At 41.8% G+C, this 144,179-nt stretch overlaps 7 protein-coding genes across 26 annotated transcripts in view; 3 read left to right on the forward strand and 4 right to left on the reverse strand.

The window, feature by feature from the left end:
- The first annotated feature begins 6,013 nt into the window (after positions 1-6,013).
- LOC117403625 (aldo-keto reductase family 1 member A1-A-like) lies at positions 6,014-13,966 on the forward strand. The gene is made up of 9 exons (XM_034005867.3): positions 6,014-6,142; positions 7,277-7,395; positions 7,798-7,917; positions 8,600-8,751; positions 9,246-9,441; positions 9,621-9,820; positions 11,477-11,549; positions 12,023-12,109; positions 13,635-13,966. Exons 2-9 carry the CDS (start codon positions 7,312-7,314, stop codon positions 13,698-13,700), a joined length of 978 nt encoding a protein of 325 aa, XP_033861758.3. The 5' UTR covers positions 6,014-6,142; positions 7,277-7,311; the 3' UTR covers positions 13,701-13,966.
- A 1,344-nt stretch (positions 13,967-15,310) lies between these two features.
- On the forward strand, positions 15,311-17,922 carry LOC117966192 (protein huluwa). Its single transcript, XM_034911771.2, has 3 exons — positions 15,311-15,551; positions 16,109-16,313; positions 16,762-17,922. Exons 2-3 carry the CDS (start codon positions 16,130-16,132, stop codon positions 16,926-16,928), a joined length of 351 nt encoding a protein of 116 aa, XP_034767662.2. The 5' UTR covers positions 15,311-15,551; positions 16,109-16,129; the 3' UTR covers positions 16,929-17,922.
- A 2,852-nt stretch (positions 17,923-20,774) lies between these two features.
- LOC131697769 (transitional endoplasmic reticulum ATPase) lies at positions 20,775-38,990 on the reverse strand. Of its 2 annotated transcripts, none has more exons than XM_058989005.1 (17): positions 38,803-38,990; positions 35,501-35,612; positions 34,823-34,995; positions 34,337-34,479; positions 32,720-32,850; positions 32,314-32,445; positions 31,691-31,793; positions 31,273-31,406; positions 30,682-30,817; positions 30,407-30,519; positions 29,854-30,018; positions 25,695-25,817; positions 25,334-25,546; positions 24,602-24,910; positions 24,115-24,270; positions 23,516-23,667; positions 20,775-21,419 (listed from the first exon to the last, which is right to left on the reverse strand). In XM_058989005.1, exons 1-17 carry the CDS (start codon positions 38,817-38,819, stop codon positions 21,314-21,316), a joined length of 2,418 nt encoding a protein of 805 aa, XP_058844988.1. In that variant the 5' UTR covers positions 38,820-38,990; the 3' UTR covers positions 20,775-21,313. The 2 variants fall into 2 exon arrangements, with proteins under 2 accessions (XP_058844988.1, XP_058844985.1); XM_058989002.1 differs by having other exon boundaries at positions 23,516-23,670; positions 38,803-38,989.
- A 1,284-nt stretch (positions 38,991-40,274) lies between these two features.
- On the reverse strand, positions 40,275-58,603 carry LOC117403482 (Fanconi anemia group G protein). 6 transcript variants are annotated; one of them, XM_058989026.1, is made up of 16 exons: positions 58,179-58,603; positions 57,993-58,080; positions 57,670-57,771; positions 55,542-55,632; positions 53,972-54,103; positions 53,103-53,305; positions 51,283-51,439; positions 50,024-50,154; positions 49,516-49,662; positions 49,118-49,278; positions 48,908-48,974; positions 47,477-47,796; positions 46,922-46,962; positions 46,404-46,556; positions 42,230-42,374; positions 40,276-41,906 (listed from the first exon to the last, which is right to left on the reverse strand). In XM_058989026.1, the coding sequence occupies exons 3-16, from the start codon at positions 57,745-57,747 to the stop codon at positions 41,807-41,809; spliced, it is 1,926 nt and encodes a 641-aa protein (XP_058845009.1). In that variant the 5' UTR covers positions 57,748-57,771; positions 57,993-58,080; positions 58,179-58,603; the 3' UTR covers positions 40,276-41,806. The 6 variants fall into 6 exon arrangements, with proteins under 6 accessions (XP_058845038.1, XP_058845009.1, XP_058845016.1 ...); XM_058989033.1 differs by having other exon boundaries at positions 57,998-58,063; positions 58,179-58,602; XM_058989021.1 differs by having other exon boundaries at positions 57,998-58,080; positions 58,179-58,602.
- A 2,083-nt stretch (positions 58,604-60,686) lies between these two features.
- LOC131697782 (elongation factor 2) lies at positions 60,687-70,943 on the forward strand. Its single transcript, XM_058989058.1, has 15 exons — positions 60,687-60,835; positions 61,878-62,092; positions 62,658-62,839; positions 63,538-63,749; positions 64,224-64,408; positions 64,742-64,847; positions 65,343-65,456; positions 65,788-65,926; positions 66,563-66,758; positions 67,490-67,748; positions 68,302-68,409; positions 68,734-69,087; positions 69,367-69,549; positions 69,898-70,030; positions 70,656-70,943. The coding sequence occupies exons 1-15, from the start codon at positions 60,833-60,835 to the stop codon at positions 70,847-70,849; spliced, it is 2,583 nt and encodes an 860-aa protein (XP_058845041.1). The 5' UTR covers positions 60,687-60,832; the 3' UTR covers positions 70,850-70,943.
- A 1,101-nt stretch (positions 70,944-72,044) lies between these two features.
- LOC117404106 (E3 SUMO-protein ligase PIAS2-like) lies at positions 72,045-85,893 on the reverse strand. Of its 14 annotated transcripts, none has more exons than XM_058989108.1 (16): positions 85,664-85,877; positions 84,805-84,895; positions 82,602-83,070; positions 82,388-82,472; positions 82,225-82,275; positions 81,560-81,650; positions 80,981-81,115; positions 79,833-79,938; positions 78,658-78,731; positions 76,982-77,142; positions 76,558-76,691; positions 75,953-76,163; positions 74,077-74,216; positions 73,826-73,882; positions 73,635-73,672; positions 72,045-72,503 (listed from the first exon to the last, which is right to left on the reverse strand). In XM_058989108.1, the coding sequence occupies exons 3-16, from the start codon at positions 83,065-83,067 to the stop codon at positions 72,294-72,296; spliced, it is 1,959 nt and encodes a 652-aa protein (XP_058845091.1). In that variant the 5' UTR covers positions 83,068-83,070; positions 84,805-84,895; positions 85,664-85,877; the 3' UTR covers positions 72,045-72,293. The 14 variants fall into 14 exon arrangements, with proteins under 14 accessions (XP_058845091.1, XP_058845076.1, XP_058845097.1 ...); XM_058989093.1 differs by having other exon boundaries at positions 85,454-85,710; XM_058989114.1 differs by having other exon boundaries at positions 85,593-85,696.
- Positions 85,894-130,103: 44,210 nt separating this feature from the next.
- LOC117403951 (AT-rich interactive domain-containing protein 3A-like) overlaps positions 130,104-144,179 on the reverse strand; it is a 115,020-nt gene continuing 100,944 nt past the window's right edge. Inside the window, exons 4-8 of the mRNA XM_034901807.2 lie at positions 140,884-141,067; positions 140,177-140,430; positions 139,635-139,919; positions 137,602-137,691; positions 130,104-134,897 (exon numbers count right to left, since the gene is read on the reverse strand). Of these exons, the coding sequence (XP_034757698.2) occupies positions 134,701-134,897; positions 137,602-137,691; positions 139,635-139,919; positions 140,177-140,430; positions 140,884-141,067 (1,010 nt within the window). The 3' untranslated portion in view covers positions 130,104-134,700. The remainder of the gene's footprint in view (positions 134,898-137,601; positions 137,692-139,634; positions 139,920-140,176; positions 140,431-140,883; positions 141,068-144,179) is intronic.

Raw genomic sequence — 144,179 nt, forward strand, 5'->3', positions numbered from 1 at the left:
GAACAACGAGCACAGTAAGTAGAGCAGTGGAAATGGCAGTGAAGATAATTAAGGGTAGGAGAAAACACCTTCACACCCCCACACCTCAATCCTCTCATCGCTCCTTTCTGAAATGCCAGCCAGACTGCAGCCCGCCACCCCCACGTGGGAAATCGTGAGCTTTGATCCACTAAAACTACTTTTTTTTTTTTTTTTTGTACGGACTTTTAGTCTGTGAGGTATGAGAAGTTGTCTTGACAAGATTTTGAAAAAAACATGTACGCATTATAAAGTAAAGCACGCAGAAGAAAAATCACCATGACCTACAGTTGGGGTGGCCAACCCTGGTCCTGGAGAGCCACAATCCTGCAGGTTTTCTGTGTATATTTAAATCATCAATGGCTAAAGAGCAGTTAAGAAAATAATTGGTTTAATGAAGTAATTGAGAACTCAGGTGGAACGGAAACTAGAAGACCCTGCGGCTCTCCAGGACCAGGGTTGACCACCCCTGAACTACAGTGTATCCACTGTATGTACGAAAAATAATAATCATTCTTAACTTCACAGTCTGGTGCACAAAACTATTTTTTTTCGCACATAAACTGTTGAAATAAAAAAAGGTTTGTCATTCTAGAGAATATGCAGTACCTGCTTGGGAACAGTCTCACCACAGTACATATACTCTTCACATAGTGTAACTTGCAGTTCCATTTGTACCTAAACTTGGACAACAAGTCTGTCTGCCGGGAAGTTAGAAAGAGGGACCAACACGAAAAGCTTTTGTAGCAAATTATAAGCAAGGAAGAGTTAGTGTAGAAATGTAAAAGCGATAGGGAAGCAGGACTTGCGCAACATTTTAAAATGATCGTAACAATACTCACTGTGGGCAGTGAAGCAACACACAAATAATATTCTCCTCAATTACCTTTTTAAAATTTTAACCCAGTAGTTTCAATACTCTGAAAACATGTGAAAATGCTAAATATTGCACAAGTGACAAAGCTCTCTATACATAACCCCCCAGTTTCTTGCCACACGATCACATGAACAATATCTCTTATTTTTCTACCTCATCCACCATCTCTGCTGACTGCCTCCCCAAAGTGCTGCATGGTGCTGGGTGCACAGCCCTGCCATGGGCCTTCCTCTTGACTTGTGGATAGATTTACTCAACTCATCCCACACTGGGGTCAGTCACAGCTGGATTTCATTAGAGCGTTTTTCAGCTCTGAGGAATCATCCTCAATTGCATCATCCACCTAAATAAAAGTGGTTTAATCAACCCAGGCCCCCGGTGTTGTAATCTCTCGATTCAGCTGTGACTCAACCTAACTGGGTATAGGTGGGTCACATTGTCCCCGAGCCCCACCATTTCAGCTCCTCTTCTCAGAAGGTGACGACGAACTTCTCTCTTGAGATGCAAGATCAGCAGGCACGAAAATATCGACTGATATAAAAGTCTGATTGTTCAGCTGACAGGACAGGTCAGTCTGCTTGTTTGTCTGGTGGGGGGGATGGGTAGAACATGCTTGTATTGCAGGGGGTCTGCGCAGCTTCGTGAAGTGAGTTTCAGACCAGAAACCAAAGAGATGCATTCCATACAACAATGTGGCTTGGTAACCTGTTCAATATCCTCACCACTCTCTGAAAAGAAGCGTAGCCTACACTTTGTCCTAAGTCGTCCTCTACTTCCAGCTGTGTCCTCTGGTTCTACTATCTGCTGAGCTTAAAATATTGGTTAGGATTAAGATTTTAAATTAATAAATAAATCATGTCTACCCTAATTCTTCTGTGTTCTAGGCTAAATAAACAGAGTTCCTTCAATAGCTCCTTCCTTTTAGTTCTCCTGGGATCAGGCTGGTTGCTCTTTGTTGGACTCTCCAAGGCCACACTGTTTTTAGTAACATGGAGATCAGAATTAAACACTATTCCTGTCCTGGACAATAGGTAACCAGCCCCAATTCCCAAATACAGTCTTCCTCATTCAGCACATCCTCCAGAGCCAGACACGCACGCACGCACGCGCGCACGCACGCACACACACACACACGCAGACAGTAAATGAATGCAATCTGACAATACAAATCTAGTTTTTACAGACACAAAGCCTAGTACTTATTCAAACACTTTTGCACTTTTTTATATTAGAGCTGTGATATATTGGAATGCATCTGAAGGCAACACACATTAAATTATATACTGCACAATAACATGCAAATGAATCTTGTGTTAAACAGTTAAGCAGGAGAAGTGCTAAAGGGAAACAGTACATACCGTACAGTACTGCAAACTAGTTCAATTATCTCTATAAATAAATACATATGAACTGTAAAGCACCCAGTTGCCTCTACCTCATATACACTCTTACAAGGAATGCAAGCTATTTTGCTATAACCTAAATTTAGAAAAACAGTGGAGTGCATGTTAATTACCTTTGAGAGTCCTAAACCGCTGGAGTGCATTCCTGGTTCGTGTTCACCAATCACTGTCATTCAGCTGATACAAGTATCCAAAATATCAGAAATGTGGCTATTTATGGGCCTGGAGCTGCAGCCACATGCAATCTCAACAACCGAAAAAATACAGAAGGAAGTACATATAAATAAATCAACAAGCGTGTCAGTGTGACATTCATCCCCCACCATAGGTGTAAATTAAATACAGCTATTAATCTGAGGGAACACAAAGGAACAGCGGCTTGAAACCACTAGACCTAGTGAGGCAATTTTGCTGTATCAAACCCCAAGTCTCCCCTGGTGTGCCATGCAGTGGCCTGAAACCTAGTCTCCTGAAACCAAGTTCCAAGCCACAAAGTGGCTTTGTGTTCCCTCTGCTTTAGTAACATGAAGAACTTGATCACCCTGACTGCATGCACTGCATGAACATCCTCCCACACTATCCTGCAGTCCCGATCTCGGGAGCTAAACAAGATCGGGACTGCTCAATCTTTCGATGGACGTCCGCTGGGGAATACCAGGTGCTATAGGCTTTTCTTGTTACTGGTCAACAGGGGGCACTAGTGGGTGTTAATGCTTTTTCTTTCGCTTCTCCCTCATTGTTTCATTTTGCTACTACTTCAACACTCCCCCGTTGTAACTTCTTTCATCGTTTCTCAAGCTACTTAAACAATATTTGTATCTGCACAGTACTTGTTGAAGTTTAATGTTGCTGTTGTTTTATAAACGTGCATATATAATGGTTATGAAGTCACTTGGTATCTTTGCTCTGCTGCTGAGGAAACACTAATTGTAATGTAAATAAAAACATGCACACAACTAATGGTAATAAATACAAACCCAAGTCACACCTGGCGGCATTGATCACAAACTGAAAACACTTCCACCACATGTGTATATCTGAACAGGAATTATTGGACTATGATGAAGATGAGCTCCAAATGCGTGACATTCTGCCACACATTCTACCTGTATATTATATAGATAACTATAAAGCACCCAACAGCAGAACCTGTAATAAAACTAAAAGAAACTTAATGCTGACAAACATTCAGGTCTTCCTGTCCTAAATGAGACACACTCCACCCATTCCTCCCGTTACTGGCCCATCCCCGGAGTTACTGTAGCAGCAGGGACCGATATGGACAGGTGGAGGCTGGACACGAAACTGGTACCTTGCACTCTTCACCACCTGATCTTAAACACTGCGCACTGGACCAGGCTCCATTCTATACATCACCTTTACAATACTTACACTGCAGGGGGTGGGGCTGATAGACCAGGCTCCATTCTATACATCTCCTTTACAATACTTACACTGCAGGGGGTGGGGCTGATAGACCAGGCTACATTCTATACATCTCCTTTACAATACTTACACTACAGGGGGTGGGGCTGGTACCCTGTCCTGTGGCATACATTCATGCAAGCAGTATACACACTCGGAATATATTGTAGTCAGTCCTGAAAAGTCTGATCAAGTGTCCCTGCTCCGGACTACACCGCTGATCTGGCCAGGCTTCAGGGTGTGTCTCTGTCGCTGATGTCAGGTGCTGTGCTGGAGGATTGAAGACCATGTTTCTGACACCACGTTTCAAAATCAGCACACAGTCATGACACAGCCTTACAGGAAGCTGCGCACATTTCTTGCCATCAATTCATTTCCTTCGGGTTGTGCACACAGTATACGTGGGGATTTCTTTTAGGTGTCGTTAGGTTGCAGGTAAAAAATACCAGTAATTGCCCAAGTATCTTTCTTAAACACATACGTTTGTTATGACAAAAGTGGATGTATTGTAATTGCACTCCATGGTGAAGTCTACTGATCTGAAGTTAAAGCAGGTCTATCATACAAGCTGTATTTTACCAAAGTCAAGAATAAAAAAAAATCAGGCGTGCTTGGCTGCAAACAGTTAAAATATTACAATATCAATCATACAGTGGAAAAACAAAATGTCCCTGTATAATCCTGAAGTATTTGTACAAGATGATGAGGCAAATGGAAACTTTGTGTGTGTGTGCCAGTACAGTACAAACTGCTGTAAAGTAAACTCATGCCAATGCTTCAGTAGTTAAGTGTCGACTCCTGTCACCCTTAAAAAAGTGATTTATAATAACTGTGGAGGAAATCTACATGTATATTAGCATATTATCAGACTTAAAGAAAATATAAAGTATTAAGTTTAAAATCAATTCAGTTAGTAATTATAAATCACTTTAATATGCTTACCTTAAACTTTTTTTTTTTTTTTTTACTGAAAAGAATCCTGATCATTGTAAGGAACAGAACTCTTGCTAAAAGGCTTGGTGGTCCAGTGGTTAAAGAAAGGGGTTTGTTACTAAAAGGTTCCAGGTTCCAGGACCCTGAGCAAGTCACTTAACCTCCTTGTGCTCCGTCCTTCGGATGAGACGTAAAACAAATGAGGTCCTATTATAAGTGACTCTGCAGCATTTGTTGTTAATGCATAGTTCACCCCCTAGTCTCTGTAAGTCTGCTAAATGACCAATTAATAATAATAATAATAATAATAATAATAATAATAATAATAATAATAAACAAGTGCTGCCGCTGGAAGCGTAGGATGAGTCACACAGCTTGGACGGCGCCGGTTCGCGTCCGGCCTGTGCAAGAGGCCGAACTTTGCAGGGGACTCCGAAGGGGGTATCACATTGGCTCCAGGGGTGGGGGACAGGAAACCAGACACCTATAAAAAACTGAGCTGATCTCTGTTTTCCGGGATCGGTAGCTATGGATTGCTCAGCGTAAAAGCGATTCTGGCTTTAGGCTTGTGATATCGGTGGACGCGCACACACCCTCAGAACGTCTGTGCTGTGTGGTGACTCGCTGCGGTGAGGAGAAAAAAAACATAATTGGGGGAAAAATAAATAAAAATAATATTTGGTCACTCTAAATTAAAAAAAAAAAAAAAAAAAAAAACTACCGAAATACTACTGAAGGTCTATTCCAAAAGAGTAGAGAGCCCTCTGCTGGAGAGGACTGGAACAGCCTTACAGAGCCCACAACAGATACAACTCCACTGTTCTGTTTTAAATACTGTGTTTTGTACTGTTTAAATATTATTATTATTATTATTATTATTATTATTATTATTATTATTATTATTATTATTTATTTCTTAGCAGGCTAGAATAAAAAGGGGGTCCCCATGGTTCATCCAGCATTCGCACGCTGGCGATGGTGTGCAGAGCGAGACACGTGGTCAGGGGTGATGAGGTGGGGATTGCTGGTTCAAACCCTGGTGGTGATGAGCGGGGATTGCCGGTTCAAACCCTGATGACAGGGGATTGCTGGTTCAAACCCTGATGAGAGGGGATTGTTGGTTCAAATCTGGCCATGGCGAGTTGCCAAACTTGGCTGGGGGTCCCAAATTGACCTTTGCGCTCGTGTGGGTTGGGGAGGAAAGCCAGCTAGTCACTGTACACCTCTTCATGCTTCAGTGACCCCTGCTGGCAAGGTGCCCAACACAAGTAGGTGGAGACGACACTTGCTTGCCCTGAGCTACTGGTTAACCAGTCTGTAGTTGTTAAATTTTGACTTTTTCTCTTTTTTTTTACTGACAGTAGATAACCTGAGACTTTGACCTGCAGTCAGGAGTTAGCTGAGCTCTGACAGAGAAAGTATTCCAGCAGAAGGAAGGAAAGAAATGGAGAAAGAAGACCAGCACTGGCTGCAGAATCACACAGAGGTAAGAACAGCAAGATTTACCGTGTGCCATTGCTCCATCAAGCTCTACTTTACCGAGCCAGGATTTAAAGAGAAGTAGGCACTACTGGAATTAAAGACTTAAAAGGTACATAAGGACCTTTTTATTTTATTGTGTTACATGTTCCCATGTGTTGCTACAACTGTTTACGTAAGGAGTGTGTATTGTTTTAATCTTTTTTTTTTTTTTTTTTTAATTTTGACTTTTTTAAACTTTTAAATTGCATTCCCTACTTCAAGATGGCTTCACATGGACCTTTCAGAACTACATTTCCCCTCATTCTCCTCCTCATATATGTAACTGAGATGGACTTACCCGTGAGTAGGAGGATGATGGGAAATGTAGTTCTGAGCGGTCCACACAGGTCCCTGTTAAGCCATCTTGAGGCAGGGAATGCAATTTAAGTTTTAAAAAGTAGTCAAAATGTAAAAAAAAATAAAATTAAAAAAATTAAAACAACACACACCTTACGTAAACAGTTGTAGCAACACATGGGAACATGTAACATAATAAAATAAAAAATGTCCTTATGTACCCTTTAAGACATGGACCTTTAAAATTGCTATTTATTTATTTATTTATTTATTTATTTATTTATTTATTTTAAGAAAGCAACATTGCATTGGAAAATCAGAAATAAACAATGCACGTTTTGAGAATCTGGCCCATGATTTAGCAATTCATGACTGAGTGCTACTCTGCAAATGTGTGTATGTTAGTGCAGGTATATTTTTCTATCATTAAGATGAAAGCATATGGGAGATGCCTAGCTGGGATCTGCAAATGTTTTTATGCCTGTGCTTTGGTCATCAGCATGGGGTCAATAGCATATCACTTCCCAGTGAACGTACTGTTCTTCAGTTAGCAACATACAGAGGATTAAAAACACCTTTGTCCAAACTAACCTAGAATAAGAACTACATGATTCAAATGGTTAATACTGATTTTTTGTTGAAATGGAATGTTTCCAAAACATAAAAGACTAATTTGATGGCAGGTAAGTCATGCTGTTGTTCATGTATCAGGATGCATACCAACACGTAGCTTGTACCTGTAGCTTACATTTAGGGAATGCTTGCAAAGCTTTTATTCAATGTCCTTGCGTTCGTTCTGCAGGTACCCAGCTCCAAAACCCAATCCCAGGACACACCATGAGCTGTACCTACGGGACTCTCTCCACAGGGCAGAAGATGCCACTGGTGGGCCTGGGCACCTGGAAAAGTACACCTGGGGAGGTGAGAGAATCAAGAATCAGTGCTAGATCACAAGATGGTCTTATTATTACCATTATAAAGCAACAATTATTTTCTTTAATGAATCCGGTTCCATCACTAATTATTTATTTTACAGAAGGCTCGTTGAAAGTTAGGCTGCTGTACCCTTGTCATTCCTTCTCGTAAATCAGTGAAAGAGCACATACTGTATTAAAGGTGAAATGACTCAACGGCTCAGACTCTGGTAACTGATCAACCCAATAAGAATGCAACAAGCCCTCAAAGTTCAGCAGCACATTCAGCCAGCACAGGGAACTTTGTAAACATGTTTGGTGGTGCAGTACTTAAATTGTCAGCTTTTTTTCTTCTCAGGGCATTCCTGACCACCACTTGACTTGTATAATATTCTCGCTCCTTACCCAGGTCAAACAGGCTGTGCTGAGCGCCCTGGACTCTGGATACAGACACATTGACTGTGCTGCTGCCTATGGCAACGAACAGGAAGTAGGGGAAGCCTTGAGGGAGAGAGTGGGGCCTGGCAAGGTAGGTCACTGTGTCCTTCAAACTAACTGGCATGGTGGGGGCCTAGAGAAAGATAGACGGGTAATCACCTTGTGGACTGGACAGACGAGCTCAACACATGAAAAACTGTTTGGCTTTGTGTACGGAGCACAGAACTGCAAAGACACAGATGTCTAGTGGTTAGAGCTCAGGAACAGAATGCAGTCTTGACCAAGGTAATAAATAGGAGAGGCTTGGAAATGTAACCCTGGGTGTTTTAAATGTTTTCAATGAGCAGCATTTTGGACGAAACTGTACAGTGGTGTGCAGTGAAATATGAAATGTGTGAGGGAGTTTGTTTTGCAGGCTGGCATTTGATATAACACTGACTTGTCCTTGCACAGTATAAGCTCCTCCGTTCTATAAAACAAGGTGCCCTTTGACTGCTTTTTTTCTCGATGTGGGGAGGTGGCCCAGACAAACTTCAGACTGAAGATTTAATAAAGTATAAAGCAAAACATTAGAAAGGGAAATAAACCTTTAAATAATAACAGGACGATAAAGGCTCTTTTTCCCCTTTTCTAAATGCAAAAAGTCCTGATTAATCTGGGAATAGCTTCTGCATGATTACCTTCCTGACGCGGTCAACTACCAGACAGTAATGCTTCTAAACAGGGTTCTACTGCTTAATTGGTTACCTCTCTGGACTGTGATCTCTCTCCAGCCTATCAAACGTGAGCATGTGTTTGTTACATCGAAGCTGTGGAACACCAAGCACCACCCGGACGATGTGGAGCCAGCCTGCAGGAAGTCCCTGGCTGACCTCGGCCTCCCATTCCTGGACCTGTACCTCATGCACTGGCCCATGGCCTTCGAGTAAGGGTTCAACAGAGAAAGCATTGTTCTTCAGCCAATCCAAACACTGCTCAACCAAACCAACCTATAATCCGAGCCAGCGGCACAAACCATACTTCAGTGTTCAGCGACCCCTGCAGCTAGTGGGGTAACAGCTCTTGCTAGGCTTCGGTGAAAAGAGGCAATTGGCTTGATCTAGAAGGGGGCTGCATATATGAAGTGGCTTTTTGCAATGTAGCTGATTTATGTATTTTTTCCTGCTTGCATCCATTTTTCCAATATGAAATATGCAAATTGCAATATTTGAATATTTGAAAAATAATAATGTGGCAATAGACAAGTTTATTTCTCCACATAGATGAATTGGTGTATCAGCACTTACAGCACACCTATCACAGTGCTGGAGTCACTGTATATACATCGCTCACCAGGATGTGTAAGCTCCATACTCCATGCTCTGTACTGCTTGTTGCAGCATAGCTGCTGAAGTGTTTGTATCATTTTTGTCCTCCTAGACAGGGAGAGGTGACAATGCCCAGGAATGCAGACGGAACGCTCCGCTATGCTGACACCGACTACAGGGACACTTGGAGGGCCATGGAGAAGCTGATGGACCAGGGTCTAGTCAGGGCCATTGGCCTGTCCAACTTCAATGCCAGGCAAACCAACGATATCCTGGGCATCTCCAAACACAAGCCTGTAGTGAACCAGGTACCATGTTTGTATACATAGATCTCCATACGCTTACTCACACAAAGGCAATTAAAACTAACTGGATAATTTCCTTGGCTGTCCACCTTACTCTTCCTTCCAAAGATCTGCTCCCAAGTAAATCCTCAATTTTTCCTTCCAGTGTCATAATGCCAGCTGCCCCTTTCATTTCCCTGCAGGTTGAGTGCCACCCCCACCTGACCCAGAAGGTGCTCCTCACTCACTGCAGAGCTCGGGGCATCATGCTGACAGCCTATAGCCCCCTGGGGTCTCCCGACCGGCCGTGGGCATCCCCTGAAGAGCCCCGTCTCCTGGATGACCCCCAGATAGTGGCTCTTGCTCGCCGATACGGGAAGACCCCTGCACAGGTCATCATAAGGTAAAGTGACAAAATCTCATGTTTAACAAAACATGCATGTCAGTATCATGCATCACCCACCACGGCTGTAAATTCAAGATCGAGCTGTCAGCATGATGAAACACTTGATGACTGTGACATTTATGAACAGTAGGTGCAGTACTGTAAAGAATAAGACTGAGTAATGAAATATTTCATCACACTTTTATATGCAATTCTCCAGATAAAAGCAAAAATGTAAATGTGGCGTACAAACAGATATATCCCCAGAATCTGATACTTTCAATAAGTTATGTTGAATAATGTTGATACCACGCTTCCTGACAGCTGGATAAGCGCCTCTCCAGATATATGGAGAAGTGTGTGAAATGTGACATGCATGCTTAAAGAGTAAGTAAAAAAAAAACCCATAACAAGTGCTCTGGCTTTTCTGTTGTGGATCGTTATTGCTGTGTTACCTGTTTGACAATGTGGGCAATAATCCTTTTCAGTACACTAGACAGTCATTTTGAAAAGAGCTTTGAAACAGACTTTAAGGTTATAAGTGTAAAAAGATGTTAACAATGAAAAGGTAACTTACAGGTACATTGTTTAAACAGTTACAGCAACACGTTGGGGACGTATAACGCTATACTTTTCTGAACCCTGCTACTTACTCTTTAAGTACGTACCACTGCCTGCACTAAATCCCTCTGCATGGCTTGGGATTTCATCAGTTAAAGTCATTGGTATCAAATGTGCAGTTTTAAAAGAAACACATGTCATAGAAAACAATGTAAAAATACTATCTGCTACTACATTAGGTTAAAGACAATGATATTAAAATACTATCTGCAACTACATTCGGTTAAAGACAATTCTCAGTTTCCATGCCTTACACTTGCACTTCCAAGACAATTTCACCGCAGTATCTTCTGGCTCAAAGCCTGTAACTGGTTGAAAGCATGTTAGTCAATAGGGGAAGCAACAGCTGGTTGGTAATGCCAGTGGAAATGACCAAGAAAGTGCAACATTATCTGAAAGCATGGCTTGCAAACAGAGGTTTTCAAGCCAATGTAGTACCAGTATCATGTTTTAAAATAACAATACATGTTTACTATAATATGTGTTTGTTAGCAGCATATACAAGGCCTTTGTAACAAACAGAAGCACACAACACGTGAAATGCATGGGATTATCTTGTTAGCTACAACCACTTTAAGGCTTTTCATGTCCAGTCCCAATCATACAAATCAAAATTCTATGGTCCTCAGCACAGTACAATCTCAAAAGCAGGGTTGATATCCTCATGCAACCCTTTCAGTGTCCTGGACACAACACACAAAAAATAAAAAAAATTAAAAACGCCTTCTAAAATACAGCATGCTAGTCATTAGTCAAAAGTAATTTCCATGCTGCCTGCTCGGTTGTCATATACCGCATGCTACTGAGTCTGTGACAGCGGACCAATGAAAGCAGTAAAATCCAGCTTGTGGCTTGTGGCTAGTCAAACCCTAAGTCAAGAAGGCGGCGGCAAACATCTTTGGTTAATCAATGCCTTCCCAAGTACTACCTAAACAGTTTCTCATACTGCAGTTTTACCTGTGAATCAACAGCAGGTGGCAGTCATGATGTCTTAGTGATTGTGCTGCTGGGTGTGTCTCAGTGAATCAGGCATGTATGTCTGTCTGTTTGCAGGTGGCAGGTGCAGAGAGGGGTGGTGTGTATCCCCAAGAGTACGACCCCCTCCAGAATCAAGGAAAACATCCAGGTGAGCTTTACAGTTCTGGAACTCTTGGGGCTCACAGGCTGCCGCCTTCAATTTAGCAAGTCATTCCGAGGGCAATCCTGCTGAACAACAAGTCATGTACTGTACCTAGTCTAATGAAGGTTATGATTTACCTAGAGTAGGGTTAGGACTCACTGTGCATGGCACGACGGCAAAACCAAAACAAGAGTACAGCACTTTCACTTTTCAAATTGTTTTAATATTATTGTCTCGAGTGTTCTCATGTGTTTTTTATATTAAATTATTATATTTTTTTCATATTCGATAGCATGGTTTGAGTCGTTATTTGTATTAATGCAGTTAGAATATGTGGTTATTTAAGTACAGTAGTTATTTGCAGGTATTTTGGATAAAATGTCAATTCTATAACAAATGTCTGAATGCTAAGGAAGGGGGCACATTTTTTCTCTCCCAAGAAATTTTAAAACTTTTTCTCTCATTCTGTCTGCACACAGGTATTTGATTTTACTTTGTCTGAAGAGGACGTGAAGCTGATAGAATCCTTTAACCGCAACGAGAGGCTTATTGTCCCAACTATAGAAGTAAGACTAAATTATAAGTAGACAGAGTGAAACTGCAGCATTAAAATAACTGGGAGGAGTGAGTTGTAAATGTAGTTCATAAACAGGAGCTTTAAAAAATCAATACCATTACAACAATCAAATACACCTTATCATGATGTGTGCATCTGCAGGGAAATGTGCAACATACAGGTAGTGGACAAAAAAAATGGAAACACCTGGGTAAATGAGGGACACCAAGTATATTGAAAGCAAGGGCTTCCACACAGGTGTGGCTCATGCGTTAATTAAGCAAATAACATCCCAGCATGCTTAGGGTCATGTATAAAAATGCTGGACAGGCCTGGTTGTCTATAATTATGGCTAGCATGGCTGCAAGAGGAGACCTCAGTGACCTTGAAAGAGGTGTGATTGTTGGGGCGCGTTTGGCAGGAGCTTCAGTGATCAAGACAGCTCAACTTGCTAATGTTTCACGAGCAACGCTGTCTAATGTGATGTTGGCACGGAACTCCGAGGGAAAGACATCATCAGCAAAGTGCAACAGTGGGCGGAAGCACATACTCCAGGATCGTGATATCCGTGCATTAATTTGAAGTACAAGGCAAAACAGGCAAGCAACTGCATATCAATTGACTGCAAATTTCAACCTGGGGTGCGAGCAGCCAGTTTCATCAAAAACGGTCCGCTGAGAACTCCACAGAGCGGGATACCATAGTGGCCCAACGCCCTATTAAGTGACTTTACATTGGTGTTTCTATTTTTTTGTCCACTACCTGTACATGATCATAGTAATCCATACTAGGTACGATTTAGTGGAATTATTTTGAACTTGATGCAAATATTTACAAAAATGCAGGAAAACCTGTAACCCCACCTGAAAGGTGTACCCCAGAACTGTGCAGCATGGGCCTTGACCCAGCAGCAATGTGAAGTTCACAAGGTTACTCTGCTGCTCAATCAATCTGACTAGGCTACAGTGCTTATCAGTTATCACCCCTGGGCTCTCTCCAAACACCACAACATGAGATTAAATTCCCTTAACACAAGATACTTCAGAAACAAGGAATTCATATAGAAACAGCTGTATGGCGCTGACCTTGTGAAGCAGTGAGTAGAGCATAATATTATGAACTACCAATGCAAAACAACTGTTTTCCATTTTACTCACATCTCTGATTGATCACAGCACAGACCAGCATCTGTCCTTTCTAAAACCACACAGATAGAAGGAATCATAACCTTTAATGTCCACAGAGTTGCATTAAATGGAATTATGAAGTAACAGCGTCTTGTTACCTTTGGTATGTTCCTACTTGATTATTCAATATATAAACATCTCACCCCCACTTCTGGAAAACGGATTTTGGGGTACTGTACCACTGCTCTTGAGGGGACGGTTTTCTATTCAGAGGTTGTGAGTCGGGTAAAACATGGGCATCAAGTGTCCCACACACAAAGCACCACGGGCTGTTGAATACAGCAGATTAAGGAACTTTTTTTTACCCCACTCACCAAAGACTGACCTTTGCTTTCATGTTCCTTGCAGAAAGATGGCCAGACAATCTGGAGAGATGGAGGGCACCCACACTTCCCTTTCCATGACCTCTACTAACCGAGGCTGTAATGCCAGCCCAGCCTCCAATAGCTCAAGAGCGTGTGGTCCCTTCCTACAACAGGATGTCTTGCCAAGCATTTTTGTTAATGTACTAATTAATATAGAATATGAGCATGCCATTTTAATTGTTAACTACCTTACTTATATATGGCCTTGCACAGCAGGTAGTAGTATTATTGTATTGTATAGAGCAATCCCTTACTTCAAATTCTGGAATTGCCCTGCCAGGTTGCATTATTCAAATAAAATGACAGGTCAGTGCCGCTATGTTGTTTATTTATTCCAGAGGTTTTGACTCGGTGTATATATATATATATATATATATATATATATATATATATATATATATATATATGTGTGTATCACTAGAAGCATTAACATAAATGCATAGGTAAGAATGGGCTAGGGATCATTAGATGAGCTGCCTACAAGGCACAGTCAAAATTCAAATACTTCCAATTTAAAAATATGGTATTTAACATATTGTTGTACCGTACAGTGAAGTTTCATAATGTCATACATTGTAATGTATAGCTATTAAAACGTATAGGCCTGGTTGTCATTTGTTTCATAGTGTTAGTCCAGTTCCAAGGTACAAGGGACATGTGTGTCCCACAAATAAAATGATGCCAACATTATTATTTTGCAATGAGGTGCACGAAACTGGTTTCACACAAAGTCCAAGCAAAACCAAACAATCACTTTACTTTCATCCTCTCCGCATTGACCTTACTTTTAAGTGTTCTCGGGTAGTTTAATATTAGACACATGAAATAAAACGAAATAAATACCTGCCCTGACACAAACACAATTACAAATGTGTATATCACTCCGAAGACTATATCTCTTTGAAAGATTATCCGAATGAATTACCGGTACATATCTTACCTTAATAAACACCCAAAGACACAAAAATGACAATTTAAACAGAAAAAAAGTGCCTTCTTTTTGGACACAACACCAAAGCAGAAAGACAACACAGGCCGCATTTGACCGAACATTCTTTCTGAAGAAATCAGCTGAAAAAAAAGAGTACTCGAGAGCAGAGAGAGCCGGTTAGGAAAAACACAGTTCACCTGTGACAACCGTATTCTGTTTTTTATTTTAAATTGTTTTGATTAAACCTGGTTACTGAATCCTTAACGTTGTAAAATAAAAATAAAAAAATAAATAAAAAATTCATAACAAAAAATTGTTTGTAATGCCATGTCGCAGTTGGATCCCGTCTTACTATCTGGAGGGTTAGGACCGTCTAATCCCCCAATTTTGGACGAGAGACTGCCCGTCTCTAGCTTATCTCTGCTTATACTTTTACTGATACCTTGTGTTGTTCTGCTGCTACTTTTCAACTGCGTGATACTGGGATACAAACTTATCTCTTGGAAGAAGAAACGGAGGAGAAGGCGGCGGCTGAGGGAACAACCGAGTTTTTTCTCGCCTTCAACCGAATTCAGTACACTGAGCAGAACCCCCAAACTTTCGGAGGAACCATCGTTTGCTAACAATGCGAGCCCGGGTCCGAGGCCGGGTCGCATACGCCCGGCTTCTTCCGCTCACAGCTCGGGAGAGAATCGGGGCGAACCTGGACCGAGGGGTAGAGCTTACAAACCAGACGGGACCGCAGGAGAAGGGTCTGGCTCATTGAGGCCACCCAGCACCATACTAGCCGTCCTGTCAACTACAGCGTCTACAACAAGAGCCGAGTTGCCTCGCAGGACTCAGGTTCATACCAACAGCTCATCGGACTGGCGAGCGGGTGTTCATCAGATAGTACCTTTCTCGAGCGATTCAGAAACAGAACGACCTCACCCCGTCCCTCCAAACTCGCCGGAGATCACTGTGCAACGGGTAAGTGTGGTTACGTTAGTCCTACCGTTGCCTCCAGTTCATATTTCCACACAGAAAACCAGCAAACTAAAGTACCACAGTAGGAGCTACCTGTCAGTGGTAGTTATGTTTTGATTAGTTGTTTTCTTATGGTGGGAGTGTAACCTTTCAAGGGACGCTTGTATTTATAAACACAGCAGCATCTACATGACAGGACAGAACACACAACAGATTTAATAGTGGGTAGGCAATCAATAGGTCAAACTAATGTTGATAGGGATAGCTCCTCTCCAGGTTTAAACTTCCACCAAGGGAACCTCCAAAGAAAGTCAGACATAAAAAAGACCAGTTTTACTGCAATGGGGAAGGGAGGATATTTCAGTCTCAGGCTCAAACTTCATGGGAAATAAAGGCCATTAAGGTTATGGCATGATGTCTAATACTGGCTGTCATCCCTCACATGTACTGGCTGTTTAAATAAATATACAGGTGTTCAGTTTCAGGTGCAGCTCTGACATTCATTACAGATAGACAATGTAAGTTCAGTTACCTTGCAGTTTCCGATTGTATGTACGCAGGGTTTGCCAGGTACCAGGCAGATGCACCGCAGCAGCACCATGCGGCTGCACAATGAACGGCACATCCGCATCATGAGCCCCCCGGTGGACTCGGTCCGGTTCGAGTGTGCCAGCAGCATCCCTCGCGAGGAGAATGGCTTCGTCCACTCGGGCAACTCCTCCACCCTGGGGCCAGGGCTGGACAGTGACTTCGGGGCCAGTGCAGGTCAGACTCGCGCTTGCCAAGACTGGCTTTGTGTTTTTATCCACCATCCACACGGGGAATGACTAGCCCTTGAGGACAGCATGATTTTAATGATCTAAAGTGACCAATCTTAATAACTGCAAAATACATTTTCATAAAGGCACTGAGGAGCCAGGGGAACGCAGGTCCTGGCTGTGCAAGGCTGACAATCTTTGCTGGGCAAAATCAGCAGAGACTGTCACCTCATCACGCTAAAGCAGACCATACTGGCCAGGTGGCTGGTGAGCTCAAGCAGACCTGCAGGGCTGGCCTCTCTCCTCCAGGGGCCAATAGCTCATCGGCATCCTCTGTAGCACACCTGCACGTGGCATCGGAGGATGTCCACTGATCTTCAGTGCTCTTGAGCTGTGGTGAAGGGTAAAGTAACTGACTGGGCACTGATCATATCTCCTGTCTCTCTGTCCTCCAGGCATCTCCCTGCGCATCCTGTCCTCAGACAGTGAGAGCTGCTCCAGTGTTCTCTGGGCCTCCGGGCTGGAATGGGATTACTATGACCCCGGATACAATAGACGGAAGCAGATGCGCAAACACATGGAACAACTGCCGGTGCTCTGCTCCAGACAGTACTGGGTTTAACCGCTGTGTTAATAGAACACTCTCATCCTGCACTGCACTGAACACTGGGTGAATGCACAGTGGAGAGCAGCGATCCTGCATCTCGCACACACGCGCACCCACACACACACACACACGCTGGACCTCTAGGGTTCCCTACAGCTGGGATGGAGACTCGACACACAGTCGGATTGTCCTATTGATCAAAGTGTCACCTGCATCATCTTTCTGTCGAGATCTTAATCACTTATTCAGAAGCTAAATACAAAAAAAAAAAATCACAGTTACTTTTTTTGGTTTGTTTTTTGAATTTTAGATTTTTTTTTTTTTTTTTTTACAGGAGTACACCCCAGAAAAAAAAGATAAAATATCACGAAAATTAATGGCAAAAAAATTGTAATGTACACTAATTGGCCACACACAATCTATTTGTGGTTCATTCACTTTTTTTCATTGTTCAGTTCTCAAATTATGTTTTTTTTTGTTTTTTGTTTTTTTAAGATATACACACACACAGAAAATACATAAAAAAAAATAATAGTTCACTTAAAATGTCTAAAGAAAATATATTTGTAATGCACACGAATGATCCATACAAAATGTGTTTGTAGTTTATAATTTTAAATTATTTCACCTCTGGAAAAGGACAGATATTAAATTCACTGTTTTTTTTTTAATGGATGTATTTTGTAGTGAACGCTTCGCTTCAGAGGGGTTTAATTTGGTGCTCCCTCACTCAGGTAATTTTTTTGTTTGTCTTCCCACCCCCTCCCCCCCATTCTGATTAAGAAAATTCTTTGGTCTGAGGTGTTTTCTTATTAATAAATGCACTTTTTGCACTACTGGTGTTGTTTTGGCACTCATAATACGAAAAAAAAAAAAGTACAAAAAAAACCAGCGCAGCATGTAATCCAGTTATTTGTAAATATGTATTTTAAAGAGTATATTTTAATTACCGGTATATGTAATAATGTATAATCAGAATAAAAAAGATTTGTTTTATCATATAAATAAATGCTGCAATGTGTCTTGTTTTGTATGGATCTGCCCACACTTTTTCAGCATGTAGTGGTTGATCTGATCAGCCTGTACCCTACTGGTATTGGCCAGAGCTTGATATTTTTTTAAAGAGCATTTTACATCCCTCTAGTTTCCAACAACCACCAATCCCATGGTTATCCTGGAAAAAAGGTTTTCTGGTACTGTATTGTAAAATACTCAAAAAAACATCTTTGGCTTATTTACAGAAAGTGTGTGCCCATGACTAGGGGCTGACTTGCTGGTCTGCTGTTTTGAGTGGAGCTCGTTTTTTGTTAGACCTGTTTTATAGGTCTACAGTTTGGAAAGGATTATTGATTTTAATAGCAGCTCATTTTAATACAGCCACCTTAAAATGCATCAACCTGCTGTTTTGCGTCCCTTGTTCCACTGTGTTGTAATTGTTTTTTTGTGATGTTAAACAGTGAGAGTATTTATATCCTATTGAGGCCATTGAAATAGACCCCAGTGTCTCACAGAACCGCAGACTCTTCCATTGCCTGTTCTCACAATTTACTCAGAACATTTCATCATTGAAGGGTCTCTATTAACATACTGAATGTCTTCCAGTTTCCATGTGTTGCCCACAAAGGGTTAAACGTGATCTCTCCATAAATTCCCAAAGGCTTGTGTGCATGTTGATGGATTTTAGGTCCTGGAAGATTTTTTTTTTTTTTTTTTTTTTTTCAAAAACGCAACCTTGAACATTCTTTTGTTATAACTCTTAAACTACATCCAATCAAAATCCCAACACCTCCAAGTCTAGATTGACCTTCATTGCCCCAAACATTCTGTAGATTTCTAAATGTAATTTCTAACTATTCTACTGATCAAGGAGGCTGCTCATCATTTTGTGTCTGACCCCAATTAATATCCCCACATTGTTATATAAGTCCATAAGTTTAACTATCTATTGATTTTTAGAAAGCAGAGGTCTGAGTGGGATTAAACAGACTGCACATAATCATTGTTCTGCATTTATGTTCAGCAGTGTGGAGTAGTGGTTAGGGCTCTGGACTTTTGACCGGAGAGTCGTGGGTTCAGTCCCAGGTGAGGAACACTGCTGCTGTATCCTTGTGCAAGGTACTTTACCTAGATTGCTCCAGTAAAAACCCAACTGTACAAATGGGTAAATGTATGTAAAAAAGTAATGCCTAAAAATAATGTAATTGTATGTAAAAATAATGTGATATCTTGTAACAATTGTAAGTCACCCTGGATAAGGGTGTCGGCTAAGAAATTAATAATAATTTATGACCCAATTCTAGTTCAAATGCAGTCCAGACTGATTAATAGATGGACTGGTGGTTAATATACTGTATATATATATATGTATATTTTTTTTTTTACTGGGGGATAAGTAGGTATAGTTGAACCCCAAATAACAAAAACACATAGAGCAGGATTATCCAAAGAGTGAAATATCTTTGATTCTGACTCATATTACAGTACATAGGGCCCTGCTCCTGGCGTCAGGTGGTGTGATTGGTCAATTCCTAACTTATGAGGGAGTTATAACTTTGAGGTTCTTCTGTAGTGTATAAAGTCCCCTTCCCCTCCTTTTGTTCTCCTTGGGAGTTTACTTCTGTCTTGTCCTTTGTTAAATGCACTTTTTAACTTAATGCCTTGTTTCCACTGCCTGTCCCAGGTATAGCTGAACTGGATGGCCTGGGTGAGGTGTAGCTGGAGGGTGTTTCCACTGCCTGTCCCCAGGTATAGCTGAGCTGGAGGGTGTTTCCACTACCTATCCCCCAGGTATAGCTGAACTGGATGGCCTGGGTGAGGTGTAGCTGGAGGGTGTTTCCACTTCACTGCGATTTACTTTTCAATGTACCCAATAGCTCTAGTTTTAAATATACGGGGTATGTAACTGGCACACTTAAGATGTATTTTGAAGGCTGCATTTTGTAATAGCAATGGTAAGAAATAAGGCTGCATTTTTTCCCCCATGGTTAACACGGACTTCACAATTTCCGTATAAACTTCCCCCTTGCCATGTAATACGTAGTTCCCCATGCAGATTCCCACTTTTGAAAGAGTAATGTAAATATACATATTTAGCACTTAAAAATAAATACAACAAATGTTTGCCTTCTTGAAACCTTACCCGTCACACTGCACTGAGGAACCTAGCAGCCAGTTCAGTTTGCTTGCGGTAAATCAGCGGCATCAAAGATCAGAAATATTTCTGCTAAAGAGCACCCTGTCCAGTACAAGGGCAAACTGCACATGTCTGTTCTTACATTTATGTTTTTATTTTGTGTATGAATTCACTGATGGTGAAAACAGAATGTTTAGAAAAGGTGAGCATAAATAAATAAATAAAATACAATTTAACATTTACTGTTTTTAAGGAAAGCGTTTAAATATTTAAAGAACATTTGTTGTACAACTTGAGAAACTTATAAATTTTGAATGCGATAACGATTTTCTTCTGCTTTATTAAATACTTATTAAAATCGTGAAATCTTGAGATACTAGGTTTTAGACCATGAAATAGGCAATTTTACCGTGAAAAAGCACTAGTAATATGGATAAATGGCAAGAAGGTCTGGATTGTGCCCGAGGTATTGCGATGCACACTGCACATTCCCACAACATGAACTTGATTGGATTTTAAAATGTCTTTAATTGTATATCTTTTTTCACAACTGCTGGGGGGGGGGGGGGGGTGGGAGAAGGAATAAAAAAAAACGTGAAAATGTTTGTTAAATCTCTACCTAGGTCGTGGAAATCTCAGAAAAGCAGAAAATAAAAAACATACCACAAAAAACTCCATCTAAAAAAGGAGCACAGAAATCTGCTACTTAAATCCCACAGAAACACACATTCTTCTTAGACACTGTAGTTAATTTATTTTCAGTTCTTAAGATTCTTATTTTTTATTTTTAAACCATTTTAATTTTTTTATTTTTTTTTTTCAAACTTGGAATACATTATATGCTACCGCCATAAAAAATGAAAGTCATATTAGCAATTTTATTTTTCCCTCCTTACAGGCTAGCGTTGTACCCCACTAAAGCGGCTCACAATGTAACGTTGTGAATTTAAAAGACAGTTCTGAGAATGAAGCCTCTACTGTGTATTTATCTACTTAAATACTCCCCCATACTTAAAGATCCTTTGGCTCTGGAATTATTACCCTTTTGAAAAAACCAGAGTGTAGATACAAGCAGCAACATGCTTCCTCTGACAGGGGCGGGGAGATAGAGAAGGAGGAGAGAAAAACTAGGGGGTATTTAAGAAAAAAAAAATATATAAACACAGTAAGCACAAGGTCATAGAAATGTGGATTTGTTTTCTGCTTGTAGTTTTGTACAGCGTGGCCTGGTTTGTATGGATTGTTCTGGTCCACCGCGGGGTCGAGGTTAACCGTACAGGTCATCGTCGTTGTCCTCGTTGAAGACGGTGCCGCCGGTGCCGCCAGCAGAGCCCTGGCTTGGTCCAGCACCTCCCTGGTTACTGGTGGGGAATCTGGGGAGGAGAAACACAGCTAACTGTAGAATCTGTGATCACTGGCCTATGACCAAACATTTAATATCTGCATTTGATCACACCCAACTAGTAGGAAATTATTGGACTGGAAAGTTTATTGAAAAACATGGCTATATTAAAAAAAAAGTCCATAGTTGTGTACAGTGGCTCTCAAAATTATTCACCCCCCCTTGGACTTTTCCACATTTTATTGTGTTACAACATGGAATCAAAATGGATTTAATTAGGAGTTTTTGCCACTGATCAACACAAAAAAGTCCATAATGTCAAAGTGAAAAATAAAATCTACAAATTGTTCTAAATTAATTACAAATACAAAACAGAAAATAATTGATTGCATAATTATTCACCCCCTTGAGTCGATATTTGGTAGAGGCACCTTTGGCAGCAATTACAGCCATGAGTCTATTTGGATAAGTCTCTACCAGCTTTGCACATCTGGACACAATTTTTGCCCATTCTTCTTTGCAAAATTGCTCAAGCTCCGTCAAGTTGGATGGGGACCTTTGGTGAACAGCAATTTTCAACTCTTTCCACATATTCTCAATTGGATTGAGGTCCAGGCTTTGACTGGGCCACTCCAGGACATTGACCTTTATGTTTTTAAGCCACTCCAGTGTGGCTTTGGCTGTATGTTTGGGGTCATTGTCCTGCTGGAAGATAAATCTTCTCCCAAGTCCCAGGTCTCTTGCAGACTTCAGCAGGTTTTCCTCCAGGATTTCACTGTACTTTGCTGCATCCATTTTGCCCTCTATCTTCATGAGCTTTCCAGGCCCTGATGCAGAGAAGCATCCCCACAGCATGATGCTGCCACCACCGTGCTTCACGGTAGGGATGGTGTTCTCAGGATGATGTGCGGTGTTAGGCTTGCGCCAAACATAGCGCTTAGCGCTGAGGCCAAAAAGCTCTATTTTGGTCTCATCAGACCATAGAATCTTCTTCCACTTGGTCTCAGAGTCTCCCACATGCCTTCTGGCAAACTCTAGCTGAGATTTGATGTGAGTTTTTTTCAAATGGCTTTCTTTTTGCCACTCTCCCATAAAGGCCAGTTTTGTGAAGCACCCGGGCTATTGTTGCCGTATGCACAGTGTCTCCCAGCAGACATGGAAGACTAACTATTTTAGAGTTGCCATAGGCCTCTTGGTGGCCTCCCTGACTAGTGCCCTTCTCGCCCGGATACTCAGTTTTTGAGGACGGCTTGTTCTAGACAGATTGACAGTTGTGCCATAATCTCTCCATTTCTTAATAATGGACTTTACGGTGCTCTGGGGGATATTCAATGCCTTGGAAATGTTTTTATATCCTACCCGATTGATGCTTTTGAAGAACCTTATTTATGGTTAAGGTTAACCTTAACCTTAAATGTACTAACCAACTGTGGGACCTCCCAGAGACAGGTGTATTTAACCTGAAATCATGTGAAACAACTTAATTGCACACAGGTGGACTCCATTCAACTAATTATGTGACTTCTAAAGACAATTGGTTGCACCAGAGCTTATTTAGGTGTGTCATAGCAAAGGGGGTGAATACTTATGCAATCAATTATTTTCTGTTTTATATTTGTAATTAATTTAGAACAATGTGTAGATTTTATTTTTCACTTTGACATTATGGACTTTGTGTTGATAAGTGGCAAAAACTCCAAATTCAGTCCATTTTGATTCCATGTTGTAACACAATAAAATGTGGAAAAGTCCAAGGGGGGTGAATACTTTTGAGAGCCACTGTATGTGATTGGAATAAATAAACTACCAAATTACAAATATCCAGGGACATTTAATACAATATAAATGGATATTGCCTAAAGGTTTACAGGATGTAGGAAGATTTCATGAGGATTACTGTAACACCCGTTACTGATCCTTAACTAAAAGTTGTGGCTAGTCAGTCATTCAAATCCCCTTCGATCACAATTTTTTATTTTCATTTTTAGTGCGAGTTCAAGTTGCCCTACCAAAACTTCATTTAAAAAAACAAGGCATTATAAAATACAGACTGGAAAGTTAAAAGTGGTACAAATCGTGCACACAGCAACTGGAGGGGATGTTTGTTTTAGTCCAGTCCTTACTCACCTGAAGCTGCCGAATCCGCGGCTCTGCTGCAAGGTCTGTGCGAACATCTCGTACTTGCGGATGTCATTGTCACTGACAGAGCGGCGAGCGAAACGCATGGCCTCCTCGAAATGATCCTTGCGAATCTCAGGAACGGGGTCATCCTCCTCTACCTCCTGTAAGCAAGCAGAGACAACACTGTATAACACAGCAAGGCATGGCAAAAACAAGAGACAATGGCTTCCTCAAATCTGTGAAGAGGAGCAACATTTCAGAGAGAAAACGAAATACTTAGTCGTCTCTGGACTAGTACAGCCAATATTTTAACTCAAATTAAAAAAGTTTCAGTAATAACAACCGTATATTTTTATTACAATTATCTTAGGTATTCAGAAGTCTAAAGTATCGCAAAATAAATCTTCCAGAGAAATACAATGTGAAATAATTATGTGAAATAGTTATTGCTAGTCAATGAATAGTCAGGGGAAATAACCCTGGTACACTGTAAATAGTCAAAATTACAAAGCAAACCAAAAGGGTTTGCCAGTTTGTAGGCTTGTGGCGCTCCTTTACGCCACAGGTAATGCTATTCCAGTCTGTGAAACCTGCTGAACGCTCACCATGGCAGAAGGGTTGGTCTGCCTCTCGCGTTCCCGCCGGATCTCATTCTCAATAGACTCTCGGATGGCTAGCTTGCAGGCGCGCTGGCAGATCTCTGTCAAGTCAGCTCCAGAGAAGCCATTGGTCATCTTGGCCAGGAAATCGACATCTACATCCTAAAGAGAGTGCAAGATAAAAGCACCATATCAGATATTTATTGGGTGGGTGGGTGGGGGGGGGCGACACAACCTAAATATACCTCAAAAGGTATACATTTTCAGATCAGAACATGTTTAACTGTAGAAATGTGAGGAAACAAAGTAGAAAAGGTTTACTTTTTGGATCAAATGTACAACGGAGGCCATACAGCAATTCAAACATTGACAAATTCAGGTCCCTTCAGCAGATGAAGTTTGACGTGGTCATTAAACAAGGCAACTTTGCAAAATCTATTACCTAGCAGGTAACAGTTGATGCTGTGTGTGGAAAAACAAGAGCGTGCCTTGCCTTGGAAATAGGAGACTTCCTGAGGTTGGCCTTGAGGATGGAAATACGGGACTTCTCGTCAGGCAGGGGGATGTAGATGAGCTGGTCCAGTCGGCCGGGTCGCAGGATGGCCGGGTCGATGATGTCAGGTCTGTTGGTGGCCCCAATGATGAAGACGTTCTTCTTGCTGGACATGCCGTCCATCTCAGTCAGGATCTGGTTGATGACTCTGTCTGCCGCTCCACCACCATCCCCAACATTCCCACCGCGAGCCTTAGCAATGGAATCCAGCTCGTCGAAGAACAAGACACAGGGGGCAGCTTGACGGGCCTGCAGAGGAGAGGGATTGTTTTAACAAGAGCAAAATTAATTCATTTAAAACAATTATAAAAGCCAGCACCTTTTAGCTGGAGGGGTATTTATTTTTAAATACCTATGTAAATGCCCAAGCTACATAAAATGTAATTATTTTAAGTAAACTTTTTGATACATGCATCCGAATAAAAATCTGCACCATAATTTGGGTGTGGGGGACACCAAACAATGGGCCACATAATAGGACTACCATTCTGGATCTGCTTTTATATTAACTACTTAACATGGACCACCTTCTGAACAGCACAGTATACACAAATAAAGTGATATTGTGGTCTTCAAAGATTAAGGGGTGCAGTGATTTCACCAATACCCCTCCCTCCATCCCTTATACTTTTCCTTTGGGAGACCCACAGGCCCTCCTCCCAGGTTCTTTACCTTGTCGAAGATCTCACGCACGTTGGCCTCAGACTCTCCGAACCACATGGTAAGCAGCTCAGGCCCCTTGATGGAGATGAAGTTGGCCTGGCACTCGTTGGCAATGGCTTTGGCCAGTAGAGTCTTACCACAACCAGGAGGCCCGTAGAACAGCACGCCTTTGGAGGGGGTCATACCAAACTTCAGGAACTTCTCTGGATGCTCCACTGGGTACTAGAGAAAACGAATTACATTCCTTTCAGTTCATCTTTAGTATACACAGAACCAACACTTAATAAATGTTTTTATTACTACTATCCATTTCCCATTGGCTCTCTTTGCTATTCATCAGCATCCATTAATGTTAATGGATGTCTCTTACCTGTACAAGCTCCTGCAGCTCTCTCTTGACATCCTCCAGACCACCAATATCTTCCCATGAGATATTTGGCACCTCCACCACAGTCTCACGCAGGGCTGATGGGTTGCTCTGGCTCAGAGCCCACTGAAAATAGAAAGATAGAGATATCAAGAAGGGTTTAAACCAACCAGCTAGGCCATTATACTTTAACCCTTTGCAGTCCTATTTCGGACCAGGTCCGACATTACAATTTTCCCTTTCTGGTCTGATTTGACATCAAAAAGACGTCAAGTACAGGTCTCTAGTCATTTTTTCTCCGGAAAAAGCCGAGAAAAACCTTTCAATGGCCGAATGAGACCGATAGGAGCCGAAAAAAGAAAAGGGGCGGATCTGAGCAATATACAGTGCCTTGCGAAAGTATTCGGCCCCCTTGAACTTTGCGACCTTTTGCCACATTTCAGGCTTCAAACATAAAGATATGAAACTGTAATTTTTTGTGAAGAATCAACAACAAGTGGGACACAATCATGAAGTGGAATGAAATTTATTGGATATTTCAAACTTTAACAAATAAAAAACTGAAAAATTGGGCGTGCAAAATTATTCAGCCCCTTTACTTTCAGTGCAGCAAACTCTCTCCAGAAGTTCAGTGAGGATCTCTGAATGATCCAATGTTGACCTAAATGACTAATGATGATAAATAGAATCCACCTGTGTGTAATCAAGTCTCCGTATAAATGCACCTGCACTGTGATAGTCTCAGAGGTCCGTTTAAAGCGCAGAGAGCATCATGAAGAACAAGGAACACACCAGGCAGGTCCGAGATACTGTTGTGGAGAAGTTTAAAGCCGGATTTGGATACAAAAAGATTTCCCAAGCTTTAAACATCCCAAGGAGCACTGTGCAAGCGATAATATTGAAATGGAAGGAGTATCAGACCACTGCAAATCTACCAAGACCTGGCCGTCCCTCTAAACTTTCAGCTCATACAAGGAGAAGACTGATCAGAGATGCAGCCAAGAGGCCCATGATCACTCTGGATGAACTGCAGAGATCTACAGCTGAGGTGGGAGACTCTGTCCATAGGACAACAATCAGTCGTATACTGCACAAATCTGGCCTTTATGGAAGAGTGGCAAGAAGAAAGCCATTTCTTAAAGATATCCATAAAAAGTGTCGTTTACAGTTTGCCACAAGCCACCTGGGAGACACACCAAACATGTGGAAGAAGGTGCTCTGGTCAGATGAAACCAAAATCGAACTTTTTGGCAACAATGCAAAACGTTATGTTTGGCGTAAAAGCAACACAGCTCATCACCCTGAACACACCATCCCCACTGTCAAACATGGTGGTGGCAGCATCATGGTTTGGGCCTGCTTTTCTTCAGCAGGGACAGGGAAGATGGTTAAAATTGATGGGAAGATGGATGGAGCCAAATACAGGACCATTCTGGAAGAAAACCTGATGGAGTCTGCAAAAGACCTGAGACTGGGACGGAGATTTGTCTTCCAACAAGACAATGATCCAAAACATAAAGCAAAATCTACAATGGAATGGTTCACAAATAAACATATCCAGGTGTTAGAATGGCCAAGTCAAAGTCCAGACCTGAATCCAATCGAGAATCTGTGGAAAGAACTGAAAACTGCTGTTCACAAATGCTCTCCATCCAACCTCACTGAGCTCGAGCTGTTTTGCAAGGAGGAATGGGCAAAAATTTCAGTCTCTCGATGTGCAAAACTGATAGAGACATACCCCAAGCGACTTACAGCTGTAATCGCAGCAAAAGGTGGCGCTACAAAGTATTAACTTAAGGGGGCTGAATAATTTTGCACGCCCAATTTTTCAGTTTTTTATTTGTTAAAAAAGTTTGAAATATCCAATAAATTTCGTTCCACTTCATGATTGTGTCCCACTTGTTGTTGATTCTTCACAAAAAATTACAGTTTCATATCTTTATGTTTGAAGCCTGAAATGTGGCAAAAGGTCGCAAAGTTCAAGGGGGCCGAATACTTTCGCAAGGCACTGTACATAGTCCCTGCATTGGAGATAAGACAAAAAAAACAACACACAGTGGTTTGCAGAAGTATTCACCCCCGACCAATAATGTCACATTTTGTTGAATTACAAATAATGTGTGCACAGTTTTTCAAACAAACTTGAGCTGTAGTGGTTAAACTGAACAGTTCTATGAGGAGGTTAAATGTCAGCAAAACTTAGAAAATGTACAAAATGAAATTTACTGGTTGCATAAGTATTCAGCCCCTTAAGTCTTGGTAGAAGCACCTTTTGCAGCAATTACTGCTATGTCTTTTTGGATAGGTTTTTACTAGCTTTGCACAGTAGGATGGTGAGATTTTTGCCCATTCTTCATGGGAAAATTGCTCCAGTTCTGATAAGTTTGTTGGGGATGGTCAATGAACTGCAATCTTAAAGTCTCACCATAAATTTTCGATTGGATTCAAGTCAGGACTTTGACTGGGCCACTCAAGAACATTAATTCTCTTCTTGTTCAACCACTCCAGTGTGGCTTTGGCTTTGTGCTTCGGGTCATTGTCCTGCTGAAATGTGAATTTCCTCCCCAGTTTCAGAGTCTTGGCTGACTCAAACTGGTTTTCCTCAAGGATTTTGCCTGTACTTTGCACCATCCATTCTCCCCTCTATCCTGACAAGCTTCCCAGTCCCTGCTGAAGAGAAGCATCCCCATAACATGATGCTGCCACCACCATGCTTGACAGTTGGGATGGTGTTGACTGGGTGATGTTCAGTGTTGGGCTTGCGCCAGATGTAAAGCTTGGAATTTAGATTGAAAGGTTTGACCACAAAACCTTTTTCCACATCTGCAGTATCATCTACATGCTTTTCGCAAACTCTATACATACTTTAAGATGAGGCTTTTTGAGTAATGGCTTCTTTCTTGCTACCCGTCCATACAGGCCAGCTTTGTGTAGGGACCGGCTTATTGATGATGAGTGAACACTGTCTCCCATCTCAGACACAGAACTTTGCAGTTCTCTCAAGGTCATTGTTGGCTTCAGAATGACATCCCGAACCAGTTTCCTGCATGCTTGGCTGCTCAGTTTGGGAGGGTGACCTGATCCGAGTAGTGTCTGGGAGGTATGATGCATCTTCCACTTTTTAATGATGGACTTCACTGTGCTGAGAGGAATAATCAGTGCCTTTGAAATTTTCTTGTACCCTTCTCCTGCTCTGTGCCTCTCTACCACTTTATCCCTGACTTGTTTCGAAAGCTCCTTGGTGTTCATGGTTGCTTTGTTGGATCACTATGTGGGTTGCAGCTTGACAGTCTTTATATACCTGAGGGAAATTATCTACAAGTTAAACCACTTTGAGAACACACAGGCTGAAGCCATTTCACTAATTTTGTGACCTTTCAAACAAATCATTTGCACCCGAGCTGATTTAGGGCTGCAGTAGCAAAGGAGTTGAATACTTATGCTTATACTCTAATTTGAAAGCGTCGTGGAGTACGCTCAGGTGCCAACAAAATGTGAGAACTTTGCAGGGGGGAGAATACTTCTGCAAACCACTGTTGCTGCTTCCGTACCCAGCGCTCAAAGAATATCAGACATCTGCCAAGCTTTTTGAGATGTTATAGTAATAAAATAATAATCGTATTATTGAGGAGTTTGGTGATAAAACGAGTGATCAGGAGATGATGTATCAGTATGCATGACTATGAAGAGGTGTGATAAATACAGCAAACAAGGGGTGGGGCAGGGTTGGAGATGCAGTACCGAGTGTCCTGTTGATATGCAGTGCCTTTTAAACCTGTTTTACTTTGAATAATTACTTTTAAACAGCGTGTGTAAAATAAACAGCGCGTGTGAAAATAAAACACCACACAACACACAAATTCTTAACCACTATTCCAGATCCAATCTGTTTAGGCTCCCAACTCCATCCATAAGCTACCATCTCTCTATCATCAGTACTACACCCTAGCAGACCCCAGCAGGAACCAATTTCAGACCAGATTCAGGGATTCAAATGGGGAAAGGTGTTTAATATATATATATATATATATATATATATATATATATATATATATATCCACCAATTTGTTACACTGCATTTCATTATTCTTATTTATATATTATAAAAGGTCAGAGTGGCTTTTTTATACAGGAGACAGACTGAAACCCCTTGCACCCTTACCCTGAAGTCATCCATGGTGACTGCCAGCGAGTTCATGACCTCGGCATCAATGGTCTCATCTTCCAGGTCGATGAGGTCCATCTTCTTCCTGATGGCCTGCAGAGCAGCCTCTGAGCAGAGAGCAGCCAGATCGGCACCCACATGACCATGGGTCTCATTAGCAACCTGCAGACACACACCAAGGAACATTAATACAGGCCAACCACTTCCACCGTAAGTGCAAGGAAAACAACTTTCAGTGAGGCAAAGTTCCATTTTGGCATTAGTTCTGTAATTACTACATCTGAAATTTATGATATTGTAGTTTTAAATGCAAAAAAAACCCAAAACACTGGGTTCCTAGCACAGCCACTCAGCTCAACTCAAGAAATGATCAACCACATTTAAGTTTAGTTACCTTTTCGTTGGATGCAAGCGACTGTAAAGTTGTGTAAACATACTCAATCACAATAGGAGACGTAACATATTTCTAGTGCCATTTGAACTTAACCTTACCAGACAAGTAAACAAACTATAATGCCACATCAACTTAAATATAAAACATCTCTCCTACCTGTTCAAGGTCAACATCGTCAGCCAGTTTCATGTTCTTTGTGTGAATCTGCAGGATTTCCAGTCGTCCTGTGGCATCAGGAATACCGATATCCACCTCTCTGTCAAAGCGACCTTTAGGGGGAGGGGAGGGTGGAAAATGGTTTGATCAATCTGGATAGAGTATCTTTACACCCTGTATTAGGACATTGAGCCTGGACTGACACAGAAGTCCCTTTTCTATTAGTTCAGTACGGAAATGTTGGGGCAGTTAATGATCGAAAGGGAAAGTCTTACCAAATCGCCTGAGGGCTGGGTCAATGCTGTTTGGCCTGTTGGTAGCTGCCATGACAATGACGTGTGCCCTCTGCTTCAGACCGTCCATCAGAGTCAACAGCTGAGACACAATGCGCCTCTCCACCTCTCCATGAGTCTACAGGACAGAGCAACAGGAAGCAGTCAGCAAAACACCGAAAACCAGCCCCTGAATTACTCATCTACCACAGCATGCAAGAACCACTGCTCCGATCCCAATATACACCACCAAATGCATTTTTACTGGACGACTCCCTTACTCAAACATGAAAATATAACTGTAGAATACTGTTTATATGGGGGGAAAAGACAACCAAGTGAAAATATGGCAGCTGTAATACACATCAGAGGGTCAAGAACCCCATATTTGTCCAAGATATATGGAAGGAGATATGGCTGGAGGTTACAACATGGCAAAAAAAACAAAAACATTTTTATTTGACTGCTATAAGACTATCAAGAGAATCGTAGAATACAGCTGTATACAAAAGGAAGGCACCATCTCCAAGTGTGTGGCCTCTTGCATTTAAGCTCTAACCAGCAAAGCACAACTAGATACTGCAAAGCACCCACCTTCTCTCTCTTTGGTGCAATGGCATCCAGCTCATCAATGAAGATGATGGCTGGGGCGTTCTTCTCGGCTTCTTCAAATGCTTTTCTCAGGTTGCTCTCGGACTCTCCAGCTAGTTTGCTCATAATTTCAGGACCTGCAGAAACACAAGCATTAGGGGAAGATCTTTATGTACACCCATCAGGCCCTCATACAGCAAGCTAATCAGGGCCAGCAACTCCAATCTCTGAACCCCTTCCCAAATCCAAAGACCACAGAAAAACTTCCCTGCCCCAAATCTTGCATACTACATTGTAAAGCCTGCAGATTACACCTTTTAAAAAACACATTCACAAATTGCTGTGCAGTGCTACTGTATTCATATAATCAATCATAGCATTATATAATGTTACCATTGCATTGCCATGATCAGAACCCTACCATTAATGAGGAAGAAGAAAGCTCCAGTCTCATTAGCCACAGCTCGAGCAATCAGGGTCTTGCCAGTACCAGGGGGTCCATACAACAGAATACCACGAGGAGGCTGCGCACAAAGGAGAAGACAGACCTTTAATAAATGGCCTGAAACCTCAGGGGCATAGCAAAGAAACACTGCAATTGGGTCAATGGGACATGTAGACCACTTACTCACAGGCTCAAATTTCAGCCACATTAAACAAATATTGATGAGACAAAAAAATTAAAAAAATTATATTGCTCTCAAGGTTGCCTTTTTAACGCAGTGGGCAATAGTTTTCCACTACAAGGTGAAAACTGCAGTATGCATTTTAGATTTTATATATTTTTTATGAATCTTATGAGGTCACTGGGTATTAGTGTTTTGACAATTTACTCCCGAGTGACATCATTGATTTCTGACCGGTGGGTTTATGGGCAATAGCACAATTTTACTTTTGGCGACATGTGACATTGCATTAGCCAACTGGGTTGTGCGTTTCAAATCTAAGGGTTTAATCAGAATACACACAGATCAGTTTCATCTAAAATGGCAGACTGACAAATAATTTGAGAGATCTCCTAACCTCCTCCTGGGGAGGACCTACCTTGACTCCAATAGCCTTGAAAAGTGCAGGATGTCTGAGAGGGAGCTCCACCATTTCCTTAATCTGGGCCAGCTGTTTCCTCACTCCTCCAATGTCATCGTACCCAACTTCATTGAGAGACTCCTCCTCATCCTGCGGAGAGAAAGCACACCAGTGAGCGCTGTGCTACATTAAAGACAGAGTGCGCCGGTGAGCTGCGACTCCTGCCAAAGCAGCCATGCACTAATAAACTGGGCAGTGTGGGGCCAAGGCATTGGGGTTAATACAACTGCTGTCTGGAGAGTGCTATGGGATCTGCAGCATTTTAGATTATCCATCTGATCCAAAAAATACACTCAATGACAAGATTCCCCAATAAATATTCTTTATAATATGAATGTATTTCATACCAGCGTCTGTTCCTTACCTCTCTCTTAATGGGCTCTCCCTCACAGTGAATCACTGTGTCAGGAGCCACTATACAGTATGGGCTGGGGTCTGTCTCCACCACCTTGAATTCCACAGCTCGCATTCCTCCTCGTACCAGGAAAATATCTCCTACAAAGACAAAAGCAAGCAATTCAGCTGATCAACCAGCACAATACATATCCTGTGCCTACCATAATAGTACTGGAATAATACCATTTACACCAAGCTTCTCTCGCATAGCAACATACATTTCCAAAGTCATTTCTCAATTAAACTGCAGGATCCACCCTCTATAACTTGGATTACATCTTAAAAAAACAAACAGACAAAAACACCACAGGCAGCTCTGTGCCTTGCAGTAATCATAAGGACAGTGGCTTCACACTGTTGATCATCATGCAGTTTAACATTTGAGTTTCTGCAATGTAAATATGTATGGTTTAAACTGCACTCCAGATTTGTTTCATTTGGATTTCAGGTTAGAACTTTTACACCACCATCCCAGTAAACTAGAATTCCTTCTTTGAGCTGTCCATTGGAGATTACATTTGTACCCCAGTGTGACGGAAATATACTGAGTTCTGGTTGTAAATCTCCCTCCCGACCTGTGAGGGCACTAAGTAAAGGAAAGGGAAAGGGAAAGGCTTTGGACGGGTTGGCCTGACAGTTCATTTCCTGGGTCAGAAAGTCAGTCAGCCTGGAAGTAGGCAAGACTCTGTTGCAGGAACGTATTGACCCGGAAGGTAAACGAGGTAGCAGCTGCAGGCAATAGTCAGCTGTAATCGTTTACCAAGGGGTCATGCATGATCGCATACAGGGGCCGGAGAATTGTAAATCTTTTCCTTCGCTTGGGTTTGAGAGATACGAGCAACCGAAAGGACCAGGAGATTTCCCACAGTAAAAAGAAAGAGTTTATGAGTGTTTTGTTTGTTTGTCTGTTTAGTAACTGTGTGTTTTGTTATATAGCACTAGACGGCTAAACACGAATCTGGAGCTGTCGCCAAGGGCTGCACAAAACCGGATCAACACTGCACTACAGTCACGATTAACATTGTTATCAGCACTTGTTTCACCACTATAGCACGTATTATATTGTACTTCACCACAAGCACTGTGAGCACTCACTTTGGACCTGTGATCATGTGTGTGTCTAATTGTGTGTGTTTAGTACTGTGCTTATTGTTTACGGGACTGCAACCCTTTTCATTTCTGTGCAATACACATTGTTTTACCAGCTCATTATTATTTGCTGGCTGGTCATCAGACCATTGAATTTACAATCATTAAAACAACTATTTCACCCGTACTTTGTTGTCTGTTTGTTCTTGGGATTACTGCATCCGCACCACACCTGCTATACACCTGCTATTAATTACCACTTTGCCACACCCAGATCCAAATACGACAATAAAACAACTCAATGAAATGTACATTGTTCAATTTGCAGCACAGTATGTTTGTGAAGATTATTTTTGCATGTTATTATAAATATTAGTATTATTCATAAAGCAGTCCATCAGCAAATCTAAGATTAAAGCAAAGGGAGCATTGTGATCTAAAGGCGCTCTTTCTGCACTAAGAGCAGCCACTCTGGTTCCAACAGGCAAGTATTTACCTTTCCTGATGGGCCTGTATGCTTCCAGGAAGTATGGCTTGAGATAAACCTCGAAGATGTTACCAGTGATCCCCTCCACAGTGTCGTCAATGGGGAGGACATGGATACGTTTACCATACTTCACATCGGGGCATGGCTGGATGCTGGAAACGAGGAAGAAAAGGCTTATACATCAGAAGAAAAAAACAAACACAATCTGACTAAACTAACACAAACTCATACAAAAAAAATTCAGCTCATTATCTTAAGTAATAGTCAGAAAACTGAGTATTTGTTTTTCAGCAAAAACATGAATTCATGTGGAATTCATATCGCTGTAATTAAATTTGAGGGACCACTGCCTTTTCTGTGGCACAAGCACGATTTGTAGCCACTGTGAATATATCAACAGCCACAACTGAATACAAAATATCTACAGGATAACTGCGCCTGCATGGACTGATTCCAGGTGTGTATCCGACACCTGCAGTGCTGGACCTGTCCTACCTGATGACATCCCCCAGCCGCACCCTCAGGTTATTGCGGACGACCCTGTTCATGCGCACTTTCTCATCGGAGCAGGTATCATCGGAGAGGACGATGCACACACTCTCACGCCTCTTCTTCCCCTTCAGCAGCACCGTGTCTCCCCTGAACAGCTGCAGCTCATCCATTTTTGCCTAAAACATGAAATAAACGTTTTACATCTATATGAACTATACCTTCGGCAAAATAACTTTGATTTGCCTCTTTGTCTTACTCAAGCTGGATAGGAAGAAACCTTCGCCTCACTAAATTATACTAAAATGCACATCACTCAGCCTGTTGTAGCCTAGATTTCAGTTACAGGCGGGCTAAATGTGTACACACCAACATCTGATAAAATATGGTGTTTAACAACTTCCTTTTAATAGTTTAACCTCTAGGTATGGTAAATGTGTCCCAAATAAGCATGCAGCAAATTTGCTAGAAATAACACATTCCTACTATATTATATCCTAGGAAGTTAAATAAAATAGTACATCACCTCATCCCTAAATCATGAAGTAATGAAGATCACATTTTAGAGTCAACACCCACAGAGTTCAGGTTTTTTTCATGGGAAGCTTTTACAAATACCCTGTATCCATCGGTTCATGTTTATCACTATTTTATCAAAACAATGCAATACTAATATCCGAATACCTGAGAAAGCGAAACCACGCTGTTATCCTCATTGATAGACTCATCCACAATCAGCCTGTTAGGCCTGCTCTTCTGTTTTAAAATCGCAGTGGAAAGATCGTCACTTTTGGAACTGGGAAGAAAAGACAAAATGCATGTTTATTTCACAATATTAAAAGCACAAACCACTTGTAACATACAGGTGACAGAATGTCAATTGTTTGACTGTTCTTAGGTTCCAAGTATATAAGATCTTATTAAAATACTAAGTAGAATTTAGAAGAAAAAAAAAAGAAATACTAATTTAACTGCATCAAAGTTGAAATAGAGCAAGTCAGGTCACAAGATCAAGTGACCTGCCTCCAAGTCTGGGCAAAATTCAAATGATCTACTGCAATTCAAATAATCATGTCGGACATTAGGGTTGTCCTACAAATATAAACTGCTTGTTTTGATAGTCAAAAGCTGCTGAAGCCAACTGTGACTTGCTGGACATCAGGCTGATGGACCCAGGTCCCAGCATGACAGTATGTTGCCTTTTCAAACACACATTCTTTCTGAATACTGAGGATCCCCTTTTCAATATTGTGGAAGTACAACAGGGTTCAAATACATTGCATCTTCTTGTCAAAATCAGAGCTGCCTTCACACACATTGAACATAACATAAGAAAGGTTACAAACGAGAGGCCATTTGGCCCATCTTGCTCGTTTGGTTGTTGGTAGATTATTGATCCCAGAATCTCATCAAGCAGCTTCTTGAAGGATCCCAGGGTGTCAGCTTCAACAACATTACTGGGAAGTTGGTTCCAGACTCCCACAATTCTCTGTGTAAACAAGTGTCTCCTATAAGTGTTCTGAATGCCCCTTTATCTAATTTCCATTTGTGACACCTGGTCCTTGTTTCTTTTTTCAGGTCGAAAAATTCCCCTGGGTACATTGTCAATACCTTTTAGAATTTTGAATGCTTGAATCAGAGCTGCCTATCACGCATACTGAACAAATCCAGAGCTGCCTATTCACACCTATTGAACAGCTGTTCTCTTGATTATTAACTAAACACTCAGCAGCACATTACTCTATTCAAACGGCAAAGGTTGAGCCAATACGGCTGTTTTTCCAAGATGCAGAAACATATTCAATATTGGGAAGCTTTTATGAGAGGTCTATAAAAATAAATCCAATTACGTCAGTAACTTTAAAATATGAAACACCCCAAGGTTAAAGGGATTAGGTCATTCTGTCTCTGGCTCAACAAGTCACTGATCAGAAGCAATGCAATTTACAACCTCAGCAGGAAGGTGTTTAGCCCAACCCAAAACAAAGACTATGGAAAATCCCTTCCCAGTGAATACTGTTACAGTAGAAAACAAACCTAGTGTAAAGGTCAGCTCAATGCAAGGGGTGTACTGTCAGCAAGCATAATACAACTATTTCGTTAGGGTTTGTTTTTAACGCCACAGTTATTTTACTAAAATGTATAATGTTAATTATTTTTATTTTATTAGAACATTTTTATATTCACACACTCTACCTCCCAGTCCATCTGTATTTAGAATTAAACACTTGTTAGAACTGAATTTAATACATATGTGCGCAGGGGTTTATATCAAATTGTGGGGCAGTTTGTGATCCTATTTAAATAATGAATCTTCATGGGATGCAGCATCTGAACTGCTCGACAGATGCTCGAGTGTTGCAACCATCACATACTAGTCTACTGCAGATGACTGAGGCAGCTTGTGTGTCACCTGCGCCGTCCACAAGCAGGAAATGAAGTACCTATTAAACAAAATAACCTACATCAAGCATCCTGCAACACACATGGCACAGAATAAAATACAAATAACTGAATCGCCACTGAGCCAGAGAAAGAATCGTTTTAGTTTATAATTGTGTTCTCTGGAATCACCCAACCTCGTTATGGTTAAAGGAGGTGGAGTTCGAGACTGTTGTGTGTTTGCAAAGTCATGGCGCAAGGCCTATGATGAATGCGAAGTTTACCTCCTATCCCTTTTCATCACCATTCCCGTTTTAAAATAAACACTCACTTCTTATCTGCATATATATGCACGTAAACAAAACAGAAATAAAGCTACATCTGAAACCGTGGCATTCAGATGTGTGAATATTATGGTCCACGGCCATCTTTTGTTCTTTTATAACAGCGCTAGTAAATGTCAGCTTTACCACATCAAAACACACACCTCGACCCTTCTCTCTATCTGTAATATGTTGATTGAAACTTCATATGTCAAATAAACATGTATGCAATTTATGTTAGTGTCTTCCAGAAAAAATAACTTGCCTACTGGTTGAATTAAAATATTAATTCTCGTCTACATCATAGGCCTACTTTGGAAATCTACAGAATAAGGAATATCCGGGAGAATAATTACAATTGTTACGAAGTGTTAAGTGTTTAAATTTAAAAGAGGACGCCTGGACTGAGGAACCAGGCCTGATGACAATGCAGAGCAAAAAATACCAGAAACCGAAAGCGCAACACAGTGCACGAAAAAACACATTTCCAGCACAGGAAAAACACGTACACATAACAATCACTAATACGTCGTTTATCAAAAATCCACTGCCGATTAATAAAAACAACCATCGATGACAAAGAATATGCTCTAAATAATAACCCATTAAAGCCAGCCAAAACAATTCGCCAAATAAATGAAAATTAAAAAAAAATAACCGGATAATAAAAGCCGTCATTCTCTGCTCTGAACTGTAACAATGCTTTATTGCCAAGACATGGGTATGTTCCTTTACGATCAAGGCAGGAAATGTATGCACAAAAGTTTTGACTACCACTACAACTACTATTATGGGTCTTTCACATACAAAGGGATTATTGCTAATGTCTGTCGGTTAACATTACTCTCCAGTCATGTTTTGCCAGTTCATGGTGCCGGTAGGCCCAAGCCTCGTCATGCCGTTAGCACGGGTTTAAGTAGCCCACGGCTTTAATGACAGTCACACACACACACACACAATCCGCATTGCTCATTCAAAATCAATGGTGATTATATTCAATACCGTTGTCACAGTGTTACTAACTCAGGAATCCATAAATAAAAAGTAAACACACGCTGTGTAAAATGATACAGGTCTATTACAAAAAAAACAACTTTTAAATAATATGTTGGACTTTAAACAATAATGACGTTAAAAACGTTTTTTTTTTTCTCTACTCCTCCTCCCGTACACCGAGGTAAAATCTCCTCATCGACGATGATTCCTTAAAATTCATTTTAAGAAACTAAGAATAACCTGCCCTTAAATACACACGACTCTGTGTCGTTTATTTGTACTTACTCTCCCCCTGACGCCATTGTTGCTCCTCTGAATAATTATACAAATACGACGTATATCTTGATATTTCTTTATAAATTGTTACTCTGCCTCCTCCTGTTACTGCCCTCTCTTCCTCTCAAACTGAATCCACAGCCGTTCTGCTCGCTCACATATCAAAGATGCGAAGAAACTACACCGAGCAATCAGAAAAAAAATGTTTTTTTTTTCTGCCTAGCAACCGACAAACGATTGGCTCGCTGGTTAAATAACCAAAAGAAAAAAAAAGTATCTGCCAATCAGAAAAAATACACTGTCACTTATTTCTACATAGTAACCAGGCTCTCGTTGGAAATTTAACAAAAGCAGCCAATCCTGAACAAAACCAAGATTGCAGATTATTTTTCTACCAAGTAACAGTAACAGTATTGGTTAGATTATTTCCAGACCGACCTATCAGTTTCTGTCAGAAAGTGTTGCAGAGGACGCCCCCAAAGCGACATGTCTTTTTTTGATTGGTTGCACAAGCTGTCACTTTATACATGCTATGTATTTTTTTCTGTGGGGATTGAGCAATATTACCTCTACCTTGATCTTTCTACAGTATTGTGCACACGATATCCCAGTCAAATTCCTGGAATAAATTGGTGGTTTTTAGCAGCTCCTAAATGCCAGCCCACCATAACAAATCCACTCTCATCCAATCAATTGTGGTCAGTACATAGGGATTCCACATGTGGTTAGATGAGGTGACAGTATGGCTCCAGATTCCCTGAGCCATTTGTTTTGTGGTTTAACTGAATGCATTCAGGTACATTTTCACCTGTCTCTTTACTTCTGAGGGATTTAAATTTCTCAGGAAGGGGCTTGAAATCTGGTTTCAGAGACCAGGAGGCATAAGTTCGAGCAACCTTGCTGTGTCAAACCCCACGTCTCACCTGGTGTGCCATGCAGTGGCTCGAGACCTAGTCTCCTGAAACCAAATTCCAAGACACAAAGTGGCTTCGTGTTCCTCAGCTTTGAAGACAGTGAATTTCTATATTTACAACCCTGTTAAGACAGGCCAGGATACCCCCCCCCCCCCATGGTTTATTTGATGAATGCTAACGATTATTTGCCTCTCTCTACATCCATGGTGTAATTCTGCTCGTTGCTTTACAGTAATGGAGTAGTTTAGACCACACATTACTGCTAAGTAATGTATTCAAGCTTTTTGCAGAGTAATGTATATTTATCAAAATACTTGAATAAGGATTTTGTTTGAAGTCTACAAGTATGTTTTCTTTACACATGATATTTTAATGATACCTTTCAGATTTGATATTTCAGATGAAGTTTGCAATAGTTTCACGAAAGTTCAGGTGACAATCCCTTTCAGACAGGGTTTAGACCTGGCGCCACCTTGTCACACAGGTGTTTAGACACAATACAATGCTGTGTTTCTGTAAAGGTTGCATACTTCATGTCATACGCATAAACAGGACCATTAAACGGGAACCAGATACAGTAAAGGCTTGTTTGATTTATTGATTCTCCAACATTTGTACAAATCAAGATACAGCCTAACAAACAGATAATGTCTTTCAACCGGTTACATTTTATTCAGAACCCACTCTCGTATTCGCTTGTCCCTCCTTTTGAAGGATTAACAGCTGCAACACAGGCTGTAGATTCCACGCGGTTCCTCTGAAAAGCCAGCCTGTACAGTGCACTGCGCAGTTATGCCAGGGATGCTGCTGCCTCCAAGCACTCCTGCATTCAACACTCCAGCTCATCCCACAGATGCTTAGATCTAGAACTAGATGGAGCTTTAGGGACTGCGTGGGCTGTAGCAGGTATGCAAGCTCTGGTTCAAATTCCTCGAACCACAGGCAGCAAATGTCTAATTCGGTTCCCTCATCACAGCGGCTCAAGAGAACTGATGGTCAGTGGTCATCCTAGATGCCACCACCAAGCCAACTGTCTCTTCCCACCCAGGAGCTTGATAAAGGAACGTCTGGCCCCTGGAGGACAAAGAGCAGCCTGGCAGATGTGCACTTGAGCTCACTACGTCCCTGACCAGCAGTGTGGGGCTCCAGCATGTTGAGGTGAGCCACCAGCACATTTGGGGTAGATGCGTTCGTTCCTAAATAGAAATAAATAGAAAATGCTGGCCCTTGCACAGCCCATTAGTGTTCAAGTTTCTTTTTGCTTTAAACCTGTTTTTGACATGTGCTACTGCACATACATTTCATTTATGTGTTGTTCATAAACCACTGCTACTGCAGAAAATGACAGCAGACATTACAGCAAGTCATCCACCTAAGGCGTCTTAAGCATATTAAATATTTCATGGGCATTAGGAGAGAGAGAGAGAGAGACACAGAGACAGAGAGCCAGAGACAACTCAAACAGGTTCCTGAAACAGTAATCTGAGAAGCAATCATGATCCTCTAATCAATATCCGAGACAGATCTGAAAATACTAAACATGACCTTCACGGATTACACAGATTTCTTTTGAAATTGCAGACAACATTCTTATGCAGTATTTGGATGAACTTGGTGATGCTGCTGGAGCAATCAGGAAGCCAGTGTGCAGAGTAGTTACCATGGGCTCCTGAACTTGCATGCCTTGATGAGTACAGTTAATCTGGGCTCCTGTAGCACTGGAACCCCACAGTGGTTGTTTCAAGTGACTGGCAAACACATTTTCTGTCTGGGTCCTGTGCTGTATACAGGAACCTAGTAAGTGCCTATTACAGCTTATTGCAAGTCACTGGACTATTAGTATTGCAACAACACATAGAGAACATCCATGCATGTTATTTGGTAACACTTTAGTTTACGGGCTTCAGTTTGTAAGTGGTTACATACATCTTGTAAAAATACATATTACAATAATTTTTAGATCATATATAACTGACAGACCCCTAAACCAACGTGTTACCCATGCTGTTAACTACCCTTTTCTGCAGCGCTCCAGGAGCTTGTAATATTACAATTGGAAATGGCTAATGTTAATATTGTAGCACTCTGGTGCAGAAGCTCTACAGCGGGCTGCATTCCTTCAGCATCCTCCTGCTCAGACCCTCCCAGTCCCGAGGAGCATCCCCCTGCAGGGGGGACAGCAGGTACAGGGGGTAGTCTCTGGAATGAAGTAAAGCAAACAGGTTTTGCTCTAGTAAATGGTTATTAACTTGTTATTTATGGTTTCCATTATGTTCCCTTTAGAATTGATCAGTAAAAACTACGCTAAGAAATCTGTTACGTGTTACGTTTTTAATCAGATTTCTAAAGATTTAACAGACTTTTAACATTTTTTTTTAAATTTTTTTTTTACAACATGACATATATACCTTCGGAGTTGCTGATCTAGCATACAATACATGCACTAGACAGCGTGTTTAAGAGGCAGACATGCAGACAAAGGTAGAAAACAGACAACATGGAATCTGGATTGTCCTGCTCACCCCTGGAGATCCTGTCCTGCTGCTGCTGCTTCCTCTGCCGACCTCCCCGTGCAGCTCTGAAACCTCCTCCAGCAAGACAGGGCTTCCTCCCTCCTCCCCAGCCTCCAGAGCAGCTCCAGCAGCCAGTACAGCCCCTCCACTACCCCTGCATAGACATAGGCAGAGTCAGAGTCCACTCCCAGTACAGCCTTCCACTCCCCCTGCAGGGTCAGTCCACTCCCCCTGCAGGGTCAGTCCACACCCAGTACAGCCCTCCACTCCCCCTGCAGGGTCAGTCCACTCCCAGTACAGCACTCCACTCCCCCTGCAGGGTCAGTCCACTCCCAGTACAGCCCTCCACTCCCCCTGCAGGGTCAGTCCACTCCCAGTACAGCACTCCACTCCCCCTGCAGGGTCAGTCCACTCCCAGTACAGCCCTCCACTCCCCCTGCAGGGTCAGTCCACTCCCAGTACAGCACTCCACTCCCCCTGCAGGGTCAGTCCACTCCCAGTACAGCCCTCCACTCCCCCTGCAGGGTCAGAGTCCATTCCCAGTACAGCCCTCCACTCCCCCTGCAGGGTCAGAGTCCATTCCCAGTACAGCCCCCCACTCCCCCTGCAGAGACGAGCAGGGTCAGTCCACTCCCAGTACAGCCCTCCACTCCCCCTGCAGGGTCAGTCCACTCCCATACCCCCAGTACAGGCCCCTCACAGCCTTTCCACTCCTTCATTTTGATTAGGACAAGTGAATGTATGAGTTAATATTGTATGGTCATGGAGCCAAGAATTATAATCTCACCCTCATAAAAGTGATAAAGCAGTACACTGCAGAAAGCACTAGCTGAAACATAGCTTCTTACAGTTTTATTATAAATCATGAAGTCAATCTCAGCTAATCAAAACAGTGCAGCACATCTTATTTGTGTCGTCTCCTGCAGGGTAGACTACCAGCTGACAAAACTCTAAAGAAATGTGGATAACTGCCTTATCTATGTAATGCATTCTTTTCTTTCAATTTAAATGTGATTTATAGCACGTTACGATGTACTGCTGATCCCGTCTCTTACGAGCGTATAGTTTCACACTTTGGGTGACAGAACCACCCAATAAAGACATTCTTGCAGGATACGAGACAGGGTCAACTGTGCATGTTAACTGATAACCTACAGCTATGGCCAAACATTTTGCATCATATTGTTGAATGAAACCTGCTGAATAATTATTATTATTATATTTATTTATACAAAGCGCTTTACAGAGGTAGGCTGTGAACTGTGTATTATATGCAGAGTCACTTACAATAGGACATTGATTTAACATCTCATCTGTAGGATGGACCACAAGGAGGTTAAGTGACTTGCTCAGGGTCACAGTGAGTCAGTGGCGGAGGTGGGATTTGAACCGGTGACCTTCTGGTTACAAGCCCTGGACTTTAACCACTGGACCACACTGTCGCCTATGTAATAATGTTACATTAACATATAGAATTACCTATCGCTTTGTAGTTTTCCATATATTTAACGAAAAACTGACAAATTTAAAAGTGTGACATCTTGAAATGCTGTACTATTATCAGTGGCGTGGTGTCTATGTATGTAACACATGCCCTATAGCTCACACACAAAAAAAATATCTAAAACAATAATATTAAAATTGGTATACTATTATTATTATTCTATGTAACATATATAATACATACGTATAGGTTTGCATATAAAAATAATCATATCGGTTGTGCCTGGCGTGCCAACTCACGCAATGCCCCGAATTGCATCTCGTTGCCCAGGCAACGCAACGCTGTGCGGCAGATCTCCACTCTTGAATAATGAAACGAAGGCATGCAATCGAAGAAATGAATCGTCCTGATGGAACAGAGCGAGCAGGCCAACAAAGGTCAGGAGCAAAAACAGAAGGCAGAAAAAAACGGTTATTTTGTGAAACTAGAGAATACGATTTGATTGAAGCAGAGAGAGAAATGGATAATGTAGTATAAAAATTGCTGTAAAATCCATTTAGTGCAGGAGATTATGTGACTACAGAAGAAATCATAAAAAACGGACCACCGAAACCGAAACTGTAGTTAGAGAGCATGTACAAACAAGCAGGGAAAGAGTTGAAACGGCGTTTCAGTGAAGCGTGTACAAGTGCGAGTGGATCTGTGCACATGGGGAGACAAAACTATTCTGCTGGCTGTGTCTACTTTTCATTAACGAGAAGAGTGTGTGGAATAAGGCTGGATACCACGATTTAAACACTTTACACAATACCTGCAAACGTAATGAAACTAGCCAGCCAGACCTAACAGCATGTATACAGTTACGAACATTTGGACAAGAGCGCATTGATCTGCAGTTAAACAAACAATGGAGACTTGCTGTCAGACAGCACAATGAAAAAGTCCATCAGAATCGTGAGATTTTGCCAAGACTAATTCATGTTGTAAGTCATCTTGGAGAACAAGAGCTGGCATTTCGTGGGCACGACGAATCGGATGACTCCCTGAATCGTGGAAATTATGTCGAAACAGTGAGTTCGATCCTTCATTGAAGCAGCATTTGGAAACCTCGACTTTTTTTCTTGGACATCGAGCAAGATTCAGAATGACCTAATCGAAGCAGTGAGTAATATCCAACTTAATGCCATTGCCAAAGAAATTGAGGAGGCACCATTTGTTGCTATTCTACGATAAAACCTCAGATATAGCCAATAAGTCCCAGCTTTCGACTGTACTGCGTTATGTGTCCAAGGACAGTGATGTTGTTGGTTTTACTGATGTTAGTGGCGGTCGGTCTGCTGCTGCACTTTTCCAGCGTGTTGATGCGATGTGCCAGAAGTTTCAATGTGGCAACAAGTTGGTTGTTCAGACGGTGCAGCAGTGATGGCAGGCGAAGTAAGTAGACTTCAGAAACGTGTGCGTGAAAACGTCTTAAATCTAGTCCTCAGTTATGCAGCAAAGAATATTAGGGAATGCAGGATTTTTTTCAAAAATTTAGAAGGAATAGCTCCGTTTTTCTCTCGACCTACAAAGTGGTCTGAGCTTCTTCGCAACGTAGTTAAACGAAGACTGCCTTCTGTTTGTACCACTGGGTGGAATTTTCACTCGAGGCTTGTACAAACTGTTAAGTAGAGCAAAGAAGCTCTGATTGAACTCTTTGAAAGTGTGGTGCTGAACTGTGTGCTGTGTATAACTCAGATCAGCTGCAAAAATGTGGGTATTAACAACAGGCGATGCTGGCCTGGGTGTTCCGTGTGAATGTCTTGTGAATGGCTCACTGTGTAGTATAGAATTGATTTTAAGATTTTGCTGTTAACTTACAAGGCCCTGAATGGATTAGCACCTAGTTATTTGCAGGAGTTACTGACCCTGTATCTTCCAAACCGCACTCTGAGATCATAGGATGCGGGGCTGCTGGTTATTCCTAGGGTCAACAAAAGCAACATGGGAGGTATGGCTTTTTCTTGTAGAGCTCTGAAATTATGGAATGCTCTGCCTTCGTTTGTCAGGGAAGCTGGGACTGTTACAGTTTTCAAGTAAAGACTAAAAACGCACTTTTATAAAATGTTTTTCTTATCTTAGTGGGTTTTAATGTAACCTTAAAATTGCTGCTTTTGTATTATTATGTGTATACTGTTATTTAAATGGTCTGATTGTGGCAGCTGTATGTGTGACATGCTATACAAATGTATTGTGGTTTGTTCTTTTTTCTGCTATGTACTGCACAGTGCTTTGCAATACTTTTGTATAAAAAGTGCTATATAAATGCAATAAATAAATAAATAAATAAAAAAACTTAGCCTCACTGACTTGAAAAGGCGCTGCTTAGGAATCTGCGCTGCCTAGGAATCTGCGCTGCCTACCGGATTTCTACATTCAGTCACTGAGGAGCTTCTGAAAAAAGACAGACGAATGAAAGTTCGATTTCAGTAGAAAACGAAGGTAAGCACGTGTCTTTTATATTCCCAGTGCACGTCAGAAAATGTTTTTATGTCATGTAAAAAGTTGTTGCATGCCTTGCTAAAGAAGTCTACTATTATGGCTTCCGGTAAACTTTTGAGATATTATGATTTTTTAATTACTCTCTTTCCTAAAATTCTAGGTGATGCAAAACTTTTGGCCATAGCTGTGGTATTATGATTGCGCGTGCTGCAGTCGCTGCGCAGTGTGACAGTGAGGACAGGAGAGCCAGTAGGGTACCTGGGTCAGTCTGCACACTGAGCTGGAAGCTGTGCAGCGCCTCTCTGTCCTGAGCCCGCTCCAGGAAGCACAGTCCTCTCCCAGTGAACGCCAGGCTCTTCAGCCTCTGCAGGGACCGCACTCCACTCTTCTCAGAGTCCCCTCCCCTCCGCTCTGAAACACAGGCACAATAGGGCTACTGTCACCTGCACCCATCTGCAACAATGAATGAGCCTCCACTCCTCTCTTTAGTTTATATACTGTCAACAGGAATACGAGGTGTGTGATCCATGCCTACGTCTGGTACAGGGGGTGTGCAGTAATGCAGTCAGGGGATTGAAATGAATACGAGGACGGATCCTTGCCATTGGATGATAATGTTTTTTCTTTCTTACTAATCACCCAGTATATATCCAAAGAACTGCTCATCCCATTGTGTTGAAACTTGTCACTCTCCAGTCACTCTCCTGTTCTCCAGGACAGCGATCGAGCAATGCCACTTCCACCCACATTGTACTGCCTCCTGTACTGTCACTCACCTGAATAAGTAACGTGGACCTTAACCAACAGATTTATACACCTGAAATAAAAAGAATGCAGAATGAAGCACCGATCAGACCTGCAGTCTTATTATTATTTACTGCCCCCTTACCTTTCTAAGATGTTTGCAAACTCAGGACTGTTTATTGTGTTTTCTCAAATAAAGTGTTTTTAAAATGTTCTAATACGAGGTTCAGGAGCTGCTCTTTGCCACATAATATTCATATGTAACACAGGCTAGATCAGCGTATGTTTTTAAATTAGTAAGTGCCAGTACCATCTTAGTGAACAGCAGTGTATTGCCAGTTTCTAAGGAATTTAACTGCTCACTAGATAGGGTTGGCTCTTACTTCTACAAAAGACACTGGCTGATCTCGCTTGTGTTACAAACTTCAGTGGCAGTAGAATTTAAATAGTGTTTTATGTTTCAGATGGGGTCCTAATACCAGTTGCACGGGGAGTAAACTGCAATGTTAAAATTAAACCCTTGAAAACCAAAACTACAGAAAAGTGTAACTGGACACAAGGTCAGCAGACGTAACGAACGTGCACACCTGCTGTAATGAGACAGTGATTCCTTGCCCTCCTTCAGCTGGGTGAAGGCCTGTCCTTGAAGGAAGCAGGCCGCCGCAGTCCACAGCACACAGTTCAGACTCTCTCTCTTCTCTGATTCTCCGGCCCAGAGGCCGTCGCGCTCCGTGTTGGGAGGGCACTCAAGGGTCAGTCTCTCGGGGACCAAGGCTCCTGTCTTGCTGACAACCTCTTCACACACTGTGATTGCATCCTGATACCTCCTGGCCTTCAGTAGGGACACTGCTGCTTCCAGGTACAGCTCTGGGATTCTGGGGAAGGCCAGGCTGTTGTCTACGATCACCTGCATTGGAATACATCATGCAAAGCCAGGTCATAGAACAGACCCAGGAGAGCACGCCCCCGGCCTCGCCCCCATCATGAGTGAAGTAAACACAGCACTCCATGAACGTTCACGGACTCTTCAGTGTAAAAAACAAGAACAATGTAATGAAAAGAAAGTACGTTTAGAGCTAAACAAACAGCTACATTCAGGGAATCACTTTCAAGAACAATGTAATGAAAAGAAAGTACGTTTAGAGCTAAACAAACAGCTACATTCAGGGAATCACTTTCCTTAGCTCAAGATCTGCATCTGGTTTAAGCAACACTGCGATGTAATTTGGAACGGGGTGATTCACCCCTAGTCATTCTGTTGCTGGATTTGAGCAAATGAATAGAGAGATAGATTCCAAAATGAAATCCAGTTTAGCATTGACATGAAGGGCTCTATAGAGATGTGCGTATCTGCTGTCTGTGTGCAGGGTCTCTATAGAGATGTGTGTATCTGCTGTCTGTGTGCAGGGTCTCTATAGAGATGTGTGTATTTGCTGCCTGTGTGTGCAGTGTCTCTATAGAGATGTGTGTATCTGCTGTCTGTGTGCAGGGTCTCTATAGAGATGTGTGTATCTGCTGTCTGTGTGCAGTGTAGTGTCTCTATAGAGATGTGTGTATCTGCTGTCTGTGTGCAGTGTCTCTATAGAGATGTGTGTATTTGCTGCCTGTGTGTGCAGTGTCTCTATAGAGATGTGTGTATCTGCTGTCTGTGTGCAGTGTCACAGAGATCTAGTGGCACTCCTGCAGAGTAGAGGTGTCAAACCTTTCTGTCTGAAAGAGCCATACCCCTGACCAGAGAGTTCTTAAAGAGCCATGAGAAATAAAACTAAAAATACAGAGTTGAAGTGTGCTACACACTGTTGCAGTATTTGTGCTCTAATTAAACAGGTTCCATGTTCAAACGTTTACACAGCATTTGTTTTTGCACTTTGAGTTACTTTTATCTAAAACTCCTGAATGTCCAGCCATCACCTCTGAATCAAGAGAGCTACATTGTGCAGCTCAATGAGTCTTACACTGTGTGGCTCAAGAGCCTTCCGTCGGACAGCCTTGCTTTACAGAGTGCCATCTAAACTCACCCGCTGAGACGCCCCCTCCTGGAACAAGGCCAGCAAGTCCAGGTAGTGCTCCACTGCCTCTGCTGTCCTGTAATACAGCACACTGCACGTCACGGCATACTTTTATTACTGACCGCTATAATGACTACTGGGAGGTGTGTGGACACTGTTAGCCAATAGGGTTGCAAGTGTTAATCTAAGGGTTCTGTATACACTATAATAACTCTGGACCTGCCGCTCTGCAGGCTCCTCTGTGCCAGACAATGCTTCACGCAGGAAGGATGTGGCTTCCTGAGCAGACAGATCAGGGTGGGGCTTTGGAGCAGTGATTCTGGGCCAATCAGGGCGGCCGAGTCACAGGTCGGGTCACGGTGTGCGGGCGACATCACTGCCTGGGGGTGGGGCAGCAAAGGAACAGTAAACTTGTAAAAATCTTGATTGAAATGTGATTAGTTCCACCCCCAACCCAACCTCCACCTCAACCAGCCAAGTCAGTGATATAAAAAAGAAACAGAGCGTTTACAAATAAAAACAACAACCAAAATACAAATGTGTATAGCAAAATATTTAGAGCAGTCGATAGGCTTACTGGCACTTTCTATATACTCATGCTAGCTAGAGGTACTCACAGTGTAGAGCAGCCCGAGAGCCTCAATCTCAGCCTCTGCCTCTCCCAGCTGTCTGTACACCACACAGCTCTGATAGAGGGCACACAGGCACCCAAAATCCATCTCCAGGGCCTGTCTATAGCACTGCAGCCCACTCTGAGGCTTCCCCTGGGAACCAGCCAGAAAAACAAGTGTCAAGAGAACCACCACACACTGCCGGAGCACTTCCCTTCTAAAACAAGCAAGTGTGCAACACACAGTACAGTGCATCCCCTGCCACTGCTGCAAACTCACAATTAGAGCTCTCAGGATAATGATCAGCAACGACCATGACATAGATATATGGCAGAGATTGTACATAAAATAGTTAGAAAAATTATCTTTTCTTTTTGTTGTTAAAGCCGTGGTTGCTCTCAAGGTGAATGCAGACTCCTCTCACCAGCTTGAGGTTTAGGGTTATATACAGCATATTTATACTGTGTGTATATATATATATATATATATATAACGGCAGGACGGTAGTCCTTACCAGCTTGAGGAAGCAGAGTCCGGTCAGGGTGAGAAGCTGAGCATGGAGGGGCCTGGGAGAAGGCAGGACTGCAGCCTGCTGGAACCCCCCCAGCGCCTCCTGGTACTGCCCAGCTTCCATCCACTCCACACCTGCAACACAGGAAACACTCCAGCAGTCACCGCCTGCAGACTGGGGGGCCGCACCACACACACACATGTGCACTGCAGGGAGGGGCAGAACCACACACACACACACACACATGTGCACTGCAGGGAGGGGCAGAACCACACACAAACGTGTGCACTGCAGGTTCTCAGGGGCTGAGCTGGTAAAAGCACTGCTGCTTGGATTGCAGGGACAGTCCCATGCCAGTGCGGTTCAAATCTTGCTCATGACAATCTTGTCGATATTAGCTGGTTCCGACAGGGAGCACTGCAGTGGTTTATCGCAGAGTGGGGAAGGAAAACTGGCTGGGTTTAATTCACCTTACTGCACTTCAACGACCCCTACTGGTCAAGAGCCCGCCCAGCCCAGGTGGAGAGTTCCCAGGCTGGATCTTTCCTTCCCTCCCTGGCTCAGTGTCTTGGTAACAATCCGCTGCTCAGCATCAGAGGTTAACAACAGGAGACTGGCTTGACAGCGGAAATTGATTTGGACGATTGATCTTCGGTAAGTGGGTTTTTAAAGGGCATGTACCTACTAATGCCACTTTATCTGTTTTTTGTTTACACTCTCAAATTTCGAAGTTAGTTTGAAGTTATTTGCATTTTCTTCTATTGCTGTCTACAGAAAGCTGACTGATTGAGAATGATTGAGAGCTTCCTAAAAACAGTACAGGAGGGGTAAACAAAACAAAGAAAAGACGGTAAATGCTGCTGAAAGTTTGCCAAATAACGATGACCGGTTCATTCAGATTTCACAGCATATACATAATTGATACACATCAGTACTTCCCAATTCTGGCTCTTAGTTTCTTAAACATTTAATCTTTAACAGTGTTGGAATTATAGTAACCAATCAGATAACCCAGAAGAAACAACCAACAAAGTGTTAAATAAAGTGACTACAATATGAACGTGTAAAGGCTATACATGTACAACAACTGAGTGAACACTGAATATAAAATAAAAACCTACGAACACACTGTTATCACTGTATACACACTCAAGCCAACGTCTATACTACACATGCATACTTCTGAGAACACTCAAACATCTACACAACATTCTTTAACGTATGGCTGACTTTCAAAAGCTTGAAGTGTAAACTATTCTTACCCCGAGTGATGGCAGTGCAGGTGTGGAGCAGCTCCCTGAACTGGGCTGCACTCAGCACCTCCCCGGGGGCAGCTCTGCTCTCCCAGGACTGGCTCTCCTCCACCAGGATACTCTGCACATCCAGAGGGGACCCAGGGCAAGCTGGAAGAGACCAGCCCTTAAAAACAACAAGACACAAACAAGGGTTATATACAGCATATTGCAGCTATGCATCACTCTACAGAATGCAGGTCAGCAGCATGCAGGACAGTGTGGCTCACCATGACCTGCAGCTATGCATCACTCTACAGAATGCAGGTCAGCAGCATGCAGGACAGTGTGGCTCACCATGACCTGCAGCTATGCATCACTCTACAGAATGCAGGTCAGCAGCTTGCAGGACAGTGTGGCTCACCATGACCTACAGCTATGCATCACTCTACAGAATGCAGGTCAGCAGCTTGCAGGACAGTGTGGCTCACCATGACCTGCAGCTATGCATCACTCTACAGAATGCAGGTCAGCAGCGTGCAGGACAGTGTGGCTCACCATGACCTACAGCTATGCATCACTCTACAGAATGCAGGTCAGCAGCGTGCAGGACAGTGTGGCTCACCATGACCTGCAGCTATGCATCACTCTACAGAATGCAGGTCAGCAGCATGCAGGACAGTGTGCAGCTATAGAATAAGTGGAATGAAACCTGCTGGATAATGTGACCTTAACATACTGAATTACACACCGCTTTGTAGTTTTCCATATACGCAACAAAAAACGGACAAATTGAAATCCCTGTATTTAAATGTTATGATAAGCTGTAAACTTTCACGGCTTTGAGGGTTATTTTTGCTCTTTGAGCGACCTTTAAACAACTTTTTTATTTTACTGTTATTTGTTTTTTGAAATACAAACCATATTAAAAAATAATGTAAAAAAAAGTTTTGCTTTCTTTGGTTAAAAAAAAAAACAAACTCATTTTAATACACACAGTATCTAAAATTAGTGGCTACCCATTGTTCTCAGGGAGCTGATTCCCTGCTTTGTGTGTGAGAGAGAGCGAGAGAGAGACAGACAGACACACACAGCTAACCTGCACCATCAGCACTCCACACAACAAAGGCCTGACCCAGAGGCTCCGGAATCTCTACAGGGACAGAGACTCAGACAGCACAGAGACTCAGACAGCACAGAGACTCGCAGCACAGAGACTCAGACAGCACAGAGACTCAGCACAGAGACTCAGACAGCACAGAGACTCAGCAGCACAGAGACTCAGGCAGCACAGAGACTCAGCACAGAGTCTCAGCAGCTCAGAGACTCACCAGCACTGAGACTGGGTCTCTGCAAGCTTCCAGGCTGTATTGATTTTTATAAACACAATCTAAGGAGGTAGGGGGGGGAAGGGAAGGGTGCCGGTGTAGTCATGGGGTATATACAGTACATATCAGGTCTGGGATCTTCAAATACGCTTTCAAAATTCACAACACTCATTAACATTCACAGACGTAGTTTAAGTCACAGTCAGTTTTAATCAGTACACTGATGAAGTGGAAGTGTATATTGAGTCTGACTAGTCCTGTGTAGCGACAGCTTCCCAATTGAGGAGCCCCTTGGCCTTTGACCTACATCCACCACATGGACAACCATAACTGCAAATCACTCAGCAGTACAATAAGAATTCATACTGGAAAAAAGAAATGATTACAAAAATAGTAACATTTGTTTGTCCAACGTTTTGGCTACAAGTCTTACATGTCTTCAAATGAAGAAATTGAGAAAATCTTCTAGGTCAAAATGTTTGCCAATGAAATTGAAGTAACCAAAACCCCTGTCTCCCCTACCCGAGCCTCAGCCAGCCACAGGAGCAGCTCCCTGACACATTGAAGCTGGCAGGTGCAGAGCCAGTGTGCCCACTGCACACAGGCTAGTCGGGTCAGCGAGGGCTCCCACTGCTCCCAGTGTTCCCAGTTGAGCAACTGCAGGACCAAGCGCCACAACTGCAGGGGGTCAGAGCCGGTACCGGGGCGGCCAGCGGCTTCCAGAGCTGGACAGGACGGGACAAAGAGACATGGAGGGGTCAGTACAGGGCAGGCAGGGCGCACTTGGGTTGATTAACTTAGGATCATAAAAACTTCACCAACGAGGGAAGGCCATTCAGCCCACCAATGCTCGTCTGGTTCCTAGTAGCTGATTGATCTCAAAACTTTGTCAACTGGGGGTCTTAAAGGATCCAAATGATTCTGTATCAACAACATGGCTACGTAACCTAATCCATTCAATATGCATTTTCATATACCGGTAAACATAAATATTGTACACATTCATATTGCAGTAATTTATTAAAACAAAGAAAAAAAGAAAAAGAAAATGTAAGGGGACTCTATGGGAGGGGGACTCTGTGGGAGGGACTCTCTCTGTGGGAGGGCATCTCTCTGTGGGAGGGACTCTCTGTGGGAAGGACTCTCTCTGTGGGAGGGACTCTCTCTGTGGGAGGGACTCTCTCTGTGGGAGGGCGTCTTATGCTATAATGCACTTCTTATGAAGGGTCTGGTACTTCAAATATAGTAGCCAAGGCACAGCATGCAAAATGCACACTCATAGTAAATGCATGACGTGGGCAGTTTGGCCACACAGTGGAGAATCTGGCCCAAGGTGTGTTATCAATCAATAAGGACTCTTCCAGTGAGGGACGGGTGTGAGTCTGCCATACCTCTGAGCAGCGCCTGCGTGATCCCAGCCTGGTCTTCCTCCCTGGTGTTAGCAGACAGGCGAAGATTCAGCACAGAGGCATTATAGAGTACGCTCAGCTCCAGAGGCACACTGGACACAGCCGGGGGCAGGCCTGCAGAAACAGGGGTGAGTAACCAGCACTAACCCAACACATGTGTGAGAGGGGGCCCTGAGACCCTTGAGGGCCGCGCTACCCCCTTGCGACACAGCTTGATAACAAGACTGTCTGTTTCATGTTCAATGATCTCAACGCAGGTGTTCAGACCCGAATGTGGCATGTGGCTTACAGTTCTCAGGCTGTTGGGACACACATTATAATGGAACTAACACAGCTTGAAATGCGTTTGGTGGTAAAAATGTCCATGTTCACATTCATTTCTATAACAGAACATTTTAAAAGACATTATTAAAAAATATGATGCACAGAAGAGTGAGACAGATTTTCTTTTTTTTTTTTTTTTTTTTTAATTGCAATATGGTATGAATTATACTTTTGTTGCCCAGCTAATTCAAAATTAAAGAATATTTGAAATACTCCCTCATGAAAAAGCCATGTTTGTCCAAGCACCATCTCATGACTGCTGGCTAATCACACAACAGTTAACAGGAGTGCTCGTGAGCTTTACATTATTTCGAATCTTGAGTCAGGAACACCTGCTTTGGTGGAATAAGCCTCATTTTCTATATTTTAATATTAACATTTGCTTTGTATAACATGTGTATATGTGTTTGAAAACACATTTCATTTGTAAACTCGTTTGGTGGGGTCCTGTGTGCTGAGAATGTGTTTCTCTGAGGGAAGGGAGTCGAGTCGGTGTAAACTAGCAGGACTTTGGCTCTGTGGAGTGCAGGACCACATATGGGCAAAGACTGTGGCAAAAGAAAAGGAATGCGAGTCCCTGAAGGTAACCACACCCAAACAGCATCCTCACAGCATCCACACCCAGCAGCATCACAGCATCCTCACAGCATCCACACCCAGCAGCATCACAGCATCCACACCCAACAGCATCACAACATGCACACAGCATCCACACAGCACCCTCACAGCATCCACACAGCATCCACACCCAGCAGCATCACAGCATCCACACAGCATCCACACCCAGCAGCACCACAGCATCCACAGACGTGGTAAATATTACCTTTGTTCTGTATTAGGCTATCAACTGTAAATGAATATGTTTAGAAGTTGTCGCAATTGTATATATGGGTCTACAATATAACATGATTAATATTAATTGTTGAAATAAAGTAGCATGAACCTTGAACACAGAGTAACGTCCATTTCCTTGCTCTGTTATGGTCCAAACTTAATAATCTCAGAATAATGTTCTTAGCTGTAGAGGTGTTACATATCAATTTGAAAATAAAACCTACACCTAGAAACTGAATCATTATTACAGAGAATAAGAACTAATTATGTTAATAAAATCCAAGGTGTGTTTCCAGAACTCCCGAGACCCCCTCACTGAGACGCAAATATTAAACATTGAAAACACAAGTAAGACGCAATTCGAAGTACACTGTAACATAATAGCAATGTATACCTTGTATCTTCTGAAGGAGCTTCCTCAGTTCAGAGTGACACTGCTTTAGAGCCTCCTTCTGTTGGGTTCCTTTCTGAGTTCTGCAAGCAGCCTACACAGAAAGTCAATGCCAGGCTTTACAAAGCACAGCAAACCACACTCTAATGAACACACACACACACACATCTCTGAACCTCTTGCTCCGCTCGGATACCGGTGCTCACCGGATTGCTTTTTAAGCTTGTTTCAAAACCAGCCAAATCTGTTGTGTCCTCCTGTTGTAAAAGCAGCTGAGGCACATGGGTATGACAAGACTGTCAGAACCTGGGTTTTTAGAGCATTTTACAGCACTAGAGAATCCACCCAGATTGCATCACCCACATCTTTTTAGAGTTAACTCAGGATACCCACGATTACCCAGTGCTGTAAAATGCTTTAAAGAAAATCTCTGTGGGTTATCTCAGAGGAAAACAGGTTCATCAAATCACCCCTTAAGCTCCAGAATATAGCTCTTTTGTTTTAGACATAAAGTATCCCAATGAAGGTTTGTAATGGGGTTAAATAAAAAACATGTGCAATCAAAATGCAACAAAAATGGATGTTGTGTTTAAACATGCATCCTGTTTTCATGAATTGGAAGCAGTGTTCTTGTTAAATCTTAACAGACCTTTTTTTTTGTAACTGTTCAGCCGCCGCCCCTGCAGCACTGCCCCCTAGTGGATGTATGAAAAACCCCATTTGCTCCACGTGGTATTTCTTACTGGTGTCCTTGCCATGCAATAGGCAGGTTAATGGTTACTCTCTGGTGTACCAGGTGAATTTAGAGACAGGACATGCTTGAAACTTCTTTAAATGAATCAGGATGTGATGACTGAAACGATGTGATATTCCACACACATACATACCACATGAATCAGGATGTGATGATGGTGTGATATTCCACACCCATACATACCACATGAATCAGGATGTGATGATGGTGTGATATTCAACACCCATACATACCACATGAATCAGGATGCGATGGCTGAAACAGTGTGATATTCAACACCCATACATACCACATGAATCAGGATGTGATAACTGAAACGGTGTGATATTCCACACCCATACATACCACATGAATCAGGATGTGATGATGGTGTGATATTCAACACCCATACATACCACATGAATCAGGATGCGATGGCTGAAACAGTGTGATATTCAACACCCATACATACCACATGAATCAGGATGTGAAGATGGTGTGATATTCCACACCCATACATACCACATGAATCAGGATGTGATGATGGTGTGATATTCCACACCCATACATACCACATGAATCAGGATGTGATGATGGTGTGATATTCCACACCCATACATACCACATGAATCAGGATGTGATAACTGAAACGGTGTGATATTCAACACCCATACATACCACATGAATCAGGATGTGATGATGGTGTGATATTCCACACCCATACATACCACATTAATCAGGATGTGATAACTGAAACGGTGTGATATTCAACACCCATACATACCACATGAATCAGGATGTGATAACTGAAACGGTGTGATATTCAACACCCATACATACCACATGAATCAGGATGTGATGATGGTGTGATATTCCACACCCATACATACCACATGGCTCTTTAAAAACAGCTCCCTGGCCTTCAGTGTGGTACTTTCAACTCTGCAGTGCATTCAAATCAATACAATTCTTAGCCCTGCTAAGGACAGGTAGGAGGAACTGGCTCTGGTAATATTATCAACTGAAACAAGCACAGTATCAACCAGCAGTGCGCTAAAATGAATTCAAATGAATAAAAGGCAATTAATAAATAGCTTGCACGAGGCTTGCCATCTGTCCCTGTTTTCCCGGGACAGTCAGTATGCTTCAATATAAATTCAATATGCTTTCCCAGGACACCAAAAGGTCGCGTTTTTCTTTAACCCATATCCGGGTTTTTAACCTCATGCTTCCACACCCCCCGTGCACATTACTACAGCAGCACCTCAATGGCAGTTCATCGGCACAAGTTAACCACGATACAATATTACTGCAATGGACGCACACTATGAATTGGTTGTCAATAGCAGTAATAGTATCAGTGCTTCCTATTGGATGACTATAGGATTTCTATCCTACCTTGCACTTGCGGACAATGCTGTAATGCTCTTCTGTCCAGATTTCCAAGCAGCCCTGGCTGCCGGTATCCCGGTCCATTCTCTTCAATGAGCTCTCCGCCGTCTTCAATGAAAACAAAAGCAACGCAAGACAGCTGAGACCAGGCGTGTATAGCTTTACTATTTATTTATGTGTCGCTCACTGGGTTAATAATTAATATGCAGCTCAATCCTTGCACATTATAATGTGCATGCATGCTATAAAATACCTCTACAGCAGGTCAGACAACTGTCACAGACACAAGAATACAGAACTATTTAAAAAGACAATCAAAACATGCCTACCTTACCTGCTGCAGCTCTGCGTGCACCACGTGAAAACCCCAAACTTTTAAACCAACACTTCGACGTGTAACCTGTTCAAGGTAAGTGCCTGTAATAAAATATTTACTATCACTTTATAATGTCTGCATTTACTAAAGTATTGATTAAATACAGTAATAAATGACACGCTCATTTATCTTGACTTACTGTAAAAGTTTCCACTCGTCAGGCTTGTCCCTAAAAAAAAAACACGCCTACAGCGTGCTATGGTTGGCTAATTTGTTCAACGTGATTGGTTGAGCTACACGTCAAACACAGAAGCAGCGGAATGCGCGAGCCTTGCTGGGAGAGCGGGAGTTTCAATGCGCGGATGGCTGACTTGGACAAGCAGAAGCAGTATTTCATGCACAGATCAATGAGATAAATAAGCGAGATCTTGAAAAGAATGTGTAAATAAGAATATTCAGTTGCAGTTACAATCATGTCCTTTTCATCGTGAGAAAAATATATCGCGCTAAAGTCACTGCAAATACGCGCTCGTAGGATATTAGTTTCAGTTTTGTTTAGCACACAAACACAACTAGCAGACCTTCATTCAGCGGCTTTACCCCATTAATGAAACGCTGAACAGGACCCTGAAATGAACTAGTCATAGTTGCCCCATGAGCCAGGCATAATATTAACAGCATTATTGTTAATACTGGATGTGTTGATTTCTTTCCGGTGTGAACTGTCATGAAGCAAAGACGAATGAACTGATGCAAAACGAGGGCCAGCATCATAATGTTGAACAGAATACTTTGTAAATAGTGATATTGCCTATGACTCGCCCGACGTGGTTATTATGGGACACCCTGCATATACAACTAAGAACATAACGAAAGACAGGAGGCCATTCGCCATGTTAATGCTCAATGTTTTTTATTTCAATACCCACTGATTCAGCATCAACACAGCATAGCTAGGTAACCGACGCCTCCTCACCCTCACCGTGTAAAGAACGAAGTGTCTCCAACCCCCGGCTGTGATTTGTATACCAGTAATTATACTACCAGGTAACAATAACGGTTACAGCCCTGTAGTCTTCTATCTAATGTATCTTCTGTCCCACTGACGCTCTCAGTTGTGTCACATACGGCAGCTGTACAGGTCCCTTGTCATTACTTTACTGAGCCTATACTGCCATCTAGTGGCAAAAAAACACTGCATTTAAAAAGGCTGCACTGTCCAATATCTTCATGTTACTGAAGTAATAGCAACATGTAAAGTTATTTACGCACAAACGTTCTACCCTGGTGGATATTGGCAGTCTTTAATTTGCTTCAAAGGTTTGTTTAATGTGGCTGCATTGTATTTTACAACAGTCCTAAACAAGGCATGACTTTAGATACACTACTGTATGTCCTGATTGGGTTGACTGCAGGCCCTGTTGAAAGCAGCAGCTGGAGCTCAGCATTCCCTCCCTAGCGAGAACCCCCAGCACTACCCAGTGTGAACCAATGCTATTACTCTGTAAAATGTATGTGTCAATGCATTTCAATGAATAGATTAACTTGTTGCATCCAGCATAGCCACCACATCACTCTTGTTAAAGAGATAGCTACTTCAACACGTCTTTATTTTCTTTACCTGGTAAAACAATAATATTAAGATTATTGTACTACAGTATGAATGCATCTGGCATACCTTTCTTTACTAGTGCATTAACTACTACCCTCCAGCAAGCTTTGGGACTGATGTATCAATGTAGAGATCCTATGTGGTTTAATTCACAGCAGCAGTCTGGGCTTCCCTCTCTAAATACAAAACAAGACTGATTGTGGTGAAGAGTATTAGTGCTGATCAGGCTTCGTTCATTCGGTGCACAGTGCTTCACCTCTATTAGTGCTGATCAAGCTACATTCATTCGGTGCACAATGCTTCACCTCTATTAGTGCTGATCAGGCTTCGTTCATTCGGTGCACAATGCTTCACCTCTATTAGTGCTGATCAAGCTTTGTTCATTCGGTGCACAATGCTTCACCTCTATTTAGTTCACTGCACAGCACAACACTACAGTTCTTCCCCACAATCAGCCTTGAGGAGTCTTTCCAGAAGCATTTTTTTTGCTGGAATAATTAGTAAGCCAGGCACATAATGATCTAAGCTGACACTACAATAGAGAATCATGCAGAAAGCACATTAGGATATGTGTCCGTAGATACAACACACTGGGGGATGTACGCTTCTCTGCAACCAGTTGATATAGAAAACAGATTCCTCTGAATAAAACAAATGAAGCCCAAAGAGCATGCTACCATTCCCTGTGGGGAATTGAATCACAAACGCCTCTACTGGACATACGTTCTTCTACTCTTCAGTCAGCTCGGGTTCATTACACTGAGCTTGCTGCTTTTCACCTGGTCATGCTGCTTCAGTTTAAAGTCCCTTTACTTTAGTGTCAAGTTGTCTGCACTGTTAAAGGAAACTGCTGCAAACCAATACCAGGGTATCCAGCAGCACTAGGAGACCAGTACAGCAAATCGTGTGCTCCAGGCCAATACCCAATGCTTTCTGCTCACTATGTAGCTTTAGCAGAAGCTGCTAGGATTTTCAGAAGGGTCGTCTTTTCAGATTCGTGCTAGTACTGTTTTTACGGAGTGTGTCCATAGAGCCGCTTGCTTCAGTTAAGTGGGTCAAGCCGGTTCATATGACGACTGTAGTTCACACATGACCACAGCGTACTGGGTGCTGCAGCATAAGCATACTCCCGTCATTCTCTCACTCTCAGTCCCACCTCCACTCCTCTAGTACCATAGAGGTGCAATTATTTCTACTTAACTGCGGCGGCCGAGGTGCGAATTCGGCACCGATCGTTCAAAATGGTAAGCATTTTCACAACCCGTTTTGTTTTATCTGGTAGGGGAAAATCAGATGCGTCTCGTATTTGTCAGGAGTTAGTTCTTTGAGAGTTTCTATATTTGGTGACGCAATGCATCAAAATGTACCTGTCATTTTACAGAAGAAAAAAATATATATATAATTACGACAACCGTTGGAATTATATAGGCTGGTGCTCGTTCAGAATGTAGGTACTGATGTAACATTTTAACATAACGTTTTAAAATGAGATCAAAAATCCAAACGTGTACTCAGTATATATATATACATATTGACGTGTACGTAGCAGTGTTTTGAACTTCTTAGGTGTTTTGACGGGTTGTTTTTTATTTGTTTAGCTGTAAATCTTCTCCTGCGTTTACTTTTAAAAAAATCCACTGTCATGTTCCTTAGGGAGGGTGGAAGAAATTGGAATTGCTTCACCCCCTATTTATAAATAGTGAGTCCCCGCCCGCTGTGCGCTTATTGGGCTTTGGATTTGGTGACAAGCAGGGGCTGCTCGGATGTGTAGTTTTGCAGCCTGTGCGACAAAAGTGAAAAAGATGTTTACGTTTTGGGGTTTTAAAGGTACCGTATGTGCACCACATATGTTTTTACAAAAGGATGGATTTTTAGTTCATAGTGAAAGGAGCACGGAAAGCTTAAAAACACAAACTGAGGAAGCTTGTGTGTCACTGTGAGTCATGCAAACAAACTGGTAACCCAACAAAGTGCGCTTTCCGATGAATCAAAATACACATGCAGAAGGCAAAACTATGGAAGGTATCAAAAACATTCACCCAGGGGGTGCCTGTATTTTCTTTTTTGTTTGTTTGTTTTGTTTTGTGTAACTGTAAGTATTCGTTATAATGTCAATAGTGAAGCCCATATAACTTTTTCTGGCAACTTCTGAATGAAGCACCTTTCTGGAGGTGACATTTGATAGGGGTTCACCTTGTTCAAGTTCATGAGCCATATTGAAAATTGCTTGAAAAGTTCCCAGGTTACTTCCCAACTCTCCCACCCTGCTTGCTCTGTTCCTCCCAGGTGAACTTCACGGTCGAGCAGATCAGGGCGATCATGGACAAGAAGTCCAACATCAGGAACATGTCTGTGATCGCTCACGTGGATCACGGCAAGTCCACACTGACAGACTCCCTGGTGTGTAAAGCAGGCATCATCGCCTCCGCACGGGCTGGGGAGACGAGGTTCACAGACACACGCAAAGACGAGCAGGAGCGCTGCATCACCATTAAATCCACGTAGGTACTCCAGGACGGACGGGTAACCAAAGCCTCGCTCCCGTCTGCCAGGGGTTTCACTTGAAAGGGATTTGAAATCACTGTTACCATCAGCACAGCTCGAGAGCCAGTCACTTTCAGTCGGGAGTCTGTCAGCTCCAGTTTCTCTTTCTAAAAAACATATTTTAAAATATCATAAATCATGGACGAGAAATCAATCTGTTAAAGTAACTGTATCAAAAATATTGTAATAACATTTTTCCATACCTTTTATCCACCATTATATAGGTTTTAGATGTGCAGTTTTGGAAGAAACTGTTATAGGACACATGCATTTTCATTGTAAAACAGAAATATTTAGTTTGTAAGCCTTGTGCTTCCTGGGGCTCTCTCATTCAAAAAGAAATCATTTAGCACAGTTTGAGCAATCCAAACTACACAATAAGAGACATCCTGCATGCGACATATTAACTTATACAATTGGATGTGAGATATTAGAAGTAAGATATAAGAAGTGAGACAGAACAGTTAACCCCCCTCTCTCCCTCCTCTCCCTCCTCTACCTCCTCTCTCTCCTGCCTCTCAGAGCAATCTCCCTGTATTACGAGCTATCGGAAAACGACATGGCCTTCATCAAGCAGAGCAAGGACGGCTGCGGCTTCCTCATCAACCTCATCGACTCCCCCGGGCACGTGGACTTCTCCTCCGAGGTGACGGCTGCTCTGAGAGTCACCGACGGAGCCCTGGTGGTGGTGGACTGTGTGTCAGGTAAAAGCAATCGACCCCGCTTCACCATGACTGGGGAGTGTCAGGTAGGAGCAATCGACCCCGCTTCACCATGACTGGGGAGTGTCAGGTAGGAGCAATCGACCCCGCTTCACCATGACTGGGGAGTGTCAGGTAGGAGCAATCGACCCCGCTTCACCATGACTGGGGTGGCTCGCCTGGTAAAGGTTGGCTGGGGAGAACCCACAGGGGGCGCTGTCCGTGAAAAAACGACTGTGGTAATTTATCTCATGTCAGTTGTAATGGTGAGGCGATTTCTGAATTGAGTATTATAAATCATGCAGGAAACTGGGAGCATCTTGGCTGGTGATTCCATAGGGAGCGTTGCTTTGTATCTGGCCTTCCAAAAGTTTGGGGTGCAAAATCAACAGGGGCTGCTCCTCCTCACAGAGCTACAGTGGCCCCTACTGGTCAGGCACACTGTGAGCTCAAAGTGGACACCTTCGGGATTGGTCTGTGTCCTCCAGAGAGCTGGTAGCTCACCAACATCTGCTGTCATGCTTCTGGGGCAATTGGCTTGGTGGATAATACAGTCTGAATTGGGAAAGAGAAACAGGAGGCACACAGATTGAAGTTTCATCAGATCTGGGGACAGGGTTCTATGCTGGAGCTCCCGAATCTGAAGAGACTCTACATTATTACCCCGCTAAGGCTCCATGTGTGCGTGTGCTCCTGTGCAGGGGTGTGTGTGCAGACAGAGACAGTGCTGCGGCAGGCCATCGCTGAGCGGATCAAGCCGGTTCTGATGATGAATAAGATGGACCGGGCCCTGCTGGAGCTGCAGCTGGAGCCGGACGCGCTCTTCCAGACGTTCCAGCGCATCGTGGAGAATGTGAACGTCGTCATCTCCACCTACGGGGAGGGCGAGGCCGGGCCCATGGGCAACATCATGGTGAGAGAGACACACAGCACCTCACACATCACCTCAATCTCATACTGTTCTGCCAGAGCACCCCTCACTTTATCACTTTGGTTATATGTCAGTAATTTAAAATAGTGCTTACTGTCTGGTTTCATAGATCCAATTAGCCATTAGTACTTATCTGGGTGGGATTACCGATTCCAAGATTACTTAGATACTTAGGTACTGTTCTTACTTAGAACTTTCCAATAGTGATGCTTTGAAACCTGCTGGATTTCATTTTATAATATATAGTTAAATAGGAATAGCTAAACAGTAAACCTAATCTTAATTGTAATCAATTTTCATCCTGCTATAATCTGTCTGATAAAAGCCATCACATAAAAAGAACTGTCCGTTACAAAGACATTTTTCCTACGGCTGTATCACATCAATGTCAGGGTCTGCTGTATGTAAATATATATACAATAGTGAGATGTGGGTGTTGGTGCTGTTTGAACCCAGGTGGATCCGGTCATTGGTACCGTGGGGTTTGGGTCGGGGCTGCACGGCTGGGCCTTCACTCTGAAGCAGTTTGCTGAGATGTACGTGGCCAAGTTCACTGCCAAGGGAGACAAGGGGTCCCAGCTCCCCCCCACAGACAGAGCCAAGAAAGTAGAGGACATGATGAAGAAACTGTGGGGAGACAAGTGAGTATCAGAACACACACTGAACACTACACACTGAACACTACACACTGAACACTACACACTGAACACTACACTGAAAACACACTGAACACTACACTGACCACTACACACTGAACACACACTGAACACTACACACTGAACACTACACAAGTGAGTGCCACTGTACACATGGACAACTGTACAGACGTGAGTATCACTGCACACACACACACAACACTATACACAAGTGAGTATCCCTATACCACACTGAGTACCGCTACACATGCTGAACACTACTGTACGTATGTGAGCATTCTGTACACATGGTATTCACAACACTTTTCATTTCTTCAGGTACTTTGACCCAGCCGCTGGGAAATTCAGCAAGACCTCCACCAATGCAGAAGGCAAGAAGCTGCCCCGCACCTTCTGCCAGCTAATCCTGGATCCCATCTTCAAGGTGCATTCCTCCAGTCACCCACAGGGGGAGCCCAATTCAGAAAACTGCGAGGGCTGCTTTAAGAGATGCATTTCACCAAGAGCACTGTCAAAAGTGTTCTTATAGGTTCAGCAGGTCTGTGCAAAATGAGAATGAACTGCTGAAAAATGGTTCAAGGACTGCAAAATTTAATGTTAAAACAGTCCTCAACAAAATTCCTTAAAACAACACATAAAGTTTTGTGAATTGGTCCTGGTATTGCATTGATTCTTATACAGTGCGTATAGTAGGTGTCAACCAGAGAGAAACCAGGCTTATTTACAATAATCTACAGTCTCAAAGCACCAGCTTCGAATTGTGGTAGCCCTTACTTTAAACAATAATTTTAACAGAACAAAACCTACATTTGCTTTACCAAAATACCAAAGTTCTCTTTCATGTGTGACACAGAGTGTACTGTAAATGAAATGAAAGGTTATAATATTCTTTCTACACCATCTTCCTCCCCACCCTTAGGTCTTCGATGCAATCATGAACTTCAAGAAGGAGGAGACTGCCAAGCTCATCGAGAAACTGGACATCAAGCTGGATGCTGAGGACAGGGAGAAAGAGGGCAAGCCGCTGCTCAAGGTAACGTACCTGCAGGCCCCTGTCCCATGGCAGCTACTATAGGGCACTGTAGGGTCAACGAAGGCTAAACAAACAGCACTGGAGCTCAGCACAGCTATAAAGTAAGCAGTTGTGGGAGTATGTTTTCCAGCTCAACCGACCCAGGACACAGGAACAAGGAATTAATAAAGTGGGGTACATTTGACCTCGTGTATGTTCTGTGTCTGGAACAACATTGTAACACAGAGGCTCGTGTCTCTCTGTGATTGACACCAGTGTCTGTGCTGCTCTGTGCTCTGCTCGTGTCTCTGTGTTATTGACACCAGTGTCTGTGCTGCTCTGTGCTCTGCAGGCTGTGATGCGTCGCTGGCTTCCTGCTGGAGAGGCTCTGCTCCAGATGATCACCATCCACCTGCCCTCCCCGGTCACTGCTCAGAGGTACCGCTGTGAGCTGCTGTATGAGGGACCCGGGGATGATGAGGCTGCCATGGGTAAGAACAGCCTCCCCTATACCCCCTACCCCAACACTACACCCTCCCATCCCCCAACGTGAGCTGCTGTATGAGGGACCTGGGGACGACGAGGCTGGCATGGTGAAGAACAGCCTCCCATAACCTCCAGCCCACCCTCGTGGTCCCTCTTTCGTTAAAGTTAAAACTATTGTTTTACTTTAATTTGGAATGTAGAGTACAGTAGTACCATACTGAAAAAGAGAAATGCATTTAGACAAGTCTCTTTGAAATATCTTCATGTAGCAAATTAAAATATCTAAAAAAAGCAAGCAAAAACAAAACCAAAAAAAACATTATTTAAAACAAGAAAGGGGCAGCGGGTGAAGACAACAGTAGAGTGAGAAAACGCAGAAGTATTGATTTGATTGGGCTGCATGGGTTTTCAGCAAGTGAATGTGCTTTCAATATCCTGGCTAGAGATAATTACAGTACAGATGATCACGCCCAGTCTCACAGGCATCCTGTCAGATGGTAAGATGCATTAAGTACAGGTACGGGAGTAGCAGGTAGACAGAGGGAGGTGCCAGTGACTGTGCCTGGCATTGAGTACGATGCTTGTTAAACATTAATGTTATTGGGCCTCGTCTTGGACAAAGCCTAATGAAATGTGCGTAGGTGTGAAGAACTGTGACCCCAAGGCCCCTCTCATGATGTACATCTCAAAGATGGTCCCCACGACCGATAAGGGCCGCTTCTACGCCTTCGGGCGCGTCTTCTCGGGGATCGTCGCCACAGGACAGAAGGTGCGCATCATGGGCCCAAACTACACCCCCGGCAAAAAGGAAGACCTGTACCTGAAACCTATCCAGAGGTGAGAGGAGTGAAACAGTGGAGGGGGTGAGAGAGTAAGACAGTGGAGAGGGGTAAGAGAGTGAGATAGTAGAGAGGGGTGAGATAGTGGAGATGAGTGAGAGTGGAGAAGAGTGAGTGGATAGGGGTGAGATAGTGGCAAATGGTTAGAGGGGGTGAGTGAGAAAGTGGAGAGGGGTGAGAGTGGATAGGGGTGAGTGAGATAGTGGAGAGGGGTGAGAGTGAGATAGTGGAGAGGGGTGCGAGAGTGGAGAGGGGTGCGAGAGTGGAGAGGGGTGAGATAGTGTAGAGGGGTAAGAGTGAGAGAATGGAGAGGGGTGAGAGTGAGACAGTGGAGAGGGGTAAGAAAGTGAGATAATGGAGAGGAGTGAGAGAGTGAGATAGTGGAGAGGGGTAAGAGGGGAGAGGGGTGAGAGAGAGGGGTGAGAGAGTGGAGAGAGGGGAGAGAGTGAGATAGTGGAGAGGGGTGAGAGAGTGAGATGCAGTCTTTACCTGCTAGATCATTGACAACAGTTAAGTATCCCGGGCCAAAGTCACTTAACAAAAGAAAAGGTCAATTGTCTATCTTTAATGTAATATGTGTTTTGTGTGTACAAAGATATTTAAAAATATGTGGTTTAAAGCAAGTTTCCAAATTCTTTGGTCCTCTTCTACTTAGAACTCGATTGGAACTTTGTTGGTGTGTATATAAAAGTTTCCCTCTCCTCTCCTCTCCTCTCCTCGCCTCTCCAGGACTATTCTAATGATGGGGCGATATGTGGAGCCCATCGAGGACGTGCCGTGTGGTAACATCGTGGGTCTGGTGGGCGTGGATCAGTACCTGGTGAAGACCGGCACCATCTCCACCTTCGAGCACGCCCACAACATGAGGGTGATGAAGTTCAGTGTGAGCCCTGTGGTGCGTGTGGCTGTGGAGGCGAAGAACCCGGCTGACCTGCCCAAATTAGTGGAGGGGCTGAAGAGACTCGCCAAGTCAGACCCCATGGTCCAGGTAAGGGGAGAGGAAAGGAAAGGAGAGGGGAAAAAACACCCCCATTGCAGTGCATCATTGAGAATCTGATCTCCTGTCAGTGTTGCAGTACGTCATTGAAGGGTTTGGTCTCTTGTTCTGTTGCATCATTGAGGGGTCTGATCTGTCTCTGTTGCATCATTGAGGGGTCTGATCTGTCTCTGTTGCATCATTGAGGGGTCTGATCTGTCTCTGTTGCATCATTGAGGGGTCTGATCTCTGTCTCTGTTGCATCATTGAGGGGTCTGATCTGTCTCTGTTGCATCATTGAGGGGTCTGATCTCTGTCTCTGTTGCATCATTGAGGGGTCTGATCTGTCTCTGTTGCATCATTGAGGGGTCTGACCTCTGTCTCTGTTGCATCATTGAGGGGTCTGATCTCTGTCTCTGTTGCATCATTGAGGGGTCTGATCTGTCTCTGTTGCATCATTTGAGGGGTCTGATCTCTGTCTCTGTTGCATCATTGAGGGGTCTGATCTCTGTCTCTGTTGCATCATTGAGGGGTCTGATCTCTGCCTCCTGTCTCTGTGTTGCAGTGCATCATTGAGGAGTCTGGGGAACACATTGTGGCCGGGGCTGGGGAACTGCATCTGGAAATCTGCCTGAAGGATCTGGAGGAAGACCACGCCTGCATCCCGCTGAAGGTGAGAGGAGTTGCTGCAGACGGTGCTACAGTAATTTATTTATACCCCCTTCATTCACTGCATTTATAATTGCACCATGTTAAGTTTTTTGTCTGTGCAGTACTTGTATAATGCTTGTTGGTGTCGTACCCTTAAACACTCAATCAGAAACAATAAGAAAAGTCAAGTTTCCGCCAAAACACTTGCCTGCTTGAATATAGTTTTACCCCAATAGAGTTCACATAAACAGTTTCAAAAGAAAAGTTACAATTGTTTATATAGGGGAGCCCTGCTCTAAACCACGGTCGGCACTCTCCCTCCCTTTAACTGTGCCTGAACCCACAGAAATCAGACCCGGTGGTGTCGTACCGCGAGACGGTGAGCGAGGAGTCGGACCAGGTGTGCCTGTCCAAGTCCCCCAACAAGCACAACCGCCTGTACATGAAGGCTCGCCCCTTCCCAGACGGGCTGGCCGAGGACATTGACAAGGGAGATGTGAGCGCGCGGCAGGAGCTGAAAACCCGCGGCAGATACCTGGCAGAGAAGTACGAGTGGGACGTATCCGAGGCACGCAAGATCTGGTGCATGGGGCCTGACGGGAACGGACCCAACATCCTGCTGGACGTGACCAAGGGGGTGCAGTACCTCAACGAGATCAAGGACAGCGTGGTGGCCGGCTTCCAGTGGGCAACCAAGGAGGTGAGCAGGGGCAACCCCGAGAAATACAGTACAAGGCTGCAGTGCTGGTATAGAGCAGTTACTCAGATAGCTGTAAATACTGTAAATAATTAAATTTGCTCTATATAGGTGTGCTTTAGCACAAGTTATTGAGTGTATCATAATCTGGGGGTGTGCAAGGGCTTCCTGTTCCATGTGCCTTGTAACTCAAACATTATTACATAGTATGCATGCTGTGGTTGTTGATCTTGGTGATCTTTGCTGTGCTGTGATGTGATGTGCAGTCTGTGCTCTCCTCAGGGCGTGCTCTGTGAAGAGAACATGCGTGCCGTGCGCTTTGATATCCAAGATGTGACTCTGCATGCCGATGCAATCCACCGTGGGGGTGGCCAGATCATCCCTACAGCCCGTAGAGTGTTGTATGCATCGGCGATCACCGCGCAGCCACGACTCATGGAGCCCATCTACCTAGTGGAGATACAGGTACAGAGAGAGAGGCAAAGAGACACATACATAGACACACACACTGCAGCCACGACTCAGGGAGCCCATCTACCTAATGGAGAGAGAGAGAGATACATACATACATACATACATACATACATACATACATAGACACACACACTGAAGCCACGACTCATGGAGCCCATCTACCAGTGGAGATACAGGTACAGAGAGAGAGAGACTGCAGAAAATGCAGAAGTACTGGAGGCTGGGGCATTTGCTGCTCATTTTAAGTTACTGTACAAAGACCTTGCTCACTCCCAGTAATACCCTATAATACTATACCCTATAATACTAGTCAGAAAGGTGTGTGGGTTCTCTCTGCAGTGTCCGGAGCAGGTGGTGGGAGGGATCTACGGTGTGCTGAACAGGAAGCGTGGTCACGTGTTTGAGGAGTGTCAGGTTACAGGGACACCCATGTTCATCGTCAAAGCGTACCTGCCTGTGAACGAGTCTTTCGGTAAGCTCAGCATTTTCCACATGCTTGGATACCTGACCTTTTTTTTTACGCGTTTCCGTACTTCAGGACCAACACCACACATATTTGAGACAGAATGGTGTTTTGTTTAATGATTAAGCCAGAATAAAGGGCATGAAACAAGGCAGTAGACCTAACCCCCCCAATTTTTTTTATTTTCTAATGGCTGTACGGTTGTATTATAAGTTTAAAAGCTTATGTTTATTAACAGTATGCATTATTCCAGGGTGGTGTAATACAGACAGTTTTCATGGGTATAACATACAAACTGCAGCACTGTTTTAACCTAATATTAAACAGGTTTGCAAGCAAATATTGAGAAAAAGGGGACAAATCAGAGCAAGCAGGACTAACCTAATCCACTTATTGTGGATTTCTGTTGCGACCACAAAGGTCTGGTTTAGCACACTGAACTTGATCTAGTCTAACTGAGGATCCCATTGATCTAATCAATTCATGGTACCAATTGGGAATAGCAACGGTACTAACGTTAGTCCAGGCAAGGGGCTCAGACACACTTCATCCCCGTTGGGTGCATCAAGTGGACTTGGTACACTGCAGTCGACTCGTAGCTTGTTGAATTCCCTTTTATTTCATCTCCACTCAGGTTTCACAGCGGACTTGAGGTCCAACACTGGAGGCCAGGCCTTCCCACAGTGCATCTTCAACCACTGGCAGATCCTCCCTGGAGACCCCTTCGATCCCAAAAGCCGGCCCTACCAGGTGGTAGCAGAGACCCGCAAGCGCAAGGGGCTGAAGGAGGGCATCCCTGCCCTGGACAACTTCCTCGACAAACTCTGAACACGCCTGCATCTGTCACTTGTCATGCACTTCAGCATTGTAAAATCACTTAAAAAAAAAAAAAAAAAAGTATAATAAAAAAGACAAAACGTAACTGCTGGTTTTTACTGTTGTATTTTTAATTCTGTGCAAGAATCTCCAAAACAAGTTACTGAAGATTTAGTTTGAATGTGAAAAATAAAGGTGGTGGTGGTGGGGATCCCTCCTGTTTACTATGTATATCACACCACAAACAGGTGAATGGGCTTACACTGACAGTCTTTTGTGACCATGCAGTCACACCTGATTCTGTGTTTAACTAGAACAAGTGCATCAAGCTAACAGGCTAGAGGTGCAAAAGATGTGGCTGCATACAACGCAGCTGTATAAACAGTTACAGTAATACTGATAAAAAGATTATATCCTGCAAACAGTATTAAGCACATGCCTGTGGTTCACGTATGGGTGTCACGGACATGCTTGACCTGGGCACCAGATGGACTGCTGATCACTGTAGACACTGCCAAAGTTAATATTTCGGTTTCATACAATTGACTCCAGCCCACCAACGGACTATGGACTAATAATAATATGGAGATAAGAATAATATAATATGCTAACTTGGCTTTTTTTGTACATGTGAAATGCTTTCAGAGCAATATTAATTACCATCAACCTACGTCTGAAGTAAGTGGTAAAAGAAGATTGCCTATCTGGTTCAGTGAAGGATTTCCAATGATTCAATCGGGGGAGTGCATGTGCAGCTTAATATGGATTTGCAGTATGTAAATAAACAAGCTCCCCACCCCCCCTCGCAGGGGTCACTGAATCACTATGAGGTGAACCATCCCAAGACCATTATCAGCACAAGGGCCAATGCAATGCTGCCTGTCCCCAGCCAGGTTCAGTACTACTGCAAACAGGCTTTGAACCACACTCACCCTGCAGTCCACTGTGGACCCACCCACATGGTCTACACACAGCACAGTACATAAGATTTTACTGAAAAGTTTTATTTTATTTATTTATTATTATTATTGCTGTGTGTAACTGAGTCAATCAAGATATTGAAAAAGTAGAACATTTGTTTTTGTTTGATTTTAGAAAGTTGTTGTGCTGCAGGTGAACACCACCTCAGGAGGTGTTTCTGAAATGCACTCATTTGAGTTTTGGCGTTTGTACAGAAAACAAATCATTAACTTACACATGACTAACATTGCCATTTTAGGGTCTGGTATGTACTTTCAATGTCCATTTTGTTTTTATTCAAAAGGCATGAATACACTGATTTATATATATATTAAATATATAAAATAAAAAAAGCAATTAAAAACTGAAAAGAATTTTCCAAAAACAATGGGCAAGTTTGTTTGTTTGGTGGCAGTGTTTCGTACTGCCCTGCAGAGGAGAGGGTGAGGTGGGGTGGGTGGTCTGTCACACTTCTCAAGTGTCATGTAAAAAGTCACTAATCCAAAGAAATTATGTCAGTGATGCTGGTTCCTCCCCCAGCCTCGTTCCTGCTGGAGCTGCTGCTGCTGTGGTGGCTGCTGCTCTCTTGGTGATGGTGGCTGGCTGTGGAGGAGGAGGACGAAGAGGAGATGATTCCTCCACTTGAGGGGGCTGCTGCCTGCAACGTGCTGCCCAGGGTGTCCAGGAACATTGGAGCACAGTACTGCTGGGGAGTGCAATAAGGGTTTAAAGACTCACATTGCAAACAGTACTTAACCTAACAGCACTCTCAAGTCAGCTCTTAAAGGATCCCAATGATTCAGCATCAACAACACGGCTAGGTAGCCTATTCCAGGGTTTCCTAATCCTGGGGGACCTCTGTGTCTGCTGGTTTTCACGCCAACTGAGTTCTCAATTACTTAATCAAACCCTTAATTGAACTAATAATATGCTTAATTAGACCTTTTTAATTGTTCTCAGCTCCTAAAAAGTTGCCGATTTCAAGTTACTTATAAAATTGTATAGTTAACTTAAAATCTCTAAATGTTTAAAAGCTGAAAACAATTAAAAAGGTCTAATCAAGCTAATGAAAACCAGCAGACACAGGGGTCCCCCGGGACCAGGGAAACCCTGGCCTCGTCTATACCCTGACCACACTGTGTAAAGAAATGTCTCCTACCCTCAGTCCTAAGGCTAGCTCTACTTTTCCAAATGTGTAGCCTGGTCCTGGTATCTGTGCAACACCAAGTACAGGGTGATTAGACAGTAAGTTTACCACATCAACGTAACATACCATTGATGTGGTAACCCTACTGTAATCACCCAAGTCTACGTGGCTATGGTTAACTCTATCCACTTTCTTACTCCAAGGTCCATGGAACACCAGGCAACTTAATGTAGGGGACATTTTCAAACAAATCATCTAGTAGCTTAAATCTAGATCAACAAGCAATTCATAGAAAAGGTTGCAGGAAGTTGCCTGCATCATTGCAAGTCGGCAACTAGGATTCTACAGGCTCAGACAATGCGAGATGGATTTTGATGCAGATAAATATCGAAACTCAATATAGGAACAGAACCATATTCAGAATGGCAATGGTGATATAAATTAATAAATCCATTGACACTGGAAGCTACTTACTTTTTAAGCTGCTCTGATTTTTGTTGCCTGCCATTGAAATATGTAACCCAGGCAGCTATACACCTGTTCGTGAAACTGAAGATAAACACTGAAACTGTGCAAACAAAACAAAGGATAGCATGCACAGGGCTAGTTTCTCAAAACTACATTTTTGTGTTAGTTCTGATATTCTTGCTCCCAGACATATAAATAAAATCACGCCCCAAAAGAGCATACCTGCGGGTCTCCTTGAATCAGTGAAAGGAAATCCAGACCTAGAAACAGAATTCAGAAATCTATTATTTATAGGAAAAACTGAAGACAAACGAATGGCGGGTGTCAGTAAGGCATTTAAGACCGTGGGTGTCTGAAAAATGACATTTCTGGAAAACTAAATTTTAATGTCAATTGATAGTTGATAATATCACCTTTGTAGAAAATCATTGGACGGTTGTCTACAGCATTGTTTCCACCACAATAAACTGCTAGAAGTGAAATAAAAAAACAACAAAACAAACTTGAATTTCAGTTCCACCACAATAATCTGCTAGAAGTGAAATAAAAACAAAACTTGAATTTCAATTCCACCAATACTGAGCCTTTTTTATAGCTCTGGATGACAGATAAACAGTGCAAGCCTGGAGTTACTGTATGGAGGGTGGCAGTTTGAATCCTGTACCTTGCATGTCCGTGGGGATGGTGGAGAGTGTTGAATGATGGAATGGAACTGCATAGTCAGCGAGTGCAGAGGGCAGGAAGGACGTGTCCACAGTCTGCATGCTGGGCCCGCGCCCTGCAGGGGGCTGGTACGATACCACCCTTGAGACACACAGGAAGAATGCAGTGAGAGACTGGCCTGGCAGCACAACCCTACTAGTTAAGTGGTTGTAGATACAAAACATATTACCTGTTGTGCACACACATTGCTATGCAGTATTATGTCTCAAATATGCAGTTTTCTATGCAGTTGACTAACAAGTATTTATAAATTAAAAAAATATTATCTGGTACTATGCTAAGTTAAATATATCTATGTTTGCAAGTAATACTTCCAGATAGTTTTGTACTTCCTTGATCAGATCTCCTGGAGGGTGAAATTGCCCCCCATCCCTTAATGCCACCTTTCCTGTCATTATCCAGCCAGCCGCTTCCACTATTGACTGAACTGCTTTCAGTCAGTATCATGCTTTGACCGCAAAGAGCCAAGCAAGTTTAACAGATGGAAATATTCCCATTGGATAGCAGTGTGATCCATACCTTGTTTAGTAAGACACAAATGAGCTTGTTGCCTATATAAGAACATAAGAAAGTTTACAAATGAGAGGAGGCCATTCAGCCCATCTTGCTCGTTTGGTTGTTAGTAGCTTATTGATATTGGTTAAGCTCTTATTAAAACGTGAAATGGGTGAAACTGCTTGTCAACAGGAGTCTTATTTCCATCCCCGTGCAGTACTGGATATCATGTTTATATATATATATATATATATATATATATATATATATATATATATATATATATATATATATATCATGTTTATTATATATATATATATATATATATATATATATATATATGTATTTTTTTTTTTTTTAAAGCACACCATAGGTAGAATAGGTGCTTTTCAAGCTTCATATATGAGGCCTGTGTAGCTAGTGGAAGTGAGGTACAGGGACTACTTATGGGATTCTTTTGATACTGTCAAACTGGTGCATCTTACACAAAACTCACAGGGAGGGGCTTCCTAAGACATACAAATACAACTACATACAGTTCTTTATCACTACACTGACAAGCTAAGACACAGGGTTACTTGATTTCGTTTCTTAATATTCATGACAAGACCTTTTGTCACTGGCACATTAGGAATTATGAGACTTCTATTCAAAATGTAGCGAAAAGTATGTTCTACTGAAGGAAATGTATATGCTTCTATATACAAAATTGCTCCCAGATTACCCTGTCCCCTGACAAAAGCAGTGTTCACCAGCTTGGTGGGAGGGGATCAATGCAGCAGCATGTATGCTGCTATTAGGTAGGGTTAGAATCTGAGACTAGCCCTGCATCTAGTCCTAGATTTTACAACTACCTTATTATTGAAATAATCAAAAGCAATCAGACTCCAGTTAAACACAGCTGCAGGAACAACTCCTAGTAGTAAACTTACTCGGTGACTTATTCATGCTGTGATGAGAAACAAGATCAGTTAGCTGGGGCCTGATAGCTGAAGCCTGAGAAATCATTACAATAATATGAACAGGAATTGTGAATGCCAGTGGCAAGTTGCAAAAAACACATTCAATTAAATTTCTCCTTTAAATTTTCCCCTTAAAAGGTTTCTCGAGTTTAAGAGTGTTGCAGAGAGCGGCGCAACACATTTAAATCAACTCTATATAAAGGTGTTACACTTAAACTGAATACTTAAGCCATTTTATTCAGTGTGCCAGGTCTTGGTGCAGGACTAGTGAGATTCTAACCCTACATTAGGTTATACTGCTTGTAACACCTTTATGTCAGGTCTGTAGAATCAAAAACAGATGCTGAAGTGAAGCCCCACCTGGTGTTTACTGACCCCTTGCCGTGGCCCTCCTCTGTCTTCATGTTCATGTAGAGGCAACGCTTCTTGAGGGGTGGCTCCTCCTCCTCCTCCTCTTCCTCCTCCTCAGAGGAGCTCTCTATCGTCAGGTCGATCACGTCTGCTTTCTTCACCCCGCTGGGCTCACTGCCGGCAGTCAGCACAGAGCACGAGCGGGTCACCACACTGGAGCCTGCAAACAGAGACCCAATATAGAGTCACGCACACACAGATACAGGTGCAGACAGACATCACAGAGCACGAGGGGCTCCCCACACTGAAGCCTGCAAACACACACATACAGTGTTTGCAGGTTCTAGCACACACACACAGTTAATCTGGAGTCTGCAAGTTCTCACACGCATGCAGAGTTGGTGTAGAGTGCACAAGCTCACACACAAAGAATAATGCTACATGGTCATTCCAGCTCAAGTGCAACAGTGGTTACTCAACCGCAATGACTTGAATTAAAATGGGTTTGGAAAGCCCTTGAAACAAGCTTTATTTATTTATTTATTTCCACTTCTCAGAATTTGCTTCACTTGAGTTGGAATGACCCACAGAGATCTTGGCACTTGGGTGCTCACTTTCAATTTTAGTAGAACACGGGCTTGACACTTTCAGAGCCTCTTTCTTTGGTCTCATTGGGCACCAGGTTCCATCTTCCTGGAATTTTATTTCATCGACATCCAAGCATTCATTTAAGATTTCCATGAAAAGCCTGAAAAAAAAGTAAATAAAAATGAGGAAATCCAACACAAACCCGATTAGCTGAGGCTAAACCCAACCCAAAGCATGCCCCCGGGAGAAGGCATCAGAAATCTGACAATGCTATTGACCCAGCAGTCAGACCTACATCCCCACAGTCTTAGCTACAAGGCAAAATCCTGGTCACAGCCAAGGGCATGCAACTATGAAAAGCTAAAAATTTTTACTCAAAAAAGAAAGTTACATACATTTATACAGCAAATATATAGGGGCAACGCTGTCCCCAGGAATGACATAACTCACCCATCTATTCTAAGACTTTCGTAAGCAGCTTTCTTATCACAGACCGGACAAATCCAGGTGGACTTCTTCTCATTCATCTGCAGGTAGAGTGCTGCGTCGAAGCACTGGAGATGAGAGCATGTCACTGCGCGGCAGGGGACCGCCAAGCGCATCTTACCCAGCTGGGGGGGGGGAAGCAATCGTTTCAGTCAGGCAAACACTATTCACACTACGAAAAGAGCAGATCACATACTGGCAGCATCTGAAAATAAATAAGGGTGTTCAGGGGAAATCACTGCTGGATTATAATTAGGACTCCTGATTTTCGGTTTTAACATAAAACACCCCCCTGATGCAAAAAAAATGGAATCGGTGTATAGCCAATAAACACCGGAAAAACTGTGGAAATGGTTACTCAATTCATGTTGACCACCCCTTTATTTAAAAAAAAACAAAACAAAAAAAAAAAACACCTTTCCCAGTGCAGATGGGCAATGTCCCTCCTTCCCATCTTGTATCTATCATTGATTCGTTCTGAATACTTCAAACCCACCCCAACTACTAAGTGACACACAAAAAACACAGAGGAATATGACCATAAGGATTCGGTTGTGGAAGACAGCAAAGGAAAGAAGGTACATTTGAATTGGGCAAGTACTGTCAAGTTACTATACATACTGACAGAAAAAAATGCCCAAGCATTTTGGAAAGTAACTGAAAACAATAATTCCATACAGTACATAAAAAAGCACATAAAAAAAATACAGAAAACTCAAAAAGCTAAAAATAAGCACAGCAAAATGGAATTAATAAAAACAACGCTACAATTTGAACGATCGCCACCCCCCAACTTTGAGCTTAAAGTCCAATTTTCACCATTCATTTCTGGTTGTTAACAACCATGCGCAAATAATGCCTGAGGGGAAATATCGCAGCTCACGTGAATAGAAGAAAAACTGTAGTAGTTGCTCTGTGCAGGAATGATTCAGACAATTGCTGCATCATCAATGATGAAGGTTCAGATGACAAAGACATGGAGTTCGGCGGTTTCGGATCGAGGACATAAACTCCACAGTCTGACTGATTACGCTTTCCTGTTACACTACAGTCCGTATTTTTATTTATTTATTTATTTTTTAGACACTTCAAGAGCTTCTAACAGGTACATTTTAATGCTATAGTGCTATTATTTTGTTATGTTTTCATTATGTAAAGCCATTTATTTTAGTGTACTAAATTTTTTTTATATATATATATATATATCACACACACACAAACTTAACAAAATAAATGTCCACAGCAGAGGGTTTGAGACATTCTTAAATTGTAAGGCTAAACCTGGTGTAAAATAAAATTAAGCTAAAAATATTTTCATTAATATACATGGTGAAATAAAGCCAGATAAATGTATGTATCCTTAAAATAGTAACAAATAAACAGAAAAAACAGTACTAAAAAATAAAAATAAAAACATGATAGGATTAAATCTATTCCTTTTATCCTACTGTTTGAAAAGCAACACACAGCAGCTTTTTTTTGGTAATTTACTGCAGTACTAGCATTCAATAATTGTTATTTGGTCATTTTTAAAAGCTGGTGCAATACAGTGGCTCTGATCTTAAAGTTAATGGCAATTGAGAAGTCGGATGTAAGGTGGAGCAGGAGCAGAAAGACAAAGCACGGCGGAGAACACTTACTGGGCACAACAGTGACACTCTTAAGCTTGTGGTGGCGATCTCACTGTCAGGATCTGCAGTTAGCTTCTCTTTTACTGGAGGAGGAAACAGGGACAATAAAAAAAGATATCAATTAATTTTAATATGCTCTAATTAAAAAAAAAAAAAAAGTATCTAAACTATATAAGAACATGATTCAGCTGCTGGAGTCAGCCAGAGTCAAACGGTAGCAGGCTTGTATCAGGCTGTAGGAGAATGTTGTGATGTCAGCGCAAGGCTGGGATTAAAATCAATCTGGGGAAGCTTTTTTTCTCCCATTTTCATGTTGAAGCTTCATGAGCCTGTTGGTATCAGCTCGACTCTTTGTTGAGGTGCAGATCAGCACAGGCTAGCACCTGACTTGCTGTGGCTGGTCTATAAGCTGTGCCAGTAGCCTGAGAACAGGCTCTGTCATGCATCCTATCTCTCCTGTCTGTTTCAACAACACTTCAAGGGCTGTTTACTCTTCAACAGCTACTAGTGCTTGACTTATTTAACTCACTGAATGGCCAGATAAAAAGCAACAAGTACATAAAAAAGTAAGTTATTTATATACATATATAAAAACAAACAAGAAAACCATTCTTCCAACAGCGACAGTGCCTCAACAAAGGCTCTACAGTCTGTTAGGTGACTCATCTCTTGACGCTTATTATTATTATTAGTTTATTTAGCAGACGCCTTTATCCAAGGCGACTTACAGAGGCTCGGGTGTGTGAACTATGCATCAGCTGCAGAGTCACTTACAATTACGTCTCAACCGAAAGACGGAGCACAAGGAGGTTAAGTAACTTGCTCAGGGTCACACAATGAGTCAGTGGCTGAGCCGGGATTTGAACCGGGGACCTTCTGGTTACAAGCCCTTTTCTTTAACCACTGGACCACACAGCCTCCTTATCTACCATTTTGGTCGACTACCTTCATTGAAGAGCATGATCACTTACAGTTGTTAATGTTTTAAATCAGGGGTATAGATGCAAGCCTACAGAGAGCACTTAAAGTTACTGCAATAAAGCAATCTTGCCTGTCTCTGACCAGGTTCTGATCACTTTGTATTGAGACACAAAACCGACTGATCCCAGATCTTTGTCTAAGTTGGCTCCTAAAAGATCCCAAAGAATGTGGCTTGGTAATCCATTTCATAACCTTCTACTTACTCAAAGCTCGAGAATGGTCAGAGTTTCGGATGCCTTTCATTTTTAACCTCTGCAACAGCAGTGATGACGTGAGCTGCCTCACGAGATACACAGACAAGGAATAATTCTGTAGAGAAGGGAAAAAGAAAGTTTATGTTGAAAATGGATTTCAAACACACATTCCCTATATTATAATGACATTTACATAAGCATGTACATGCACACATGCATGCAGAAGTATCTTCACAATAACATGCTTGGGTGAGTGCATGTAAGTTTAATGTAAATAGTGTTCTTCAAAGCTAAGTGATCAAGATGTGAAATAATGACAAATGCGGATAAATGAATCCTGTTTTAAATACCATTATACACAGCTGTAACAATTACTATATTCACATGAATATTGTTTTGAGATTCAGCTTTTATTTGAGAGTTCCCTTAAATCCCTGGTTTAGAAAGATACAGGGTATTAATGTTTGTGACAGAGTAGACGTCTGCCATGTGGGTGCGTGGATTCGCTGCTGAGTGACAGGCAGGAGATCGTGACGGTGGTTGAAGTTGAATGCCCCCCACGCATGCCAACAGGATTTATTTACATATCAACACACTGAACAGCTCACGTGACACTACCAGCAATGGCAGTGCACGGAACACAGTGTATGAAAACTTTGGTAGGATCTACAACTAATCTTCTCTGTTCAATAATAAACTAACCTTGCTGAAGAGATTGACCATGGTGGATAAACGGTTAGACATGCGACAGATTACTGTAATATAAACTACAATTGTCAAATGACCCCGGAGATTGGTTGTTCCTCTATGATACATCAACAGTCTTTTTTTTTGGTCATGTGGGTATTTAACAAAAATATCCCCCAAAAATAAAAATGATTAGTGTTAGCATATATTTTGTATGTTTCAAACATATTCTACCATTGCACTTCTCTCACACTGTCTTGACACTAGGTATTCAGTACATATTTTCCCAAAGCACTACAACTGCTATAGGTACCCCCTTCGACGAACACAGCCTGAATAGTTTAGTTTGTAAAAAAGAGAATTCCTGTTCAGTCATTGCTTTCGTCTCTCTAGTTTACAGTTTTCATTGGTTGAACTAGCTGCTGGTGCCATGTCTACCAGAGAGCTGTAAACAATGATAGATGCCTTACCTTGCCAATCTCTGGTGCCCATGTAACAGAGATCTGATTGGGCACAGCCGACGTTAGTCTAACCAGCGAGGTGATATTTAATGGCCGGCCTGGCCTTTTCTGCTCCACTCCGTTTTTGGGAGGAGGGGCATACCCCTGTACAAAAAGGAAATGCAGACTTTATATTTAACACAACTGACATTTTCAGCTGCGCAGCTCAACTGGATTCACCACTGTGCACTATATATTTAAATTTGTTTTGAAAATAATCATCCAGGAAGGTGGATAGCAAACGATTTTAGTTTCATCCAGCTTGTGTTCGCTGTGAAAAATGCAAGTTGTTAACTTGTATTTTGAGAGATTATGTATTTAACATTCACCACTTGCATTGTTAGCATGATACATTGATTGTGCAACAATGACAATACAATAAAATGTATAAAAACACAAAACTGAAACACATACAGATGGTTGTTAAAACAGGTAGTACTGACTTATTTGTTAATTTAAAAATCAAACAGAAATGCACACGACTGGAAAACAAACAAATATAAAAAAAGATATATATACAGTATATAAAAAAATTAAACAAACACTCACAGGTAAGGGAAAAATCTTTCCATTGACTTTGATACACAAACTGTTTGGGTAATTGTCTTCTTGAGGGCAGCTCGTCTCTGCTAGGCAAAACCTAATAGCAAAATCACAACTGAAAATGCATTTCAACCCTCACACTGCACCTGCAGAGGAATACGGTTCTCTTGCTACACCAGTCAATACAGGGGGACTACAAAGAGGACAGCTCAGCCCATGAATGAGGGTGGCTGTATAAGGAGCATGTTGGTTGCTTATGGCTGTTCTCATTAAATACACAGCACTTCAGAACGGTAATGAAATATTCTGTTTACATGACAAGGAAGCTGTATGGAAAAGAAAATATGTTTAAACCTAAAATACTGTATTCATTATTTATAATTGAATAACTTTCAGATTACACTGGCTTGCTAAACAGTTGTTGAGCTTATACAGTATGAGGAAAGTAATTTCCCTGAATTCACTTTCTTTGATTTTAAAATGTCTACAGTTAATTATACAGTTAATTATAATGTAATTATTGTACATTTTTTATACAAAACGTGATGATGATAGGCACCTCAAACTATCAACCAATAAAACACAGCTGCAGTTTTAATCCCCAATCGATTCTATACCCGCCCTGTTTAAAAAATAACAGTGTCAGAGTCCAGACTGACCAGGAAACTTACCTCATCTGAATCTGGACCATATAATCTCTCCTACCCCCTGGCAGAAAATCCCTTAGGGGAAACAAAGGGAAAAATAAAAGGCTGCCTCAGTTGATTCTCTTATCAATAGGGTTTAAAGATACACTCAAGTTCAAGAGATTTGCATACAATGACATATAATTACCTGGAGATGCAGACTTCTCTGACTTGATGTGGAGTTAATGCAAAGATGAAAAACTTCTCTTGAAACCGTTGAATACTGCTTGCACCTACAAATGACAACATGTTAAAGTCTAATTCAACAGCACAGCTAATGTTAATGCAACGTCATTTCCATCCAATACAAAATTTCCAATATAAAGGTATTTCAGAGCGCTGCCTGCGTTACAAGCCCTTACCCAGGCTTGAAGGTTTGATGAGAACATCCAGCACGTCGTAGAAGGGCAAGCTTTTCATCTGGACGTCGGGGTGGACCGGGGGCATGGCCGTGGAGCCTGGCTGCTGCATGTCCAGCCTGGGCTTGGTCTCATGCAATAGCACAGCACTGACACCGGCTGAATGGGAGGTAACCGAGCCAGTGGGGTGAGAGTTAACGATGGCCACTGCCAGGTCAGACTCCAGCAGGGAGGAGAAGTTACTGTCCAGGGAGTAGGACCTGAGAGCCGACAGGTCTGGGAGACTTTCAATGGTCCTGGGGTAGCGGCGTCTGTACAGTTCCTTTATTTTGATTTGGACAGCGGGGCTGCAGCCACTTTTTAGCAAATGCAAGACCCTCAACAGGAGTTCATGCTTGCGACCGCTTTTGTTCCGTCCAGCAAAGCCCAATAATACCTGTAGTTCTGACACACGGAAACTTGATATCATATTCTGCAAAATACAAGAACATTTGGATAGTTTGTGCACAGCAAGCTATTTAAAATTGTACCCTCCTCTATAGTACTAAATACAATAAACACAGGAAACATGGCAAGCGTTAATCTCTTGTAGCATTCAAAATTAAAACAAACTTTATAAAATGATACTTAATAAAGACAACTGTTTATTGCAGTTTGCAAGGAGACAAATCATTTTTCACTTTCCCATTGCACAAATTATATATACACACACACACACACAGAGTAATCCGTCGCGTATCCTACTGCGATGGGACCAGAGTTAGGGAGCTCCCATAAATCCCTTGTTTAGAAAGTTACAGGGTATTTTTGCTTGGAATAGAGTAGCTGTCTGCCGTATGTGTGCGTGCATTCGCTGCTGAGTGACAGGCAGGAGATCGAGACGGAGGTTGAAGTTGATACACACCGCAGATGAACAGGATTTATTTACATATCAACACAGCTCACGTGACATTACCAGCAATGGCAGCGCACATACAACATAGCGTATGAAAACTTTGGTGGGATCTACAATATCTGAACTAACCTTCTCTGTTCAATAATAAACTAACGTTGCTGAAGAGCTTGATCATGGCAGATAAATGTTTAGGGTGGATACGTGACAGATTACTGTAGATATATTTTTCATTCTCCAAAACTAACTTCAAATTCTCATTTTAGAAATTACAAAATAGAAGTGAAATATCCATCCCCAGGGAACATTATTTTATAAGAGCGATCATTCCTCTTTAAGGCTGAACTTCATCAGTTATTAGCATTGAAGACAGACAGTAGTTCTGTACTCATCTGAAGCTTTATTGTGCAAGTCTCTGCTCAGCCAGCCATTCACCCCATCTAAATTACTATAATAAAAAGATATTTTTTTAAATAAATAATAAAAAAGATAAAACATTCAGATTTATAATTTGATTTGTGTGGTGGGCATCAACCACACATTGGATGATTAATAAATTAAACATATGTGTACACAGAAGTTAGAGTTTCCATTACTACTTGGCTTTTTAAATTTGTATTCATTATGGAAAAAAATGTCCCCCCCTGAAAAGTCCAATATGTTTTAACATTATGTTTTTCACATATAAAATTCTACATGACAGTGTGACACTGGCGATTAAGAGGAATAAAAATCTGAACAGTAAACACCTCAATATACAGACAACTTGCTGTATTCATGAAAGGTTGTGTTTCAGAATTTGACCCCCACCCCAAGAAAAATATATTTTAACTATTCAATTATTTATTTATTTAAAAACATTTTGTAGGCGTTCAATTTGCTACATCAGCTTTAAGTCAACCTAAAACATAAACGCAATATCTCATCCAGCAACACTGAATGTTGGTAGGGAAACAAGTATAGCTAAAACAGATATTTTATGAATACAGGCCAGTATGTAAAATTCACACCGAGAATAAAAAAAAAAAAAACAGAAGTGTACTATATAATATGTGCCACATTTATCCCCAGTGGGAAAACAAACTTCAGCTGTACAGTATCACTAGACTTTTAATATCACATTAACCACCAATAGTGTATATTGTGTTAGTAGCAGCTATCCACCTTTGATTTCACAATGGATCAACATACAGTAAACACAGAAATAATAATGCATTGTTCCCTCCAAAATGTGGGTTCAACCACACCTGTCCCAAACGAATCCCGTTTGAATAAAAAAAAAAAACCACAAAAAACAATAAAAGCCCAACTGACCCTTCATTTATACGGTCCATGCTTGCTTGTTCTTACTTGTTAATCCTTTTTTTCTTTACATTTCCTTAACAAATGGGATCGTAAAGTGCATCTAAAATGTTAAGCATATTTCCAAAAACCCATTAATAAGGGGAAAAACACAAAAGGTAAACCAATAAACACACAGTATATATACACATACAGTGAGTGTGTGTATATATATATATATATATATATATTATAAATAACATACACACTGTATATATAGAAATATATATAAACACATTTAAATAGACTACTACTAAACTAGTATATTTGAATTCATAATAAAATAAATACGTAGACAAAAACATTTTTTTTCAGCAGACTGTAATAGTATATGCACGTCGTATAGTGCCAGTAAAAAATACTTATTAACCGTGTCAGAAAATATACATATACGTAGAATGCTAGCCTATAGTTGGTTTGACGTGCCCGTGAATTGGCCGTTTTAACCAGTTAGTTAGAAATAATAATTAACACGAAATGTTTCAAAAACACATACATTAAACAGTGTCAGAATTCATTTGGGAAAAGTGCTACACCAGAACATCTCAATGAAACAACTAAAATCTGGAGCACGGGCCTAAAGATATATATTATATATTGTTGAGAAAGAAGACAGACTAACCTCAAACCACTGAACATGATCAACAATCACACGGTCACACTTTTAAAAATAAATGTTTAAGTTATATTTATAGGCTTCCAACGCTGATGTTTTAAAATGATTGTGTTCGATTTTTATGATATCTTATATCCTAACGCACCTCTCTGTTTAACAGGGATGCGCTGCTGCACTTTCTTAGCGTAGCAGTATTAATAAAACACTTTCTCCTACCCTCAGCTCCTCAAAATCAGCCATTTTCTTGCCGCGACCATCCTGCACCGCGCAGAGGTCTTCGGCCACGTGACCAGGGTGTCCCGCAACATAGGTTCAATCAATGTACTGTAAGTTACTTCTGAATTTAATACGGAGCTGGAGGGACTAAACAGCGTTCTAGCTAGGACGACAGTATTCGAGGATCATCTCCAGTTATTCACATATTCTGTACTATTGTAATACCAATTGCAATGTCAAAACGCACAGTTCTACTTCAGGATCAGCTAATCCCGACCTAGGCTAAAGTAAAGCCCTCGGTCTGAAACTCATTACTCGCTTGCTGTTTGTGAAAGTGTCAGTGAGTGAGTGAGGGAGGAGGGCAGAGTTCATTATTCCGTATTTCATCTATGTTCTCTCCTACTTATAAAGATGATTATCAGTGCTGCCCTTTATAATACGTATTGTATTTTAATAAACCTCAGTAAATCAAAACGGTATTGCAACGGTGTGTGCAGATGGAACACTGTGACCGCGCCGTTGTTATGGACGGGGCTCGTTAGCAGCAACACCAGCTGTGTAGGGCACCGAGCAGAGAAACACACAGAAACGCACGCACGCGTATACGGATGGATCAAAGAGTATTGATAGTGTCATCAGCTAGCTATGTGACAATATTTGATTTGGGAAAATCAGTAAGGTTGTCTGATCAATTAGTTATGGAATGGATACATTATGTCAGACCTGACAGAGTAATAATATTCTCTTCTGTTATGGCAATTGAATCAGGGGTATCTAAAGCTAGACAGGATATAGTATGAAAAATCAGACATGTGTATAACGAGTTGTTTTATAAAGGAATAAGAGTTTTATTTGGATTCCTGCACATATCGGAATAAGGGCAAATGAAAGAGTGGATTTAATGGCAAAAAAATGCAACACAGGATACAATAGACATGAACATTTCATTGGGTAGGACAGAGGTACACAGTATTGTCAAGAGGAAGGTTTTGATGACATGGCAAGAGCAGTGGAATAGTGATGAAAAAGGGAGGCATTGTTTTAACATTTGTCCAGTGGTTGATAAGAAGGCACACAGTAGGTGTAAAAATAGAAGAGAGGAAATAATTTGGAGTAGAATTAGAATAGGACATTGCGCCGTTAATAAATTACTTAATATCACAGGCAAGCATGACAGTGGAGATTGTGACCAGTGCAAGACAACAGAATCCATGGCACGTTATTGTTGTAATTGTACAAAATATTTTCCACAGAGAAGCAAGATAATGAGGAAATTGAGACAAGTCCTGTATATTTAGACTTTTTAAAACATATTACCACAGAGCATATTTCACAAAACGCAATAATTAAGTACATAAAGGATACAGAGAGATACAACTCAGTTTAGAATTAAAATAAATGATGTGTTTTATGACCAGTAGTTGGTAGCAGTGAGTCACATCAGTGATTCGAGCAGCCACCCTTTCATTAAAGAAGAGCAGAGAAGCGGTGCTAGCGGGAGCTGGAGCCTGCAAGAGACAGCCTTAATAGACGGACATTGGTGCAACCTTGCACCGTCGGTGACCCCTCGCCAGTGCGGCCAGGAGATGCAAGGGATCCAAGGGATTCAGGGGGCGGAGAGGTGCACCTGGACAGGAACAAGGGACGGAGGGCTGTGGTTGGTGTTGGTTATTACGTTGGCCAAATGTTGTTGGCGGGCTAAGGGCTATTTAGGGGAGCCTGTGGCAGTGTGGCCAGATTGGTGGTTTTCCAGCCAGATTTATGGTTTTGGATACTGTATCAACTTAAACCAAAAGTGTGAAGCAAAACATATACATACAGACGTGCTCAAATTTGTTGGTACCCTTACAGCTCATTGAAATAATGCTTCATTCCTCCTGAAAAGTGATGAAATTAAAAGCTATTTTATCATGTATACTTGCATGCCTTTGGTATGTCATAGAATAAAGCAAAGAAGCTGTGAAAAGAGATGAATTATTGCTTATTCTACAAAGATATTCTAAAATGGCCTGGACACATTTGTTGGTACCCGTTAGAAAAGATAATAAACAATTAGATTATAGTGATATTTCAAACTAATTAGTTTCTTTAATTAGTATCACACGTGTCTCCAATCTTGTAATCAGTCATTCAGCCTATTTAAATGGAGAAAAGTAGTCACCGTGCTGTTTGGTATCATTATGTGCACCACACTGAACATGGTCCAGAGAAAGCAAAGGAGAGAGTTGTCTGAGGAGATCAGAAAGAAAATAATAGACAAGCATGGTAAAGGTAAAGGCTACAAGACCATCTCCAAGCAGCTTGATGTTCCTGTGACAACAGTTGCAAATATTATTAAGAAGTTTAAGGTCCATGGAACTGTAGCCAACCTCCCTGGGCGCGGCCGCAAGAGGAAAATCGACCCCAGAGTGAACAGAAGGATAGTGCGAATGGTAGAAAAAGAACCAAGGATAACTGCCAAAGAGATACAAGCTGAACTCCTAGGTGAAGGTACGTCAGTTTCTGATCGCACCATCCGTCTCTTTTTGAGCGAAAGTGGGCTCCATGGAAGAAGACCCAGGAGGACTCCACTTTTGACAGAAAAACATAAAAAAGCCAGACTGGAATTTGCTAAAATGCATATTGACAAGCCACAATCCTTCTGGGAGAATGTCCTTTGGACAGATTAGTCAAAACTGGAGCTTTTTGGCAAGTCACATCAGCTCTATGTTCACAGACGAAAAAATGAAGCTTTCAAAGAAAAGAACACCATATCTACAGTGAAACATGGAGGAGGCTCGGTTATGTTTTGGGGCTGCTTTGCTGCGCCTGGCACAGGGTGCCTTGAATCTGTGCAGGGCACAATGAAATCTCAAGACTATCAAGGCATTCTGGAGCGAAACGTACTGCCCAGTGTCAGAAAGCTCTGTCTCAGTCGCAGGTCATGGGTCCTCCAACAGGATAATGACCCAAAACACACAGCTAAAAGCACCCAAGAATGGATAAGAACAAAACATTAGACTATTCTGAAGTGGCCTTCTATGAGTCCTGATCTGAATCCTATCGAACATCTATGGAAAGAGCTGAAACTTGCAGTCTGGAGAAGGCACCCATCAAACCTGAGACAGCTGGAGCAGTTTGCTCAGGAAGAGTGGGCCAAACTACCTGTTAACAGGTACAGAAGTCTCATTGAGAGCTACAGAAAACGTTTGATTGCAGTGATTGCCTCTAAAGGTTCTTCAACAAAATATTAGGTTAGCGGTCCCATCATTTTTGTCCATGCCATTTTCATTTGTTTTCTTATTTACAATATTATGTTGAATAAAAAATCAAAAGCAAAGTCTGATTTCTATTAAATATGGAATAAACAATGGTGGATGCCAATTACTTTTGTCAGTTTCAAGTTATTTCAGAGAAAATTGTGCATTCTTCGTTTTTTGTGGAGGGGGTACCAACAAATTTGAGCACGTCTGTATATATATATATATATATATTTATGAATAGTAAATACCAAGCAGTCATATAAATACTGCCAGTTATAGCTTGAAACTTAAGTTTGACCTCGGTAGAATGGCAGCTCTTGTTACGATGCTGTGTATTATTATTATTATTATTATTATTATTATTTATTTATTGGCAGACGCCCTTACCCAGGGTGACTTACAGTTCTATATAAAAAATACATATCAGAATTACAGAAAGCTCTCCCCCTACTGTCCGACAAGTAGAAATAAATGAAGCCACCTACAGCACCTGGTAGTCCCGGGCGGTCTCCCATCCAAGTAGTAACCAGACCTGACTGCTTAACATCCTGGATCAGGCATACTCAGGGTGGTATGGTTGTAGGCAGAAGCTATTGCTGCTCTCAGGTCATAGGATGGAATGACCCTGCTTTCTCAAGGATTATCCTCCTTTATTTGTTTTCTCTTGCTTGGCTTTTTTATGTCGTATTCATGATTTCATTTTTTTCGTATGGAGATTTCGGGAGAGTGCGTCTGTGGCGTCATAAAACAGCACATTGTTTTTTCTTCAATTCATTGAAGCTGCAGCAACTTTGAAGCAGTTAAAATAAGTATTAATAACACGATCATAATGTAAATATTAAACATTGGAGATATATATATATATAGATATTATTTGGTAAGTACAGAAGTGTGAAACAGGAGTTTTTCAAAAGCAACAATCACTTTTATTTTGCATAAAAGCACAGGATACACTGGCCAGCAATACTTAAGGTGATCTCCATCCCCTCTAGCATGCAGGCTACCTCTTTTCTACCCACAACATTGTAGGTTAACCCTGACCATTCAGTGGCCGCTATCAGCCCCACTCCCCCTGGCTCCTGCCAGGCACACAGAATGATCCCTGGGAGCCTTCTCCCGGGCTTGGTAGCGGTCAGCACTGGTGCAAGGTTGCACCAATAGTCCAGTATAGGGGAACAGTGTCTGCAGTAGTGGAAGCGGTCCTGCGCGCGGGAAGCACGATTGCAGACTGTGCAACATAGCTCTAGTTCAGTGCAAGCACAGACATACACTCAAACAAAGTCCCAGTGCCAGCCCTTTGTTACAATATATTAAATCAGTTATAAAAATCACTGTGTTAATAAAAACATGTTTAGGGGCTAACTTAAAAAGCTAACTTGGCTGGTGGCACTTCCAAGATAAAAATAAAAAATAAATAAAAAAAACTAGCCATGGTCCATCAAGTTAAACAGAATATTAATTATTAAACACATAATCGGAATTATTGAACAAGTAATCCATACATTTCTTTATTTTTGTATAATAAATTACTGTGCTGTCCACTTGCAGTGCAAAACTATTTAACAATTGTACTGTTTCTGACTGGGACAAGAATTGAAGCCTGGATTCTGGGATAATCCCAGTTTTCCCGGGACGTCTGGTAACCCTAAGCATAGTGGCAGATAGAGAGCCGGGGACAGTTTTCTCTAGAAGGTTGGTTACCAATACTTCACATGTTGACATAAAACAAAATGTTGTTATTTGGCGAGGAACAGGCAAATCCAGAGAGGTCCAGAGAAGAGACAGAATGTTAGGGTTACCAGACGTCCCAGGATAACTGACTTATTGTTGTCCCGGTCGGAAAGTGTTTGTACACTATTTTTATATTAGAAGTATTTCTTTATTTTTTCACTCATCACAGTTGGGTACCTTTAATTGTTAAAATACAAAACTGTTTTAAGTAAAAACAAATATCCATACAAAATGACATATACAAATAAAATATGAACAGTGGTACAGATGTTACCCCAATGATATTAGCCCGCACACAATTTATCATGAGGGATGGCCACACAGAGCACAAGGTGAACTGTATTTGCCAAACATAAGCAGTGAGGCCAAGGACCCATTTAGTGAATGTTATATTTGCACAGAATTCGATCAAAAGGAACCACCAATGACTCAAGAATGGACACTAGTCCTGCGCTGGGCTTCATGTAACACACATGCACACACACACGCACACCTACTGCCCGCACAACAGTAAACTCTGGAAACCAGCAGTGGAAAGTGCTTGTGATCTAGCGCCCCCTGCTGCGCAGGCACAGTAACATCACAGTTTCCTGATCAACTACAGTGCTGGTAAATAAGGGAGACGGAAGTCTTTGTGTAGGGCTGAACAATTATGGCTTTCATGCCAAAACCCCCATTTTACTTGTGGGCAGCAGGTAAGTACCACGGTGTAATGCCTGCTTTGTATAGTTCTGGATTATGTAGACTCCATTGCAGTGTTGTAGAACTGTAATGGAGATTGGACATGCTTACTGCAGCCGACACACATTGATAAAGAAATAGAAAACTCTGAAGCCTTTAGAAGCTGAGAAGTGTGCTGGGGCAGTGCTGGGAACCAAAGCCCAGCAAATAGTAGAGGACTTTCTCAGCTTAGTGTGGCCCTCGGAGTTTCACTGCATGCACGTGATGGTTGTATTACAATTCGTTTCCAAATCATTTCCTTCAGTGCGGTAAATAAAACAAGCGTGTATCCGTGTTGCATTGAAATATGCACTACTTTTGTTTCATAAAGAGCACAGTGCTTGTCAATGTTGCTGTATTGGCTAATAATACCTATTCACACTGCAGACCTGTTTGTCCTTGTGACACTGGAAAGGGCTGTGCAGTGGGGTAACCTCTCACAGCACGTCGAGTCTCTTGTGCAGTGGGGTAACCTCTCACAGCACGTCGAGTCTCTTGTGCAGCGGGGTAACCTCTCACAGCACAGTGAGTCTCTTGTGCAGCGGGGTAACCTCTCACAGCACAGTGAGTCTCTTGTGCAGTGGGGTAACCTCTCACAGCACAGTGAGTCTCTTTTGCAGTGGGGTAACCTCTCACAGCACAGTGAGTCTTGTGCAGTGGGGTAACCTCTCACAGCACAGTGAGTCTCTTTTGCAGCGGGGTAACCTCTCACAGCACAGTGAGTCTCTTGTGCAGCGGGGTAACCTCTCACAGCACAGTGAGTCTCTTGTGCCTTGGGGTAACCTCTCACAGCACAGTGAGTCTCTTGTGCAGCGGGGTAACCTCTCACAGCACAGTGAGTCTCTTGTGCAGTGGGGTAACCTCTCACAGCACAGTGAGTCTCTTTTGCAGCGGGGTAACCTCTCACAGCACAGTGAGTCTCTTGTGCAGCGGGGTAACCTCTCACAGCACAGTGAGTCTCTTGTGCAGTGGGGTAACCTCTTACAGCACGCTGAGTCTCTTTTGCAGTGGGGTAACCTCTCACAGCACAGTGAGTCTTGTGCAGTGGGGTAACCTCTCACAGCACAGTGAGTCTCTTGTGCAGTGGGGTAACCTCTTACAGCACGCTGAGTCTCTTGTGCAGTGGGGTAACCTCTCACAGCACAGTGAGTCTCTTGTGAAGCGCGGTAACCTCTCACAGCACAGTGAGTCTCTTGTGCAGGGGGTAACCTCTCACAGCACAGTGAGTCTCTTGTGCAGTGGGGTAACCTCTCACAGCACAGTGAGACTCTTGTGCAGTGGGGTAACCTCTCACAGCACAGTGAGTCTTGTGCAGTGGGGTAACCTCTCACAGCACGCCGAGTCTCTTGTGCAGTGGGGTAACCTCTCACAGCACAGTGAGACTCTTGTGCAGTGGGGTAACCTCTCACAGCACAGTGAGTCTTGTGCAGTGGGGTAACCTCTCACAGCACAGTGAGTCTCTTGTGCAGTGGGGTAACCTCTCACAGCACGCTGAGTCTCTTGTGCAGTGGGGTAACCTCTCACAGCACGCTGAGTCTCTTGTGCAGTGGGTTAACCTCTCACAGCATAGTGAGTCTCTTGTGCAGTGGGGTAACCTCTCACAGCACGCTGAGTCTCTTGTGCAGTGGGGTAACCTCTCACAGCACAGTGAGTCTCTTGTGCAGTGGGGTAACCTCTCACAGCACGCTGAGTCTCTTGTGCAGTGGGGTAACCTCTCACAGCACGCTGAGTCTCTTGCGCAGTGGGGTAACCTCTCACAGCACGCTGAGTCTCTTGTGCAGTGGAGTAACCTCTCACAGCACGCTGAGTCTCTTGTGCAATGGGGTACCCTCTCACAGCACAGTGAGTCTCTTGTGCAGTAGGGTAACCTCTCACAGCACAGTGAGTCTCTTGTGCAGTAGGGTAACCTCTCACAGCACGCCGAGTCTCTTGTGCAGTGGGGTAACCTTTCACAGCACAGTGAGTCTCTTGTGCAGCGGGGTAACCTCTCGCAGCACAGTGAGTCTCTTGTGTAGTGGGGTAACCTCTCACAGCACAGTGAGACTCTTGTGCAGTGGGGTAACCTCTCAAAGCACAGTGAGACTCTTGTGCAGTGGGGTAACCTCTCACAGCACAGTGAGTCTCTTGTGCAGTGGGGTAACCTCTCGCAGCACAGTGAGTCTCTTGTGTAGTGGGGTAACCTCTCACAGCACAGTGAGACTCTTGTGCAGTGGGGTAACCTCTCAAAGCACAGTGAGACTCTTGTGCAGTGGGGTAACCTCTCAAAGCACAGTGAGTCTCTTGTGCAGTGGGGTAACCTCTCACAGCACGCTGAGTCTCTTGTGCAGTGGGGCAACCTCTCACAGCACAGTGAGTCTCTTGTGCCTTGGGGTAACCTCTCACAGCACAGTGAGTCTCTTGGAAGTGCAGTCCAATAACTTCCTCTCAGCGGTCACAGAAAGATTGACTGCTTTAAGCTAAACTGTCTTAATAACTTACCAACTTTTCTCTTTTATTTGGTTTCCAAATAACACACGCTGGGAGCTCCAGCTTTGCAGCACTGCAGTAAACGGCATCTTGTTGATTGTGTCCTCTTTGCACTCGCTCTTCAGCGGTGTCTTTTCCAGACCTCGCTAATTCCACTATTGCACTCCTTTAAGACACTGGGATACATACAGAACGAAGGGGGATGCTGTTTGACTGGGTGATGTCAGGGAGCAGACCCAGGCTTGGTTAAAATACAATGAGAACATGTACTTTCTGAAATGCATTGCGACGTAGGGCCTGGGGAGTCAATCTACTCTAATCTTATCCGTTCGCATGATCTCCTCAGCTTGTCCAGCAGTCCTAGAATGATTTAGCCAGTGCTCCTGCCTGCACATGTGCTGAAGTCAGCAGCAACCCTGCCAGGCTCTCAATCAACCACAGAGCACAGCGTAATGAGAATCAAATAAAACACACTTGCTAAACTAAGGAGGTATTAGAAAATCATGGGGCAGATTGTTCTAGTATTCCTCTTCATTGATTTCAGCTAATAGGGATATATCACTGCTGAATCAAATTAGAGCAGGTGTCTCAATCGTAGCATTGAGTTACAAAAATCTTTATTGCAGCTGACTTTCATTTGCTATTAGAGAGATTGAAGCCAGTATCATTTAGTTTACTGGGGATTTCCATTCCGCTGCCTAACGTCTGTAATTAATAACTCCCAGATTCCCTCCTCATCTCCATGTTCTTTCTGTTCTAGGCATGTACAATAACTGGCACTAGGGTATTACTGCATGTTATCTGTTTAACCCCACCCAAACACCTTATCTGTTTACTGCCAATGCAGGACCACTGGGCAGGGCATTTGTTGTTGATTTTACCACCAAAAAGTGGTAGTTTTTCAAACAATCCACAAACTATTTCAGAAGCACTTTTGTCTCTTGTGTCAGCGTCTGACTGACTGACTGACAACACTATTGCTGCACACTATTCCTCCATTGCAGACACACTCAGGGTGAATCCAGCCAATCTGGGTCCCAGTCAAGCTGGGTGATCATGTGACCACAAGGCTGTCTAGTACAATGTACAGAAAATGTGTGAAAATATAGGACAGCTAATGCAGGCATTTTGAAGTGATATTAAGGGGCTGATGTAAGGATAAGTATAGTGCAAACAATTGCGACTGCAAAATCCAAATTGCCTAGCGGCCAGGCAATTATTTTGCACTGCTGCCTCTGTAAGCTTAAGAGCAATGCAAATTACTCAACACGCACAAGTAATGAGCTGCAATCATGATAATGAGGGTCGCAATGAGCGCCGACTGTGCATCAGGCTATTTAGCGGTCGCACTTACAGCCCAGAGGTGAGGTGAGTTAGTACAGAGAGCAGTAAGTGCTGTGTGAGATTTGTGGAGCACGGAAATCAAACCAAACAAAACATATGTCAGACTAAGGGCAGCAAAAGAAAATACAAGTTTTCTGAGGAGGAGCTGAGAGTCCTTACAGCTGAGGATCACTCAGCATGAAAGTGAGTTATTTGGAAAAGTCTCAGCCAACATCAGTTATGCTACCAAAGAGGTCATGTGGTCCTCTATAGTGAGAGTCAATGCTGTCGGTGTTACCAGGAGGACAGTCAACCAGGTGATGAAACGGTGAAATTCAGCTATTAGGTCTCGGATGACCTGTGCAGTGAGATGGTAACGTCTTACCACCACATCCTCCAGCATTCCAAATAAATTGACCCTGGGTTTGAATATTGCCCTGCCTGTCCTCGAGGCTGTGTGGCCCAGTGGTTAAAGAAAAGGGCTTGTAACCAGGAGGTCCCCAGTTCAAATCCTGGCTCACTGACTGACTCATTGTGTGACCCTGAGCATGTCGCTTAACCTCCTTGTGCTCCATCTTTTGGGTGAGACGTTGTTTTAAGTGACTCTGCAGCTGATGCACAGTTCACACATCCTAGTCACTGTGTGCCTGTGCCTGCGTGTGCAAATCTGCTAAATAAACAAGTAATAACAAGAGCTAAGTGTTTCCGCATCAGGAAGTGTAACACAGCAGTCATCCTGAGGCCAATGATAGGTCTCTGCAGGTGTGTGCTTTTATACAGCTCTTAGTTACTCGCTTCTACAATGGTTTGCACCTTGTAAGAGGTGCATAGTTTTTGGAAGGTCAGCAATTGCCCAAGTGCAAGGCAAAATCTTTACATCTCATCATGTTTGCGCCCGCTTAGTATTCAGATCCCACCCAATTCCATGCTCTTTTCTTCATTTGAATACATTTCAATATCATTTAAATGAATTGATGATGGCAAAGTGCTAATTTGATAGTGGGTGCAGAACGGCAGGTGAACACCATTCTTTACATTTCCGTGATATTAAGCAGAGTGTGATATTAAGCAGAGTGTGATATAATCAGGAGCTTGTTTCCATTGACTCCCATTGTATTGTGGTCAGGACAGTTCAATGTGATGATAATAAACGGGATGTGGTATTACCTGGCTGATATTAAGCGGGTTTGATTGTCCTTAATTATTACCACACAAAACAATGCGTTACCAAAATGACCAAAATCTGCGCTGGTATTTCTATAGTGGAGTTATCATACCTGTGTGTTTGTCTTGTGGTTATCACCCTGAAAGAGCTTTGTAATGTTTGTCATCCCTCTCGTAAAACATGCTGTTCACTGCTAGCAAGTCCTGTACAAGCAGCTGCCTGCCTCTCCATACTTCTTGTAGGGCAGCTCCACAGCCTTGTCTTTGACAATACAGACAAAGGTTAACTTGAGACATACTGCAGATCAGGCAGGCATTAATGCATCATGAATGAGCTCACTTTGTAAAACCAATATGAAGAAGTGTTGAACGTGCCCTCAATTGGTGTGTGCTACTGGAAACATAGAAACATGTTTATTAATACATCATTACACTGGAATGAATGACACCTAATAGATGTGGATTGTGTTCTTGGTGTCTATGTCCCAGACTGGCTCCATGTCTGAATACAACTCATTGTTACTGGATTAAGAGATTTTATTTCACTTGATGTATTGTTGTTCATTTTTATTTTAAACCACTCGTTAGAAAAATATATATCTTTCTATGCAATATCAGCCGTTTTCAAGCCTGTTGAAACAGGGTTTACTGGGTACTGACAGGTTGGATCTGGTCAAATCGTCCACTCCTTGTGACGCTCTCAAATGTATTTTTCATTGTACACTGTCAGATTTGAGCCGGCCAAGCTAAAATATTTTTTGCAAACAATAAATAATGCTTTTTTCTAAAAAGCGTCTCTCTTTTTCTGTGGTTTTTGTTATCTGTATCGAACAGGGTGAGTTTCAGACTATTTCACTTTTTTTATGAAAGCCTAGTGTGTGCACATTCATTTCATATATTATTATTATTATTATTTATTTCTTAGCAGACGCCCTTATCCAGGGCGATTTACAGTCGTAAACAAAAATACATTTCTAGAATCACAGTACAAGTAATAATACAATTAAGAGCAAGATAAATACAATGACTTTGGTTCCAGCACGTACAAGTATGACAAAATACGATTCAATAACGGAGCAGATAACAGTGTCAGTGATAGTTACATCAGGATATAATTAAATACAAAATACTACAGATTAAATGACACTTGACGGATTACAGTACTCTAAAGTACAGGATTAAATGCAGTAAAATAGGGGGCAGATAAGAGCAAGTAAAGCTCATGCCTAGGTTAGTAACTTCAGAGGTTGGACTAATCTCACCCCCATCAATAACCAATTTAAGACTACCAGCTGTGCTAACCTGATGGGGAGAACCCGATAACATGACCTCTGTTTTATAAAAATTTAATTGCAAAAAATGTTGCTGCATCCAAGATTTTATATCAGCTAAACAGTTATTGAGTACAGAACCAACCAAAGAAACATCCGGTTTAGTCTAGATAATTTTGTGTGTCATCAGCATAGCACTGATAATGAATGCCGTGGTTGGCGTCTGATTATTTGACCAAGTGGATTCATGTAAAATGGCTCGGACCCTAAAGGGTTAAGAAGAAACTGTTTGAACAAGCGCTCAATTCCATGTGTACCGCATTCCTTGTGTGCAGCATTCCTGGGTTCAGCATTTTGTTGTTGTATTGCCGCTGTGCCGCCGGGGGAGCTGTAATGCAGAGAATTACTGTATGACGCAGTATGATTCGAGCCCATTGTGGGCACATTTAGAAGAAGAGCACGAGCTGGGGTCACTTAGCACTTCATCTTTCCTTTTGTTAGAGTTAACAGCTTTCTACAAAATAAACCAAATTAATTTCATCAACATATATAACCCTGGAATGTCCATTTCTGTATCACATCTGATCCACTGCTTGGTCACCCCTCAATGTTATTATGTTTTCAATCCAGCCTCATAAGACAGCATTTTTTCGACACAGTACATTATGTGATGCAGGACAGAAAATAGAATAGCCGATTTCAGACAATTAATAACAATATGTATCTAATTCTGTCTGTCATTGCTGTCATACCCCTCCTACTCCATGCTTTGCATGTTACAGGGTAGATGTATGTCTTAGCTTAAGCCATATTTCCACCACTGCCTCCACTGCCCCAGTGCACTGTGAGCCTGTCCTGTGTGTGTGTGCAGCGCCCTATCGCTCGTCTCTGACACAGGGCCGCACTGCCCTGATGCACTGTGTGTCTGTGCCTGTGTGCCTGTGTGTGTGTGCAGCGCCCTATCGCTCGTCTCTGACGCAGGGCCGCACTGCCCTGATGCACTGTGTGCCTGTCCTGTGTGTGTGCAGCGCCTTATCGCTCGTCTCTGATGCAGGGCCGCACTGCCCTGATGCACTGTGTGTCTGTGCCTGTGTGTCTGTGTGTGTGTGCAGCGCCCTATTGTTTGTCTCTGATGCAGGGCCGAGCTGCTTGGGTGTGAAAACAAGGTCTGTTGTAGTTAGTTTGCGTATCATAAACAGGCCAGGACATCTCTACTCACATTTCATCATTTTGCATGATTGGGTTCTGCATGCTTTGCTTTTGTTCCCTTAGTTTTCCTTTGTGGTAAACTATAAGGTATGAACTATGAACTTCAGTACATACGGCACAAGTGATTGAATACGCAAGGGTGACTGCGTGGATGTAGGCTTTAGTTGGGGGTTCACCACACTTACCATAAAGAAATGCACAGGGAATTATTGCACACTATCAAAATATACAATCAATACACAAAGGAAAGGCAATTAAAAGGGAATTTGTGTGTATAATGTTTTTTAATGCATATAATATATGACAACATTAACAGAGATCCTAATCCTTCCTCCATCTGCTTTTCCATGAACGAAGGAGCCCCCTGTGCGCTCTGAACACATTCCAGGTGTGTTTATCAGGCAGGGACGTTAGCCCAGCCCTGGAGTGTCCAGAGAACTGGGTTTGAAAGCTAGGTGGTCTCTGCTAGTAACTGCTGTCATCATTCTCCGTACCTCTTCGCAATCACAAACACACACACACAGCATTGACTTGCTGTACTCAAGTGAATCAACATCTGTCTCCTGAATTCACTCTGCGTTGGTAAGCCCAGCCCTGGCTGGTGACCCAAGAATGAGAAACAAACTCCTTGAAGGCTTCAGACTAACAGACAATTGGAGGGTCGTGGTAGAAGCTATACAAACCTTAAGGGGTGTGTGTGTGTGTATGTGTGTGTGTGTGTGTATGTGTGTGTGTGTGTGTGTGTGTGCGCGTGTGCGTGTGTGTGTGCATGTGTGTGTGTGTGTGTGTGTGTGTGTGTGTGTGTGTGTGTAGAGAGTGGGTGGTCAATAAGCCTCAGTTTGAACCAAGTGCAAAGCCAGATTCAGGGAGAGAAATACATTATGTGCAATCTTTTTAAATCCATCAAGAAATTACAGCAGTGTGCACATTTATGAGAGCACCCCATGATTTGTCATTTATATCCTTAATATACCTACCTGCATGAAAACCTCTGGGTGTGAGAATTTCAATTTTCGGTCAGTAATAGTGATATAGAAACAATAGGCACTCATATGAAAATGTTGACCACTTTGTGCTTTAATTAGGCATCTCAACAACTTCTAAATGCATTTGACCATTTGTGACTATGTGTTCCTTTTCTCTGACTATTTTACATTAATTGCATGTGTGGCCTATTAAAGTAATCAATTATCACTAATTTGCCTATTTTGACAATCTTCTAAGATTTTCAGTGACAGTGATTTGATTTCAGATATGCACAACAAATCAACGCAACAGAATACATGTGCACACTGCTGAACTACAGAAGCAATGGGGTGTTCTAATACATGTGCACACTGCTGAACTACAGAAGCTATGGGGTGTTCTAATACATGTGCACACTGCTGAACTACAGAAGCAATGGGGTGTTCTAATACATGTGCACACTGCTGAACTACAGAAGCAATGGGGTGTTCTAATACATGTGCACACTGCTGAACTACAGAAGCAATGTTCTGACGGGAGTTCTGACCTCTATACAGGTCTGCAGGTTCAAAGAGTTAAATAAGAAAACAGTGAACACAGCTATTAGAGTCCACAGCTGACCTCTTGTTGACGGTGGTGTAATGCATGTGAGACCGTGGCCAATAAGTCATAACACCTGCTCCCCTACACACTGCATAGAAGCAGTCAAATAAAAACCTGCCCTAAGTATTGCTTTATGATAGCTGTTCATTGAACTGTTAAGGGCTGGTTCATAACCTGCTAATCCCTCAGGGCGCAAGGGGGTTTGTCCTGGCTTTGTTAAGGATGTCAGCTCGCCAGGCTGGTGCTTACAATGAAGGGCATTCACACTGCTGCTGTTACTGTGCAGGTGTGGACAATGTCATTGAAACATTAATCTGGTGGTTACCTTAGCATTCGTTACTTGTGTATCTGGCATTGCTGTGTACAGCTGAGTGTCTTGTGTGGAAGCTCAGTGATCTAGCTGGAGTTCCTGTTCCGGTGGATATTCATACAGTATTAGCTTTGAGCTGATTGGGCTCTTCATTGCAACATCATGAAACCTGTTAAACATGATGTTTCGCCACTTATTGAGATAGTGGGTAGGTGTATCCAGGTAAAAAACAGGAAAGCCAATGAGTTGTATGGAATATATTCACATTTAACCAGTATTCTTTTTATGTAATTATTCAATCAAACATGTATCTTTCATGTAGAATCTGAAAAATAGTTTCTTCAGTATGACAAATTGTGACAGACAGCGAATAAATCCAAGTCAACAATCTCCCTCCCGACTTGTGAGGGCGCTGTGTAACAGGAACAGTGTGCCTCAGACTGGATGGTTGGGCAGTTCATTCCAGGGTCAGTCGGTGGCCGGCTATCCAGGAAGGGGGCAGAGTCACGGTACCAGAAGTCATTGCCCTAGTACGGTAAGCGATGTGTCAGTCATGGATTGGAGGAGACGTTATTGAACTAGCTATCGGAGGGGGTGTGACTAAGGGTATTTTAGGGGACGTGACGCCGTAATCTGTTCCTTTGATGTGGTTACTGAAAGGACCCGTTTAGGAAATTAATTATCATGAGTGTTTCATGTTTTGTTTGTTTGATGTGCTAACTGTTTGTCATTTGTCATTGTTAGACGGCTAAGCACTAGCCAGCACTAAACCTGGACTACACTACAAGCCAGCACTAAACCTGGACTACACTACACCACTGTTTCACGAACTGTTTGTCTTTCACCACACCTGCACAAGAGCACACTATCAGGAGAAGCGACCGTGTCTGTGTTGTGTGTTAATTATTAGTGTCTTATTGTTTTGGGACTGAAACCCTTGTTTTGCACGGAGCGATACACATTGCTGTGTAGCACCCATGCTTATTATTTAAATGTTGTTGACATGCAACCCAGCGTAATAAAGGAGCTGTTTTATTGAACTTCCACTGTTTTTGTGTTATTCATGAGCACTGCACCAACTACACCTGCGCACGGCAAGTCACTTTGCCACACAAATACAGCACAATTTTCCAGCAAAGACCTAGGGAACTTGCTTTATGTCTTTCTAAATCGTGTAAGCCTGACAAGACGTTACACAAGATCCACACCCTGCTTACCAGCTCCTACCATGTTCCCATCTGCACTGGGACTGAGGAATCCAAATCCTTCTCGTTCATTTTCATTAGCAGCAGATCCAGAGTGAATTGATTCCAATTAGGATTGGCGACTTGTTCATTTTCATTAGCAGCAGATCCAGAGTGAATTGACTCCAATTAGGATTGGAGACTGGCAGAGCGCTCACTGATGGTGGAAGTTATCTAATGAGCGTCCAACCCGAAGGATTTCCAGAGGCAGATTTTAAATGAACTTGTTATACAGTCAGGAAATTACTGGGAGTTTGGTGAATACATTTCTAAATAGCAAGAAAACCCGTGGTGAGGTACTGTTCAAGGCATGACTTACAGTATTCTCATAAGTGAAGTAAAAAATGAACACACTCTTCCTGACAGTCACTTCATACTAAAACAGCCTAATTGAATGACATTCTCATTAAGGGATCCTGTCACAAAGGTGGATCCTGTGCTAAATAATAATGCTCACCTCTGTACAATGAAAACGTATTGAACCTTGGCATTAATTCACCTACAGCGCTGAACACTGCACGATTACATAGGGAATACAACAAATTCCATTGCTGATCCAGGACTGAACATGGCAGGTGGGCTAAACAAAACATGTTTCTTGGTGTACTCTCTGGTTTGCCTAAAGAACACTGGCAGAGAGTGCATTCATTTTTTTTGAGGTTGCATACACTTACAGCCTTTATAGTTATCAATATTTTATTGTCCAGACCGGTTGCCATTGATACATTAGGAGAGACAGTATAATGAGAAGACCTCTTGTCAAAGGAAATGAAAAGGTTAATGCTTATCAATTTTAGGCACAAAAAAAAAAATACAATCATACTAGGATCAGGCAAGTAAAAAAAAAAACCTGTGCAAGGATGATACATGGATAAGGAAATATGCCATTCATGCCTTGCATAAAAAGAAAATGCTTGCTTGGATGTTGGATCATTTGAATTTAAAAATAAAATGACTGCATGCAGTATGCAAATTGTGTACAAGGTGTGCATACAGCCCTTCCTTACCCATGTATCACCCTTGCACAGGTCTTGCTTTAAACTCGCATTTAAAGGCCTTGCATATCTCTCTTGATCGTAGTATGATTTTGTTGGTATGGCTGCTATGACAGGACAACATTCAATACAGTTGTACAGTCCTGCTCCTGACAATCAAGCAGGGTGAGGCACTACCATTAATGGATTTATTTTTTTTGCCGTTAAAAATGACCTTTTCAGACCTTTTTTTGGGAGGAGGGGTGGGATGAAAGTAACTTTATCAAGCACGGGCACGTTTTTCACCTATAAAAAGCAATGGCTCATTCCCTCGCAGGCTTTCTCTTTTATTAACAGCCAGGGGACCGGCAGGCTGTGCTTTTAATGTCAGGCGGTGGTCAAGGGGCAAAAGGCTCCATCCATCACTGCACACTGAACTTGTCAGGGCAGGCGACAACTTCACAGACAATAAGAACCTCCTAGACACTCGGGTTCAAGAACACAGAGAGCTGGTCACTCCTGAGCGGGCTCTCAAAGCTGGATTGAGTTTCACACATTACCAGCGGACATTTCTCATCAGCAGTTTGAATGTGCTCACCACCTCTGAAAAAATACATTAAGTGCATTGAAGCCAAGCTGAAAGGACAGAGTGGAATAAATACAACAATAAACCATTACATTAAAAAGTCTAATACAAAATGTATTTATACAGAAATAAAAAAAAAAAAACTAATATAAAAAGCTAGTTTGTAAAAATAGAACAATTACAACCAGTCTAACTGCAGCAGTTTCCCTGGAAATAGGGTGAAGGCAAGAATGTGTGAAGGCAAAGATAACTTCTCTGAAATTGTAAAATATATTTACAACTCTATAAAACTAGCAAGGAACAGCTCAACCTAGGATTACCTGGGATTGTGGCGTCAGTAACGTTATTAGAGTTATTAAACATGTACCAGCTTACAAAACAAACAACACCCCATGCAGAGATCAAGAGACACAAAAGAACAAAACAACTTACATGTAATAGGAGTTCCTGAGTGCAGCAGCCCTATAGACACACATGTAATAGGAGTTCCTGAGTGCAGCAGGCCTATGCAAGCACATTTAAGTGCCTCTCTGAGGAATATTTTTAATTAACATTCTTTTAAATCAATTTTGAAAACAAAAAAACAACTGAAAAAGGGTTTCATGAACTGCAAGCTTGATTTAAATAAACCAGTCCTTAACTAAACACCCCTTATAACAGCTTTGTGAGTAGAGCCCAATAAGAGGTAACCACTGATCAACATATGAAAGACTGAAGAGTGGAAGCTGTTGGGACATCTGGAGGTATGAGAAGATGCACAGCTGCTCGCTCCTTTGACAAGACTAAACCTCATACAGCTCTTCGATCTCTGTGGCGCTTTCTAAGGGTCTGAATCTTTTCCGCTTTTCGCAGTCAAGCAAAACAATAATCTTTCCTTTGAATTACAGAGTGAGTCTGCTGCGGTCCATTTATTAGCCAGTTTAGTATTCCAGTGGCTGCTTTCCTAACAGGGATAGGCTCGTCTCTATCCCATTTGCTGTCACTGGATGTGCAGCGGGACTTTGTGATACGTGTAGCAGCTCATTTCAAAGAAGGGGATTGAGGCATGCAAACCTGGGGATTAATTCAATACAAAGTCGTATCAATGCCAGCGTGTTCGGTTGGAAACTGAAGCTCATGAAAGGCTTCTAAACTTTGCATGCGGCTTTGTTTGCTGTAATTAATATGTCTGGTTATTTTGCATTTTATGAACAAGGTTGATTTTTGTCAAGGGCGTATCCTGCTTGTTCTTAAAGCACTGTAGCTTTAAATGGATTTCCTCAGTTCATTTTCACCGTCCCGTTACCCTTTTCTGATTATTATTATTATTATTATTATTATTATTATTATTATTATTATTATTATTATTATTATGATGTTTGCAATCATCCTGAGTGCTTCTTCTGGCTCATGCTGCTTTTCTAAGTCTGTGTTTAAGGTGCATTCAACTGTGTTTAGAAGCTGTCAAAAGGCTACCTGACCAACCAGGCCACCTGTTTATTGTACTGATTCACTCATACTGCCAGCAACATAAATATATCAGGGCAGTCATACATTACTGTACGTCTCCAATAAGACCAGCCCTGAAAACAAACGCTTAGAAACTTAAACAATACATTAGAACAATTTACAAAGAGGAAAACTAAAAAAAAGAACATCTTAGTAAAAAGTCTGTGACAAATGCTTCGACTATTGTAATGCATCTCCTCCTAGCGGCTTAGCAGTTAATCACAGTGACATCAGCATGAGACACATGCTGACCTGTCCAATGCAGAGCTGAGACATGTGCAGACCTGTCCAATACAGAGCTGAGACACGTGCTGACCTGTCCAATACAGAGCTGAGACACGTGCAGACCTGTCCAATACAGAGCTGAGACACGTGCTGACCTGTCCAATTCAGAGCTTGCTATTTAGTTGAATGGTAAGGCGTTCGTCTTTGAACTGTATGGTTTGTGGTTCTTGTCCTTGCCTCTCTATTCAGTTCAATGGGCTGAGATGGCAATTCATTATGTTTTGAACCTTCAATAGTAACACTTTGTTGGTCCCTGATTGGTCTTAATAGTGCTCAATGATTTCGCTGTATATATTCACTGTACTTTCTTTGTTCAAATAATTTTTCTTCCATACACTTCCTTGAAGACAGTACAGTTGTGCGCAGCTTGGGAAGCTGTGGACGGAGTAAGAACACAAACACATAGTGTCTTGCAGCCCCTGAAGAGATGCTATTTTGCTTATGAAGCTCATTAAGGCAAATATTGGGTCCCTGGAGTAGCTGGTTTATTGCAAGCTGATTATTATTTGAGCTGACCTGCTATTTAAATAGGAAGTCCCTCCTGAATCCTGAGCTTCTAAATAAAAAATACATTTCTTAGTTGAAATGTCTGACAGATTTTGCTAATGTGATGGTGGGTACCTCTTTTTTAATCTTTTCATGGTGCTTTTGTAACCCCTATACTGTAATAAAGGTATCTATGAAGCAAAAATACATATTTAATTAAAAGAAATGTATTCATCAGGGAGTCCATCCTCCTACGTGCTGTTAAGCAGATCCCCTCTTTTCAGCTGCCAAACCTGAGCAGCTGCTGAATCTAGACCCGATTTCAAACCCTCTGACATGGTATACCACGTTGTGATTGAAACACAAAGCCCCTTTCACACTGGCACTCCTACCCGCTCACAATCCCGCGTAGTGTGAAACCACGGACCTGGGTCGTACCGGGTCGCAGCGACCCAACTCAGGATGTGGGTCGACACGCTTTGGCCCGGGTGGGGCGAGACAAAATGCATGATGGGTGTTCGTAAGCAGATGAAGTAACAAACAGCCACGCCTGTGAAGGAGGTTTCACTTCTGCAAGGAACACTATTCTGTTTAGCCATATTTTTCTTGATTGAGACACAGCATGAGCCAGGTTGCAGCAGGGATGAAGAAACATTTGCTCTAATCAACATTTGGGCCGACAGTTCAATCCAGAGAAGCTTGGATGGAAGCATCCGTAACAAGCTGCTTCCGGGGCATTGATACGCGCATTGTGTACTTGCATCTGTCATCCAGGTCAACCCTGCTTTATCGAAAGCAGTGTGAAATCGCATAGCCGACCCGCATGACACTGTGTCCTGACTCAGGTAGGTTCCGGCCTGGATAGAGCATGCCAGTGTGAAAAGGGCTTAGGAGGCAAGGAAGAGCCTGTCCTGTGGCATCTACTAGCAGGGGTCGCTGCCATGCAATAAGATGATCTCTCCCTGGCCAACTTCTCTCCCTCTCTCATGGGAGCACGAAGGCCCATTCACTCTGAGAGCCCCCAGACAAGAATGGCCACTCTGGATTCGAGCTCCAGATCGTACAACCCAGCCTGCGCACTGACACGGTCGTGCTGTTACTGGATAAGCTCATGCCGGAATTTGGAAATGGGAGGTTTAAGTACATGTGACTGTATTGCAGTTTGTTTTCTTGGAACTGGGTCGTTGATCAGGCCTCAGTCAGTAAGTGAGCGGATGGAAGTTCTTGCACTGTTTTAATTAGCCTGCCTGCTGGGTTCCGAGGCTGTGATTGATGCAGGCAGGCTGGGTCGCTGTTTCACTCATGGGGTGGAGGTGCAGCCCCCGGGCCGTGCACCCAGAGCTTGCTGAGATTAATGAAGCAGGCAGGAGCCAGCCAGGAGCCAGCCATCTCTGTGCGTGCTCTGCCAGGCCCTCCCTGCACTCTCACACGCCCAGGGCCGTCGGCTTTATTAACCTTTCCAAGATCTTATTGGCAGTGTTGCGCAGAGGTGAGGCCCCAATTACAGCTGAAATCAATCTCCTGCTCCTGTTCTCATAAGCGGCTTGCGCGATCAGTACAGCGCACAGGCCAGCTTGTTAGACAGCTTACCTCAATTACTCCTGGGACTGGGTTTTTTCATTCTTTTTTCATATATGCGTCACCATTAATCTCTTGTTCCTGGAAGAGAAAGCTGTGCTCTCGGTGTGTGTGTGAGCGTGATGTAAGGAGCCAAGTGATAATTCAATTCATTACATTTCTATTGACTGGAGCTGTAATTGACTCCTCTTCAAAATGACAAGGCTTAAACTTTATAGCACCTCCATGATCACAACACTTTCTGGCCTGTTTAATATCCCAGTATGTGTACTTTGTATGGTTCTGTATTGCTGTTTCTTCTTAAGTTGTTATTCACCAGGTTTACTAACGACTGTAACGTTCTTTTTTAAAATACAGGGTCTGCTTATGAGAAATGCTGACATATAGTCAAGACCAATCTTGTTAATAGCATATTGCAAAGTACGTGAATGAAAATATCAAAACAATCATGAATCTGGTGAAAACATATTGCAGGAGTGCGTCCAGCACAGCAGACAGCAGCAACAGCGATTGATGTGCTTGGTTGAAAACCCTATATAGCCTGCTCGGTAACACTTATACAGGAGAACTTCCATACTGCAATAAGCAGACTTCAGGTTTATAGTTACTTAGTGATAATGGGCCTGTACTGACATGAAATTGTAAACAGATGCTTAGTAATTTGAGGGCTATTATCACAGGCAGTCGCAATATTCTGCTAAAGGTCTGTTTGAAATGATCAGTGCATGACTGTCCCCAAGCTTGTTCCAACAGGGAGAGGCACAGTGATTTTATATAAAGTGGTTGCAGCTACATTAACAAAGCAATTCCCTAATGCTTACCTGAGGCCTGTAGCCTCATTGAGGTAAGAGGAGGCAGCTTCATTCATGAAAAGCACCCTGTAAAAAAACACACACTTCAAAAAGGATTCGCTGTGAAAAAGTGATTGAATAAGGATTTCACGCTTAAAGTTCAACATTCAAAACACTGAAGTTACTGGCAAGCAAACTGCTTATTATAATTGAATTTACTTTGACCTTTTGACTACTGTATTGTAAAGAATATTATAATGTAATAATTACTTTGTCTTATATTGCATCAGCACAAAGTCATAATGAAGAGAGAGTGAAACAAATCCAGTGTCCTTCCCGACTGACTAAACAAATGTGCATTTTTGAAGGGAACACATATTATGGCAAAATTAACTGCTTCCTCCTAGGTGAAAGCACCCATCTGAAAACAATTGGACGAGCGATTCATATTCCTGGAGGACCCGATGAGTACTGCAGGCTCTCAGACATGTCAAAGGGTTTCCAGAGAGCAGGAATGGAACGACAATGGGAGGACATAGCACACAAAAAATCAACCTCATTGAAGGAAGATTGGGAGGTAAAAAGCTGATGGCATTACATCCTTCCAAGCTTCTTGAAAATATAGACCACGTAGAAAACTATATATTTTACATTTCAATGTGTGCTTATATAAATATATGATGTTCTGCATTTCTGAGCAACATTACCATGCAATATTACCATGCAAATTTACTGTGGTAAACTTCAATTAAAGTGTGCCAAATCACCCTGTAGTGTTTAGTGTAAAAGCAACATAGGTCCCTGATAGGCTTACCTGGTAAAGGCACGACCACACAGTGTGCAGGGTCATGCAGTCAAGGGAGCACAGGTTTGCAACCAGGTTGTGCCAAGTTGTCAATCCTGGGTGGGTATGGAAAGGGGGTTTTGGGGAGGTAAAATCATCACAGAATGAAAATCTGTAGCTGGAGACAGCAGTCTCACTCTCGAACAAACTTTTCTCTTAAGTTCTAAAATCATTTCTGTTTTCTAAAATCACCAAATGGAATATTGGAATTGATGTTTGTTTTGTTCAGCAAATGCCATTATGTTCAGTAAATTGTGCGGTCAGTTACAAAGGGACAGACGAAGTAGTTCTGGTTTGTGCTCCTCTCTGTTTTGATTGAGTACTCCGCTAGTGACCCACATGATCCACATTGCTTTTGCTTTAATGTCCCTGGCAAGATTAGACACCTGCTGTCAATAAAGGGGAAAGGGATCCTATATGTGATTTTTTTTATTAGACATTGGACATCAGCCACAGTGCTGTGGTTTGAGAACAGCCTCAGGTATTGATTTCACTGAAGGCATGATCTGTGATCTTTCGTTATATAATAAAAGAGGAAGCAAAGCTATTGGCAGTTTATATTGGTGGGAATAAAGCAATTTAGAATTAAACTGGGCTGTAAATGAAATGTGATGTTAACAGCCTGTCCTTCCCAGTCTGGATTTATGAAGTATTTCTGGGAAACGTGTTATTCTGCAAGATAAGATAAGACTGCAAACACTACAACACTACAGTATTTAGTACTGTAAAACAATACAGAAAAAAGCACATAACCCATAAGCAATTGTGTTGCGAGATGAAAAAAAAGGATTCAGCCTTTTCTTAACTGCAGACACAGAGCTCATTTTAGCTCCCTTCAGGCTTGTCCTATTTAAAAAAAACGTTGTATTATTCCATGTGACTGTAACTGCATCTTAGTGGTCTACATCATTATCTACTGTGGCGTCTTTTAATTTCTCGATCTGTATTTTACAAAATCTGAAAAGAAGCGACCACAGAGACTCTTGGGAGGTGGCAGATTGGGCTTATCCTTTTTGCTAAAGGCATTGGCCCTGACTGGGGTTGCTAGGAGATTGTGTGGTTATTGGATGGCAATCATGCTTTGGGGGCACTGTGGGCACCTTTCATAGAGCAATTACCATCCAGGTATCATTTAAAATCAAATATCTTCATTTTTAATAGTTTTTCCTAAGCTGACCTGTGGACCACTTATTTGAATCCCAGCATATCATTCCTTTGTTCACATTTAAATGATCTGATCCAAACAGCTTATTTGTTAGGCAAATAGGAGGTTCACTCCATGTGCAGAATGTATAAGCCAGTGCTTCTCAGCTGCATTTGTTTAGATATTAACCCATTATTTCAAACGCACCTTCAGTTCACCCTCATGGCATTTGCATAAGAAATATTCTGTGTGACCATGCTAATGACGATCTCCACACACTAGGGGTCACGACAGCGGCACGAATCATCGACACTAAAGAGAGATTTTGAAACTCTCCATGGGAATTTAGTATTCACCTGCTGAACAGATGTTACAAAGCTACTGAGCCCTGGAGGTGAGGAAGGACCCAGCCTGTGAAATCTCTCCTAACCCTGAGGAAGAGCACTTCAGCGCTCCTTGTGTGTCCCCAGACACACCCAGTGTCCTCTCACAGCTTTGAATGTACCTCAGTTCTGACCTGAACACCTTCTGCCTGCCTTTCTGTACTGGGCCTCTCTAAAGCAGTGGATTGTGACAGCATTGACGCTAGCTTTGTGATGCAGAGTAATGTCCACGCAGGCTGAATTCACCAAACGCATTTCAATTGGGACTTGGGCAGGCAGGTTAGGGAGGCAAGTCGATCAAAACCTTCCCCACAGGGAAGTATGCTTTTAGGGTGAAAACTTCCCCCAAAGTGAACTTCATTCCAAGTAGATCATCTGGACTTTGAGTAACTTTGTGGTAACTTTGCAAAATGTACTGAGAAGGGGTTTGTCATATTTAAATTAGGAATGGAACCGACTCCCTTGTAGTTGGTCAATCTCCAGGACCCCCTTGAAATGAGATGTATATATCTAGGGTTATATGCCGGTTAAATAAATACATTTGGTAAAAAAATGTGGTTAGTGGTTTGGAGAAAAAAAACGTGTACAGCTATTGGCTGTTCTTATCCACTCCCAAATCACACCCAATCTGCATGTTTTGTACTTCGCTAAACTTCCCTGAACTTCTTGCTATTCTTAACTTTGATCGACTTTGGGGAAGTTAGTACTGGGAAGTTTGAGGGAAGTCAAGAGCGCGTAGTTTCAGTACTATACTGCAGGGAAGTTAGTTTGATTGACTTGGAGGATTAACCTGCTGCTCCACCGAATATATCTGCGTTTGTTTAAGTGCTACCGACCACAGGAAAGCTTAGTAAGATATTTCTTTTCTACTTACAACTGCCTCTTTTCATCATGTTTGTTAATGAGGTATTTCTAGAGCCACGCATAGATCTCTTGGAAATACATATAGGAGAATATAAGAGACAGATACTATAAGCACACACCTCCCTGTACAGGCTGAGCTCTCCGACAGTGTAAACAGACACAAGCAAATACCTGCTGTGCATTGCACTTCATTATTAGAGGTGTGGTCTTCTGGAAATAATTGAGCTTCAGTACAACAGTCTCCAAAGAAAATACAAATGTCAAGAAAACCCCACTCATGTCAAAACTGAAATTCACTTAAAAACATGCGTCCTTTTGTAAGTTTCAACAGATTTAGTTTAACACTCATACCTCTCTTCTAGGCTTGTGCTTAGAGGAAATAACAGAAACTCTGAACAATTATCTACAACTCTGAGGGCTGCCCTTAAATCCTGATGTCACTCAATCAGATGTAGCTCTCTTCCCTCTCCTCACCTCTCTTCATCCTGCTTCTGAATGACTTAGACAAATAATGTTGCTATCATTTTAAAGCTTGTTTCAATGGATTTTACACCATTTAGGTACACCATTGACCACTTTAGCTAGAATAACCCATTTGATAATGTATATAGAATATTAAAACCTGTATACTGTAGTTTGCACAAAGTTCCCTAAAATGGTATATAAAGCCCCTTTCACAATGGCACTCCTACCCGGGTCCAGATCTGGGTTCTGGCTACCCGGGTCACAATCCCGCACAGTGTGAAACACGTACCTGGGTCATACCCGGGTTGACCCGGGACCCAGCGACACACCTCAGGATGTGGGTCGACACTCTTCAACCCGGGTTGAGCGAGACAAAATGTTTAGCCATATTGCTTGAGACACACCACCAGCCAGATTGCAGCAGGGATGAAGAAACATTTGCTCTAATCAACATTTGGGTCAACGGTTCAATCCAGAGAAGCTTGGATGGAAGCGTCCGTAACAAGCTGCTTCTAGAGTATTGATATGCATATTGTGCCCTTGCGTCTGTCACACAGGTCAACCCTGCTTTATCAAAATCAGTGTGAAATTGCGTAGCCGACCTGCAGCACACCAGGTCCTGACCCAGGTAGGTTCCTACCCGTGTAGAGCAAAAAAGGGTGATAAAATCCATTGCTACTTTTTGAAGAATATGATATTTTACATATGCAAACAAGGTACTGTGGCAAGGTATCTAGTTCCAAGAAAAGCCATTACAAATGTGAGAAAGAAATACATAGACCCAGCTGCAGGTGGAATGTAAGAAATGAAAATCACCCACAAGAAAAGCCTTACCACATTATCATAGACAATTTAAATACCACCCTCTCTCTTTACTGTAGTGAGATTGTCATGTCGTCAAGTTATAATGGAAGATGACAATAATGGCTTGGTAATGCTTATTGCTTTATGTTTGTACTGTACAATACACTTTTTATAACAGTTATGGGAATAACAATATATCTACCAAAGGCAATTTAACAAGAAAGGCTGCCTGTTTAGCAATCAGAATGCATGGTTGCTATGCACTTGCTTTGTTGATAATGGTTTACTAAAAGGGATAATTTCTATCATCTGCATTGGTCTAATATTACACTTCATACCTGTTTAAACGTGTCCTGTATAATTATCTGTTGTTGTTTCTGCTTACATCATAGTTTGCAGTGCTTTGTAACAGTTCCAGCAGAAATGCTCCTCGACACTGATTTTCTATAGTGAGGTGAGGAAGTATATTGGCGTTGCACTGTGTATTGAAGGCCTCGTCTCTCTCTCGCGTGCACACTCTCTCTCTAGCCAGTAAGAGACGCCGGTGTTCAGCTAGCACGATAACGGGGCAAGTGAATTGGATTTCAAACTGTAAAATAGGGATTTTTATTTATTTATTTATTTATTTATTTATACATGTCTCCCCCCCCCCCCCCCCCCCCCCTTAAATCTGGCCCTGGCCTCAGGTGAAATATTTGCTGGAAAAGTAAACATGGCAAATGATTTTAGCAGAAACAACAGCAGAAAACAGTCTGTAGGAAGAGTAATAGAAGGGGGTTCACAAAGAGAAGTTTGTAGTACCTGTTCCAATTCATATTAAATACACTGATTTCATAATCTCATCCATTCTCAATTTTTCAATATACACAATTTTACCCCAAACCTTTAAATTCTAATCTTAAAAGTCTTTATCAATTGCTAATCAGTCTGCCCGGCAACAGTATAACTAGAGCTGTAGAAAAATCGTAAACAGACTGCTGCTACTTAGTATCCTGCAGATACATAATGTAAAGATAATAGGTTACGAGGGTCCATTAGGCAATGAAATGATCTATAAGAGCATCTCAAACCGATGGCTACTATTGGTCACCACTGAAGAACTGTAGTGAATATAGCAGAATGATGCATTAGCACTGACTGTCAGTCCTTTGTTGTATCAGACATGAAAGGAATCATGAATTCCAATTAAAACATCTTAAAAGGGGGATGTTTTTTTTTGAGTGTGTGGGTCTGTTTTTCTTTTGCATGTATTTTCTAAATATTGATTTGTTGGTCCAGAAGGATACACCTTTGCTTACTGAATACATGTTGTTTAATTTTTCCTCCTTCTTCAATTTCCTTGGCTGATGTTTGCATTGAAATTTTACATCCATTAACAAAGCAAACATCTTTAGAACTCTGGACTAAACAGTGATGCATTCCTGAGTTAACAATATAAGGAACAATGTAATGCACTATTATTATTATTATTATTATTATTATTATTATTATTATTATTATTATTATTATTATTATTATTATTATTATTATTATTATTGTCAATTATATTCATACTAATAATAATATAAAATCTGTGTGCATGTTTAGGAAATGAGACAGAGGGCTTGATTAATAGGTTAAAAAAAATCACTTCTAGTGTTTCTGGTTTGTTATTGCTGTTAGTATTGTTATTGTTATTGTTAGTAGTAGCTGGGATGTCCTTGTATTTCATTACTCAGTCTCTGTTTGGCCTTGGCATTTTTTTCTACCTGTATTTGGTCAGCAACGTGTATTACAGTATATAGTAAAAATAGTCATTTTTATAAGAGCTTATAATGGGCATTCAAACAGAGCAGGACAACGCTTTTGAAATTAGAACATGTTTATAAAGACCGATTTATAATCGGTCTTTATTACATTAGAGGGACACCAGCGACTGGCAGCCTGGGCCAGCCCTTCACCAGAGCCTTCAGATATGTATTCTCCAGGCTCTGTCCTCTTCCAACACATGGCATGCAAGCGTTTGAAACAATGGACTCCTGACCGCAGATAATGCAACTAACAACGTGAGGATGGACTGCCAAGGAAAGGTAGTGCTTATGTAAATACTAGCAATGAAATGGAATCGGGCTGGAACATATGCAAAGCACATATATACATGAGATTGATGTGATCTGGTAAAGGATAATGACTGATGCAAAACTATATTTTTCCAGAGAAGACCTGCACTCCCTTGAACTGGTGTAGATATCAGTGTTTGTTTAACACGCTGTGCAGAGGTGTGAGGGATCAGAGAACACATTGTATCAAATTAAATAAAAACATTTAAAAGCTAGATTTACTTTGTTGTTCTAGGATTCATCGAGTAAAATGTAAATACTGTATATGCTCTATATAGCGTCCAGTCTCAACTCTCCGCCCTTATTCATACTGGCCAAAAGTTAATAAGCGCCCAAACACTCGAAAACACCCGCCCTAACCCTAACCCTAACCCTAACCCTAACCCTAACCCTAACCCTATCCCAAGCTCTCCAATGCGCCCCCTAACCAGAACCCGAACCCTAATCCAAGCTCTCCAAAGGACCCCCCCTCATTCATCTCTTGCTGACCTGGGGATCTCTGGCACTGCTCTGGCCTGGTTCTCCTCCTACCTCTCCAACCGCACTTACCAGGTAACCTGGCGTGGAGCAACCTCCACACCTCACCCTCTCTTAACTGGAGTCCCCCAAGGGTCAGTCTTGGGTCCTCTCCTGTTCTCTCTCTACACCCGCTCCCTGGGCCCCCTCATCGCATCCTATGGTTTCTCATACCATTTCTATGCTGATGATGCTCAGATTTTCCTCTCCTTCCCCACCTCTGACTCCACCATCTCCTCCCGTATCTCTACCTGTCTGTCTGCTATTTCCTCCTGGATGCACTCGCATCACCTCAAACTCAACCTCTCTAAATCTGACCTCCTTTTCTTTCCCTCCTCCTCCCCCTCCTCTGATCTCTCCATCTCTGTTCCTCTGGAATCTACCACACTCTCTCCCTCTTCCTCAGCTAAGAACCTTGGAGTCACCCTGGACCCCTGCCTCTCTTATTCCCAGCACATCTCCACTCTGGCACGCACTTGCCGATTCTTCCTGAGCAACATCCGAAGAATCCGACCCTTCCTCACCAACTATGCTACCCAGCTCCTGGTCCAGGCCCTGGTACTCTCCCGCCTAGACTACTGCAACTCCCTCCTGGCTGGCCTCCCTGCGTCCGCCACCCGTCCGCTCCAGCTCATCCAGAACTCTGCTGCCCGCCTAGTGTTCTCTCTGCCTCGCTTCGCCCACGCTACTCCACTACTCCGCTCGCTCCACTGGCTCCCGATCACCGCTCGCATCCAGTTCAAGACTCTTGTACTAGCCTACAGATGCCTTGACCAGTCTGCACCCAGCTACCTCCAGACCCTCATCTCTCCCTACACCCCCACTCGACCTCTCCGCTCCGCCTGCACTAGAAGACTAGCTCTACCACCGCTACGCTCCCCTGCCTCCAAAGCCTGCTCCTTCTCCACCCTTGCTCCGCAGTGGTGGAATGACCTTCCTACAGATGTCAGGACTGCCCAGTCCCTGACCACATTCCGGCGCCTCCTTAAGACTCACCTCTTCAAAGAGCACCTGTAGAACTCCTCTGTTTGTATCCTGGGACACTATCACCCTTCATGTAAATGTGCTTTATTTTGCTCTTATCAGCCCCTATTTTACTGCATTTAATCCTGTACTTCAGAATACTGTAATCTGCCAAGTTTTTAACCTGTAGTACTTTGTATTTAATCACATCCTGATGTAACTATCACTATTTAATCATATCCTGATGTAACTATCACTATTACCTGCTGTATTATTGAATTGTGGTTTGTCAAACTTGTACTTTACTTGTTTTATTGTATTTCTTGCTCTTATTGTATTACTTGTATTGTAACGCTTGAAATGTTTTTGCTTACGATTGTAAGTCGCCCTGGATAAGGGCGTCTGCTAAGAAATAAATAATAATAATAATAATAATAATAATGCACAATTAAACTAATTAAGTACTATTGACAAATACTTTGTTTAGTGTTTATTTGTAATAAAATAACATTTTAAAAAGTATTTTGTCCTGGCAAATTGAGCCTACAAGCAACCTTGTCTATGATTGTACCATAAGAAACCAGAAGTAACTTTTATAAAGGATGCAAAGCACTGACAGACTGTTTCATTGTATAATTACTGCTGTATACAGTAAAATGCCTGTTGTTCTATATGTCTATTTCCTAAAGCAAAATGATATGAATAAACACAAAAAAAGAGAGTGAGCGACACACCATCACAGAGAGGCACTCGGCCGATCCTTGGACTGTGCATCTAATAAAGATTCCATGTCTTTGGAGGAGCTTTTCAAAACGAGAAGCAGGAATCCACACGTATTCTAAATCAGATGGAGGTTATATTGTTTGACCTTAATAACTGATGGGGGTAAATAATCTCATCAGAGTGCATTACTGCTGCCTAATCCCTTGTTAATAGCAGGAATGCAGTCTTTCCTAATCTCTGTTAATAGCAGTGATGCAATCTTTTCTAATCCCTTGTTAATAGCAGGAATGCAGTCTTTTCTAATCCCTTGTTAATAGCAGGAATGCAGTCTTTTCTAATCCCTTGTTAATAGCAGGAATGCAGTCTTTTCTAATCCCTTGTTAATAGCAGGAATGCAGTCTTTTCTAATCTCTGTTAATTGCGGTAACACAGTTTTATCTAATCCCCTGTTAATAGGAGGAATGCAGTTTTAATAACTGGCGAGGGTAAACAATCTCATCAGAGTGCATTACTGCTGTCTAATCCCTTGTTAATAGCAGGAATGCAGTCTTTCCTAATCTCTGTTAATAGCAGTGATGCAATCTTTTCTAATCCCTTGTTAATAGCAGGAATGCAGTCTTTTCTAATCCCTTGTTAATAGCAGGAATGCAGTCTTTTCTAATCCCTTGTTAATAGCAGGAATGCAGTCTTTTCTAATCCCTTGTTAATAGCAGGAATGCAGTCTTTTCTAATCTCTGTTAATTGCGGTAACACAGTTTTATCTAATCCCCTGTTAATAGGAGGAATGCAGTTTTAATAACTGGCGAGGGTAAACAATCTCATCAGAGTGCATTACTGCTGTCTAATCCCTTGTTCACAGCAGGAATGCAGCCTCTCTCCCCCCGCCAGACTTCTCACCTCTGTCAACATCACTCAGCAGAACGCTAAGCAGATGGAGTATAGCTTGCTGTCCTGGGACTCTCTCAAGCAGAGGCCGGCCATTGTGCCCAATTCTGTAACGATGTGTGGAAGTTTTGTTCTGCAGGTTACACAAATGTCCACGAGCAGCTTGACAGAGACAAGCAAACTCACCAGACTAACCGGATTGGAACCCAGGTCTCCAGAAGTGAAAGGAATGAAAGAGCCTGTGGCTTGTTAACTGCTGCTCCCCCGAGCCCCAGCTCTCCTGTTCAACGTGTTTCCCACAAGGAGGTCATGAAGTAACCATTTAGACAGTGAAGGGCTCTGATATCTCTGAAATAGGAAAAGGCCTAATGTTCTTGAAGGACGGTCATTAGCCTCCATTAGGTTCATGGTGTCAATGCTTCATTCTTAAGTGGGCAATGCACAATAGCTGTTCAGATTACTGAGATGCAAGTGGTATTCCTGGCTGGAGGAGAGGAACCAGTATATGCCCTTTGGATTATCTTAAACAACTTGACCAGGTGGAACTACTTAGCACTAGATAACCAAGTAGAGTGGTCTGTGAATAAGCACAACGATTAATTCATCTGACCTAGCCTGTATAATAGCTGTTGTTTTGTAGCCTATTACAAGAATAACAAGCAGAGCAGAACATTAAAGTAAAGGTAGTTCCGGCTTCATTGAGGAAGGACAGCATTGTGACTCTCCCTAGTATTCTGTTGTGTTTGCTAATGCGTTATGAAGAGGACAGAGATCTGTTAATGTCATTAGCAAAGACAGATGAAGGGTACTTGAACTACATGCAATAGGTTTTCAGCCAGTGATGGAGCCTGTACTTTTATGCATTTCAGCTCTTTATGAGCACGAGTCACACACCCATTCTCTGATTTTTGATTTCTGCATTTGTATTTTTCATTTGTGCATATTTTTATTTTTATTTTGCTACATAACCATTTAATGTAGCTAATAACACATACCTTTTGTCACAATATGTCAATTACTTCTCAAAAAGTTGACATCTGATACATAGACTCACGGTATTACAAAAATAAGCTTTATAGACAAAACAAATTGTGACTTCATAAAAAGTAATACCAAATGTATTTAAGTGTATTTATTTAACCAGGAAAGAACCTTTGAAATATACATCTCATTTAAAAGAATGTCCTGGCAGTTTTCAAGGGGGTCCTGGCAATTTCAAGCTCAATTAGGAATCTGATTGCTGTATCTCCACTGCTAAAAAAAAAAAAAGGTTTTGAATTGTCTGGAGTGCTCTGAGTTTTGAAGCATCTCGCTATCAAGATCCCCTCTCCCATGCCCCTCACCCTTGCTGTTAACCATCGTCCACCAAAGAATAACTCTGCTTTTATTGTTGAGTTCTCGCATTTCCTCTCCCTAATCTGCACTTCAACTGACAAAATTCTACTCCTAGGTGATTTCAACATCCATGTCAATTTGCCTTCTTCCCCTCAAGTGACTGACTTTGTCACACTCCTGGACTGTCTTGGACTCTCTCAATCAGTCAACATTCCCACTCACACCTGTGGACACACCCTGGATCTGCTCATCACCAAGGGTCTTGATATCTCCAATCTCTCAGTCTCAGATATCTCTCTCTCTGACCATTTCTTAATCACTGCCAATATTAATCTTCCTGCACCTTCAACTACTACTGATACTGTTATTTCCTTCCATCCCAAAAATCTGCTAAATCCTATAATACTCTCAGAATGTGTTTCTTCTTCCCCTCTGACTGGTACTCTTCCGTCTTCGGTTGATGATGCGGTGTCCCTCTACAACGCCACCCTTACTCAGATCATCGACACAGCTGCCCCGCTTACAACCAGAACAGTGAAGAAACATCGCAACTGTCCATGGTATACCCTCGAACTTCGACTGCTTAAGTCTGAGCGCAAGTCTGAGCGCAAATGGAGGTTGTCTGGACTAACAGTTCACAGAGAGATTTGGACTGATCACCTCAGTAGCTACAGGTGCGCGCTCACTGCTGCCAGGGTGAAGTACTTCTCTGAAATCTTATTATTATTATTATTACTTATTTCTTAGCAGACACCCTTATCCAGGGCAAGACAATTACAATTGTTACAAGATATCACATTATTTTTACATACAATTACCCAATTATACAGTTGGGTTTTTACTGGAGCAATCTAGGTAAAGTACTTTGCTGAAGGGTACAGCAGCAGTGTCCCCCACCTGGGATTGAACCCACGACCCTCCGGTCAAGAGTCCAGAGCCCTAACCACTACTCCACATTGCTGCCCTACTTCTGCACACTGCTGCCCTGGGACACGGTAAACCAAATATTCTCTTCAAAACCATTGATCAAATCCTGCACCCAGCCATTCATAAATCCATCTCCCATTCATCCTCCTCTCTTACCTGCCATCATTTCTCCTCTTTCTTTCGGAACAAAATCAACACCATTTATTCTACGCTCCCCTGCCACAAACCCAGTATAGTACTTGACCACCTTGATTCCCCTCCGATTGCCCCTCCTGCTATCTCTTCCTTTTCTCCTCTCTCCATTACTGATGTCTCCAGCCTATTGTTGAAATCAACTACTGCCAAGTGCCCCTTGGACCTTTGGCCAACAAATCTTGTCCGTTTCTGTGCTTCTGACCTTGCTCCTTCCATTATGCACACTCTCAACCTGTCTCAACCTGTCCCTCACCTGTCTCAACCTGTCCCTGGCCTGGTTCCTGCTGGCCTCAAGACTGCCCGAGTAATGTCGGTGCTCAAAAAACCCTCCCTTGACCCGGCTGTCTTATCTAACTTCTGTCCCCTATCCAAACTTCCTTTTCTCCCCAAAACTCTTGAAAGGGCTGTAGCCATCCAGCTGATGAAACATCTCACAGAAAACAATCTGCTTGAATCTCCCCAGTCTGGCTTTCCGGCCGCATCACAGTACCAAAACTTCTCTGCTCCAGATTGTAAATGATCTTCTGCTGAATGCTGATGCTGCTGCTCCCTCTGTTCTTGTCCTCCTTGACCTAACTGCTGTTTCTGATACCATAGATCATAGCATTCTTCTTGACCACCTTCAGAAGTATGCTGGGATCTCTGGAACCAGTCTCTCCTGGCTGTCCTCTTACCTATCTGGACGCATGCTGTCTTATATGATGGAAGCAGTGGTGACGCAAACCCGGTCACCTGCGGTGTCCCTCAAGGGTCTGTTCTTGGGTCTCTTCTCTTCAACATCTACATGCTTCCCTTGGGTCACCTCATCTGCCAACATAGCCTCATGTTTCACTCTATGTAGATGACACTCAGCTCTACTAAAACTAGACACTGGATGTCCCTCTGCCATGGTCCGGTTCTCAGCTTGCATCCAAGACATCGAGGCCTGGATGTCTGCCAATTTTCTTCAGCTCAACACTAACAAATCTGAACTTCTTCTAGTAGGATCGAAAACTCAACTCAAGAATCTCAATATTGCTTCCTTGAACCTTGGAACCTGCATGTTGCTGCCTTCCCCCACTATACAAAGCCTTGGTGTACTTCTGGATTGTAACCTCTCCTTTGATGCCCAAATATCCTCTGTAGTCAAATCCTCCTGCTACCACCTCCGAAACATCTCAAAGGTCTGTCCCTACCTTTCCCTCCAGGATGCAGAGATACTCTGTCATGCATTCATCTCCTTTCGACTCGACTACTGCAACTCTCTCTATGGTGGTCTTCCGTCACGCGCCATAAACCGATTGCAGCTGGTTCAAAATGTCGCTGCTAGGATCCTTACCAGATGTAAAAAACATGATCACATTACCTCCTGTCTTGCCCACCTACACTGGCTACCTGTAAAAGATTACTTTCAAAATTCTCCTGCTTGCCTACAAGGCCCTTCATCACACAGGTCTAGAGTATCTCTCCAACCTGCTGACCTGCTATGTCCCTGCACGCAAGCTGAGGTCCTCTGACTCTGGCTTGCTTGTTATACCCAAGCAAAAGTGCACCACACTCGGAGAGCGTTCTTTTAGCTTCATGGCCCCGACCCTCTGGAACTCTCTCCCAGCTTTAGGGTGTGTAGCTCCCACAATCGCTCACTTCAAATCAACTCTCAAGACCCACTTGTTCTCTCTTGCTTTCAATGCTCTTTAAACCTGATATCTGTTATTAGCTGTTGTCTAAATTGCTATTTCAGGTTTTTCACTCCATCTTATTCGTATCATTCTGTATGACACACGCATCCACAATGTTTAGAATTCACATCCTAGCCTTGTATTTAATGTATTATGCCTGTATTTAATGTATTTGCAATGTTTTTTACTGTTTGTATTTAATGTACTATGCCCTGTATTTCACTGTATTTAATGTATTTGCATTGTATCTCACTATCTTGTAAAGCGCTTTGTGAAGGTGGTCCTCTATGAAAGGCGCGACATAAAATAAAGATTGATTGATTGATTGATTAAATTACATCCATTCAAATAACAAAACTGCTGTTTTAATCTTACATTAAAAAGCAATGACAAAATGTACATCATTTATAAAAAGGGGCCTCCCTTACAAATCGTGGCAGATCATTCCACAGCTTAGAGTCTCTAAAGCTGAAAGCTCTGCCACCTGCCTTCTTTCTGTGTATCTGTGGAATACTGAGCAAACCATCACCCTGTGATCTAAGAGAGAGACTAGGGACTCCATATTGCTCCTAGTGCTGATAAAATGAGAAGCCGATTATCACTCAGAAGTGGAACAGATCACACACAGAACTGGGACTGGTGATCTGCAAAAAACCATCAGGGGCATTTCAAAAAAGAAGTGAAAACAACATGGGAAGCTACTTGCTCATTAAAAAGGGTGCAGTAAATAAAGGAAGCAATGAAAGAATCCCATTGCAAATTTGCTGCTGGCACTGCAGTAGTTAATTAGTATTGACGGAACAGTAGCCTGCCTTGGGATCAGCCACACAAATCCTCCATGACAACGCTGATCTGATTGGCCTGCGGAATCCCTCCATGCAGGTCAAAGGTCAGCTGCTAATCAATGGCCACTAAATAAGCAGGCTGAAATGAGGGCAGCGTTGTTTGGATTGCTCTTGTTAATGGTACTTGTTTTTGTATCTGTTTGTTTGTTTTGGCCACCGTGCCGTTTTGTTTTGAAGTGTTTTGTTTTGTTTTGTTTGTTTAAATCTTTTATTTATAATCCAAACTCGTGCACCAGCACATTCAACCTCAGTACTGGGTCCGGTTTCTTCTTCCTGGTCTGACGTCCCCACAAGCTATCCTGCTACAACATATTTTTTATAAAACATCATCTGCTTTTTTTTTTTTTTTTTTTTTTGACATAAACAGACCTAGCACTGAAAAATAATTTAGTTACCATAATTTCTTATTAGTGGCAGTAACGGTAATGTCATACAATGTTTAACAGGATTTGTAGATTTGTTTATTTGAGCAATCTATTCCAGGAGTTTACCTGTGATTATAGTTTATGAAATGTTTGTGGTACTAAATATTTTAAAATACAGTTGGTAAAAAGTGTTACTGGAAGGAAATCTTTTGCTTTTGCTGCAGTTTCAAATTGGAATACATTGCCGATGGGACTTTGTGACAGAAATACAATGATTCTTAGTTGTAAATCTCCCTCCCGACCTGTGAGGGCGCTAAGCAGCGAGAACAGAGTTCCCTGGATGGGCTGGCCTGACCCAGGGTCCAAGGGAAGTTGGCCAGCCTGAAAGGCGGCGAGACTCCGTTGCAATAACGCATTGACCCGGAAAGGAAACGACGTGGCAGCCGCAGATTGGAGAGGCGATTGCACTCGTTTACCAAGGGGTCATGTGTGACAGCATAAAAGGGGACGGAGAATCGTCTTTTTTTTTTTAAAACAATTTTATCCCTATTTTAATATATGTAAAATATACCGAAAACGCGGAACACTAAGTATACAACAAATATACAACAAACTTGGAGTTTCTCAGTATTGAAGCAGATTCATTCATTCAAATTCATTCAAAACCAAAACAGCATTTGCTCCAGTGCAAAGTCTGCACCACTTGAAATAAAACAAAGAATTAGCATACTAATGCAAAATATAAGCAAACAAGTCATATTTTCCCCAAAAGCAAAAAACAACAAATGATGCTTAATGACCGTATTATTATTTATTTCTTAGCAGACGCCCTTATCCAGGGCGACTTACAATTGTTACAAGATATCACATTATTTTTACATACAATTACCCATTTATACAGTTGGGTTTTTACTGGAGCAATCTAGGTAAAGTACCTTGCTCAAGGGTACAGCAGCAGTGTCCCCCACCTGGGATTAAACCCCCGACCCTCCGGTCAAGAGTCCAGAGACCTAACCACTACTCCACCGCTCCACACCTAACCACTACCCCACCACTACTCCCATTCCAGCCGACAGCTGCAAAATCTGCACATCATTATTTTGTCACTGTCAGCTGCATACATCCCCTCATTTTCAAATTCTTTGCAGCGTTGTTTAATTGTTATGCGCGGTTTAGGCATTTTAGAAACAAATGTCTCTTGTCTTCCATCACAATTTTAATTATAATTTGGAACGACATGCTCCAAATTATAGTGCTAGACAGAATTTCTGTTTTCCTTCATGTCCATGGTAATGGTTGAGCCTTGACAACTATGATTACAAGTATTTATTTAAAGTATTTTTGGAATAAACCTCCCAATTTAAAAAAACTGATGTTTTGTTTTATTTTGTGTTATTTCATATTTGTGAAAAACACAGGGCTCTAAGTGCAGAATCTGCTCTTTGCTCTTTTAAACAGGGAACAGTGTACTGTGTTTTACTTCAAACTGAACAGCTTAAAAACTGTGAACCGTGTCTAACTCTACGAACTGCGGTGGCAGCTGACACCTCGCGAGATTTGTCAGAGACTTAAGAACACCTGTGCAGGCAAGCGCGGTGCGCGACAAGTGCAGAGCTTGCCTGTGCTTGTCCGTGTCTTGGAAGCAGTCAGAAGTACTGTATGTAAAATTGTTTTTGAAGTTTATTTTTTTACTATAGAAAATGGCTATTAGAATCTTTTTTTTATTGTTTTAAATATTGAAGGCTATATATGTTTTAGGGACTACAAGTCAACCCAAATTGTGGTCCCTCTAAAGTACCCTATACACTTAACTAACTTAAATGCTGAAGTTTCATGAAAGATACCTTTACTACTAGGATATGAGAGTTGGTGGAGACAGCATGGAAATGTCCAGGTTGATGCTACAAAACCACTGAATCGTGTACTAAAATCTAACTCTATATACAGGAGAAATATGTACCATGTTTATTGTCTGGTAAAGCTTATTTGCATACATTTTTAAATACTTTGTGGGGACGCTGAACTAAACCCTGGACCACTTATGTCTAATATTCAAGCATGGCCAGTTTTAAATAACAATTATTATCGTGTGAGACTCAGCAAGATGTAAATTGGTCTACAGTGAAAGGTTGCTTAGAAGTTGGACTGAAACTCATAAACCTGATGTGTTAGCTATCTCTGAAACATGGTTATCCACCAAATTGACAACGCTCAAATTGAAATAGATACTTTTATGATGTACCACATGGACCGAACAAAGAGGGGTGGAGGGAAGCTTTGTTTAACAAATAAGTTTCAATCATCTGTTTACAAAACCAAAACAAAACTTAACCCTCTAGAAGCTGTATTCGCTAAACTTAAATTAGGTGGAAATAAGGAATTGACTGTTGGCTGTCTATACAGAGCCCCCTCCTCTGATCCATCTACTTTTGAAAACTTGAGTAAGTTAATTAATATGTCTCTCATGTTTAGTGAAATGCCTCACAAGCTATAGTATCTCCCATCTTTAAAAGTGATTTTTCTAGTTATTTTCTATTTTTATTAATTAAATACTTAACATTTGCAAGAAAAGCTCTGTACATATGTATGCGGATGATACTGTGGTTTACTATAGTTCTGATAATATCCAGACTTCAAAAAAGGTTTGATGAAAATGGTCTGATCTTAAATGAAAAAAAGACAAATATCATGCTATTTGGCTCGGAGAAAATTGTACAAAATACTAGTTCAGATATTACTATTGTTACTTGTAACACTACACCATTGGAGAGAGTTTACACTTTTAAATATCTTGGGGTTTATATTGACACATCTATTAAATTTGAAAAACATATTAAAGATGTTTGTAGTAAAATTTGGTCTGAAGCTCGGAGTATTGTACGGTCAGCGACATTGTTTAAATTTTACAGCACTGTTTAAATTAGCTCAAACTTTTATTCTCTATTCTCGCATACAACGATGTGATCACTAGGAATGCTAGTAAGGAGTCGCTGAAGGAGAGTGATACAGTGTTTAACAGGATTTGTAGATTTGTTCTTCAGTGTACTCTTTTAGAACATCACTGTACCTTGTATTCCAGGCTAAACTTGTTATCACCTGCTAACAGAAGGATCTGTCATTGGAACCGGATTCTTTTTAAAGGGGCATATAACACATTACCTGTTTAGTTAAACAGTTTGTTTCAGGAGTTCATGTGTGAGTAGAGCTTGCGCAATGTCTGTGACACCAAATATTTTGTAACATCTTTTGCTTTTGCTGCTGTCTCTGACTGGAACCGTTTACCTGCTGCACTTAGATCAGAGACCTCACACTGTAATAAAAAAAAAATAATGTTTGTGTGTGTGTGTGTGTGTATATATGTTCTCATCAGGACGCCGTTGTAGAAGACAAGCTAAGTGTAGCTTATATGACTTTCCTGAATAAACAATTTTTAAAATAAAAATATGTATAATATAAGAGGCTCTTTAATTCAGTTTGTAATACATTGTGCTGAACTGTAAAGCATGACAAGATAAATCACAGGGCAAACTGAACCAGCATAGTCAAATACCTCAATGAAAACCCCTCAATGCAAAGGTCTGATAATAAGACAGGGAGAGTTTAAACAATCATTCATTGAAAACCCAATTAACATTTAGCACAAATAAGGAAGACCTTTCAGAACCAAGAAAGAAAATGGAATTTGTCATTTATTTGCATAAATATCCTAGAAGACAGCTGGCAAAATACAGTAATGATGAGTTTATCTGCTGATAACGTCTCAACCCCCTTTGCACGAATGCTGCTTTTCTCCTGTGAGTATTAGCTTGATCGAGATGATTATTTGTTTCTGTTTACAATCCAAAACGTTCTTTCAGATTGCTGTAATTCATTTATAAATGGGCCCCACATTAAGGCAGTCATTGATTATATGAATATTCATAGATTACTGCAACATTATTCATACTTTGTAATTTTTTGGATTTCTAACTAGCATCTACCTGATGTTTTCATGTTCTCTTTAACTATATTATTATGATAACTTATTCTAATTTTTTAAACTGCAAAAATGAAGTCTAAATGTAACCTGTTAATTCTGCAAATACAGCCCTTCAGTGAAGCCTGAAAATGATGAATTTCTTGGTGTTTTCCTACCAGCAGTGATGATAAACTCCATTTTCTGTGTTAAGCTTCATAGCCGGCGTGACATTTTCACCCGCTCTGCCCGCTTTTGCTTTCATGTGTTTTGATTGGCTCTTGTAATGCTGAAATTGGTATATTTCCCGATTAGCATTACAAGAGCCAATCAAATTGTGTGAAAGCACAAAGAGGGCAGAGCTCATTTGCATACGAACTCCAGATTTAGCTGGCCAGTTAAATATTTAGCTAAATGTTAAATCTTGTTAAGAGATTTAAGATTTAGTTAAATATTTAGCTAAATGTTAAATCTAGTTAAGAGATTTGAGATTTAGTTAAATATTTAGCTAAATGTTAAATCTTGTAACTAGATTTATAAATTATACCTGAATGTACGCATTTAAAAAAGAAAATATTTTCACAACATTTATAAATTTTGGGAAAAAATACAAGATTTAAGTTAAATCTGTGAAAAAAGACATGTTAAAATATGAATGCTTTTTTTACACATGGCTCCACGCCTAGCCCAGAGTGAAGAGAAACTCTGCTGCAAGTTTAGATCACATTCAATATGATAACAACAGTCTGAATAATCGCTTTCTTATTGAGTTTCATGTATTAATATACAAAGAATTCCTTGATTTCAATTTAGAAAATGCAGCTCCATTGTAAGACACAGGGAAGGAGGAACAGACAATAGAGAGCGCACTGTGTCTTTAAAAGCAGCAGCAGCAGCAGCACTAAACCAGAGGCTTTTACGGTTATTGATATACAAATCAATCCCTGGAAACTCAAAATGGCTAAATTATTTGTTAGGTCAGAGCAATTAAAAATGCACAAACTGTAGATGTTTTTCCCATCCGAGCCACAATCCTAATGGATGGTTTTCCTTACTTTATAGCAGCATTATGGATTTGAACTGTGGGTGTCAGTGGTGCATAAAATGAACACTGTGTTACAGGCCATGGATTTCTGTCAGTAGCTGACAAGATAACCCAGTATTGGACGGCTGCTGCTAATTTGTTTTTGTTTATTCAGAAGTGTAATGTAGCCCTTCTTCAGCCCAATAATAACTCTATTACCTGCAAAATCAGACTAAAACATTGACGGCTGCTAATCTCGGCTGCTCCTAATTACATCAGCAGCTCAGCCTTTAATTAAGCAATCTTTTCTCCACGTTCGCTGCTTAATGCAGAACGCTCTGGCATCATTAGTTTAATTGCCTGCCCTGGTGTACGGGACTCTGACCTTTGTCCTGCAGTCATTAACTTTGTGTTCATACTAATTGGCTGCTTTGCTTTAACTCTATACACCTGTGGCTTAATATTTTATGGTAACAGTGTTTTCTGTTAACTTGTTATTTTTTATCCAGGTTAAGCAGCTTTGTTATCACTGACAATTACAGATATTAATGAAGCCTTGGTGTATATAGTAGTCATGTAGTTACCCTCCTTGGCACTTCAAACCAGATTTCTTTCTTCTCGAAAAACCAGCACCTAGTTGGCTGTTCCCCTGCTCTTGGGCCAAGGTGGCCACCCTTTGCTTGTATTTTGTTTTTATTATTTTTGGCATTAAATTGAAGTTGAACACTAAAAGACTGACAGTCCCAGAACCTGAAGCGTTTCCTTGGTGTTATTTGTGAGTAGTGGGCTGCCATCCTGACGCAGTACTCGCTACTTCACACAACCCCAGACCAAAATGGAGAAAAAAATGGAAAATAAAGAAAATGATTCAAGCTCTGTCTTCATGAAGTAATTATCATGAAGGAGACACACAACTGGGTCAGCTGGTGGGGAGGAGTGACAGAAGGCGGGCGTACCTGGGGTGGGGGGGGGGGGGGTTCATTGGTTTAAAGCACCCCCCGAAAGCCATGGTATTTTTGTCAGCATGTTCTCCTTGAGACTACAAGAGCAATCTTTAACAGAAATATTTACTGTCTTTAATGCTGCTGTTTGTTTCATTGGAGACATTCTAAAGAAATCGTACAGCATTATGCTGTGCGTTCAATCATTTACCAGAAGCAAACTAAACCGGCTGCCAGGTTCCTAAATGCCGTGCAGCAGGTAGTTTTTAAGTGATAAAAAATATGTATACAGTACTTACACTATTCTTTCAGAAATGGGAATTTTCAGGGGAACTACATATTACACGGCGATGGTTACATTTCACGGAAATTGTGAAATCTGTTATAACTGTGAAACAAAAATACAACGTTATATATAACTGATAAATGAATGTGTGCAGTTGATCCTACCACTTATAAGAGTGTCTTCCTGTGAGCACAGAGGAATAATAGAGAATGAAACTTGAGATATGCTAGACAAGATACAAATATACTGCACAACAACAAATACCATCTAAACTAGCTAAACATGGGAGAATTATATATATATATATATATATATATATATATATATATATATATATATATAGCACATGTATTTGGTCCTGTGTCAGACTAATTACGAATAATAATAATAATAATAATAATAATAATAATAATAATAATAATAATAATAATAATAATAATAATATCCATTTTTATATAGTGCCTTTCATAGTGGACCACTATCACAACGCGCTTTACAGAGGTGGGCTGTGAATGGTGCATTATATGCAGAGTCCCTTGCAAAAGGACATTGATTTAATATATATATATATATATATATATATATATATATATATATATATATAACATTTCTTTTGGAATATTCTTTTCTTATATTTGGGGTATTTTTTTAAAGATGTAATTGATAGACATAAAGGAGTTAGAACAATCCATTATTATCTGCATTTCAAGAGCAGGGTTAAACAGTGTTTTCCATGGAGCAGTCCGCCTTTTGCACAAGAAAGAAGCACAGATCTTTGGGTGTTCCGTTTAAAGCAGCATTTTATTTCTAAATGTGCTACAAGTCAAATGGCAAAGCAGCAGAAATTCTCTTTCAGCTGTTTATCTTCTGTATGTGTGAAACCCCTGAGCACCACAATCCAGTATTCCCATAATGCACTGGATTAATCCAAAATGAACAAGGAAAAAACAAAACAAGAAAAGCGTCATACATAGCGAGTAAAGCCATTATAGGGTCTAACATCTACCAGCATAGCATTGCAAACAATTCCAAAAGCAACAATAAGTACACGTCATTTAAACTATGTGCTATAGTTGTTTTTTTTTTTTCTTTTTTTACAAAGTGAAATAACGTTGCTTTTGATCTTTGGTTCAAGGAATAAGAGATAAACCTTATTTCCTGGTTCACAGTCGGCAACAAGATCTCCGGTGATTGGCAGCGTGTCCCCCACGAGACACCAATGACGTGACTCTGTAGACTGTGCCAGCACTGAAGTATTAACAACTGTCTTGTATCACTAATGTTCAGTGGCAAATCTTCTGCTGCTTCCTTAAATACAGCTCCGGAATTCACAGTCTCGGCCTTGTCTTTTCTTTTTCATGTGTTTTTTTTTTTTGGTTTGATTTGATTCCAAAGGCCACCGTAAAGCTTACACCTTATACAGTACATCCATGAATTTGCTTTCAATTTCATCTTAGGAATGGTCCAAGAATGCAAGTGCTTCATCAGTGAAAGGAGGATCTGGGGTTACTTTCTGCATTTTGGATGGGCCTTATATACAAGTTAATCATAGGTCCCAATTGAGTTTTTACACATTCACAAACACCAACAACCTATAAGCTATCACTGACACATAAGCAAGGATTTACAATCCATGGTATTACCTATTATCAGCACTAGCAACTGTATTACTGGCAACTTAGTCACTTCTTAGATCATTCCTAGTCAGCTTCGGTGAACATTTGAAACATGATATTGTGTACATAAGATATTGTCTATTTTGCACTACCCATACCAAAAACACCACACCGTTACAAAACAACGAATCAGAAACGTGAACAGCTTGCTGTCCTTTTAAAAGCATTCTATATATATATATAGCTATATCTATCTATCTATCTATATATAGAGAGATAGAGGAGAGAGAGAGAGAGAGAGAGAGAGAGAGAGAGGAGAGAGAGAGAGAGAGAGAGAGAGATACAGTCAGTTCTCATCAAGACAAACTCAGACTCGTTACTTCTTATAATATGATTTCACTAGGCGCATTTACAGTGCCATTTCTGATCTGGATCAGTTGTATCGGTGCATTTGATCATGATCAGTGGTGTTCTGTTTACACAGCCATTTGAGCAGGATCAGCTATCAAGCAGCCTGAAGGCTTCGCATGCGCACAGACCGAAAGATTTTAAGAGTTATTTTACCTGTGATATGTTCATTGGGGGAACAAATATATGGGGGGGGGGCAAAGTTCTGTAGGTAGTTATTCAAACTGTTGCAATTGTGTTGGCGGGATAATAAAAAAAAACACGAAGGTCCAGGAAAAATGAAACACATCAAAGTACATGTTTTAAAAAGACGCAAAAAAAAAAATTACTCCAGTAAAAACTTTTGTGCTGTGAAAGAAAGACTTTTGACAGTGAGAAGCTATGGTCAGATTAAATTGAAATGCAACCCAGTACTTTTTTTTTTTTTTTCTTGTAATATCTTTTGTTAGTAATAATGTTTGTAGTAAGTAATATTATTTTATAACACAAACAATAATAACAACGCTTATTATTTTTATAATACGATCCCAGAATGGAAAGAGTGCCGGTACCAGCTTTATATAACTGTTAGGGTAATGGATCATTGATTTACTTTGAAGTACTATTTAAGTGAAATAAATACATTGCTAGATTCGTATGTATGCATATACACTGGAGGGAATGTTTCAGTCTGGCGCCCGCCTTCAAAACAAAGGACGTCACCTCACCACAGTGCATGCAGAACTTGAGCCGGTCGAGAGTTTACACTGGCAGGGTCAAATGCTACCGATGCATCTGATCCTGATCTGTACCATCTCCCCAGAGGTACATTTGATCCGATGCATTTGAACCGGATCAGAAATGGCAGTTTAAATGCAACTACTATAATACGAATTTTGTACAAATCATTTTGGAGCCCCTCGAGGAAAGAACATAAAACGAATAAAACGAATCTCCCTCGTTCAAACAGCTGAGTGTAAAGGATATGGGGAAGTGTATTAACTTGGATCCAGATTAGCGCCTCTGTTCTGTATTTTAGTGCTGTTTTGGGAGTACTGATCCCATGATGCATTTCGACTTGCTATAGGGCTTGCGCATGAATGCAGATTTCAAGTTGCAATGTATACATACTGTATTTTCAATAAAATGTATAATATTTTTCATTGTAATGTAATTTAATTTGGATTTCAGTGATACTGTGACTTCAATAAAAAACTGATAATTACTGATAAGACTACATTTTTTTGCCAGTCTTTTGAAATTTGTATTACTGAGAGTTGACTGTATACCCAATAAAACCTCAGAATAGGGAAGGAAGGTTATTAGTCTCAAATGTCTAAAACTTTGAAACTTGTATTATTTCAAATTATTTGATGTACATGTACTGTTTTATTAAAAGGTCTGCACAGTTATTCTGAGGATTCATAATAGAAAACCAAAGATATGTCAGGAGAGCTGTGTTTAACTATGAAAAGCACATTTATTACAACACCTCAAGATTTGTCATTTATATCCTTTATATACCTACCTACCTTCATGAAAACCTCTGGGTGTGAGAATTACTATTTTTCAGTCACTAATCAGTGATATAGAAACAATAGGCACTCATGTGTGAAAATGTTAGACTACTGCGTGCTTTAGTTAGGCATCTTAAACAACTGCTAAAAAGTACCATTTGTGTTCCTTTTCTCTTACTATTTTAAATTAACTGCATGTGTGTCCTATTAAAGTAATCAATTAAATTAGACAATCACGCATTTGCCTGTTTGACAATTTTCCCAGATTTTCAGTTCCAGTGGTTTGATTTCATATGCACAACAAATCCAAATAACAGATGCAATGGGGTGTTGTAATAAATGTGCACACTACTGTATATATATATATATATATACATATACATACATATACAGTAGAATTCTTTCTATCAAGCCCACTACAGTAGGCTAGAGGTCATGCTTATTGGTACAGTCTATAAAAAATGAGGTAGATGTCCTAGCATAGAATATTCCCTTCTTTGGTATAACAATACATAATAATAATTAAGGAAAATCCAGTGATCTGTGGAAACAAAACTAATTTCAAGTGGCTTTCCAATAAAAAAAGAATAGAAATGAATTGTATGAGGTATATGTTGTATTTCAATTCTTTGTCTTCATTATGTATATACAAGTAGAACTGTGAGGTATCAGGCTGCACAGGTAACTGGTGTTGCTGTTCAAGCGAATGTCAACAAGCAACCTCAGGAAAAAAAAAACCAAAAACAGCAAGGACAAGCTTAACAGAATGAATATAAAATCAAGCACACACACACACACACAGACAGACACACAGACAAACACAGACAAACACAGACACAGACACACACACATACACACAGATACAGACAGACACACAGACACAACACACAGACACGCACAAACATCTTCAACTGTCACACCACCCCCACCCCCCCCCACAATTTTTTTTTTTTTGTCAACTTCTGGGTCTTGTACAAGTGCATTAGTCAACAATGAAAATGCTCATTTGATTCTATTGAAAAGAAAGCCATGTAAAATGATTAATAAGCAGACCCCAGTACTCACTGCAGTTAGTTTCGAATCTCTACACATGGGGCAGGCTGATGATAGACCCCTGTGCAGCTGTTCCTTCAACATTCACTTTGGACAAGCCTATCATTCCTACAAAACCAGCCCCTGCTGGTTGTGAATGTCCCTTTGTATTAATGCCTCTTCATATTCTAGAGACCTTTTCCTGCTGTAAATTCAGCCATTTCATATGACCTGAAATAAGTGATTTATTTTTCTTTGGTAGTAGCTGTTTACAGCAACCTTTTTTTTTAATCAACACACAATGTAAAAAAAAATGTTACTGTATCTCATCCGGCAAATGTCCTCTTCCAGTGCCTGTGACAATACAGTCTTTTGAGAAAAAATTAAAAAAAATAAAAAGCCTTGGGCAGCCACAGCAGTTACGGGACTGCGCACAGAACCCCACTGTCTCGTCACATGCACACACAAAGAGCGGGAAAGTAGTCAGTCAGGTTCTGCGCATCCGACAGCCTTTTGGTTTCCCATGATTCCTTGCAAGCTTCAAAACAAACGTGTGACGTGGTTCCCATGAAGCTGATGAAGCTGATGAGAAATGATCATATATATTATTTTTTTATTTTTTATTTGGGGGTTTATGAGACAGTGTTGAGGTGTTTTTACATGCAACAGTTTTGTTTCCTGCTGTATTCTGTGTCTCGCTGGGAAGCCACCTTTGAAGCACAGAAGTCTTTGTTGTTTTCTTGTTTGTTGCTTGCTGTTGTTGTGGTTGGGCCCGGTTGACTGTTGGATGGTTGGTTACTATAAATGTCCGGGTGGCTGGAGGGAGCTCAGGGCGAGTTGCTGCTTGAAGTCTGTGCAAAGGCTGAAGAGGAGGAGGAGGAGGAGGAGGAGGAGGAGGAAGAGGAAGAGACCGGCTGGGTTGGAGCTGCCAGCCCCGGACAGGACGTTCTCTGAGAGCTGCTGAAGCTACTTCCGTTGCTGCCTGGCACTACTGGAATGACTGGCTTTCGAGCGAAGAGGACCCCTAGAAGGAGAGAAGAAACAAGACCAGTAAATCACTGAGAAGACTTCTCAAAGGAAAACTGAACAGCACCGTCAACCTCTTAATATCCACGGCCTGACAATTTTCAACTGCAAATTAGATGAAGGCCTGTGGCAAAATGTCTTGCAGTGTGCAGTTGCAGGAGTAATGCTGTGATCAATGAAAGGCACACAACAAGAATCCAAAGTGCAAGGAGGTTTATTTATAATCCTGGTCTGGTGACTGTAAATAATAATCCCAGCAATACACAGCAATGTTCTAAAATACAAGTTATTGTGATACAGGTGCAGTGATGTCTGGGTTAGTGCTGGCCTCTGGCGACAGCTTCGGAACGTGTTAGCTGTCTACTAATAATAACAACAAGTAACAATTAGAGACAAACAAACAAAACACTCACGGTACAATAAACACAATACTGTTCCTTCCGGGTCGTTTCTTAACCATAAAAAAAGGAACAGATCACGTCGCTCTGTCCCCTATTTGTACTGTCATGCACAGATTTATGAAGTCAGGTGGTTTTACAAAGAACCACTAGGGGTCTGAAGCTGTACTTTATAACCTCTCTGTATATATATATGTGGGGTCCTACTCTATTAGACCAGATTTCCTGTGCAGTTTAAGGTTTACTTTAGGGTCCCCAATACACTCATCAGAAAGGCCCTTGGCTGCATGTTTTTGGTTAGAGAATAGTATCAATAATAGGATCCAGAAACAGCATTTTACATAACAAAATGAGATTGTTACCCACTCTTCTAAAACCTGTATAGGCCAATGTTGTTCCAGGAATGTTATATTAGAGTGAACGGCCACATGCTGAGAACAAGCACATCTTCACAGCTTTGTGCTCACAAGCTTTATGACATTACGTTCCTAATGACCTAACTGGATAGAGCACACAGTATACAAACAAGACTTTACCAAGCAGTGGAGTTTAATGAGTGAAAAGCCAGCAATCTCTCCTGTAGGTATAGAGACGTACAGTAGCAGGAAAAGCTTGCAGTCGTCTGACACAAAGCTGAATTGATTTCCTGACCTTGCGCTTACCACTACAGTACAGCGCTAATCAAGACCTCAATCCAATCAGGCTGTCCAAGCTGCAACTGGCTTCCAAATGTCATCTTACGCTTTTTATTAAGAGTCTCTTATTACTGTGGATTTACATAGTAGTAACTTAGTAAATACATGTGTACTTACACACCATTACAAAGCTATCATGCATAGCTACAATGCACTTAATGTGTACATCTGTTTGCATGATATAACCTTAATCCTAACCCTAACCCTAACCAGTTTCTGATACAATTGTGCACTTACATATATCGTGCAAAAAGATTTACTCATTAAGTACATTGTAAGTATGAATAATAACATTGTTACCAAGTGTACTAATGCAGGAACAATTGTATTGTGAGGAATCTTGTTTAGCCCCATACCAGTGGTGTTGCTAATGTCTCCATCGTGTCTCTGTGAGAGCTGGGTAAAGGAAACTGCTGAGTGCACAAGCAGAGGCTTGGAGGAGGTTCCTGGATCTACTGTTTTCACACTAATGCCTTATACATTTTCCTGCTTTCCAACATCAAACAAATAGCCTACTATTGTTATCAGTCAATGTGTAAATTCTATATGTAACAACAGACACTAATCAAGCTTTTTCAAATGCAGATTAACAAGATATTTAAAAAGACACTTTGTCAACGCAAAATAAGGAATTAAGTGTAGTGTTTGTTTTGTGGCTTGCATTTGTGACCTCCACTTCATTCAAACCCAGTGTCCAAGAGATGAAGCAGGACACTTGTACTTGTGACCTCCACTTCATTCAGACTCAGTGTCCAAGAGGTGAAAGCAGGGCAGGAACAAGCCCACTCAGTGAGTTTAAAGTTTTTAAATTTGTGAGGGTTCTCGCACCCAAGGCTAGACCATGCAGGTCTCATAGTACATTCACAGGGAATATAAACACCTGGACAAAAAAACATTCTTGCATAATCATTTCTCACTAGATGATTTAGTTGTCTACATTTCTTTTTTTTTGTGAAGTGCATTCTGTCCGTCCACAACACTGCAGACCCTGTGCAGCATTAATTAGGATCCCACCTGAAGCAAAGGGTGTTTAAGTGGGGTCCTAATTCCTGTTGCCCAGGGAGTGAATCTGCAGTGAGGTAGCGGCAGGTTAAATGGGCTTCAACAGAAAGTGAAGTCTGGAAAACTAAACAATGTTCAAAAGATTTCATGAGAGGTAAAAAAATCAAAAGCCTGGGGAATGCTTTTATCCCTTTTAAATGCACTTACTGCTAATGTATTTTCAGAAGCAAAAGACAAGAAAATAAAGGCAAAATGACAAGCCAAAAAAAAATAATTCTAGGGATTTACATGAAACTGGGCCATCTTCCAGCAAGCCACTGCTTATCTCACAGTAATGACAGTCCAGAGCTTCAACACGCGGTGCCAGTCTCCCACTAAAGGAAGTGCTCTTTTTCTTTGCACATTAGACAATAAGCCCCATCGACCCCAACTCAACAAGCCCAATCTTGAGATATTTAACTTTTTTAACACTATTGGACTGGCACTTCATTACGATGGATTTTATAGTGAAGACATCACATTGTGTTGAGGACTAAGCGCAGGGGCGCTGTTATAACTTATTGGATTTCCTGCCTGCAATTACACCAGCAAACGGCCCTCTATTTACCTGTGTAGACAACTCCATTTATTTCTATTGACATGTTGATGCTGCTAATGCCATTGGTAGACAGGTTCAATGCAGTCTCTTGTCTATCATCTGTCACAAAGAGAGAGAGAGAGAGAAAAAAACTCAATATGAGCATTTTGAAAACAGGAACAGAAGCAGCAAGTGGAGATCAGCGAGGAGTCAGCATGATAACTCTCAGGCATGTCAGGACTTTAGCACACTTTATCAAGGGCTTTGCTGCAGCATAGAGTATCAATGGACAGAAACCTTTTCTGCTTTCTTCCACAGCACTCGATCTATCTGGAAAAGCAAACAGCGATGTATATATATATCAAACCTGATATACTGTTGGTCACGAAATCCTTTTCTTGTGCAATTTAATACGGATCAAAAATGGGTATAGCCAATAATGTGTCCTTTTTGAATATCCCATATCAAATTAGTTTTTTTTTTGCACTGGATCAGTATCTATATGCAGTTAATGTAACTGTATTTTCACAATGTCCTCTATTTATATAGAAACACTGCCCTTTCACTTTATAAAGCACTGTGTGTGCAGGGAACCATCATAAACATATAGTCTCAAGTGTGCACAGTTCACGCTTCTTTTAGTTGTTTTTTTAATGTAATTCTCTTGGAAATCATAGGATTCGGACATCCTGTTGTCTTAATTACATCCCGGTTTCCATGGTAACCCCCCAGACTCAACAGTACACAGAAGAAGGAAACGTGGTTGCTCTTCAAAGGCTTGTCATTTCTAGCAGTGGAGATGCTGTGCTTAACCCTGTTGTTTTTCTTTAAGGTGGTAACATTGCATAAACATCATTGGTCCTCTTTTGAAGCAAGCACAAAGGCAATTGTTTTTTTTTTAGAGATTAATAAAAACCTTTTAATTGTATAAAGCTAGCAAGAAACTACCCTGAATAATACATTACTTCAACTAACTACAATAGTGTGCAAATGTATTAGAACAATTCAAGGGTTGTCATTTCCACACAGAATGTATTAATTTACTACAGAAATGAGTTGTTCATTTTTGCAAACTCATGTTACATGAAACTCATTCAAATCTAAAAACACAGCGATTTCTGAGTGTGTCTTTAACGCTAACATTTAGTATGGTTCCCTTTGGCATCAATAACAGCTTGGCATCTTTTTGGCACTGTGTCTGTACTTTCTCAAAATCATTTGATTATATTTTTCTTGAGGTTGTATCCACAGACTTTCTTTTGTACAGTTGGTTCTTTTGTCAAGCAAGGAGTCCAATACAGAAGCAATGGGGTGTTCTAATAAATTTGCACACTACTGTATTACATGAAAAGATTGCAAAATATCAAAGCTGCAAATTGGTGGAGAGCCTTTAAACAGTATGGTATAGCTGTGCTTAAACCAAATTAGAGAAGTATGATATTGTGACAAACCGAGGGGCACTAATCAATGAACTGCTCCTTCTTGCAGCTATAAGTTGATAATTGCCAATTCTTTATCCTTACAAATACTGCATTCTCCCTCTGAAAATTAGATTTTGCATTAACAGGTGCTTTATTTGTTCAAGAGGCCCCCATTTGAACCGTTAACCTTCTGGTTACAAGCCCTGGACTTTAACCACTGGACCACACTGCAATATATGGATATACACAGTAATTAGAGACACAATGTAAAGTGTTACCGATGATTTTGAGTAAATGTACCCACTTGAATCCATTTCATTGCAATTACTGGAATGTTGTGGTTTAGGACATAGCATGTGTTAGGGTGCGTTGACCTGAGGTCCGGAGCTGCTCTTCTGTTCAATCTGCCTTCCATAGACAAACATAACCTGAGCTAGATCAGCAAGAGCCTTTATAGAAGTAAGAGCTGGGGCCATCCAGTAAACAGGCACTAAGGATCAGGTTTCTTTTGCATTTCAGACAATATACCGCTGTGCACTAGATGGTGCTGCCGCTCTCTTTGGCTGATCCAGCTCGGGTTACACACAATGCATCTGTGACAGGCAACTGCAACCGCAGAGTAGCTCCTGAACTCATACCTACCTCTGTTGTTGATTGTGATGTTCATGGGGAGCTGGGAGGCCATGGCGAGCAGGTTCTGCTGCAGAGCGTGCTGCATGAACCGCTGCTGTTCTTCAGCCATGAGCATCATCTTCTTCTCTGGGGGCTCTCCGGACTCCAGCTTCTCTCTCAGCTGCTCCAGAGCCACTGCCTGTGCCTGAGCGGACGCCTGGGCTGCTGCTGCCTGGGCTGCGGCGATGTGGTGTCCAGCCAGGGAGACAGGGATGGCAATCCTGCTGGGCATGCCACTGGAGAGTATGGTCTCTTCTGAAACAGACAGGAGACGAGCATGACCTTCACAGAAAACACCTTCATCAGCATGGCAGTCACTCGGAACAGCAAACACGTACTGTATTTCTAAGAAAGTGCAAAGGCAAATTGTGTCACTACTGTATATAAAAAGTGGCGAATAAATATAGCATTCACTGCAAAGCTTCCTATTGTTTTTATTATTACAGACTGCATACTGAAAATAGATGTTATCAATGCACACTGCTGCAATCAATGCAATGCTCACACATTACCTTTTTTAATGGTGGACATGTGACTCATGTGGCTCATGTGGCTGCCATTGTGAGTTGCCATGGTGATGGCAGGCATTTGAATCTTTGTGGAAGAGAGGATGCTGGGGGTTCCCACGGGGGAGTAGTTGAACAGGGCCGACCCGTAGCTCTGCCGACGGCCTTCCCTTCGGTTACTGTCGATAGCTGCCTGGAGCTCGCCTGGGGAGCTGAGCCCCCGCTTCTCACATTCGTAGGGATAGAGGTACTTCATGTATCTGCACAACAACCAGGACCAATGTCACTTCTCTTTACACATCACTTCGTTTTACTGGGCATTATATTAACAGTTAACAACTCGTTTACTAACACCTATTTAAATGTTGTTAATATTATACCCATTAGAAACTCAAGAAGACATTCTGTTGAGAAGCTTGTCAACTTGACTTAATTTTGACAGCTGTGCAAAATTTGGACCAGTTTGTTTTCTGACTGGAAAAGATATTAAATTATATTACAAAACTAGAAATGAACATTTATGAACTTGCCAGTGCAGCTGCACAACTTTTCTTACTAGTTTTGTAACATTTTATTTCTTTAAAAAATCTTTGCTTTTTTTTCCACTTTAAATTGCTCTCCATGCTCCCGATAATGTTTTGGTAAAGCCCTGTATAAAACGCACTTTGCAGGCAGTGCCGTGCTTTCTCCCCCCCAGTCTGGTTGCTACTCACTGTGTTCTCAGTGTGAAAGCTGCACTGGTGATGGAGGTAGGGAGGTGTAGCCCTTTGGTGATCTCGCGCCATATCTTCTTATTGATGACTTCCACTAAGCCGCCTTTCTCTGTGACAAGCTTGTACAGAGTATAGAGATCTAACACCTGCTTGGCCATGATAGGAATCCGATTAACTGGAGTCCCTGCAGAAAGGAGCAGAACATTCACAATCAATCCCATGTACTCCAGCACACATGGACAGCCCTCACTGCTGGAGTGAAGGACCATTAATCTGCACTCAGTAAAATGTCTAATAGCTCTGCTCTTTTGCCCCTTTTTTAAAGCTGTGACTCTTACTAAAGAGCAAGCAGCTTCGGAATGACATTGTCATTGTTTTCTTCAGGTGCCCCCTTCCCTTCCCTTTTCAGTGTGGCTTGCAATTACTCAGATACCGCGTTTCTATTATTCTGCTCAGCCTGTGTCACAATTTCAGGACATTATAGTGTGTCCAGATATCACTCTGTGTACAGAACATGTGGCACAATTCTAATGGTAAACCACCACAGTTCCTGAGTGCGATTTTTGTTTTTGTGATTTAATACGTTGTGTGTAGGGTTATTATTAGAGATAAGAGTACGCTCTCAAAACTATTTAATCCAAATAAACTCTTACACCAAATCTAAAACAAATAATAATTAAAAAAAAACATCTAAAGACTGAGCTGTTTATTCCTGGTTTGTGACTTTATTAGGTGCACTGCCCCCTCTTAATGTGCTATTGCTGATAGTGATTTGGAGTATATAGCGTTGAGAATCTAGTCCACAATGTCATACAGTTTGCCCAGCTTCTCTTCACGGAGCTCTCGGACAAACTGCACACAATAACATTTAAAGACACCCCTACACACAATACTGGAACTTGTATCACTGGTTTCCTGTGTCCAGCAGCACAAGGTGAAACAGTGTATTGCACATCTCCCAAGTCAGTTAAAGGTAATGAAAACACACCAGTGAGATGCAGCTCGTCAAGTTCTAATGCGGGTCACTCCCATTTCGATAGTCTCTCAGGTCTACAGGAAATATGACTCAGTGTGTGAAAGGAAACACTTTCCATGTTAGAATCCAGAAGAGCCCAGTGTTCCCTGCAAGAATGTATGAGGGTGAGTGCTCTCCGAGCCCAGTGTAATTTATCTCTGTCACTGTCAAAGAGCTCCATTCACACAACACTGTTAGTAGTTTAACATCGTGTGTGTGTGTGTGTGTGTGTGTGTGGGTGTGTGAGAGAGTGTATGCAACCATTTACACCGACAGAACACTGGGATTCTAAGATTTGGAGCTCATACCATTCTTCTTGACCTTGTTGGAGAACCACATTTTTGCTTTGAGACACAAGGAAGAGAACTGTACAGGGGCGAGGGGCTGAAAGGAGGCTTAACAAACGAATTGAGCCAAGACACAAAACAATTACATTCAAGAGGGTCAGGGAGGTACTTGAAACAAGCAGACTTCCTCTTTCAAGTACAGAGAGTTCGTTTTCTCTCGTAGCACCAGAGAAAGGGAACTGCTACAACCCAGAAGTGCAGATTAAGCTAAACCGCAGACAATTTCTTATTTTTAGACCTTAAGCCCACAGTGTGCCTGGATAACAAAGAACTGGTCCTGCAAGGATCCCTGTGTCTCACACACGAGAGACACTAGAACTGCTGGCCTCCTCTGAGGATGATTTGGAGTCTTCACTGCCATTCGAGCTAAGTTTCCTCTGCCCAGTGTTGCCGTCCAGAGGGGCATGTTTGTATGCATTTTTGTTGGACACCGTACTATTGTCTCTAGTAATCATTCCCACCAACACTAAGACACAAACTTGTTAATTAATTAGAAACCTGTGTGTACATTTGGAAGGTACATTTCAACACTGATGGGACAAAATGTACAAAATTTTTTTTCTGATTATTATCAATATTCTTCTTATTATTATTAATGCCTCATTTCCAATGCCTGGCGCTCCAGGCTTCGGCTGCCCACGGCTAGCCGGCAAAATCAAAAGAGAGTTTCGGTGCCAACCGGGAGCGCCAGGCAGTGGAAACGGGCATAAGTGTACTTAAACATATAAAGAATCAGTAACATACATTTATATAATAAATACAAATACACTGTATATCAATAATAATAATGAAGCCTTCTCTATTAGTTCTCTATCACGCCACAAGTTCATTTTTATATCTCAGCTTTTCAATCGGATTTTATGTTTTTGACCCTCAGAACCTGAGAATGTTTTATTGACCCTTCTTGGTTGTGAGCTAAAAAAAAAACATTACAACTATCCTGAACCTAAAAGGCTCCCGGCCTCAGCCTCAGCCTCAGGTTAGCTGTGAGGACCCAGCCTTGAATTCAACTTCCTCATTTTCAGCCAATCTGCCAGCTAGTGGTTTGAAATATGCTTGTATAAGATTCTCATTCAGTGTTGAAAAATATCTTCATTCATTATCATTCATATGCAGAATCACAACACCATTTCTCTGTTAAGATATACATTCTTTACATTCTTCACATCACAGTTAAACAGAGCAGGCCCACTAAATCAGATCCCCTTTCTGTGCCAAATTCATTAACTGTACACAGCCACACAATTGCAGTAATGATTAAGATGGGTTTTGTTTTATAAAATTACCAGCAATCCATCGTAGCCATTAATTATCTGATTCTTAACGAACACCCACATCTTTTTCACAATTTAAATCTCACTATCAAAGCCCAGTAAATGTGCTGGGGAGGTGAGTTCTTTTGTGTGGATACTACAATGGTTGACCCTCGGATAATTAACCTGCATTTTGCTGATAGAGTTCTATTGTGCCCATTGGATTTACCATAATAGCAATCAATAGCTGGGAATATACTGCACTCAGCAGCATTGCACGCTGTACTGTGGAGAGAGAGGACTCCGAATACAAAAACAGTGCAATTAAACTCTGTAATTACCTGCTCGTTTCGCCGGCCTAGCATGCCAACAGAAAGATACAGCCAGCACTCACATATCCGACCCTATGAACTTCTGACTTTAGTGACGGTTATTAGTGACGGATTATTTCATTTTGGCCCGTTCCAATCCTTGTCCATTTTTCAGGGAACACAAAAAAGATACAATATCAAAAATACATGTCTGAAAAGACTGTGTTTTAAAATAAGTAGGGTTCCATTTAGATGTACTGTATTGGTTTTGTTGGTACAGTACTATTTTTTCAACAGAAGTAGTATTTTAATTCAGAACGTTATGATTCAGAAAATATCACTTGCCAAAACTAAAGAGTTGACATGCGGA

This window comes from Acipenser ruthenus, chromosome 2, assembly GCF_902713425.1.
Source record: "Acipenser ruthenus chromosome 2, fAciRut3.2 maternal haplotype, whole genome shotgun sequence".
NCBI lineage: Eukaryota > Metazoa > Chordata > Actinopteri > Acipenseriformes > Acipenseridae > Acipenser > Acipenser ruthenus.

What these genes read in the sequence shown, in the direction of transcription:
- LOC117404106 (XM_058989064.1), bottom strand. Translation starts at nt 85,687, where the DNA reads ATGGCTGATTTTGAGGAGCTGAGG. An exon ending in CTGATTTTGAGGAGCTGAGG is followed by an intron (nt 83,071 to 85,663) that starts GTAGGAGAAAGT and finishes TGTATTTTGCAG; the next exon opens with AATATGATATCAAGTTTCCG. An exon ending in TCCAATGATTTTCTACAAAG is followed by an intron (nt 73,673 to 73,825) that starts GTGATATTATCA and finishes TTCTGTTTCTAG; the next exon opens with GTCTGGATTTCCTTTCACTG.
- LOC131697769 (XM_058989002.1), bottom strand. An exon ending in TGCGTGAGATCTTCGACAAG is followed by an intron (nt 24,911 to 25,333) that starts GTAAAGAACCTG and finishes TCTCCTCTGCAG; the next exon opens with GCCCGTCAAGCTGCCCCCTG. An exon ending in AGACCAACCCTTCTGCCATG is followed by an intron (nt 23,671 to 24,114) that starts GTGAGCGTTCAG and finishes GCTTGCTTACAG; the next exon opens with GAGGTAGAGGAGGATGACCC.
- LOC117403625 (XM_034005867.3), top strand. Translation starts at nt 7,312, where the DNA reads ATGAGCTGTACCTACGGGACTCTCTCCACAGGGCAGAAGATGCCACTG. An exon ending in CACTGGCCCATGGCCTTCGA is followed by an intron (nt 8,752 to 9,245) that starts GTAAGGGTTCAA and finishes TTGTCCTCCTAG; the next exon opens with ACAGGGAGAGGTGACAATGC. An exon ending in CCTGCACAGGTCATCATAAG is followed by an intron (nt 9,821 to 11,476) that starts GTAAAGTGACAA and finishes GTCTGTTTGCAG; the next exon opens with GTGGCAGGTGCAGAGAGGGG.
- LOC117966192 (XM_034911771.2), top strand. Translation starts at nt 16,130, where the DNA reads ATGCACCGCAGCAGCACCATGCGGCTGCACAATGAACGGCACATCCGC. An exon ending in TGACTTCGGGGCCAGTGCAG is followed by an intron (nt 16,314 to 16,761) that starts GTCAGACTCGCG and finishes TCTGTCCTCCAG; the next exon opens with GCATCTCCCTGCGCATCCTG.
- LOC131697782 (XM_058989058.1), top strand. An exon ending in GGTGGTGGACTGTGTGTCAG is followed by an intron (nt 62,840 to 63,537) that starts GTAAAAGCAATC and finishes GCTCCTGTGCAG; the next exon opens with GGGTGTGTGTGCAGACAGAG. An exon ending in GGCCCATGGGCAACATCATG is followed by an intron (nt 63,750 to 64,223) that starts GTGAGAGAGACA and finishes GTTTGAACCCAG; the next exon opens with GTGGATCCGGTCATTGGTAC.
- LOC117403482 (XM_058989055.1), bottom strand. Translation starts at nt 57,747, where the DNA reads ATGGACCGGGATACCGGCAGCCAGGGCTGCTTGGAAATCTGGACAGAA. An exon ending in CTGCACTGCCATCACTCGGG is followed by an intron (nt 50,155 to 51,282) that starts GTAAGAATAGTT and finishes CCTGTGTTGCAG; the next exon opens with GTGTGGAGTGGATGGAAGCT. An exon ending in CAGTGTGCAGACTGACCCAG is followed by an intron (nt 42,375 to 46,403) that starts GTACCCTACTGG and finishes ATGTCTATGCAG; the next exon opens with GGGTAGTGGAGGGGCTGTAC.